A 144,179-nucleotide genomic window follows, 5' to 3' on the forward strand; every position below is an offset into this window, starting at 1 on the left:
GCCAGAATCTGTTACATTTAGAGCTTTTTCTATGCTTCCACCATTCCCTCTTGTTTTCAGGGGCTGACAGCTTAGGTCTATGTGTAATTTCAGTATGAATCTCTGTACACGAGATGTAAGCTATGTTTGCACCACAAGCAGCCCAGAATTTCTGATGGACATTCTCCACGTCTACCAGAATATTTCTAATGCACAAGCTCAGGAATATTTTTCATTCTGAAACCTGTTGCCTAGAAAGATGTCTGTGACTCTTAGGAAACGCCTTAGGAATGAGAACATAAATAACACAGTGTAGTTGCTGTTGTGATGGTCCTACAGGCTATACCTCCAAACGTTACTTTGAGAAAGAAAACCATCAATATTTCAATACTAAGCACAAAAAGACATCAAACTTGTAAGATTTAATAAATAGACAGAGATGTATAAACAGATTTTAATGAAAAACATAGACTGTATAAATTTAAAAAAGCATCCACATATAAAATTTAGCAGTTCATTTCTTCTATAATTTACTCAACACCTTGAAGAATTTGGATCAGGACCCACCACAGGATACTTTTTCCTTTCTACTTGTATTACTGTGTCAACATATGCAGGATTTCATAGCAATGAAGCAAATCTACTTCTGTGAACAAAGTAAAATACAGCAGAGATGTCTTCTTGCAGAAGGACGTCTCTAGACTTTGAAGAGTCAAAAAAAAAAAAAGTAAAATTTCTTAAACGATTTTCCCATTTTTTGATGAAGTGCAGATAGGACCACATGATGAGGAAGAAAGAAATATGTGTTTCAACAAAAATACAAGATGGTATTTGTTATGTTCTAAAGAAGGCAACAAAGCTGGTGAAAGGGCTGGAAGGCATGTCCTATGAGGAATGACTGAGGAATTTGGGTTTGTGTAGTTTGGAGAAAAAGAGGCTGAGGGGTGACCTCATTGCTCTCTACAGCTTCCCGAGGAGAGGAAGTGGAGAAGGAGGTGCTGAGCTCTTCTCCCTGGTGTCCAGTGACAGGACAAGTAGGAATGGTTCAAAGCTGTGTAAGACAAGGTTCAGACTGGACATAAGGAAACATTTATTTAAAGAAAGCATGGTCAAGCACTGGAACAGGCTTCTTAGAGAGATGGTTCATGCCCTAAGCCTGTCAATGTTTAAAAGGCATTTGGACAATGCCCTTAACAACACGTTTTAAGTCAGCCCTGATGTGGTCAGGCAGTTGGACTAGATGACCATTTTATGTCATTCCAACTGAACCATTTTATTCTAGAGTAGTCTAGTCTAGTCTATGCATACTTTCTATTGCCCTTTATATTTTAATTGTCAATTGGATATTTTCTCCTTTCACATATTTTTACTTCAGTTAATTCCCACTCTCTCTTTGATTCCTCACAAAGATAAAAAAGTTACAAATATAGCTCTGATACTACCTGGTCATTGAAAATGGAAATAGAGTTTTAAAACCAAAGCAAAACAGTGATAGATTGTATTGTATTTCACTTATAATATGCACTGAAATAAAACTGGATGTTCCAGATGGTGCAAAATCAAGTACAGCTCCTGTACTGAGACTGTGTGACTTTTTTAGACTTGGAGTTTCTAAGTAGATTGAACTCTTGTGTGGTGGACAAACTGGTCGGCCAGATGTCCAGATACATGAGATGCAGACACACCAGATTGTGTTCTGCCTGTAAGTTTTGCAACTGCCTTGGGGGTCACTGTTATCTCTTCCCTTGCAGCCACTGCCAGAGGCCTCACTGCTTGCTTCTCTGCTGCATATGTCCCATGAGTTTCTGTCTGAGAGATTTTGGTAAGTATCTAGCTCTGCTGGGAAGCATAGTTACCCAAAACTAGACCACAGTGATTTTTTATCTGAAAAGGGGACACCATTAGCTAATTATACTCCAAAACATGAAACATAACTGGTAAAACTTTTGACATTGGCTTGGAAGAGAGGAAAAAAAGAAAAAGGAAAAAAATCCAAAGTACAGTGATATTTCCATTATGAAATCAATTTTCCCAAAGGGACTGCATTTTTCAAAGAACAATGCAAGATTTCAAGATGATGTACTATGCTTTGCTGTTTTCTGATTAATGAAAATGTTTTCTCTTTGTTTTTATTCTGGCAGAACCTCCACATTTTTTTTGGTTATTGTTGTTTTATGCCAGCTATTGTGTTTGTCTTTATAAAATTTATGATTTAAAAGAAAATAAAAGCTTCACTGCTATAATCTTAGATGTCTAAAAAATTCAATCAGAAGATAATTATAATAATAAAAACTCTTTCAGATTCAATGAGTTACAACTGGTAGGGTAATCATTGTTTCTGAAAAAATAAGGATGTCTTTTCTCCCTTTCAGATGAGTAATATGGTTTGGAAATGTTGTACTATCTATCTTTATTCAAGTCACAGGATGAGGATGAATTCAGTTTAACATAATTGACAGGCATCCTAAGGAAAGAACGAAGAGAAATGAGATTTGTTCTTGGTCAACCTGAATTGCTTAGATTTAACAGAATTGCAAACACATTTGAACTGTGCTCTCTTTTTATGCTGAAAGTTATTTCTGGTAGACTTACACTAACTTATAGCTCAGTCCTGCTGTAGTAAAGAACATGATTTTATTTTGGCTAAGGTGTGATGAAAATTAGAATTTTAATTTTGGCAAAATATGAGTGAAATGAGGGTACTGTGAAATCTTGACAGTATCCAGACTTGGTGGGGATAGTCCACAAGGGGCCTTTCAATGAGATGGATTCCGGTGCCTAAGGGACTCATAGATGCTAAACATGTGAAAGCAAAGATAATCTGGCACACAAAGTTACAGGACAGGGCCAGAACAGGTACAGCTGTTCCACAGTGTAATGATCTTAGAAGATTCCATACTAACATAAAAAGAAAATGCCCTCTATTATCTGATTCAACTTTGTCTGCTGCAGAATATTAGGTTGGATCAATGTGTCTCTCTACACTTTAGCATGATATTGTGGTTTACCTGGATATTGTGGTGAGAAATGTCTGTAAAATCAAAGGATTTTTTTTACTTCGTGCTATCTTCATCTTCAATGAATTATACTTTCCTTAAAAGTCTTACAGTAGATATTGAAATATTCTCCTACATGTTACTATTTTTTGGTAGCATAATATTACCTACATTTTACAGAGATGAACCAGGATCATACTGTGTTACGATCTATTGAAATACAGAACAAGAAATTCCTTGACCTTCAGATTTAATGAAATCTCGTGTCTCACAAACAGCGCTTTCTTTCATGTTTGAGTTCCCATGTGTATTGTTTGATGACTAGAAAAAAGTGCACTTAGTCTGCAGACTCTTTTTAACTGAAGGCTTTATTAGCATCCTTCTCTTCTTGCAGGCTTGTTTGTACAAAATTAATAGGAAATTACTAGCTTTTGAGATACAGCCCTTTGTCAAATTTGGCTGAAACTGAGGAGCTTGTTCAAAGTTTTTTGGTAGGAGATCAGTCCATAGCCAAAGAGCATAGCCACTATAGCCTCCTTCATTTAAGAAACAAAGTTATCACATCTACCTGTTCCAAGGAGTGAACAACTTGAAAAAACGACTGAAGAAAGCAAATGTCTTTGGCAGATAAAGGTGTTCACCCTTCTGACCCTGAAGAGCTGGTCAGAGAATAAGAAGATTGTTACAAGCATGTGAGCATTGCCTCCTCCAAAAAGCTATCATGACATTTATGGAGGAATTTGAAGGAGGATAACGAGGTTCTGCAGGTGTTCGTAGGACGATTCTGGTTTGAATAGAGGGGCAAACAAAACCGAGCAGATAATGGTGATGACATAAAATGACTTATCATTAAAAATAAGCCAGCCTTAGCTATCAGCAGGTAAGCCCTAAATTTGGGTTATTTTTGGTGAGTTTTTCAATTCACATTGCATACTCTCTGAGAAACAAATACCGCTGCTAAAAATTTATTTGCTGCTGACTTTAAATTAATGATGGCTACTGTTCTTAGGTGAATCAATTAATCTTTCAAAAAGCCTAATTAAAAAGGAAACATTTGGATGATTCAAATGTGAAATATAAAAGCACATATGCTTTTGTGACCAAATCCTTTGCTTTCAGCCACCACATACCTGCAAAAAATCCATTCCTTTTACATTTTATTTTGCAAAATGCTGCAAAACAAGCACAAGTAACTTAAAGAACTAACAGCATTTTCTGCATTGTTCAACCTATAACCTTAATATACAGGATGCCTTGATGAAATGATTCTGAAAGAAACTTCAGCATTAATGGCTCCTAGTAGTCCCCAAAGACTGCAGTAGATGTTCAAAGCCTCAGACACAGGGAGAAATAGAATTCAGTAAGAATAAGAACAAGAGTAAGAATAAGAATGAGAAAATGAATTAAGAATAAGCATAAGAAAAAATTAAGAGTAACAAAAAAGTATAAGAACAAGAAAGAAGACAACGTTTTTTTCACCAATTTTTCACCTTTGATAGCTGAGAATTTATCAGAAGTCAGTATTTCTGTTTAAGGTATTGGAAAGTCTTTTATCAGTGCAACGAATTTAAGGGACTGAAGAACTGCTGATAAATCATAAATATTATTTTATCGAGCTACTATGTAAGTAGTAGAAGACTATTTCCAAGAAACAGCTAAACTGGGTTCTTTTAAGTAATGGGTGTCTAAATATTTTTCTCTGTAGGGAAGGCATATGGCAATAGGTGATTTTGTTCTAATCACAATACTTTCTTTTCATTCCTGCTTGCAATTTTTCCTTGCTGCTTTAATGTTTTCAAATCTTCTGGTCCCCAGTAGCAGAATAGATGGATTCCGGACACGTTACACAGCTGACGATAAAGACTGCTATGCTGCCCTTTCATAGTCCACCGTAGTTTTATCATTCACTGTGCTAGGAAAAGGATCAGCCCCTCTATGTGAGAATCACTTTATTTTAAAGTAGAGCTTTAAGAAATAAATGAAAAAAAACCTTCACAACCTCAAAACATATGAATTGCTTACTGTTAGCTAGGGGAAGGAGAGAGAACTCATTTCAGAAGTTGTTTGCTAAAAGGCATGAACTCAGAAACAGTCAGCCCTGATAACTCAGTTGTTTTCCACTGAATAAAATATTTAGACGTTTTTGAGGTTTAAATGAGAGCTGCTGAGAGCTGTTCACAGGCAATTCAAACTCTAGTGAGCAAGTCACTGTAGGCTGGTATGAATTCATACCAGCATCTTCCCCTGTCAATTACCCTGTCAGGCCATCCTCCAGTTCACTCTGTGGGTGTGGAGACAGAAAGAACAGCACAGCCAGAAAGTGTGTGGGTCTTCCCACTCCTGAAGGGCTCTCCAGAAGGTCCTGGTCCTGGTAAACAGTGGCTAGAGTCAATCACACTCTGTCTTCCTTTCCTCCCGCTCCTCACGACCAGTGAGCAATGCCTGAGCCCTGAGTTGGGACACAGCCATGCCTTCAACTCACCTTCCAGTGCTGAATTACTATCACCTGGACAACTCTGTCTGTTGGAGAGGGTTATGTACAAAGGTACAAAGGAAAACTGCAACTTAGGTTGGTGCAAGACACTCTCAATCCATATGCCATCCCCTACCGAGGTGTGTCATGGTGCCCACATGTTCCTTCTTGTCCTGGAAACCTCAGCACCAAGCTTTTCCACTGTTCCTGAATGTATGTTATGCAGGAATAGCAGAGAGGAGGAAAAGAGGTGAGACAAAGCACAGACACAATATTGTATAAATAAGAAAGATCTATAGGGGTTTTGCAAAAAACAGGAGGGAAGAGAAATGGGGTAGCTTGCAGGAAAGGTGAAATAAAGGAGAAAATACTCGGAAGACTGCAATCAGAAAAGAAGAAAGGAGGAAAAGGGAAACACTATAAGTTTTTAGACTGGGTGAGGAGTAAGAGAAGTGCTAAGAGATCAAAAGGAAAATTGGCTGATGCTGAGATATGACAGATTGGAAAGAAAAGGCAAGTATGTAGGAAAGAATGTATAGGAGAGAAAAGAAATAGGCAGATGAAAAAATGGAGCACGAAGATGTGGCAGAATAAGAAAAGAAGAAATCAAAATGAAGGGAAACGCTGAAGAAACAGAAAAGGAGGAAAGGACCAGAAAAAGCAGAGTGGGGCAAAAACGTCAGGATGAAACAATGAGAATGAAATGGGAGGTAGGGAAAGGGTGAAAGGGGGCAGCTAGAGCAAATAACCTTGTGGTGGACTAAATTTCATTTCATTTACTTGGACTCCAGAATTTAAATATTCTTTGGTACTCTTTATAAACATCTACTGAGTAAGTGGCACCTTACATGTTACATCTGTCTTGTTAAGGGACAAAAGACGCAGCAAAGGAGCAAGGTTGTTGAAGCAAACAAAATCAGTTTTGAGAGGTCAGAGATTTTTCCAAGATGGTAAAATATTATTATTACCTAGTGGGAAGTAGATTAAAGGATTGCAGTGTAAATTAACAGCCACAGTAGGTTGTTGCTGTTAAAGAAGAGACCTTTCAGAAGGATTTTAGAGAGTAGAAGAATTGCTTTTTTTACAGAATGGCTAAGGAGACTGTAGTAGATGGAAGAAGAAAAGTATGAAGGTAAAAACTTCACATCGAGATGGAGGAGGGCAGCACATCAGAGCGGTGGATGTGTTCTTGCAGTGAAAGAAAATTTTTAAAAAAGAGAATTTGTGCAGAGACTTCAAAGGTGAGGTATCCAAATGAAAGAGTGGAATGCGTCATTTGCTGAGTGGACTGGAAAGAGGGGATGTGGGATGGCTAATGACAGATGCTTCTGGACACAAATATAAATTGGGAGGGGAGCGGCTGGAGAGCAGCCCTGCAGGAAGGGATCTGGAGGTTATGGTCAGCAGCAGGCTCTACAGGAGCCAGCAGTGTGCCCTGGCAGCCAAGAGAGCAAACCCCATCCTGGGGTGCACCAAACACAGCATAACCAGCGGGTCACAAGAGGTGATTGTCCTGCTGTATTCAGCGTTGGTGCAACTTCACCTTGAGTGCTGTGTGCAGTGCTGGGGCACACAATTTAAGAAGAACATGAAGGTGCTTGAATGTGTCCAGAGGCAGGCAACAAAGCTGATGGAAGGGTTGGAAGGCATGTCTTATGAGGAACGGCTGAGGACTCTGGCTTTGTCTAGTTTGGAAAAAAGGAGGCTGAGGGGCGACCTCATTGCTCTCTACAGCTTCCCAAGGAGGTGAAGCAGAAGCAGAGAGAGAGGTGCTGAGCTCTTCTCCCTGGTGTCCAGTGACAAGACACATGGGAACGGTTCAAAGCTGTTGAAGGGTCTGTCAAGGTTCAGATTGGACATTAGGAAACATTTATTTTCAGAAAGCATGGTCAAGCACTGGAACAGGCTTCTTAGAGAGGTGGCTGATGCCCCAAGCCTGTCAGTGTTTAAAAGGCATTTGGACAACGCCTTTAATAACACGTTTTAATTTTGAATCAGCCCTGAAGTTGTCAGGCAGCTGGACTTCCAACTGAAGTATTCTATTCTATTCTATTCTATTCTATTCTATTCTATTCTATTCTATTCTATTCTATTCTATTCTATTCTCTTGCCCATGGGAGGACATTTGACACGTCCTCTCTTCTCTCACATATTTACCTCAATTGTTAACAAGTACCTTATCCTTAAAATGAGCTAAAGCTCATTCATTCCTGTTTAAACTACCTAAAGTTTCATCTGAATTTGGAAAAAAACCTCTTTTATCCATCCCAGGTAAAATAATTCCCTAGCAGGACTCTGCATTAAACAGTATTCAAATTACAGTAAAAATTTATTTGATTCCTAAGTATTGCTGCCATTATTTCTGAAAGAAACGTTGACTAAGGCTTTATAGCCAGGAGGAAGGTAAAAATTAGGATATATATGTATTTTGTCATCACATCAGAATCAGAGATAATAAAATAATTCCTAACTGGGAAGAAGGCAAAAAAATAGGCCATGTTAAGAATAGAGCAGTTCTCTTGCTTTAAAACAGAGAATGACAGGTAAGATAAAAGAAAAAGCCCTATTGTTTTAATTAAATATATGCACATATTTGAGTACAAATAGAAATCAGAAATTAAATCATAGAGCTTAGAAGTCAAACATACAGGATTATTTCTTTTGATTGTGCTTTTCCAAAACAAGCTGTCTTCATTTCAGTGTCAGAGTAGAAGTCTGTCAAAGGAACGTCAAAACAGATACAAACATTTTTTAAAGCAACTAGATGCTTTGGTCTGAAAAAGCTAGTGAGGTCTAACAGAGCAAAAGTTAACATAAAACTGTGACTTAATGACTATGGTACCCTTAAGAGACAAAGCCTACATTGCAGAATGCAACACAGAAAAGAAATACTGAAACTAACCCTGTGTAAGAACCAGGGTAAATTGTTAAAGGCAGTAAGATTCTTTCATTTTAGCAGCCATCCTTTCTATAGTAATGCTAGTCTGCTGTGTAGGCAAGCGAACTTCTTGAAAGAGGTCATTTCAATGCTTTCAAAAAAAGTCTGTTCTCTATTGCCAGTGATGTACATTTTAATTTAAAAAGTCATGGAAGAGAAAGGAAGAATAAAAGTGCAGAACTCAAAACTCTCTTGCCACCATGTTGATACATGCTGAAGATGGATTGGTCATGATTAAAGGTGAAACAGTCCTTATCCCTACCAATTAATTATGTATTTAATATAAATTAATCCTTATTTAATGAGGTCTGAGTCATTAGAATCAAGTTTACATAGATACAAGATAGATAGACAGATAGGTATAATTGGTGCTACAAAAGTGTAACTTTTATGAGTGAAATGAAGGTCAGAGCTAGAGACAGACACAGTTTTATTATTAAAGAGATGCCAGACTCATTATTGATATGCTGTCCAGGGTATTGCTGTGATAATTCCATAGTTAAGGCTCCTGGGGGGATTGATTAAAAATGTAAATGATTGCTTTTCTTGCTTGGAGAGAATGACACACTGTATGCACTATAAAGATAATCTTTAAGCAGAACAGAAAGTATTGCCTACAGAGTCACTCAGTACTCTGCCTCCAGGAGACAGTAACTCCTTCTTGGGACAGGCACAGCAGTCTGTCTCATGGTCAAACACAGTCCAAAGGGAAAAACCAATAAATAAAATGGTAGAGAGGAAGGGATGTCCTCTTCTTTTCAGGCTTTGGAATAGCTTCAGTACAAAACATAGTTTACCTACAGTGGGAGAGAAGGAGACATATGCCCCAGATTCAGAAAACTACTCAAGTCTTTGTGCAATTCTCTGTACCTAGCCCCTATGTACTTAGTTAGAAACTTGTTTCTAGGTATTGCCAAGAGAAGGAGTTTTCGTATAAACTGCCATGAGCAAAAGAGGGAAGCAGTCATATGTTTCTCTGTCTGGTTTACTGAGCTTAGTCATGAAGGTGCTTTGGCTGTGTTTGCCCAAAGGTCCTTCAAGAACTCGACATCTCTGCTGATGTGATGGAGAGAAGACTAACAATGCTTCCTCCTCATGTTTCCTCTGAAGTAGATGACTAGGATCTTGTTTTTGTGCCACAACCTTCATTTTAAGAAGACCAGGGATTGTGAGATGGTCTCGTCTTGGTTTGACTGTTCACTAAATGACAAAGAAAAAGAAAAATAAATAAAGATTATTACCTTCTACCTTGAGAAAGCAACTACTCTGTAGATGAGGTTCCTTGTCTATTCAGATAGGGCATCTGAAGGAGCTAGGAAAGAACATTTGTTTTGAAAGATGAGCAGAGATAAGACTGGGGTCTTTCAGAGAAGACCTGACTGTGGTTCAATTTTTTTGTTTGTTTTCCCCAGGGAAAATGCACATCTCTCATGACTTATGGAGATCAGCTAGAAAAGGTTCAGCTATGTTCCAGACTTGAACTGTTCACAGATCTTGGAAACAAATAGTGCGTTTTTCCTTCATGTAAAGTCCTTCCTGAATTTGCCTGTGATAACCAAAAATAAGTTGAAAAGTAAAAGCTGCCCACTTCAGTAACAGTGGAACTGCACCAGTGGAACTGCTGATGGGTACGTTTCCTTCGTCACTTTCATGGGTAGGAATAAAAACTTATATTGACATCAATCTTACACTTCCAAAAGCCATTAGGAAAAAAAACAAATTAGCTTCAACTCAGCTTCAAAAAATAATTTCCTTCAGTTAGCCTTCTTTGAAACAGACATAATTGGTGACTTAGAGAAACCAGAACAGTAGACACACATTTGATCAATATGTCAATGGCTATCTAAGTGAGCAACTGACTAAATACCATGAGAAAAGAGCGGCACACGGAATATGAGAGTGTGAGTTTGACTTTAATTTTTTCTTCCTAATTGCTTTATTTTGTATGTGAACATCCAAGCACACAACTCAAGACAGAAAGAATCAGGAATGTATCATCTCACCATGAATTAAAAGCTGCTTGCACAGCATTTCAGTCATTACACTGGCTTGAGACCAAGAAAATGCAGGAACTAGTGAGGAAAGAGGCACTAATTCATTTCCTTGACTTCTAATGAACAGAGTTAAGAGTAGAATTATTTTTTTTATTATTTATTTCTTTTATTCCTTATATTGTGGTGAAGTGGGAAGGAAAATTAGGGAGCACATAACTGCTTATACATTCTGCATCTCATTTAATTTCAACTGTCAAAATATCACAAAGATTTTGTAGAAATAAGTTGTAAATTTCATTTGAATGTCTTACAAATTCCCATATAGACTCTACCATTCTAAATAATGCTCATAGAGTCAATTTGACTTTTATGAGCAGCTCTGTTGGCTTTGTGAGGCAAGGTTTTGGTAACAGAAGGGGCTAGAGGGGTGGCTTCTATGAGAAGCTACTAGAAGCTTCTCCCATGTCCAAAAGAGCCAATGCTAGCCAGCTCCAAGATCCATCTGCCGCTGGCCAAGGCTAAGCCCATCAGTGATGATGGTAGCATCTCTGTGATAATATATTTTAAAAAGGGGAAAAAAAAACTTCTCAAGAGAAACTGCAGCCAGAGAGACGAGTGATAATATGTGAAAGAAACAACTCTGCAGATACCAAGGTCAGTGAAGGAGAAGGGGGAGGAGGTGCTCGAGGCACCAGAGTAGAGATCTCCCTGTAACCTGTGGTGAAGACCATGGTGAGGCAGGCTGTGCCCCTGCAGCCCATGGAGGTTAACGATCAAGCAGAGATCCACCTGCAGCCTGTGGAGGAACCTGCACTGGAGCAGGTGGATGGCCAAAGGAGGCTGTAACCCTGTGGGAAGACCATGCTAAAGCAGGCTCCTGGCAGGACCTGTGGATCCATGGAGAGAGGAGCCCACGATGGAGCACGCTGGAGCAGGTTTGCTGGCAGGACTTGTGAACCCCATGGGGGACTCATGCTGGAGCAGTCTGTCCCTGAAGGACAGCACCCCATGGAAAGGAGCAGTTAATGAAGAACCACAGCCTATGGGAAGGGCTCACGCTGGAGAAGTTCGTGGAGGGCTGTCTCCCATGGGAGGGACCCCATGCTTGAGCAGGGGAAAAGTGTGAGGAGTACTTCCCCTGTGGAGGAAGGAGCGGCAGAGACAGCATCTGATGAAGTGACCACAACCCCCATTCCCCATCTCCCTGCACTGCTGGTGGGAAGGAGGCAGAGAAATCAGGAGTAAAGTTAAGCCCTGGAAGAAGGGAGGGGTGAAAGGAAGATTTAGTTTTTGTTTCTCATTACCATATTCTGATCTGACTGGTAGTAAATTAAACTAACTTCCTCAAGCTGAGTCTGTTTTGCCCGTGATGGTAATTGGAGGATGATTTCTCCCTGTCCTTATCTCAACGCATGAGCCTTTCATTGTATTTTCTCTCCTCCGTCCAGCTGAGGAGAAGAGTGATAGAGTGGCTTTGGTGAACACCCAATGTCCAGCAAGGGTCAACCCACCACAACAGCCCTTCCACTTCAGCTATCATTGCTAAAGAAAGAGGAAACAATCATGACCAAAGAAAGCAAAATGTCAAAAAGACCCAAAAAAGCAGTTTGAGAGTAATGGCAGAAATTCATCAGGGAATGGTACTGAAATCACCCACCCTCAAGCACAATTATCAAAATTAAAATTTTCAATGAAAAAATTATGTATTTTATGTTGGTTTGAAATACATACTTGAAAAATCTTGGCATAACCATATAAAGCATTTACAATCCACGCTAGATATTAAGAATACCTTTATGTAGCTAAGGCCCAATATTTTAACTTTATCTTTTTCTAGAAAAAAATCCATAAACAACAGCAGTCTTCATGTTGACTTTCTTCTGTCTGGAAGGCCTTTCTGAAGGCCGCGCAAATCCTCTGGCCTAAATCAAGTTGAAAACATTCAATAAACTGCAGACTTTCTGCAGTCGCGGAGTGGAGTGGTGTGTCACTGCTGAAACAATCTGTGAGAGTTTGTCCATACTGCCTACGCAGGCATGGCATCAAGAACAGAAAAAGCAGTATAATCCTTCCAAAACAAAGGAGTACAACATGATTACTTTCTAGCAGAATAAATCATCTCATCACTCATCTATCTTGTTAAATTTTTGACCTCATCTCATCTCCCCATTTCAATTTCCTTCACGACATTTTAGCCTTCTGTTCCTCTGGCTTTCCCCTCTGTTCATGTGTTTCATTTTGAGAAAGTGAGTCCCTTATTGACCCCTTTACAAAAACTAAGCCAAAGGTAGTCCAGACAATACATTTGAGGAGAAGGATGCCAGAATTAAAATGTTTGCCACCACCAAAATTGTGGGTGATTTACAAATTCAACCCAGCAATTCAGAGGAATGATGCAATTCTGGAATAGTACTAGTCAGTTTTCATAACAAATTCCTTTTCCAAGTAATTATAATGATGAGAGGTTGATGTAATTTGAACATATATAGTAAATACATATGGGAAACGTATACTTGTGCATACATATGTGGTACAGATCCCTCTCATACCTTCGGAATACAAGTATAATTTATTTTATAGGAACAATTACTTTTTCCTGGTCCCCACGTCTTTACTTTTTTTTTTTTTTCTCAACAAACGACATTTGGTTTGCATTCTTATGTAAGAGAAAACAAACAATTATGGATATCCAATTACTATTTCAGGCACTGAAGTCTCAACTAGGAATCTGGTTCTGATTCACTTAAGTCTCACTCCAGGGCATGCTGATATGAGATTAATGGAGACAAGATTTCTCAGTCATTGGTAACACAGAGACAATTGAAGAGCCAGGGGCACATTAAGAGTCCATTTGAGATGGACTTAGATAACTCAGATCTGAGTCTTGTTGTAATTTGCTCTATATGCACTGAATCATAAGAACAATGTGCCTACTTACATGATACGAAGAAACATAAAGCTGTCCAAAAGGGCAAAACCAACTTCAGCAACATTACAAAAATGAGAGTTAGGTAATGACCTGATAGATTCCGAGACAGAAAATTTACAGTAGTCAAAATGACTGTCAGGTTAGTTAAGGACATCTAATAAGTCGGAGAGAGCTTAGAAAGCATGCAATATACATTTGCTGTAGCAGTGTGTAGTTCACACAATGTAGTGAGCTAATCTTCTAGCATACTATTCCTCTTTAAGAAAGCACAGTGGAAAAAAGTTTGTTTTCAAAGTGGCAGCTGATTTGGCAGGTTTGGTTCCAATGCTCCCTGTCTCTATATGAAAGGAGTACATCCAGCGTGGGGTTGGGACTGCCTCACAGAGCATCTCCAGCCCTACTGTCGTGCAGCCTTGTTCAAAATCATTGTCAGTACTGCCTTTTGATAACCTGAACTCCCTCATGCTGTGAAAAATGTAAAGAACTTTCTATGCTCCTGCTTCAGCCTTCTCAAAGCTTTACTTTAATGAGTGCGAAACCAGAATGATCCTCACCGTGCCGTGGACCCTCTACACAGTCCTTGGGGTAATGAAATACAATGCAATTCCTTGGCTGCAGATTTCCTGCAGAGCCCCCCGCAAAGCCTCTGAATGTTTGATTACCAGGGGAATCAAGTCTTCTCCTCCTCCCTATTTATTTTTGTTATGACAGGCACTATCTAACTTCATGAAATAGATTCTTATAACACTGTATTCAGGAAATACTGACTTATTTTATTTGTCTAGGAGCTTCCTTATGGTGGAAGTGCAGAAACATTTGATTTCTAAGAGGCATGAAGAGAAGAAAGGAACAAACAATCATCCAAAACCAAACAAAACTCAAGTTCCAGTCCTAATGGAGTGTCAGAACGAACATTTCTATTGTTTATAAAAAATGACTAAAATATCCTCTCATTCTCATACTTCCTTGGAAAAGGAGGGGATGTGGCAGTTACTGCTCTGTTAACTGAAACCAAAGCACTGGCAGGCTGATGAAGGGACCAGTCAGCTGAAAGTAGTTCATACTACCAAGTTGCAGTGTCTCTTATACCAGTCTGTATGTCCTCAAGTTGTACTGCATTCCCAGCTTTCATTTAGCAGTTTAGAAAGGACAGATGCCGTTTCTTCTACAACCCCCACCTCCTGAAATTATTAAAGATTTCGTATCGTTATTGTTGCCAGGGAAACTGATACTTCATTTCCATGTCATGACCCAGTGCCATAGAAATCAGGGAATAGAGAAATAGGAAGAAACTCGTAAACACTAGCCCCAGATTGCTGTTAGGAAAACCCATAACAAATTCACTTGCAACAGCAGCTTTGCAGCAGAAACCACATGCGGCACAGAAGATGGAATTGAGCAGACCATCCCTTCATCACAGTGATGAAGAACTTGGTTCTAAAATGTGATGAACATCTATAATTCCCATACATATCAGTGTAAATAAAATGTCAGAAAATGAGTAAGTTTTGAAGGGAGTTTTGAAGGGAGTTCAGTACTTTTCAAGACTAAACTGACTTCATGAAAAAACTAAACTATTGTATAAAAAATCAGGTCTTCTTAAAGAATAAGGAGCAGGCGTTATCCCAAAGCTCTAGGGAGAAATCCTGATGTTTGCAGTTCATCCCTCCCTGTTTCTGTATTTCCATCTTTAGCCAGAAATAGAACGGGTTTATCAGAGAGAAGAATACTTCAAAAGAGTGTTGGAGGTAACACAATACACTGTAAAGCGATATAATTAAAGGTAGGGAATACCTAGTGTCCATATGTGCTGATTTTCTTCTTCACTCTATGAGACATGACAAATAAATTTATCAATAACCAGTTAATTTATCAATAGCCAAGCCCTGTTAACTGCTCCAGTCAAGCAAGTCTTGCCACTCAGAAATCCTCTTATCAGCTAAAATTGGAGAACACTGCTAAAAGTCATCTGTCTTGATCCAAGGGAGCTAAAATTCTACTTAAAAAAGTGGTATTTGACTTCAGCATTGATCATGTTTTCTCTTGGTGCCTAGACAGCCTTCAAGTATCAGTGCTCAGAATACCATGAGTTCTTTCCTAGTTTTACCTCAGTATTTTGTCCCCTCCTTGCTAAGCACAAGAGTCTGACAAATACCGAGACGCTGTTTGCAGAAAATTACACTATCTTGCAGTTGTTTAAAGGCAGACACATTCGCCTATCTTTTTTTTTAAAAAAAAGTATTTACAGATTTGGAAGTAGAAGATCTCAGGGACTGAGAGCATTTACAGAAAAACAAGCAAGCCTATGTGCAGCTAGATACCTCACAGCTTCTTGGAGCTTGGATAGTGCACATTCTAATCTCAGTTAAAATTTGTTGAATCAGTTTAAAAATCTGAAATGTCTGGAAACCTCAATGCCACCTTTTCCCTCTTGTGAATTTCCTGAATTTGAAAAGGCTGTAAAGGTCCTTGGATTTCTCTCTCAAACAGCTATATTGTAGTGTGCTGAGACATTTGTATTAGGAGGGAATGGCTGGCATTACAGTGACAGCAAAGGGAGCTGAAGCATTGGCTGTCAGGGGCCCTTAAAGTCTGTATACACTTCTTTCCTTCAGAAAAGTTCCACAGAATATAAGAGAGATGTAACATTTGGTCATTTAGAATTGACTCTCAAATGCAAAATCACAGCTTTTGATTGCCTTCAAAATATATTAAAATGATGATGAATACACAATGATAAAATTGCTGAATTATAAACTGTAATAGCCAAAGTACATAGGCTGAGGGGGAGCTATTACCAGAACTACTATAATTAAGTATAGTTATAATTGTATAATATACATTATATATGATAAATAGCTACACTACATATTTCTATTATGTAATTATACAGTACACAGTTAATTATACATCATATAATTCATTATAGTTATAAATATTTATTACTTATTAATAATTACAGCCACATAGACATCCTCTTCAACTAGCGGGACTAATTTATCCTCTGTATCCTCTGCAAGAATTCAAAAGTCTGTAGTTTCTACCCAAAAGAGTAAACAACTTCCTCGTCCCTCATTTTGCACATCCACCAACGTACAGGTAGAAGGAATGTTGCCCAAATGGGAAACAAATGTACGCTTAGGAATGCTAGACCTTTAATCAACATTATTGAAGATGTTTAGCCAATACCCTGGAAGGCAGCATGGCCGGGTGCAAGTCTGCAGATGACACACACTGCCTTTCATTATCAGGTCTGCTCACTTATCATACCCACGTGATTCTTACTATTTTGGGCCTCTGTTTCCACTCTGGATGACAACAACAAGACACTGAGCACTCTTACAAAGCAACTTTAGGTCTGTGGTAAAGAAATCCAAGTTACACTACTATTGTTGTTTTCCTTTTAAACAGCAAGGATTGAAAAACAATGTTCCCAGGTTTCATTATTTAAAGAAAACAGCTCAGCACACCTTGAAGAAACAATGGTTCGGTTTTATATGTGTGTGGTATATTATTAAATGCAGAACGTGTTAATTATCTCTGAAAAAATTATAGATCACTTCTTAAAAGACTTATAAAGAGATGTCATTGCTCTGTTGAGATGAAAAATAAATTTGGAGGAATTTGGCCCACACTCTATTTTTCAGAACAGACTTTTTCAACAGACTTCATGTGATCAGTTCTCAAAGTTGGTATCAGGTCCTGAAAATACAGAGACACATTTCTTACATGACATATTCCATATCACTCTATTTACACAACCGTTGATGCTCTGAAGCATTTGACAAATGATTTCACGTACACTTAAGTAGTTTCACTTCCTCTGGGTGTGTTAGCCAGTAGTTACTCTGTCCTAAGTTCATTAGCATTCACAATAGCTAAAATTATATCTATGTAAGTAAATAAGCTTATACAGTAATCTCAACTTTGTGGCCATTTTATCCTGCTTGGATAGCACTTGTCACCTCAAAATACTGACAGCGCTGTGATTTATTTATAAAAGAGAGAAGCCACATATCTTTGAATCATTTCCTTCTAATTTGTAATTTTTTTTAACGCACAAGGATGGCAGATTAAATATATGTTCTGAAATTGTTTTCTTCCTCAATACTTATTACTCAAATGGAGCATCCTGCAATACTTTGGTTATGAATTAGATTTGATGGAATGCAATTTGTGCTAGATTGCTACTACTCTTTAACAGCCATCTGGGGCAGAAGTGAAAACAAAACCAACCCTCTCCTTCCACCTCCTGATGACCTTAATACAGCATTTTTATACAAAACCTTGCGTGAGAGATGGCAGGAGCATGGTTGTTGTTACAATGATAACATTTAAAGCTATGCATATGAATACTCATACCCTAAATATATTTATGTATATATACACACATACATTCATGCCCATAGCTATTAGTATATCTTTTTTAAATGGAAGAAAGTGACATATCTACAACACCCATTCATCAATCTCACCCCTACCTATGACTTTTCACACACACACACATCTACGGCACATTTCCTCTGAACTGGGAAAGGCTAGAGAGATGATGATTTTTAAAAATACAGCAGAGATCTGAAGTACCACCTTCCTTCTGTTGTGCAGAGGTTATCTAGCATAACTTAAATACCTTCAGCACTGGAAATGGTGTTGCATGGCAGAGCAGAGTTGTACACTGGAAATGCACCTAGCTGGGAATGAATGAATCTGTGCTGAGCATCACTCCTGTATTGCTGGACTGCATCTAGTATTTGACCAACACAGTTTTTAAGCTGAGTCAGTAGCCTGGCACTCTTTAGAGTATTTATAACCTAGGCAGCAATGACACATCCTTACAAAGAGAAAACATTTCTCTTGTGTTTCACTACAAAACAAAATAAATTTGAAATTACCACAGTGAAACTAATGTGTTAGGATAATAATATAGTGTGTGGTCTGGGAAATCCAATTTTCAATTTATTTTTTTTTCCAAGACAAATTCCATATGACTAAATGAATAATGCAAATCCTGACTGGAGAACAACATAAATGCTCCACTCCGCAAAATATATTCTGTTTCTGAACATGTCTTTATTTGCTCATAACCATTTCTCAATTCATTCTTATAAAAAAAAAAAAAAGTATTTTCTTCTGCATTTTTCCTAACACATTGATGAAGACGTTTCTTTGTTTCAGTATTTTTGCCTCTTCACTCTCTAGAAAGAAGGTAAATTATGCCATATTCAAACTGAGATGTTAAGTAATTTTTGATATCTGAAAAAAGAGGCAAGCTCTGAAGTCCAAAAAAACAAAAGAAATGAAAAAGCAGCAGAAGCAACTGCAGCAGTAGTGAGTATGATATATTCTGCTGATCAAGAAAAGGAGAGAACACGTAAAATTCCTTGGGCATCTAAAACACTGTAATAAACTGGGCTAATGGTATGAACAAAGCCTAATCATATTTCCTCTGTTTTCATTTTTGTAGATAACATGCACTGCCAAAAAAAGAAGCAAAGGAATCACATTGCTTTATCGCTGAAAATACAGTTAATTTCTGTTTTGGCACAGTGTAACATCAATATATGGTGTAACCAGCAGCACTGGCATGCACACAGGCACCATGCATCCGTGAGGACTCAAGGAGTGCTTTCCCCTGTGCTCTTCCACCTCTGCCAGCTGCCTGCCCAACTCCTGCTGGCGGGAGGCTCTTCCCAACTGCTTTGCACTGACCCTCATGGTTCAGTGGAAGTCAAGCCCTGGATCATAGAATCATAGAATGGTTAGGGTTGGAAGGGACCTTAAAGATCATCTAGTTCCAACCTCCCTGCCATGGGCAGGGAAATCCTCCACTACACCAGGTTGCTCAAAGCCTCATCCAGCCTGGCCTTGAATACCTCCAGGGATGGGGCATCCACAACTTCTCTGAGCAACCTGTTCCAGTACCTCACCACCCTCAATGTAAAGAATTTCTTATATCTAACCTAAATCTGCCCTCTTTCAGTTTAAATCATAGAATCATAGAATCATAGAATCGTTAGGGCTGGAAGGGACCTTCAAAGGTCATCTAGTTCAACCCCCCTGCAAGGAACATGGATATCTCCAACTAGATCAGGTTGCTCAGGGCCTCATCCAACCTGGCCTTGAACGTCTCCAGGGATGGAGCATCCACCACCTCTCTGGGCAACCTGTTCCAGTGTTCTACCACTCTCATGGTAAAAAATTTTTTCCTAATATCCAACCTGAATCTACCTCCCTCTATTTTAAAACCATTACCCCTTGTCCTATCACAACTGGCCCTCCTGAACAGCCTCTCCCCATCTTTCTTGTAGGCCCCCTTGAGGTACTGGAAGACGGCTATAAGGTCACCCCGGAGCGTGCCCCTTGTCCCTTGTCCTATCACTACACACCCTTGTAAAAAGTCCCTCTCCACCTTTCCTGTAGGCCCCCTTTAGGTACTGGAAAGCTTCTATAAGATCACCCCGGAGCCTTCTCTTCTCCAGACTGAACAGCCCCAACTCTCTCAGCCTGTCTTCATAGGAGAGGTGCTCCAGCCCTCAGATCATCTTCGTGGCCCTCCTCTGGACTCGTTCCAGTAGCTCCATGTCCTTCTTGTGTTGGGGACTCCAGAGCTGAAAGCAGTATTCCAGGTGGGATCTCACAAGAGTAGAGTAGAGGGGCAGAATCACTTCCCTCGACCTGCTGGTCACGCTCCTTTTGATACAGCCCCGGATACGGTTGGCTTTCTGGGCTGCCAGCGCACATTGCCGGCTCATGTTGAGCTTCTCATCCACCAGCACTCCCAAGTCCTTTTCCTCAGGGCTGCTCTCCATCCATTCTCCGCCCAGCCTGTACTTGTGCATGGGATTGCCCCGACCCACGTGCAGCACCTTGCACTTGGCCTTGTTGAACTTCATGAGGTTCTCACAGGCCCACCTCTGCAGCCTGTCAAGGTCCCTCTGGATGGCATCCCTTCCCTCCAGCGTGTCCACAACACCACACAACTTGGTGTCATCTGCAAACTTGCTGAGGGTGCACTCAATCCCACTGTCCATGTCTCCAACAAAGATGTTAAATAGTACTGGTCCCAGTACCGACCCCTGAGGAACACCACTCGTCACAGGCCTCCACGTGGACATTGAACCATTGACCACAACTCTTTGAGAGCGACCATCCAGCCAATTCCTTATCCACTGAGTGGTCCATCCATCAAAACCACGTCTTTCCAGTTTAGAGATAAGGATGTCGTGTGGGACAGTATCAAATGCTTTGGATAAGTCCAGGTAGACAATGCCAGTTGCTCTTCCCCTATCCATCAATACTGTAACCTCATCATAGAAGGCCACCAACTTAGTCAGGCAGGATTTGCCCTTAGTGAAGCCATGTTGGCTGTCACCAATTACCTCCTTGTTTTCTATGTGCCTTAGCATAGTCGCCAGGATGCTATATCCCTTAAATTCACGCTAGGTCATAGATCCCTTTGGGGAGAGCACTCAGCTTTCATCATCTAAAGGGATGCTGTTTCTGCCTTTGGTCCTTGAAGGTGAATCACCCGAGCTACTGTCCTTTAGTGCTGAACTCAGAATAGCCAACCCATTCTCCATTTTGCATCTTCTGTCATTTTTAATTTTTCAGTTACATAGCAGATATTGTGAGTGCTCAAGTGAAAGCTTGTGAGTTAAGCCTGAGGATTTCCAAGGCCAAGAGAAAACATAATGCTGTTCTGCTAAATCACTCAGGGAAGCCAACTGCAACTGCAGACCTCATTATCTCACCTAAGTTAAAGTTTTGTATTGCTTCCTTGAGCTAATTCACTAAGGTTCTTCGGAGATCATCTAAATAAAATATCAAGCACAGAAGTAAGAGCAGAAAGAAACTACTTCATGCACAGCCAATTGTGGGTGTTCTCCCTTTTAATACATCTTTAACCCATCCTTCTACAAATTACAACTTTTATGCAAGTGCATACTGAACCATCTGCTCATTTATTTTACTTAAAGAGTAAAAAAGAAGGTCTGTCAAGCTTGCGTGCCTGTGTTTGTACATGTATAAATAAAAGAAAACATTCAGTTGGTAATTTGAATTGGGGATTGTTTTTTCCAGATTGTTGGCGGGCAGAGCCCAAGCATACCATGAAGGTGAAAATGTACTCCTCTGTGTTCAAATCTGCTGCTTCCATCAACAGTGTCCAACTGGCTAACAGAAGAATAAGATAGCTAGCAGGACAGCTACCAGCTTTCATTAGCAGCTGGAGAAACAGCACAAAATAAGGGGCAGCTGATGGAGATGGGTGATCTAGAGAAAACCAGAAGAAAGAATAAGTAGACATATAACTCCTTTACCCGCCTTTTCTGACACTCATAACATGTCGTTTCCTTTCGTTCAGTTTCACGCAACCAGGCATCATGTGGTGCCTAAATAAACTATACTTACAGCAATACTGTAAGAAAAAATTCCTTAGAAGATAATTTCTCCTTATGTCAGAAAAGATAGTGGTGTATTATTTATGCTTCAAATGCCACAGATGAGAGAAATATGTGCCTATAAACACCCATACTAATGGCAAGCAAAAAAAGCATGGAGTAAATTAAAAAAAAGCCAGAGTTCTATTTTCCTCCAGTTTTAGCCAGCTGACTTCCTGAAACTTTATGAAGAAAATAAGTCAAGTGCTACTTTTCCGTTGTTTTTGTTAGTTTGTTTCATTTTCTTTTTGTTTTGTTTTATTTTATTTTTAAGACTCTGTCATGATTAAAGTTTTCGTAAGACCCAAGGGCAGCTCTGGCAATAAATACTGAAAGGCCTTCAATGGTCCAGTAAGCATGATAATCCTTTGGCTTATGGGGAAATAAATGACTCATAGTCTCTTCCATAACTGAAGATCACCCTTGACCTAAGCTAGCTTTTTTGGTCTTTCTAAAGAGCCTTTACATGTATTTGAAGAAGACGCATGCACCAAGGAAATCATGAATTGTTACAGGATAGACATGTGATGGGGATACCTGTCTGCACAGGCATGAGGAACAGTATCCTACAGGATGCCAGGACTAATGTGGGTGATGGATTTTTCTTCTTTTTGTAAGATAAATAGCAATGGCAAATAAAAATACAAAAGATGCATATAAGCAGGGCTTTTTCCGAGTCTGCACATTGAGACAGAAAAAGTTTCAGTTCCAGCTGGTTGATGTGCACTTTGATTGCTGAGCCTTGAACTCCAGGGAAATAAGGAAAGGAGAATGGAAGAAGAATTTGAGTGGCCTTCTCTCTGCTGAAGTGGCAGAGCCCATGAATCTAGCCAGGGACATTAATGAAAAGCTGAGGCATTGCTCAAGCCTGATCAATCACAGAAAATAGAACAGTCACATCTAAATCCAATTCCAGGGGCTGAGCTTTTACATTCCCCCAAAGTCTCTAATTGCCAACACACTTATTCCTTCATTTGCAGTAAATGCTCCCTTGTGAAAATCGCTCTACCCATCAACTGGCCCCTGGATGTGATCTCAGTCTAGCAAAATAGTGCTGAATCGAGGTCTTCATAAATCTTAGCTGCTCAGGCTAATATCACAGCTCGCTCTTAATACTTTTTGCCGACTTCTTCTTACAAATGTTATTTAACTTTGTTTACAAATGCTATTTACGTTTTGGACATGGAAGGGAACAGAAGGAATGCCTGCTTAATGCCCTCTGGCAGATGAAGATGGCAGGAGACAGCACAAACTGGGAAGCGGGAAAAGGTAGAGCCTTGTTTCTTAAGACTAGCTGCCTTTAAGGGCAAGAATGAAATAAACTATGCCATGCTAAGTTAAAGGAGGACGAGGAAGATTACTTACTCCATCCCTTTTGACACCAGACTAAACTGAAGGTGATGGGCAAGAAAAAACAGTCACCAATTCACACAGTGCCTTTATCTGATCCTGGGCCAGAACAACTATCTGCTGTCAAAGAAGTTATTGTAGGCACATCGGTACAAAGGTGATTGTTAAGATATCTTGACACTGGCAGAACCTCAGGTAAAGTTGGAAGAGTCACAACTGGCAGGTTAGCTGCAAGCTCTGAAGTGGGATGCCCTTCAGGAAAGTTAGGTTGGCTCTACGGGATCTTGAAGTCCAGATTTAGCATTGCAGAGGAATGTGGTATAAGTGCAGCAGGATGCAGAAAAAAGTGAATGGTAGTGGAACACTTTTCATTAATGCCTGTTAAAACGCAAAACTCATTATCGCTTTGGCATGTTTGTAGGCAAACAAAAGCCTTTTGTTTGCTTTCTGCAGACTTCTGAGCATGAACAAACACAAGTTATCTGTAAGCTTTATTGCTCGCATATTTGAAATATGTATTTGATTTTAAGAGTTATTGTTCATTCCTCGTTGGATATTTCTAAAATAATCTAACCAGAGGTAAAAAAAAAAAGCAGTGACAAGTGACTTTGGTAGCTAAAAACTAACTATGCCAAAACAACACTAAAACTATCTGTACATAAAGAAAAATATGCACTGGAAAAATACACGAAGATTTGAAGGGTAGAGATCAGAATACAATAACTTATTTGAGAGCAATTAAGAAGCTAATAGAAAGACAAAACTGTTTAATAAAGAATTCATTTAGTTGCTTTCAAATTATTCTAGGGGAAAACAAGTGCCATATCAATTTAGCAAAGTAGAATGGAGAGAATATATTAGTAAGTTCTATGTTTTCTGACATGTCACTTTCTTGCCTCTTTTCTAACTTTTGGTTAGCAGTATCACTGAGATTTTAAAGATATACAGGACCAAAAATTCAAATACTGGTATCTCAGCTGTTGCTGAATTATTTTTTCTTATTGACCTGCTATGTCTGCTTTTAAAGACACTCTTCTCTGTGAGTAAAATGGCCAGATGTAAGCAATCACAAACTACTGGAATTTGAAATAATGAGCAATGCCAAAGTGCTTCTATACCTTAAAAAATATTACAAGTCTTGGATTTCATTTGAGAAACTTGTTTATTCACTCAGATCTGGAAGACTCTGTAATGCTGCTCTGGATCTTGTACACATTGTCACGGTTTGGGATATAAACAACAGTTTTGCCATCTTGAACTATGCATTCTGTGTGCATTTGCAGTCCCACGAAGCACAACTGTTAGCTCAGCTCAACTGTTCAGATAAAGGCTATTGGAAGTGTATAAACCAGCTCAGCTTTACTATCAGGAGCGTATACGTGTTCAGAACAAGATTAGCTGCTGCTGCTGTTACATGAAAAAATCCAGCCCCCTCCCTTCCGTAAAACCAAAACCCAGAAAAGCAAATCAAGAGTCTGTGAGAGGAACATTTTCTGAGAAGAACGAGGATATATTACATGAAACAAGCATTAAAAACTCAGATTTCTGGAATCAGAAGTCACTAACAGGAGAAACATTAGAAAGAGATGACTAAAAAAAAAGGGAATTTAAATCTCTTCAGGGCTAACGAGTCCCAGGGCTCTATATCATGTTATCATTACTGTACAAAGTGTACTGTGCAATTTTCTATTTGACCTTTTTTATAATCATAAAACAACCGTTCTTAGCTTTCACCTCTGTCATACCACAGCATGATGAACGTGTAACAGGAAAATGTTGTGTACGGAGATCTGATTGCTAAGACTCTTTTTACACTGTCGAATGATAGATGGAAGACATACAGTAGCAAGCACCTCTGCTTCGCTGTGGCTTTGAGCAAGAACAGAAACAGAAGCCTTTCATGACCTCTCTAGTCTCTGTCAAAGAGCCAAGTCAAGTGACAACCCCAGAAAGCCAATCTAATTCAAAAAGGCGAGGCTTTGACATCCCTGATTAACAATGCATCCATTTGGAGGAGACTTGACAGCTAGATGACTGGAGCGATCCTTTCAGAGAAACAAACAGTTCATTTACAAATTACACTTCATTAGTTTGGAGAAGATTAATCTAATTGCAGATGGCAAAATGTAACTAAAGCTGCTTAATTTTGGTGGAAGTACCAGTAAAACTTAATTTTCCCTAAAATTACAAGTTTAGAGATGAATGCCTCCCTCCACCCCTCAAACTGCAAGAAAGCAGTAAATTATTATAGTCTAGAGTCTGAAGGCAAGTTTAATGGGACTGGGAGGCAAAGCAAAGATGTTCCAGTAATGAATGTATTTAGCTGTACTATTCACATTTTTAAATGCACCCATCATGTTTCTAGGCCTATGTATGCGAATGAACATTACTGATAATGTTGATGTCTCTTGATACCAGAGTAAATCTACCAAGATTCATCACAGACAATTTAGGGATGCAGAGAAACTCCTGCATAGCGATGACCAGACATTTTTTTAACACAACAATTTCTGGTCAAAAACATACACACTCCTGAAAAAAGAAGCTATTGAAGGGAATACAGGATTTCAGATAAAAAGTTTAAAGAAATGATTTCTCAAGTACAGGACTCATTTAGCAGGCAAGAATTCCAACAGATATGGAGAAAATTATTAGTATGTTTTGGGAGCCCTACCTTACAAATTCCTGTCTAGCAGTTGTTTAATTATTAATACAGAGATGGACAGTTTCATTAAGGGACAAAAGACTTTCCTACAAAACCATAGCATTTAGCTGGTTTGTCAAAGTATCACAAGAAGGGCTTTGAAATGGGGACTTTACATGAAAGAATAAACAATCATAAACACAGGCTATTCTAGATTACTTCCTTTACATTTTTTATGATAAGCTTGAAAGATTAGTTTCACTCCAACTTCAAGAAGGATCTTTTTTCTTCCTGCAGCTTGCTCTGTTATTCTTCTAAATGGAAACCCTCATCAAAAACTTTTCTCTGTCTGTGTGACTGTCTTTTAGCTTCAGAATTACAAATGTTTAATGTTCTTTGAAAGATTTCCATAGCCATTCATCCTTTCTGTATTTCCTGCACAAGACCACAGACATCTCAGTCATCATATTGACCCTGCTGAGTCAGTTCACTTCAGGAAAGGCAGAAGCGTGCAGAAACTGGGGTCTGACAACCCTGACAACTAATAACTGATGATATGATAAATTATTAATAACACTTCTCCATCTCTGAAGACATACTAATGTAAAATAGTAGTGATATATCAACAACATAAGAATTATTTTCTTCTCTTTTTTTTTTATTTTCTCTGGCCAGATCTTTTGTCAATTATTGAATAGATTTTTTTTAATCAAATGATTTGAAACTTCTCTTCTGATGACTTGTTAAAAATCTTCCATATCCAGCAGGCAGAAAACAAGGCAATAGGAAATGCGCAGTAAGTGCCGAGAGGCTAACTGTAATCTCTGTGTGACATTATGTTGATTCATACTGACATTTCTGTTGGTCAAGTGGTAACCTCAGAGTTCCTGAAGTGAACTAACAGTGCCATGCATGCTTGATGTACATATCCCATTCGTTTTTAACAACATTGCCACAGAACAAAGAGGAAAGCAGAAGAACAGATGCTTAGCATTTAGTCAAAAAAAAAAAGGAAAATCCAAAACACAGCAAACCTCACCAGGGAGGACTGATTCATTATGTCAGCTCCTCAGGGGTTTCTACAACAGATTTGGCAGGACAGTGACTTTCTGACATGACTCAGATTGTCGAGTAAGTGATTAGCTGAATTGGATTATGTCAATTTTCTACAGGTCAGTTCTGGGAAACTAGATTATTTCTGTTCAGCAAGAAAAGACAAGACAATGGCAGGGTCAGAGAGTAGAGCAGCTGTGAAGACCATAAAGGCAACTAGTGATCGAGTGATGGCTTTGGTAACCATGTTTCCAACTAGACAATTCTAATTTAAGGTCCAAGCATGCTTTCCTTACCTAGGCTGTACAATGTCTTTTAAAGGAGACCCATTAAGCTACTCTTTATCTTAGTTATTACTCACACTGAACAAATGTGGCAGAATTTGTTTCTAAACAAAGCATAAATAAGATTTTGGTCTGATGTCTTTGTTTTGCCTAGAGACCAGACTAGTGTATTTCAGGAGCCCAAAGTACAGCTTTCAATTAGAATTAGTCTGGCAATCAACAAACTGAAGAAAACAGATGCACTAAAAATTACTATATTGAAATGTTTTTAAACTGGAAGGAAAAATCTAACATATATGAAAAAGTAACTGAGAAAAATGTGATTTAGAAGACAATCTTTAGTGCATCTATAGTCTACTCAGCATCTAAAGAACGATGTGCAGAAAAGTCATTAACAATGTAAATAGTGATAATTAAGTTCTTAAGTTTATTGCTAGGCAGAAATTATTTCTTATTGTAGGTAAATCTCTAACTCTAGTATGCTAAAAGTGGGAATGAATATCCAACTCTTATTCTGAGCTGTCATAAATTAAGCAGCCCAAAGATTATTCTAAATGAGCATAAAGGGCTGTGCCACTGAAAACTTAAAAAAATCCCCACAAAACCACAAAAACTCAAAACTAACAACAGAAAGCAACAAAAAGAATGAAAACTGAAAAAACCCACACCCAAATAACAGAACCTCAAGTGGTCTGTGTATATTGCTCAGATCTGAATGGAAGCATGTGGAAAAATGTAACATGACTTCCTCAGGCATCTACTGTGTGAAAAATTAGAACAATTTGTATGCCAAGGGAAGGCAAGGCAGGAAGAGCGATTCTGCAGAAAAGATACACATGGGAACTAATGAGATGATGTAAACAAAGTAATAGGTCTCATATACCCTTAACTATTCAGCCTAGTATAAGCTCTTTCTGTTCCTTCTCAAAAATCATCTCAGTGCTTTTCTCTGCTCTTCTTGTTGCATCCCAGTTTCTGAGAAATTTGTAGTCAACTTAAAAATCATTTAGCTCCTTATGCTATTATTAAATTTCTCTCATAGCAAGAAAACTATTATCCTAAGCTCATTTATGCATCATGAAGTCTCTGGGTTCCAATACATGCAGTTCAGATTCATCTGCTCTTGACAGCCGAGCAAGTAAGAGACATTTGGGTTCAAGAATGAGAAAACAGGTATTATATTTTAAGGAGATATATTATAACAACATCTTCAGGCATTTTCAACGTATGCTACTGAGATTACAGGTTAAAATCTGAAACAAAACTATATTTAAGAAAAAAACAAACTCTGCCAAGTTTTGACAACAGGTAAAGAAAATATTAATGTAGATGTAGTGTGACCTACAATAACAGTAACACATAGGAAGCTTAGTTTGGAGTTCCCTATGCTTTCCACTTAAGGGCTTTTAGTATCAGTCAGCCTAAATGCACAACATGCCGCAAGAAAATTTCACTCATTCCAGGTCAACTAGAGAAGCATAGTTTCATTGGCTTGTCCAAAACTGCATTGTGCAGCCAAACAAGAACCTTTGCATGAAATTCTGGAAACACTGAAGTAAAACAACCTTAAAGAGGTTACAATTCTATCTACCTACCAACACAGGTCAGGACCTTACGTACAACATCTACAGCACTATTCAGCTACTTAAATGGCTATTGAATATTACAGATAGTATATCAAATTCCATATTCCTTCGCTCTCTCACACACACTATTCACCTTGTATAATAATTGTGTGTTGAAAATGTGGACTTGACTGGGAATGGTATACCTGCAATGTGGCATAATTCTATATTTCACCACATCTGATTTATTTATTCAAACAATATTTCCATTCTTTCCAAATGCCCATGATTAGATGGTGCAAATCCTAAAAACAGGGTAATTTCTAAGGTTATAACGCTTGGAAAATTCTGTTTACCTATGCAGAACTCACCTACGCAGAATCATTAAGACTGGCAAAACATCAAAGGTAAAAGTGAGGACACATTAGCTCTGGTTCACCCACTTAATCTACTGCAGCAAAAGATTATCTGCCAGTAGCTGATGTGGACACATAGCTTTCACTCAGGAAGGTAACCTTTTCCTACTCTATGTGGGAGAGAATGCTCATTTCCTAAGAGCAGTAAGTGATCTCAGTCATTTTATTCCTAGAACTATTGCCATGCCCAAGGTGATAAATCACTCAGCTTCTTACATTACAGTAGATTCAAGGATTTGCAAGTATCATATTTCATAGTTGAAATACTGTAGAACTGATGTTTTCCCTGCAGAGAGGTCCTTAATACTTTGTAGAGGGCTTGACTTTCAGAGCTTTTGTTGATGTTACTGAAAAGATTGTGATGAAAGAGGTATCTCATGATACTGGAAGAATAGTTCACAGAAGCAAAAAATTGAAGCTAAATGGAGGTTAAAGAATGTAAACCATAAAGCTTGCATCCCCTACACTTACTAGGAGTTTTGCAGATTGTAGTAAAAATAAACATTATTTTGCATTTGCATGAGATTTATCTTTTTTTCAATTTTAACTGAAATTAAAGTCCATGGAAAGGAGGAGAAATCCACTGCTAAGATTAATAACTTAGTATCTACTGCTTTCTTTTGCCGAAGGCAGATCTTCAAATTGTATGTGATTTATGGTCCTCTCGGCTGATCTTCAGGTAGCATGGAACAATATGGAACAAGCCAGAGGAACACAGCATAAACTCTGTGGGAGAGGGAAAAGTTACATTTCTTTTATTCCAAAGTGTGAAGTTTATAGGCGAATTCAAATGATGACACATCAAAGCACTATTTTGCTCTCATGCTCCAAAAATCATCCATTCCATGGCTGTGTAACGCACCGGTGGCAGTGGACTGGAGCTAGCCATGAATGAGATAGGCTGCAGCAGTAAAAGCTGCTTCACATTAACATCCGATCTTGCCATCCCTAACTATGGTCCCACAAGGTGACTCGAGTTCAGAAGCACTTTTCTGTGCATATTTAACATAGGAAAAATCGCAGTGCTTCTTACGATTTGGCAGTCAGAACCAGACAATCATACTTTACAACAAAGAATTAGACAAACCTCCAAGTTTAATACAACTGGAAAACTCTGTCATTTTCTCTATTTTGTTTTGTTTTGTTTTCATTTTACCATGGCATGAAAAGTCCTGACCTACAGAAAATGGTGAAAAAGAAAGGCACCAGTTTTCTACTCCTGCTAAAAGTCCCTGGCAATAGAAAGTAAAGGATTTTGATTTCAGCATTTCAAAGCTTGCAGTCATTATATACTGAGTGGGTAACCAACTGAAGAAAAATGGTCCCATGTCTAGGTCATAAGATCATGAGCAAATAGAAATGGATCCATTTCCTAGCTATGATATGGACTGTATGATCTTGGATACTTAATATAAGCTATTTGTGCTTCCATTTTTTCCTCTTCTGTTAGAACGTTGCAATGTGGGTAGCGGGTAGTTTTTTTTCTTCACAATTGACAAGCCTATAGTAAGTTCTCAAATTGAAGGTTTAACAAAGTGGATCATTATGAATTTGTTCTCAACAATGTAGTATAAACCCAGTAGAAAATACACTGGCTACAGAGCATTTTTTTTGGTGGCACAGCTCACTGTCCTAGATGGAAAATGGATTGATTAAAAGAATTTATGCTACTTCTTCCCACAAAAAAAACCACAGTCAACAGATGGTCTTGTCTGCAAGGGTACTCTACCCACACAGGAGTTTTCAGCACACTGGCAGTAGCTAACATGTATCTCTCCAGACCCCAAGGTAGAAGAGCAATGTTGGCTCGACTTTGCCATGTAGGCACTCTCCACTTCTGTGCCACGTTTAAGTGATGGGGCTTGGTAGCATGGGAGGGGCTGTGAAAATGACCCCTGTAAGTAGCTGTGAAAAGCTTACACACCCTTTCCCCCCTGCCCTCTGGCTCCAAAACCTGTTGGAGTGGCCTCTGGCCAGGTCAGAGCCCCATCCTCTCTGGCCAGGGCCGACCCAACCAGCACCTCTGCGAATGCCCTATTTAAGATGGGGACAAAGGAGCCTGAAACGTGGGTCGGCCCTACACTGAAGAGAGGGGGGAGGCGGGGAGCTGATCCTCCAACCTTGTAGGCGGGCGGTTGCCCATGCTGGGCCTCCGCTACCTGACAGGAGATGACTGCTGTGGCACAGCTTGGAGAGCTCCGAAGCACCCCACTCCCAGGGCACCCGCGGGGAGGAGTTCGTCCTGTCAGGACTGCTGAGGTTTGTGGGACCCAGCACGGCTGCAGCAGAGAGAGGGCTGAGACCTGAGAGAAACGGCCATACAGACACCAGGTCAGTGTAGATGGAGTGGGAGGAGGTGTGCCGGAGCTGGGATTCCCCTGCAGCCCGTGGAGAGATGGCAGCAGCCCTTCTGCCGCCCGTGGAGATTAACAGTGGAGCAGAGACCCACCCACAGCCTGTGGAGGACCCCACGCTGGAGCAGAGATGTTTGTGCCTCAAAGAGGTCATAAAGAATGGTCTCCATGAGCTGCTGGAGGCTGACAAGGAGGCGGAGAGGTATCCAAAGCCCATGGAGAACCCCATGCTGGAGTGGGCAGCAGCTCCCTAAGAAGCCGTGACTCCATGGGGAAGAAGCCCACGCTGGAGCAATCTGATGGGTAAGGATTGCATCTTGCTGGAAAGACTCATGTTGGAGAAGTCTGTGGACAGTCCTGTGAGGAGGAGATCCACTGGAGAAGGGGAAAAGAGTGTAAGGAGTCCTCTTTCCTTAAGAAAGTAGCAGCAGCAACAAGATGTGATGAACTGACCTGCAACCCCCCATTCTCTGTCTCCTGTACTGATGGAGAGGAGGTAGAGCCGGAAAGGAGCGAAGGGTGGGGGAAAGATTATTTTTTTTTTAAGATCTGGCCTTGTTTCTTGTTATTGTCTCTGAATGAACCATTATCGAATTAAATTGTTTTGTCCCTAAGCTGACCATGTTTTGCCTGGGGCCATGGTTGGTGAGTGCTCCCCCGCTGTTCTTATCTCAACCCTCCGTCCTTTTTTCAAGTTTTACTCCTCTCCACCTCACTGAGGGGAGGCGTGAGTGAGTGGCTGAGCTGAACCACGACAACTTACACTGAGTGATGAAGTACCACGGAGGCAACTAAAGCACTACACAATACCTCAGGCCAGCAGGGATCTTGCAAGGTCCCTAGTCCAAACCCTCCAAATCCCAGAGAAGGATCAGTCATGGTGTCAGACCAGGTCACGGGAGGCTTTATCCCATGGAGTCTGGAAATCCTTCAAAAAGGGAGATGCTTCCCAGCCCTGCTCCCCGGTTGTTCTTATGGGGAAAAAACTTTTTCTTAAACTCAGTCTGAACCTCTTCTGTTTTGGCCAGTGTCTCTTGTTCTCCCACGAGGCACCACTGTAAAGAAAAAATCCCCATCCCTGTGATCCACTTCTATATGTACCAGAGTGCAGTTAGGTGCTGTAAAGCCATCTCTGCTCCCACTGAACCAGCTCTGGCCCCAATAGCCTCTCCTCATGGGGCAAGTGCTCCAGCCCTTTTACTCCAGTGGCCTTCTCTGAGCCTTTCCAATTTGTGGAGGTTTCTCCTGCCTTCTGGCCCAAGCAGGATGGTTCACCTTTGGCCAAGCTATGCTGAAAGTTCCCCACCACATCCTTCTCCCTCATGTGCCCAGAGATGTGCTCCAAGAGGATTTGGTCTGAGATTTTTCTAGGGGCTATGGTGAGGCTGTATTGTTCCCTTAGTCTTTAGCACCCCTGCCATCTCTCAGAGGGCTAACATGTTTAAATGACACAACTAATATCTTTGGAAAAAATAGGTAAGCTTCTTCATTAGAACTGACAAAGCAGCAGCAAGCTTCAGGCTAAGAACAGGTGAAAAACAATGGGCCTAATTTGAACCTAATTAAGTTCATTAGTTGAACAAATAGAGAGAAAAAGGTAATTAGCAGCACTCCACTAGTAACATGCTTGACACAGGATAATTAGCCTTTTTTTCAAGTACCACGGAGCACTGCAGTGATACAACTATGGAGGTTTTCAGACTACCTTGAAAAGGTCTGCACAATGGAGTGGGCAGAGCAGATGTGTAATGATTTCCTGGAGAACACGAGAGGAACGTGGTGAGCAACTTTATTGGAAAAGGAAAGATGTATTTGTTCTTAAAAGATGTTTCTAATGTATATACAGTATAACATGAACAAAGTCCAAAAAACTATTAAGATATGTATTTATAATCTGACTGTATAATCTGTTGGATAACACTGGTATTTTGCTGTAATGAAGAACCTCCCTCATTTTTTTTTGGGGGGGAGGAGGAGAACAGAACAGTGTTTTGGTCACATTACTAATGACTTGCATGACTTCTGTAAAATCAGTATAGCAATAATACTGTCAAATTCTTCTCAGACCAACTTCCAATAGACAAACGGCCTTAAACAAAAACTGAGAACAAGCCAAGTAACAGAGGGGAGAAATGCCAATCTGTAAATACTGTGTTTCTACCTCTCAGTTGTTTGAAGCATAGTCTGGCATTGGGGCCTACTTATTAGGGTAAAGCTTGAAACAGAATATGTATTAGTTTACTGTTATGAAGGAACGCTGGATTGCTTACAGTTTATTATGCCCTTGAGTGTCACGATGACTTTTTACCTGTATTAAATCCTTGTGTTTTTGTAATGAAATGCATGCTCTTGTGCCTTAATGAGCACTCAGAGATAATTTATAATCAAACCTTATGAATCTGCAATTGCTCCATTCCCTATTCACACATAACAGCTTCAAATACACCACCCAACTTTATTTCTGGTGGATCAGTCAATCTGGCCTACTGTGTAAATCTTCCTCTACAAAGGCTTAGTAGACCCCTTTTCACTTGGAGGCAAAGGCAGATCAAAATCATCTCTCTGAGCTGTGGAAGTCCTAGGGACTCACTCTCATTCTGGTATTCCTTTACACAGCTGTTACAAATCATGGATACCTATTGCACTTGCATGGTAACAAGAAAGGTGTTTTGCCACCTTCTTTGGGTGATGTGCCACCACTAATGCACAAATTACTGTGGTTATTCTTCGACCAGTCCCACCAAAATAAGTGTTTCAGCTAGGTCAGAGTAAAGACACCAGATACTAGGTCTTTATTTGGAGCCAAATATAGCCTACATTATGACATAAAAATTCAGAGGAGATTGCTTAAAGTTGAAGTACGTGTGGTCAGCTGTCTTGTCTTCCCTACAGCCCAACTGAAGAGTAGTGTTTGTTTTTAAAGAAGAATCTTATATTTCAATGAAGAGGGCCAAAACTCAGATAACTAAACGAGGTTGAATGTTTCCAGCAGATAAAGGAGAAAAGGAAATAGTGGTTGCATGATGATTCCAAATGTCCTCCGCAATAATTACCAGCACTACTACATTTCGTTTATGAAGTAACTCATCTAGGTTTCCATTGCTTGGCACTGACACCAAAGAAGAGCTTCTCCTTGATTTCAACAGTACCATGGTTCATATCAACACTGTGGAAATTGTTTGTAACTACAGTTTCCTCATTTGCAACAGAGCAAATTAGTGCACGGCAAAAAAAAAAAGTGTAAAAAGTGGAACTCAAAATGGCACAGCTGATTAATTAGACAGACTTGTGTCACAAAGCTTAGATAGCTGAGGATAACCTAATATCTCTTTACTGAAGATCACTGTACCTAGAGATCCAAACTCATACTACATGTTTTGCCTCTTTTATACAAAACTGAAGGTCTCTAAGAATATTTTTTAACATAGAAGCTCCAGCACTTTAAAGCTTTTCTGATGTTGATGAATCTCACTATGTTTTCAGAGTATCAGAGATTCCCTTGAACATGTTTTATCACTAGCTATGTTACTTTATGCCATATATTAAAAATATCCTCTACCTACACTGACAGAAATCAAACTCTCTCATAACTTAGAATGTCCATATTTATGAATTACTCTAGCTAGAAATATTTCTTGTCATTTCATTATAAATAAGGAAAATGCAGTTAGCTAAGTTATAGCACTGTGAATAAATTAGGAGTATTAGAGATGATTGATCAGATTCTCATCTTATTATTTTATGTATGTGAAAAGGATACAGGCTGTGGAATATAAGAGGACTCATTTTATACCTTTGCGAATAACTATCTTCTTGTTTCCTTTTATTGCTGTGTACATAGCAATGCATAGTTAATATATCAAATGGGTATTTTTAAATAGAATCAGTGAATCTAAATACTTCAAACAGCCACAGGGACATATTTATTCCAAAGAGTGAATTCAAAATGACACAGTTAATGAATATGTCCTTGAAGGACTTAGGCTGCATTTATGCATATGTAATTTGGTTACGATGGATTCATTAAGGAAAGGCTGAAATGTCCATACTACCTGAAGCCTATTTAAAGAGAACATCTGTTTTGCTAAATGGAGAGCATATCTGAACTGAGAATGAGCAAGAATGCCTATCTTTGTGCATGGAAATAATAGAAAGAGGAAGGACTTAAGACAAAATGGATAAGTACCAACATCTGCTAACATGATCTCATGCAAGAAAATAACCATATAGAAAGCTGCATGTTTTCTGAGTTGCCTAGACCAACCCATATAATCATTTAGTGGCTCATTAAAATCTACAGAAATAAAAACTAATAGATTTTTCACTATACTGTGTTCACCTCCAATACCTTCTAATATATCTCAGATAATACATATCTGTTCATTTGTTCAATTGTACAATTATTTTAGCATTATTTCAATGTGTAGTATAGACCAAAGAGAAGTAAAGGAAAAGACAAAGCTTTCAGCCAATCTGTATCTTTATGTAGTAGGGCTGTAACGGATCCCCCAAAGATTCAATCTAGCACTTAATTTGGAGTGAGAAGCATTTGCATGCATATAGCTGTGATAATGTCACCTTCACCTAGCTTCCCTTCCAAGACCAATAGCTTGAGTCCTTACAGTTACAGTAAAACGATGCAAATCAAGTATATTCCCCCAATATGCTTGATATTATCCACTAACCACTAACAACATATTTTGTAAAATCGCATTCTGCAGAAAGAAGCAATAACAACAAGGTATAAATAAAGGAATATAAATAAATAACAACAGGTATAAATAAAAGAAGAACTAACAAACTTGTGTCTCAATGGACGCAAAACCATTCTTACCTAATGCTTAGTGGTGTGTCAAGACTGTGCTGAGACTCTGCTTTACTGTGTGAATTAGCAGGATCTGCAGATACCAGAGTGTGGGTGCAGTGAGATCTGTTCATCAGAAAAGTCTGAACTGTGAAGACCTTCTTGATTCTTCAGATAAGGTTCATTACCCTTGTACCATAAGCTTGGCTTTCTTATATTAATCCTGCTTAGAACAGAAGGTAAAAAAGCAAGACCTGCTTATCTATTCTCCACTACCAGAAGAAGAGATTCCAGTATTAAGTAGACTACCATTTATGGAGGAATTTGTTTTACCCTTATTTTGCATCTTGTGTTATTTTACCACATTTTTTAAAGTGAAGAATTCTATAATTTTTTTTAGTTCTGAACTACTCTTAAATGAAAAACCACGTCTGACGTTATCCACTGTTAAAGTTCTCCACTTCTGACTCACCATTTTCTTCATGTGCAGCCATCAAAATACCACGGGAGGGCTAACCTTGTGAAGAGTTCATGTTATACTGTGTCCATTACAACTCATTTCATGAAGTTAAGGAAGGTGTAAGATATTCCTCTGCTTTCCCCTTCTGCTCTGTTGAGACTGTTGATGAGTCCTTCATGTTTTCATGGCTATTACTGTTGACATAATGATATTTGCATATGTACAAGAGCTCAGATTTTTAATTAAAAATAGGTCCCAAGCAGCAGGACAAGCACTCTCTGAATGTGAAAAATTATTTCTTGATTATAAGGTTTTAATCATGTGTCTACCTGAAACATGACAGGAAATGCATAAATACTTTGTATCTCTTCCTCATTAAAATTAAAAACACTACACAAATTAAACATGAGCAGTATTTATAAGAGTGCAAGGGATAAAAATAATTCCAGACCCACTGCAAGCTGTCGCGAGCAGCCTCAAGCTTTCCACAACAGCAGCTCCCATTCATTTAGACTCTTAGACCAACAGCTCTAAGTAGAAAATAGACAGGGCCAAAGACAGTGTTGTTCGTTTTACAGGTAGAATAAAATAAATAAGTTAACTGTTTACGCAGTATACTAAAAATAAGAAAAAAACCCCGAACCACCAAATTGAAGAAGAACTTTAATTTGGTTTATGAATTCAACACAAAATGAAGGCCATTCAATATTGTGCTTTGCCTGTTCATTTTAATAATTCATCACTCTCTTAATATAAGTATACTGTCCTAAAAATAAATGATATATAGTTAAAATGAAGCGAAAAAGTGAAATCTGTATTTACTTGTTACAGACTACTGTAGTGTTTCTGGCAAATAAGATGAAACAATAAGTAAAGAACCCAAGTAAATGTGTACTTCCTCTTTTCAGAGAAAACTTCTCTTCCCTTTCCAACAACCCTGAATGTACATCAAAAACAGTCAATTGTGTTTTGATGATGGCAAGTCCACCTCATTACTCACTGCTAAACTCAATTAGAGAACAAAAACTTCATTCATTCTGTACATTATCTAGCAATGAAATGAAAATGAAAGAGTCATTATGTACAGAAATGCAGTCGTGGTGAATGGAGACAGTAGCTGTGATTTACCCTGATTGTTTAAATATTTTGCTTCCTGTCTTTGTTCCAAACCCCCTATCTTTAATTCTTAAAATTCTGCTATGGAAAGCAATAAAGTACAGTTTGTCTTTCTCTTAACTGTAGGTTGGGAACAAAACTGAGATTTCTAATTTCAGCTTTCTGGAATTGTACTGTTTTTCTCTTTTCTAGAGGCTGTCTTCTTACTTGAAAATATTTAATTATTTTTCTTTTTTCCCTCTGAAGAACTGAGACAACTTCCCCATTTTGTTAGAGGAAAGGCCCCCTTCAACTAGCTGACTGCACTGATTGAAATTGGTTTTCTCCTCTATCTTGCTACTTCGTTAACCGTGTAGCCTCCTATGATACAAGGAGAATATCGATCAATGAATTGATCCATGATTGAATAGTGAATTTCAGACCAACGTGACTTTTTTTTTTTTTTCCCTTACAATCAAGACATATACTTCCTCCTATTACATGAAGTACTGCAAGGGTAAAAAGCAAAAGAAAATCATAAATAAATGAAAAACTTTTGTTTCACGGATTGAAAGGCACAGCAGACTTCTGTTAAAGACACTCTGTGAAAGGCATAACTGTACATAGAGAAAATGTTTCCATTAGGCACCTGGGGCTGGCTGCCTCAGGCCTTTCCTAAGCATCTCTCATTTGGGAAACTCTCTCTGTATTCTCAGCTGAGATTCTGATCACTTTGCAGTCGCCTCCTTGAAAGGCCATTTTTGCCTGCTATCTGTTTCGTATTCTTCTGAAGCTCACTCACTTCGTGATTGGCATCTCACGCCTCCAACATCACTCCTACATCAAAAAGCTCTTAGCACTAGCCTAGCCAATTGCCATGGTCTCACCCTTCTGCAAAAAGCAAAGTCTTTTCCTCCCTACTCAGTAACTCCTTTTCTCTCTTTAGCCTGCACTACTGATTCTCAAAGGAGTTTTAAATCTAACGACTTCAAAATGCCAGGAGAGGAGAAAGGAAAACCTCCACAGAAGCAAAGTCTTCTGAAGTATTGGTGGATAAAGTACTTGATCTTTGTTTCAAACCAAGCATTTAGAACCATACAGAAGTTGTTTTCCTAAGACTGCAATAGTACAAAAAAAAATCACAGAAAATGAAACACCAGCACTGGTTAATATTATGTTAGCAGCGTTACTGAAAATGAGTGAACCCACAGGATGCCTAAAAAACAAGTTGAAGTGCAAAGCAAGCTAGCAGGCATTTACCTATGCAGACTGAGTTTCACTTAGAATCACAGGAAAATTATAAAGGCTTTTTAGAAGCACTCTAATAGCAGTATGCATTTAAGGAACTTCAGGACCAGATTTTTACCTTTTTGAATTCTAAATAGGATATGAATCATCGGTTTACCAAACTGATTTCAGTGAAGATACTCCAAAATGAACAGCAGCAGATTGAGATCCGAGGTTAGAAAAATAGAAAAATTTTCTAAATATTCAGCTGAACAAATGTTTCAGGGATGAAGATCACTGAAAATGCAGGGTTAGTGGAAAATAAATCAGAAGTTTCGCAAAATCCAAAAAAAAATTGGTTAGAAATAGTAATTTGAGTAATGCTTGTTAAATGGCTTTAATTCTTAACGTCAGGAGTGGTGAAGTCTCAGCTCTGTCCCCTTACCATGCAAAAGGCAACACAGAAACAGCACTCAAGGGAAAGTTAGGCTGTACAGTCTGCACAATCAGAGGTTAAAGGCTGCGATACTTGCCTTCTCGAGCCTGCTGGGCCTGTGCGATATGTTCCTTGGCCATCAGAGACAGCAATGTAGATGACAGACCATGCATCACAGACGTAGCCTTTAGCTTTGGAGGATTCAGCCTTACTCAGACCTACTTAAGCATGGATTTTAGTGTGCTTGACTATGTTTTTAGCATTAAATGTAATCTTTGTATATTGTTAGAAAAGATACAGGCAATCAAGATGTCTTTATGTTAAACATCTTTTTTTTTTTTTTTTTTGCTAAGGGTCACTGTAAGCAGATGTAAGTGGATTAAACCAATTGCCCATATCTACCTCGCAAGAGAGGAAGAAACCGAAATCCTTTCCTTTAGTGAACATAAAGACGAATATTACTGTTTTAATTCCGCGATGTCTAAAGGGCTTTCTGTTTTCATAATCAGAAGCGTGGAAAAGGGTGAAACATAAACTATGTGGGAAAGACTTCTTCCTTCAGAGGCTTTACAACTATGTAAGAATAGCAGAAGAGCAAATGTGTCTGCAAAGAGAAGAGTCATTTTGATGTTTTGGAAAACTGCTGTAAAGAGCTTAATTTTGCAAGAAAATCCGTGAATTTGTAAAATAAAGCAGAGGAAAGGACGATCTGTTCCCAGTTCTTTTATAAACCAACAGACAGAAGGTAAGACTTTATCACACCTTATTTAGTGATTGAGAAAGCTATAAGAACAAACACTTTGTAAAATTTCATACCATCTTTCTAAAATGGCAGGAAGTCTTCAAAAAGTCTTCATGATGTCGAAAGCCAACCGTATCCTGGGCTGCATCCAAAGAAGTGCGGCCAGCAGGTCAAGGGAGGTGATTCTGCCCCTCTACTCTGCTCTCGTGAGACCCCACCTGGAATACTGCATTCAGCTCTGGAGTCCCCAACACAAGAAGGACGTGGAGCTGCTGGAGCGAGTCCAGAAGAGGGCCATGAAGATGATCCGAGGGCTGGAGCACCTCTGCTATGAAGACAGTCTGAGAAAGCTGGGGCTGTTCAGCCTGGAGAAGAGAAGGCTCTGGGGTGATCTCATTGCAGCCTTCCAGTACTTAAAGGGAGTCTACAGGAAAGCTGGAGGGGGACTTTTTACAAGGGCATGTAGTGATAGTACAAGGGGCAATGGATTTAAACTGAAAGAGGGGAGATTTAGATCAGATCTAAGGAAGAAATTTTTCACTCTGAGGGTGGTGAGGCACTGGAACAGGTTGCCTAGTGAAGTTGTGGCTGCCCCACCCCTGGAAGTGTTCAAGGCCAGGTTGGATGAGGCTTTGGGCAACCTGGTGTAGTGGAGGGTGTCCCTGCCCATGGCAGGAGGGGTTGGAACTAGGTGATCTTTGAAGTCCCTTCCAACCTTAACTCTTCTATGGTTCTATGACTCTATGTGAACCACATCTTCGTAGCTTCAGTATGTGATCCAAAATTTATTTGCTTTGGAAGTTTGCAATACATGTGTGCAATACTTTTTGCCCCATCTATTTGTGTAGTTAAACTATTTTTAACATCATTTCTATTACATACATTTCTTAAAAATATTGTCAGCACTTGTTAAGTTTTTCATTGGAGACAAAGCCAGCAGTGCTAACTAAACTAAGACTTTTCTTCTCTGACAAATGAGCTCACTGCTGGCTATCCTATATGTATCCCATTATTCTCCACTAGGAAGCAATAAATCAACAAAAGTAGTTATTTTCTCTGGGAGCTGCAAGGAGTCGTGAAAAAGAAATCTTCAGTAAATCTTAATTACTTTTTTATACTGATAAGAGAAATTAATTCTTATATTTGAAGAACTTCACAGGAAGTTATCTCAATACAGCCATAATTAAAAGCACTAAACTGAATAGCCCTTACTTAGCAGAAAATGATACAGACTTGTGAGACTAGAATTTTGACAAACAAGCAAAACCAGTTCACTGACAAATAGCTTTAGACAGTGCATTTCATGAGGAGGTTTCAATTAAGTAGTCTGTAAGGTTTATAGAACTAGGATGATATCGCTGAAGTTCATTTTTCAATCAGTGGAGACCTGCAGATACTTCCAAGGGAAGTTTATCATGACATTTCATATACTCCTGATTTCAACATAGATTTAATCTCTTTTTTTTTTTTTTTCTTTGAGCGACCACTCAAAGGTCAGAGAACTCAGCCTATTCTAGTCCTATATTGGACTAGATGATCCTTTGAGGTTCCTTCCAATCCCTAACATTCTGTGATTCTGTGATTCTATTCTTGGAATAAACTGGCATTTTGTCAGGGGCTCTTTCTACAATAAACTGTCTGACTGAGTCTCTACTGTACCTTAAAAAAATCTGAACATGACTTCAGCATTGACTGACATATAACTGTGTGGTATGTTCCAACAGACTTTAAATATTTTCTTAACTTTCTAATGTCCTTGTGCTAGAGCTTGTAACTTCCTATATTATTTATTACCACGTGTATTTAATTTAACATACTAAATCTGCTAAATAAATCATTTGTTGATACACTGTTACTTCATATAAATTTGACACGGTGTAATTGGAAATGCAAAAGAACTACATATTTCTACACTGAGAAAAACCTACTTTTTTTTTTTTTTTTCCCCAGTCTTTAATATCAGTCCTGTGAAAGCCAAATGATAAGCAGAGAAGAGTTGGGTATTCAATCTCAGGCAAGGATGAGAACAGCACAGAGACAGTGTCTGGAAGTTTACCATTTTATAGATTGCTTAAGTTAGTTATGGTACAATGTGTTTTACCTGACTGGTGGAAGGTCGTTCATCTTGCCACTTACTCAGCTTGGGAAATATTTTTAACCTTTCTAAATGATCAGTTGAAAAATAGCTTGGTTGTGCCCCTTTTCAGTCAGTGCTCATTCACAAAAGATGCAGGAGTAAGAGAAAGCTGAGGCAAGCAACTGAAGAGGATAAATCAATAAGAATCACCAAAAAATCTAGAAAACATAATCTATCTAGAATGACTGGAAGAATAGTAGAAAAGAGAAAAGTAATTAAAGTTTCTTGCTGAAGAATGGCAACATGTTGATTCTTACCTAGATCTTAGCTCTACATGTATTTCTTACTCCACATCTATACTATATGGCTGTAGAGAAAGATAACAAACTTGTCTAATTAAGGGCTGCATGTTCTAGGATTTAAAGTATTTTATTTAATCTGCAGCAATTAGCAAATAAATCAATTAAATTGAATTCATTTAGTGTCAAAGATAACTGTCCGGGTCGGTAGTTGTTTGGGGTTGGAATTATTGCGATCAGGTGAACTCTTCAATCTGCCTTGGAAGTTTTTGTAAGTATTTAGTAAAGAGAATTATGTGTCTTCCAAGTACTGACCTATGCTTTTGTCTAGAGTAACTTGCTGCAAACAAGCCAGTTTGCCTCAAGTCCTTCATCTGACTCCTGAAAGAATGAATGGAAAATACAGCATAGGAGGGATTTGGAAGGTAATATTGATAATGGCAAAGATTTCCATGTTGCACATGATTGAAATTTCAATATCTGATTTTTTTTAATGCATAACATAAGGTAATCATAAAAATGCCTAATTTTCTGAAAGCTCTGTATACTCATGTAGCAAAAATGCTTAGGTAACTTCATAAAGCATAACAAGGAGGCAATATACAAAGTGTGTATTTAGCAGGTATAAAGCAAATAAATTCTGTTTCCAGAATATTTCATTAAGCTAAGTATGCCTTCTCACAGATGTTATGAGTGATAATAAGTTTATATTGTTTCAAAGCACGACTGAAGTAATTTATTGAAAAGAAATTCACTGAGGGTGGGTAAACACATAAGAAGTATCTCCAGCTCATGATCTTCCTAAATTCCAACTAGTTGGTGGCTGGGCAAATACTCAGAGAAAGTATTGCATATACTTGCTTTGAGTCTATATCCTTCTTGAGAAACTATTTTTTGGTAATCACTGAGGATGGCATACTGGGATAGGGGAATCTTGAACCTGTCTTTGTTTATCTGTTCTTATGCCCTCATGTCTGTTTCAGTTTTTCTTACTTTTTCTACACTGCAATTCTATTCTTTTATTTGATTTTTCTTGAGAGTAAATTGGTGATCAGAGTCTCATCGTATGCCACTGCCATTGCCTTTTATTTTGTATGAAATCTGCAGGGCTCATGAAAGTTTATTCATATGACTTAGAGACATTCCCTCAGCCTGATGGCATGTTGTGGAGAAGAATCTGACTCTTACCTTATTACGTGTGAGTGATGTCATTGTAGTCATGAAGCTGACAAAGTATTCATACCTTGACACTAGAATACAACAGTAACTGCTATTATAGCCTATGTGCTTCACTAGAAATTAGGCTCATTTCGGGCATTTTTTTTGGTAAATTGTGGAAATATATTGCGCACACTCTTTTATTTCTTGAGATATTGTATTATACAGAGTGAATTTTCGATCTGTCCAATAGCTCATTACAAATACTTGCACAAGCTTGAAACAATGCACCTAGTCTGCACACGCAGGCTCACGTGTAGAATTCTCTACTCTCTTCTGGTGCATATATTTGGTAATTGGCAATTTTATCTGCCAGCCCAAACATCTACATATACAATGACCTATTTATGCATTTTGATTTGCAAAGGAACTCTTCAAATCTAGATATTTTCTATTGAATGATAGGCAATAATAACTTCAGTTGCATCATCAGGTTAGCATAAAACCAGAAAATGACAGGAGATTTTCTCATACTGTTGAGAATAGTAGCCTACAGGAGAAGGAAGAGGATGTTTTCACTTGCTCCCCTAATGTTGCTCACCAGCCTGGGCTGCGGCACCAAGGACGCTGTTGCATCTTCCCGCAGCCAGGAGGAAATGGCCTGCCTCTTGTAGGCAGGGTCGGTACCTTGAGTTCATTAGTTAGTTCATTATATTCAACTAAATCCAGCTGGCTCAACTCAATCCAGCTGGCTAATAATGACTGGATGCCATAATTCCCCCTTTTTGTTTTACAATTTTTGTTTTCACAAAGGCTTTATGGTGAGCAGAGACCCAGTCCATTCATCCAACTCCAGCACGCTTCCCTCCCATGAATACCACGTTGGGGCTTGCGGCTTTACCTTCTTCTCCGAAGGACTCTCGCTCGGGCTCCCGGCTCCGGCTCTTTTGGCTTGGGCTCTCGGCTCCGGCGAGGGAGCTGGGGCTTCCCACGGTCTCATGGATGTGTCAACAGTTGTTGCTCACCAGCCTGGGCTGCGGCACCAAGGACGCTGTTGCATCTTCCGCAGCCAGGAGGAAATGGCCTGCCTCTTGTAGGCAGGGTCGGTACCTTGAGTTGATTAGTAGTTCATTATGTTCAACTCAATCCAGCTGGCTAATAATGACTGGATGCCATAATTCCCCCTTTTTGTTTGACCATTTTTTGTTTTCACAAAGGCTTTAAGGTGAGCAGAAACCCGGTCCATTCATCCAACTCCAGCACACTTCCCTCCCGCGAATACCACATCGGGGCTTGCAGCTTTACCTTCTTCTCCGAAGGACTCTCGCTCGGGCTCCCGGCTCTGGCTCCGGCTCTTTTGGCTCGGGCTCTCGGCTCCAGCGAGGGAGTCGGGGCTTCCCAGGGTCTCACCGATGTGTCACGTCGGGGTCACCAGTTGTTGCTCACCAGCCTGAGCTGCGGCAGCAAGGACACTGTTGCATCTTCCCACAGCCAGAAGGAAATGGCCTGCCTCTTGTAGGCAGGGTCGGTACCTTGAGTTGATTAGTTAGTTCATTATATTCAACTCAATCCAGCTGGCTAATAATGACTGGATGCCATAACCTAAGAGCATTTTCACAAAATATGGCTAGAGATATGACTAGTAAAATGCTGTATTTATACATTATAATTGCAGTTTCAAATATTTTAGAGATCTTTTTCTTCCATATCCCTCTGCTAAATAGATAGTCTAAATTTTGGGTTAAGGCACAGTTTTGTTCTGATGGTTTTTATCTTTTTCCTTTTTTTTTTTTCTCCTCCAAATGTAATACAAGAAAAGAAAATCAAACTGATCTTGACTCGATAGCAAAAGCAAAAGGATGCTCTGGTGACAGAGGATAAGAAGAAGGCAGTTACTGAATGCCTTCTTTACCTCAGTCTATAACTGCTGGAGGCTATCCTGATGAGCCCTGGAACACTGAGACTCCTGAGGAAGTCAGGATAGAGGAGGAGTCTACCCTGATTGATGAGGACTTGGTTAGGGACCAGTTAAGCAACCTGGCCATCCATAAATCCATGGGTCCTGATGGAATGCACCCGTGGGTGCTGAGGGAGCTGGTGGATGTCATTGCCAGGCCACTCGCCATCATCTTTGCTAAATTGTGGGGAACGGGAGAGGTGCCTGAGGACTGGAGGAAAGCAAATGTCACTCTGGTCTTCAAAAAGGGCAAGAAGGAAGACCCAAGTAACTATAGACCGGTCAGCCTCACCACCATCCCGGGAACGATAATGGAACAACTTATCCTTGGTGCTGTCTCTAGGCATATTAAGGATAAGAGGGTCATTAGGGGCAGTCAACATGGCTTCAGTAAGGGGAAGTTGTGCTTGACAAACCTGATAGCCTTTTATGAGGACATCACCCAGTGGGTGGATGATGGTAGAGCAGTGGATGTGGTCTATCTTGACTTCAGTAAAGCATTTGACACAGTCTCCCAAAGCATCCTCACAGCTAAACTGAGGAAGTGTGGTCTCGATGATCGGGTAGTGAGATGGATTGTGAACTGGCTGAAGGATAGAAGCCAGAGAGTAGTGGTCAATGGGACAGAGCCCAGTTGGAGGCCTGTATCCAGTGGAGTCCCTCAAGGGTCAGTACTGGGACCAGTATTGTTCAACATATTCATCAATGACTTGGATGAGGGAATAGAGTGCATGGTCAGCAAGTTTGCTGATGACACTAAACTGGAAGGAGTGGCTTACACACCTGAAGGCTGTGCTGCCATTCAGAGAGACCTGGACAGGCTGGAGAGTTGTGCGGGGAGAAATGTAATGAAATACAACAAGGGCGAGTGTAGAGTCTTGCATTTGGGTAAGAACAACCCCATGTACCAGTACAAGTTGGGGACTGAACTGTTGGGGAACAGCACAGGGGAAAGGGACCTGGGGGTCCTGATGGACAGCAGGATGACCATGAGCCAGCAATGTGCCCTTGTGGCGGCCAAGAAGGCCAAGGGCATCCTGGGGTGTATTAGAAGGGGTATGGTTAGTAGGTCGAGAGAGATTCTCCTCCCCCTCTACTCTCCCCTGGTGAGGCCACATCTGGAATATTGTGTCCGGTTCTGTGCGCCTCAGTTCAAGAAGAAGGAACTGCTTGAGAGAGTCCAGTGCAGGGCCACAAAGATGATTAAGGGAATGGAGCATCTCCCTTATGAGGAAAGGCTGAGGGAGCTGGGTCTCTTTAGCTTGGAGAAGAGAAGACTGAGGGGGGACCTCATTAATGTTTATAAATATGTAAAGGGTGACTGTTATGAGGATGGAGCCAGGCTCTTCTCAGTGGCATCCAATGATAGGACAAGGGGAAATGGATATAAGCTGGAACATAGGAGGTTCCGCTTAAACGTGAGGAAGAACTTCTTCCCAGTAAGGGTAACAGAACACTGGAACAGGCTGCCCAGAGAGATTGTGGAGTCTTCTCTCTGGAGATGTTCCAAACCCACCTAGACGCGTTCTTGTGTGATCTGATTTAGGTGGTCGTGATCAGGCAGGGGGATTGGACTAGATGATCCTTTGGGGTCCCTTCCAATCCCTCACATTCTGTGACTCCGTGATTCTGTGATTCTGTGAAAAGTTGCCATGCATGCAAGCTAGTCATAAGAGAGACAATAAGAAATAACTGTCCCCTGCAATTTTTCAAACAGTGAAACTGCACATGGAGAGATAAAAGAAATAATTACTTGAAAAACAGCTACTCAGAAAGCATTTTTAACGATGTATGGATGTGCCATTAATTTCTAACTGCTGTCAGAATAAATGTTCTCTTGGAAAATGCCTATATTTAAAGGGAATTCATGTTTTTTAATTTTTCCTGCAGTACGCATCAAATGAGAGGAAAATGAAGGGCACACATTGAAGACTGAGGAGCTTTAGAGGAAGCCAAAAATTATTTCAAGATCTAGGTGATTTACATTATTGTAGGTTCCACTAAGACGAATCATTGGCTAATATACCATTTCTTGCATTTTGATCTTGTGCCTATCCTTCAGTCAAGAACGGCATTTCTCAGTACTGACTTGGTTTGTTGCACAGTGGAAAGAGGCACAGTTTCCCCTTCTCTAAGAGGATTTTCCACAAGGAATTCTTCATAACTACATATATATAAGTAGAAGATTACAGCAGGTTGAGTCTATATTGTCTCGTTCTGCACAAAAGTTCTTTGTAAAGAACATTTAGCTATGTCAGAAAGAGGCAACTCTGGTCTAATTTTATTAATTATACAAATGAGGTACAGCTGTGAATAGCACACCTGAAAGAGCTATTTCAGCAGTGAAGGATCTGCCCTGGCTTAAGAACAGTCTGTGGAGCCTGATGTCAGCACTGGGTTCACCATGATGGCATGCTATTGTTCTCAGAGACAGGGAAAATGTCCAGGTAGTCTAAGAGGTAGGATAGTTTCAGGTTTGTTTTATGCCACATGTAAACAAACATCAAGAGTTACCGTACAGAGGAGAGTATCTTTCTCACTGATGTATAGAGCAAACCCGTGCCTGTCAATTTATGTGGCAGGAAGCATTAATTCTCCTTTCATTAGCCTACAAAATCATTCAGTAACCAATTACTATAGAAATATTTAAATATTTCTAAGTCCTCTCTGAGAGAAAGTTCCTGCATATTTGTGTGGAATGTACAAGGTTGCATGCTTTTAGGAGCTTGTGGGAGACCATCTCTGGTGCAAGTCAAACTCAGATGATGAGCAATCTTGGAAGAACAGGTGTATGTAAAACTATCTTGTATTTCTAAGAATGTTCAATGGCATGGGTAAATGTACAGGTTATAAAAAATATCTACATGAAGGATTGTTTCTGCTTCCACTATAGTGCATTCTGTGTAGATCCAGAGACAGTTCGCAATCATGCAGGTTTTTCTTACGAGGTAATTCAAAAAACAGTTAATGCTAGCTTGCCATCAGTGAGGTCTTACTGTGGCAGAAAAGAAACTAAATGGTTTTCTCTTCCCATAAGAGTCAGAATTTCCCTCACAACAAAAGCAATATACTCGGTATGATGCCATGCCAATCCCAAAAGTGAACTATTTATTTGCTACACTATATTTCTAACTGGTTTCAGGTTTTCAGATAAAATGTTGTTTTTCAAAAGCCTGGCAATCATTTTAAAGCTACACAGTTATTTCTCACAAGACAAACTACAAGCGAAGATGCAGAGCTAAAAACAAAATATCAAAAAGTATTTTCTGCACTTCGGGGGCTGAACGAATGAAGGGAGACGTGAATATATACAGATAAAACTAAACTATTATAAAAGAAGCTACAGCAATTCTTCTTTCTTCCACGCAAATAATTTTTCCAAATCTTTCTAAAAAACTTCAGGGTTGTCAATTTGTATTCTTACTGCTTTCACACACTTGCAAATGTAAAGTACACAATAAAAGAGAAAATCCAGTGGACAGAGATAAAATGGAGGAAAAGCTGTTTTTCTTCTGAGAAGCACAGCCAGTGAAACACAGTTTACAGGTGGTGCCTTACTCCCTGCCGTTACTGTAGAAACTCCAGCTCTCACCTGAAACCTGCTGCCATTGCAGCCCTCCCAGTATTTGTCCTCCTTTCCCTGTCCCTTTCCTGCTCCATGTGACCATATTTCCTCCCATAGGTCTAAAGACTACAAATGAAAAACACTCACGCTGTGTGGCTCACCACACCTGCATGTGCACTGTAACACGCAAAGCAGATGTCCATTAGGCTCACACTTCAGCCTTTCCCTCTATGGGGCATCAATCTGGGACTCTTCCCTCTACCCTCCACTGGTTTCAACAAATCTGTAGAAATTTGCATCTTTTAGGCATCTATCCTGTTGCATTTGATTCAAGCCGGTCAGCTCCAGGTTGCTGGAGGAATTAGAGGGACACACACGGCAGCAGGGACACTGACACACAGCATATACAGCACAGCAGGCCATAAGGCAGCACCTCACCAAGTGTTTAAATGTGTTCAGACATATAAATGTCTCTTACTGTATAACATAGAGACACAGCAAAGCAAAGACTGAACACATTGACTGTATTTTTCCTTAAAAATGCCCATAAAGTGATATTATACGACATTTTTATGACAAACACTAGATCATTGTACAGAAAACTCTGGGCACCTGCTGCTCCATTCCTCCAATGCTAGTCATCAGAACTGCCTCCTGTTTCTTCTTTTGGGAGGCCCATATATTTAAGAGTGTGTTAAAATTTGACTTTTCAATTCCCTGGGTTGAGCTTTATATTCATACTTGTTGATTTGAGGCAAAGTGTAAGGACAGGAAGTTCCCTATTTTGTAGATCCAACATGGACCTGTTCTCTTCTGAGAACAGCAGATTTTGTGATATACAATCACTTAAGTCATCCATTAAACATTCTAAGGAGACAGTTACTGCTGATGCAGTGCATATTTGGCAAGAGGTTCCTCCGTAATAGGAATAGATTGGTCTATTACAATCAAATCTCATTTCCACTTTCTCTTATCAGCATAGAACAAGAATAACTGTGACAAATGTTATTTTTTTCTTCTAAATTTCGCAGTGGGGTACACTATCGTGTTTAGTTTCGATGCCACATCCTATAAAATTTTGCTATTATGGAGGCTATATACAGGCTATGTGCTTTAGTGAGTAGAAGAGTGGATTTTTATTTTCATCTTGTAAGATCAGTGAAATATTGTAATTAAAAACCTCTGGAGACCACAGAAGACATCATTACATAAAAACTACCTTAAAAAGTGGTAGAAGAAAAGCTCTATATTCCACTGCAGTAGGACCAGTGCCTATTTGCCCCTTTTCTAACAATACCAGAGCTTACCAAAACGGTCAGGATCTCTCTGCTTGTGCTGTGACTCTTTCATAGGTGTCTTTGACTTACGTTTTGACGAAATACTTTTTACTTATGATATACATCTGCTTGGCTATATGCCAAACTTTCCAATACCTAAAATATCTACAACATCTGTCTACATCTACATAATATAGCCAGTCTCCCTTGGGGTCAATGAACCTCTAAACTGGACTAATGTTTTACTTTTAAGATCACTATCAACCTAGCATGACACTGGCAGTTTTCTACAGTCTAAATGAAGATCTTAGATTCCACTGGCGAATCGTGTCAGAGATGCGCAATGGTGCGCAGTGCTCAGAGTGCACAACACCCTCCTCTCAACTGTGAAATGAGGAGTTTCAGCAGTGCAAGCAAGACCACAGTGATCTTCCAAGAGCAGCTAAGTAAGCTCCATTTGACTTCAAGCAGATGTTTTCATGAAGTGCAATAACCTACACTTCTTCTCAAAATTGATTTGAAATGGTATGACATGGATCCAGAAAATTTCAGCCTCACTAAACAAAATTCAGAACCTGGTCCAGTTTGTTCTCAGACCGCTACACTTACAAAACAGAGACAACTGTGTAACAGCAAGGCAACTTGAGGTGCACGCATTTTTTAAAGCATCTTGTTGTCGTGCTTATACTATCAGCACAGTGCTGTCATGCTCACAGTTCATCCCAATCTAATCATACTCAGACAATCTGCTACATAATACTCTTGGGGCTACCTCTGTATCAGTCTTCCTCAATGTTTAAAATACCCTTTTGAGTCGATTTCTCCAGGGAAAGCACAATGTGAGGAAGAGAGAAAATAATTTAGAACCTATGCATATTGTTCTAGCTGAAATTAATAAGATGTGAGACATAATGTTCAGCTGCATATCCACAGGAGCTGTTTCTACTACGAAATGAAATTGAATCTATAAGGCGTAACAGTCAAAAAATTGCTAGGAAATAAACAGACATGTTAATAATACATCTAAATATCTTTCAGACTTCCTGGTTTCTTAAATATACCTTAAGGTACCAAACAGAAAGTGTTCTTCAGTTGAGAGCTGAAAAACCTTTACAAGGACATTGATTTCATTCCTCATTCTTCAAGTTTCCTTTGGAAGGAATAGTGGTTTTATTTTTGTCTCCCAAAGTTAAAACCTAGAACTCAGTAAACTCAAATTATTTTCCAAATTGTGCAAAAATGAAGTGGCTACTCCGTAAGATTTTATATCATCTTTGGTATTACTTATAGAGCTTCTTAAGCTTCCAAGACAAAGGTGACTTACTATCTACTTTGTTTAAAATAGTAGTTGACTGTCTACTTTGAAATAACAGATGTACCATTGTGCATTATAATATGTTTTATTTACGTGCTCTCCATTATGCTCCTCTGAGAAGAGTAATCCAAACCATATCTTTGGTAGGAAGGGAGATTTGCTGAAACTGCTCTGAGGGAAAGTTGAAACTTCAGAGTGCAGCAAACAGAAGAATCCCAGCCTGAAGCTGGGAAACTGCAGCTTGTTCAGAGATAGACAAACTAAAGTGACAAGCAGGGAGTAAAAAAATAAGCCTTGAGCAGATGGGAAATAATTGTTTCTAGGAACAAAATACACTGCCATTTGGAAAGCAGTGAGTTAACTAAAAGTAAGAATCCATCTTTGCAAATACAAAGCAGGTAGAAGAAGAACTAATGTACAAGCATTTCTTGTATGTATTCTGTCTGACCTAGTACTTTCAAGTTTTTTCATGTCAGAACTTGCTGATATAGTAATGAAACAGAGTTTTCTTTAACTTAAAGATCTTTCCTTCTTTAGGGAGTTTGGCAGCAGGAAGTCTCAGCAGATCCTCCTTAAGTCCTACACAACTTGCATTGCCTATCACGAGAATTTTTTTTTTTACATTTTTTCTGAGGAAATTAATTTCTACATAAAATACATTGATTTTTGGTTAGAAAAGAATTACAAGCAAACTTGAATTCTGTCCCTGCTTCTTCTTAAGCTAAAGGTCACCTCTTTGGGTAGGCAAAAATAGGGGAGCTATATTACACTGTAAACATAAAGATATACATCATTTGTATTTCACAAGAAAAATTGGAATATTTTTAATTCTGAGAAGGATTTGCATAACACTGCTGTATTTCATACTTCAGTCTTGAGTTTTTATATAATATAATGTCATCTTCCCTCGTGTTTCTTTGATTCCTTATAACTGAGTTCAAATAATTGAAAAATATCCCTTCTTTTTTCCCCCTTTCCTCCTGCCCTAATGGTAAGACTAAATTGATGAGGTATTCTTCCACAGTTGTAAAACATTTCTATTATACCTCAACAATATCTGATCTATGAACAGAGCAAGAAAATTAAAATGTGGTTATCTTCGACTCTAAGGATTAAACCTTTGAATTTTGAGAGAATCTGTCTCCTCTTTTGGCTAGATTGGGCTATCACATACAATTTACAGAGAGACAGAATAGGAAGCATCCACAGCCGTGCAACAGTGATTATATGAAAAATATTTATAGCTTATTTTCAGATTTTTCTGCATCTCTGAAGCACCAAAAGACCTTGGCACATTTTAAAAAGCAGTATTATATTTCTCTTAGAGGCCTATCCTGCCTTATTTTTAAGGGAGATTATTCCCTACTTAGTCCCTAACAAGCTATCTCTTTCAGGATTTATACGTATTCAATATATATATTCTATATGTATTAAGCAAATTTAGATTCGTTTAATCTACTGATGAAAAATCTCCTTTTCTTCACTCTTAGAAGAAGAGGAAAAAATGTGGCCTCGCTGTTTCTAATAGACTGTCAGAAGTTGGAATTGAAACAAATGGGATCTTCAGGAATCTAAAAAGCTGAGCCAGGAGTTCAGACTCTGCTGAAATAACAGTAGGACAATATCAGTACCTTTCACAGAAAAGCTGAAATACTATTCTATTCCTTTTGACGGAAATAAGCACCAAACATATGGTAGAACTATGCTGTACCTTTTAGTCTTCGGAAAACATGGGATTAATTATCTTCTGTCTCCCAGTGCAGATACTTATGGAAAGCCTACTATTGGCTGCTTGTCAGACAGTGGAGAAAAACATTAAGTGAAAACAGATCAGAATTTTGTAGCAGAAGCCTAAATACTCCAAAATGGACATTCTCAGTTTACTTATTTACTAAAATAATGCAGTTGTATTTCTATTGCTTTTTTTATTTCTTTAGATAAACTCTGATCTTGATGAATGTCCTTCGCTCAACCCCTCTTATAATTTCCCTATGCTAAAGGTACAATTCTGCAGTCCTTGCTTTTATAGGAAGCAAATGAGTAGATTGTCACTGTGAATTGTCCCTGTGAATCTAGACAGTGTATGGCCTCTGTTTCTGGTGTGATTTTCCTCTTTTCTTAGCTGTTTGAAATACAAGTGTGCCTCTGATCTGTCTCTAGTTTTATAGAGTTAAAGTGTCACTAAAAATAGTGTTTTCCATTGATGAAATTGATGAAGAAGGGTAATCAAGCCTCTAGCATTTCTTTCAGGTACTAAATCAAGTTTTCCTGCACAGAAGCTAGAAAGCTGGTTTTGGATGTGCTGTGAGCAGATTCAGCATAGAAATCTCTGAAGGAGAATAAATACGGAATACCAAAGCATTATTTTTTTTTTTTTACCATAATCATACCTCTAGGATAGCTTATTCTTAAGTTTTAAAGAGAAAATGCAATTTGAATGCTAGGTGGGAGCTGTGCAGACAGGAAATGTGCAAAGCAGATGTACCAACATTTTTCTGCAGCAGATAAAGTGCAGAACTGACATGCAGAGTCTTTATATACATCTAGGTGACTAAGCAATGGAAAGCGAATTGGAGAAGTAAGGAAAAGCTGATGGACTGTGACATTTGTTCTGTTTATGTGTCTACTTCACTGACACTTGACAGTTATTAAAGTTGTCCTCGTGTTTGAGGGAGTCATTTCCAATTGCCTGTACATGTAAAAGCTTTCAAGAGAAATACAGTGTATCACTCCAAGAGTTCCACAATTTAAAGTTTTTCCTATTTAAACCTCTACTTTATACAAATTTGCCAGGCAGAGCGAGAGAACAAGCATTGAGTTGTTCTGACACTTTCTATTACAGCATCTCTCCTGACTTTTTCTTATGGCCCAGATGCTACATCTTTACATAATGACAATGAAAAACTGGCAAAACATGGCTTTCACATTTCAAATCAGGTGATGTATTTACTATCCCTTTGAAAGCAAGTGCCTCATTTCAGGACATTTGTTGTCAATGCAAAGACAAAGATGCCTGTTCCAAAGTCAGTTGGGAGACAACACAGAAATAAAGGATGAGGACTGACCTAAATGAGCAAATTAAAGATATAATTCTGGAAAATCTGGAAAAACAACACACACAAGGCAGATGAAACTTCAGGAAATTGCCTCATATTGAAGAAAACTCATTCAAGAAAGATGCCTGCCTTCTCCCCACTAACCCATTCTCTCACATGGATATAAGGTTTAAGATTTAGCTCCAAATGAAAGTGATGACATTTATATGCCATAACATATTTTCTGGAACGGGAGGAAAACTCAGCTGATGCTTCTTCCAGGCTGGATTTGTCCCACAGGCTCCCAGATAGATTCTGTTGGCTTAACAGACTTAAGAAATGCAGCTGCAGTTTCCCTAATTCAGAATTACATCAACTTGGTCTGAAAGCTAAAGTGTTTGTGGCTGCTTGTGCCTCCTGCAAGCCTGAAAAATGAATGTATAGGCTCTCCATACACATTTTGTTTTCTATCAGATAACAAAACAGTGTGACTTTAGTAACAAGAACAATAAACAGAAATGAAATATCCTGAAAACCCACATTGTCTAACTTCTCTCTCTTTTGGCCTTCTCCCTTTAGGGAATCACACTGTACTCATCTATTTTTAAGCAACCCTATCTGAGAGTCAAGAATCAAGTAATTTGGGCTGCTGGACTGTTAAAATCTGCTGCCTGGGCCTCATTCCTGTCAGTACGATCGAGTGTTCTTGTGGATCTGTTAATTCTTTTGCCACCTTTAAATTCAGTGAGCTCTCTGTGTAGGGAACAGAATGTAGAAATGTACTTCAAAGCCCATATCAACAGATCTGTTAATTAAATGTCAATCATAAGACTTGTTCAGCTAGACTCCACCACCAAATCTAGCAGAGTTTCCAGAGTTGGAACCTGGAATAAAAGCACATCAAAGAACAATAAAAACCCACACTACATCACTTCCATAACATTTTTTCATAAAGAATCTAATTTTCATAGGGAATTTAGCTTTCCATTTTCCAGCAAGTGAAACCAGGGGGAGATTTTCCTGAACAAGCCTAAGGAAGAACAGCAGAACTATTCTTGGCGAACTCATTCATCTTCCTCTCTATCAGGCAATACCTGGCAGCAAAAAGTCAAGAAGTCTATGTACAAGATACAGGGTTTCATACAAACCAGGGAGCTGTGGCTCAGGAATGATTAACTGACAAAATACAAGAGCAGTAAGTGACAGAATTGCCCATGTTTGCATATCCATGGGAAAGATGTCTATCACAGTGCATTTTTAAAGGTTACCAAGAGCTGTAGGACAACAAAACTACAATGCAATGCTTTCAAATGCATTTAGACTGCTAAGGAGAAAGGATTAGGAAATACACCAGAATGACTGCTTACTCTGATGATGTCATCCTGTGAGATATCTTGGAGTCTTGGAAGAAAGGAAATAGATGAAATCTAATCTAAGTTTTCAGACTAGGGAACTGAAGTTCAGGTAAGAAAATTAGTGTCACTAAGCTTTGTAGAAAGAAGAAAAAGACAAAGTAGGTGCTTGTATATAAAGGTAAAATACCAGAGGGAAAAAAGCCACATATCAGTGTGAGTAAGAGCTCTTTTCATTCCAAAGATAGTCAGGTTGAGATATAAGCTTCAAAATTAATATCACATGGGAATTTGAAAGACATTCACATTTTCAAATGTTGACTTGAATGTAAACTTTGTCTCAGGCTTATCCAACACCTTGGATAAGGTCTCCTTTCCTTTCACAAGCAGCAGCAATGCAATTAACACAGGCCGTTACTCTGTTTGAAGAAGGAAAAAGCGAGAAAGTTTGATCAGTAGTTTAATCTGTATATATGGTAAATGTGAAATGACATTGGACCACACCTAACAACGGAAAGAGGCAGAGTGTTTTGCAGGGAGTTGAAAAGGGAGAAATATGTACATTGTCCTGAAAACAGCCTTCTGACATTGCATATCTCTGTCATGTATGATCTTCTTCCTTACCACAGTTCTACTTTGATGCCAAACACTGCACTTGCAGGGAAGCATTAGGAAAAAGGTAAAACACAGTTCATAGAGGCATAGAAAAAATATAGATAAGGTATGTTGTAATTAAGGATTAAAATGTAGCTTTAAAGTAAAGGCACTACAAGACATCAGAAATCATCCAGTCAAGCATGCTTCATGACAAAAAAACAAACTTTCATTATAACTTTTTACATTGGAGTACAATGTACGATAGCAGTATAAGGTATTCATAGAATCCAGTTACTTAAGGAAACTATCCTTAAATATAAACAATTCAAGTGAAAGAGTGAAAAAAATGGCCTAAGCTGTTCATGGATCTCCACTGCTATGTCCCATTTGATTCCAGGAACTGTAACTAACATAAGTGCCATACTACCTTGCACTTTTAGTTCTCTTCTCAACCACCACTTTTAAAAAATATGCTTAATAACTTAAAATCCTACATACGTCTGTGTGATGGTTTGATGTAAAGGGGTTCTAGGGGCGGGAGAGGGGATTTGCTCCCTGTGACTTCCCTGGTTTTGGAACTGGGTCAGACCCGGTTCTGGCCACCAGATCGGACTCCCATCCCCCTTGGGGTTGAGGCAATTGGCACCTCTGCGAATTGCCTTATTTAAGTTGGGACAAAGGAACTGGAAAAAGGTGCTTTGCCCTTGAATGAGGAGAGAAGGGAGGAGGGCACTGCCTCCCACTCCCCAGCTCCCAGCCAGGCGGCTGCCTGCGCCGGGCCAGCGCCACTCGCTGAGGATGGCAGCAGCGGAGCTGCCTGGGGAACTCGGGGAGCGCCCCACTCCCGGGGTGCCCGCTGGGCTGAGTTCACCCAGAGAGGACTGAGATCTGAGAGAAACGGCCACACTGACACCAGGTCAGTGAAGATGGAACGGGACGAGGTGTGCTGGAGCTGAGTTTCCCCTGCAACTGGTGGCGAGATGGCAGGCGCCCCCCTGCAGCCAGAACAGACTCGGTGGAGCAGAGATCCACTCGCAGCCCATGGAGAAACCCACGTCGGGGAAGAGATGCCTGAGCCTGAGGATGGTCGTGGAGCATCGGACGCACGATAAGGTAGAGAGGCATCTAGAGTCCGTGGGACGACCCATGCCAGAGCGAGTGGCAACAACTCCCTAAGAATCCGTGACTGGGGTAAAAGCCCACACTGGAGCAATCCGATGGGGAAGGATGGCATCCTGTGGGTAGGACTCTGAAGAAGTCTATGGATTTTCCTTGTGAGTAGGGGATCCACTGGAGCAAGGAAAAAGGGTGTAAGGACTACTCCTCCTTTAAGAAAAGGAGTGGCAGGAACAACATGGGATGAACTGACCTGCACTCCCCCATTCCCCGTCCCCCTGTGCCACTGGGGGAGGAGGTAGAGCCAAGAAGAAAAGGAAAGGCGGGGAGGGAAGGTGTTGTTTTTTAAGATCTGGCTTTATTTCTTTTTATCCTCCTTTATTTCTTTTCATCCTCTCAAGTAACTGGTATTGTTTCCCTTTGTCCTTTTAAGTAATCGTTGATAAATTGTTTTGCTTTAAGAAAGATGATTCTGTTTTGCCCTGGGCCATCGTTGATGGGTGCTCCTTCTCTGTTCTTGTCTCGACCCTCAGTCCTTTTATTATATTTTTCTCCTCTCCACTTGGGAAAGGAGTGAGAGAGCAGCTGTGTGGAGTTTAGTTACCGCGTCGGCCTAAACCACGACACTCTGCAATGTAGACCCAAAACCAGCTCAAATAAAACTAAAGTCAGTTGCATGTACACCAACACATCTGCAAATTTAGCAAAGATGAAAGAAAATCTGAGTTTCATATTGTGATCATCACCATGATCTCTATACCTGACAGCAGATGTCTAGAATTCCTGCTTCTGCTTGGAGAGTAGATATAGACTGTGCTCATTTGTCTTGATTCAGTTCCCTCTGGAATGGAAAGTTGAACCAATCTTGAATCACTTTTTAAATGGGAAAAGGTTCTGAGTACCTCTCAATGGTTTCTGCTAACCAAACCTGACTTCGCCAGACTTTGCACCCAAATGCTGCAACTTTCTGCCAAACTTCCACCTAAAAGTTAAACAAGACCTGACTTCGCCAGACTTTGCACCCAAATGCTGCAACTTTCTGCCAAACTTCCACCTAAAAGTTAAACAAGTCTGCTTAGTGATCTGTAGACCTCTCCCAGGAACCAGGTCAAGCTCGTCCTGTGGCTTTCTGAAAGAGAAAATCTCATAGATACTGATATGAATTTCTTCTCAAGTTTTAAGAAACAAACATGCTACTGATGTCCTCTATACCTGTATGATATAACTCTGACCCTAGCTGAAAGGTGCTGTTTCTACCATATTATGACATATTTCTATGCAACAAAACTTTAATCAAGGACACAGCTTTCTGAGTATAGAGGCAGCTGCTTGTGTGTTCAATTACTGCCTGCTACAGTGCTTTATAAGATGGCTCGCTCACTTTGGTTCCCTTGTGCTGCATTTTCTAAATGCCAGCTGAAAAATCATTTTGGAGGAATGTAGGTTTTTTTTTTGTGGACAAATAAGCGCAATAAATGACCAACATTATACAGTAACTCATATCTTAATGAAGCCTGCAAAGTTTTGTAACCTGAAAATAAACAAATTTAAGCATATAAAACTACTAAATGGTAGCGAGTTTGGTAGTAAGTACTGAGGATAGTGAGTGTGGAGAGTGTATGTGTGTATGTTTTTCACCTTTGCTATGTAATTAGGATTTTCAGGGACTCTGAAAAATCTAGGAATTCTGAGGTACATTTGTCAAGAACTATATTGACTAACACTTGAAAAAAATCATTAAGATACTATCCATGTCTTCGAAGAACGTTCATCTGCATCTGAGGAAAATGGACTTGTATTATACCAATAAAAAATTACACCTGAATAACATTAGTCATCTTGATGGGTGATCTAGGGATAAATATAGAAAATTAGTGGGAAAACTAATTGGTTATGCTAATAGGTTGGCACCTCCTCTAGCCTGTGTATGCAAGTGTCCTGTTTTCACCTGGGACAGAGTTAGTTTTCTTAGTAGATAGAATAGCACTGTCTTTTGGAGTTAGTATGGGATTTGTTATGAGAAGAATGTTGATAGTGCACTGGTGTTTATTGTTGCTGTTGAGACATCACGGACTTTTCTGCTTCCCATGTTTTGCCAGTGTGCAGAAGCACAACAGGCTGGGGGGAAGCATGAACAGGACAAAGGGCCCACAACTTCTAATTTAGTATTTGAGTTTAGACTTAGGATTGAGGCTTAAATTTGCCAATGGAATATTCTATACTGTGCAACATCATGCCCAGTATATGGGTAAGAGTTGGCCAGGAAGTTTGATATCTCTCTCTCTCTCTCTCTGACTCTCAGAGCTCTATCTTCCTCTCTCTCTCCCCTCCCCCCCCTTTTCCCCCCCTGCCCTTTTTGGGCCTCTCACTCTTCTGGGATTGCAGTTTTGAGACTTACCTGAACCTGCATTGCTTGCTGGAATAGGATGGGCATTGGTGACTGTGTGGTGAGCAATTACACTGTGTATCACTTGTTTGCATTATCATTTTATATATTATCGTATATTATTATTATTATTACTCATATTATTTATTATTATCATTATTATTATTACTTTTAATTGCATTTTATTTCAATTATTAAATTGTTCTTATCTCAACCCAACAGTCTCCTTCCTTTCTCCTTTAATTCTCTTCCTTTTCCCCTAGAAGTGAGAAGAGTGAGTGAGCAGGTGCCTGGCATTTAGTTGCTGGCCAGGTTAAACTACAACAATAAGCCAGTAACAAAAATTGAGCTCTGTGGGTCTCCCTTTTGGTGCTATATATCCTGCTGCCACAAATATTATTTCATATCATTAAAGGAAAATGTTTTTCTTGTATTTGGTTTAATGTTTGGGGTTTTGTGTTTGTTTGGTCTGGTTACTCGCTCTTCAGAAACACTTGTAATGCATGAGTGCAAGAGAAAGGTAAAAAAATACTGCATAGAAAAGTTTCTGGCTTTCTCCCAGTATGCTGTTCAGCACAAACTGCTATAGAAAGTTCTGTACATACAACAACAAATCCCCAGTTCAGAAGACATTATAGTATACCGCAAGATGTTATGTTGCAATATAGGTTGAATACATAAATGTCAACAAGATTTCAGAATGATTTCTTATCTCTCTGGTAATTAAAATAAAAAACTAGTTTGTGGCTGACAATTTATGAATTACATTTTTAATTCTTATACTGTGTTTATGAAAAGGTTTTAATCCTGAATCCTACTATACATTTTTATGGTTTTTAGTCCTGGCATTTCAAAAGTGATTAAGGATCTTAGAAATAAAGTAATATTCTTCAATTTAAGTGAGTCTACATTTGAAGGGGAAAACCCCACACTATTCCTTGCTAATTATCTTAGCCTAAATGCCCAATTTTTACTGAATCACATGAGCCTACCCCATGATTAAGTGAATATCTATATTTTTTTTTTTCAATTTGTGCATTAATTTAGAACTAAGCAAGTTGCCATTGTCTAAGAACACAGCAGAGGTGGACACAGTGCACTTATGAAGAGACACATTTTGTAATTCACACTTCCAAGATCAGCTGTTTTCCTGTGTGAAGGTATTGGGTCTGGCTGAGATGGAGTTAATTTTCCTTATAGTAGCCTTCAAAGTACTGTGCTTTCTATTTGTAGACACACTAGTGTTTGGCTATTGCTGAGCAGTGCTCACACAGCATCACTGCTCTCTCTCTAACATTCCCCCTGACCCTCAAAGGCCAGTAGGCTGGGGGTGGGCAAGATCTTGGGAGCGGACACAGCTGAGACAGCTGACCAAAACTGACCAAAGGGATATTCTATACCAACTGATGTCTGCTCAGCAATAAAAATTAAGAGAAAAGAGGTAGTAGAGGGCATTTTTTATTATGATGTTTGTCTTCCCGAAAAAACATTATGCATACAGAAGTCCTGCTTTCCAGGAAGTGGCTGGATATCACCTGCTGACGGGAAGCAGAGAATAAAAGTTTTGTTTTCCTTTGCTTCCACACACAGCCTTTAATTTTGCTTTATTAAACTGCCATTATCTTGACCCACAAGGTTTTTTTCATCTTATTTTCTCTTCTATCCTGTCCTGCTGAGGATGGGAGTGATAGAGTGGCTTGGTGGGCACCTGATGTCCAGCCAAGGTCAACCCACAACAGTGCAGTTTATATTTTCTTCTCTCTGTATCAGTATTATTCACTGCCTAAGCTCTAAACTAGCTTGTACAGCTCACATCTTAAAATGGCCAAAAACCAGGGCTAATCAAAAGAAGCTGCTCACTGGAGAGACTGGAGGGTATGTATTCAATTATAGTATACACTTTGCTATATGAACTCAGATTTCCTATGGAAGCAAAGTGAAGGTTGGAATAAACTGCTATCGACTTGCAATTCACTTACTAGGACAGATTTGTATCTCTCTGAAATCAGTGCAAACCCAGAGTGACTCTGCACACTTCAGTGAATGTAGTCAAACCAATATAAATCACTTTTGATTGGAGAATGATGTGAATGAAATCTAAATCAAACTCAGGAGTTTACCTCAGACATTTATTTTCTCCAGATGTATGGAAAATTTTTCAAAAATTTAGTTTAAATGCACTGATTTAAATTTGCTGAAAACATTTTTGAAATCTGTTAAAAACGCCTAGCTGAATATAGCTAACATCTCAAATTAGTTTAGAAATTATCTAGCAGGTCAGACAACGTAATATTTGCACAGATTCAGAACTCATCATATCAATTGTTCCTATTATTGTGAAAATTAATTTTAAATTATAAAGGCAATCCTAGGTAAATGAAACATTAGCAGTTATTAACTGTAAAGTCCTATACATTCAGCTCCTATCAACTGTTATCTTATTTAAAAATAATTGATTCATCTTTTTCACTTTTTTTTTTTTATTCTAGATGTTTCATGTATGCTGTTTTACAAGTATAAACTCTTAACTCTGTTTCCATATCCAGTTTTTAAGTTACCTAATGCACTCAATTCTTTTACTCTTTTTTCTCCTTTAAGAGTTACTTCATTGCTTGTGAAAAAATGCTGTTTCAGTCACCCTGGAGACTGAATGCTGCTAACTCCTTTTTCTTGCGAGTGATAACAAAGAGAGGAATCGATATGTCTCAGCTTTGATTAGAATTTAAAAGAATTCCTATTTTGATGGAGACTGTCACAAGGTCTCTGATCCTTTGAAGAATCTTGAGCTGAGTGTTAAGTGAGGTGGATCAAGTGATTATAAAACTAGATCAGTAGAAGAGCTCTAGAAAATAAGTGAGCATTTGTGGAAGGCACTAGGGTTGAGGGAACATGCAAAGAGAAAGGTCTGTGGACTCTCATCTCTTCTGTCAGTCAGCTGTGCATTGTCTAAGGAAACCAAGGAAGAAAAGCAGATATTCTACACACTCTTAAGTACTAGAAGATACAGGAGAGAGTCAAGACTTTATCACCCTGAGCCATGCTGACAATCCACAGGACTTCCCACTCTGTAAAGCCTAGCCATCCAGAAAGGTCTGATGAACAGGACCAAACAGGCACTCTCAGATTGCATACCTTAACATTCACACATTGCTCAGCTCAAATGCAAACTCATCCTTCCCCTTCCTACCTCTCTCACCTAGTAAAGGAGTGCCATGTTACAGGGATCCTTCTCCAGGCACATTGTGAAGAGACACTATCAGCAGTCTGGGACAGACCCCTTGCTTGATATGAAGAGGCCATCTTCCTCTGTCCTGCACAAATCTTGTCTCTGGCTTTTTCCTACTCTCCCAGTCTCTAGGCTTTTTGTGACAAATTCAGTTTCCTATTAATACCTACCACAAAATCTCAGCTCAGTTGGGAGCCCAGATGCCTGCCTGTTGACAACAGTAACTGGCTAGAAGAGCCTCTCATCTCTGTGCACGAAGAAACGAGGCTCAACCTGCTACAGTGGCAAGGTGCTATCTGCTTCAAAGACCTGGTCAGACCCATATGAGGGCATCCACAACATCACCTCAATGTGCTCTGACCCAACAGTTCCCAGCAGCAAGTCTCTCTTGGCTAAAAAGCCAGCCCTGCCCATGCCTGTCCAAGCTCTGCTATTATCTTCTAGGCTTGCCACCTGAACTGCCGAGTTGCTGTCAATACAATGCTCATTGTTGATTGCTGTATTTACCTCAGACCTGTCCATCCTTCTCTACGGTACAAGGAAATTTCTCTGAGCACTGCACGCTGTGCGGTTGTCCTGGTTTCAGCTGGGACACAGTCAGCTCTTCTTTTTGGCAGCCAGAAGAGCTCGGTGTCTTGGTTTTAGTCTGAGACTTGCTCTAAGAAGAACATTGACAGCGCACTGATGTTTATAGTTGGCACTGAGGTCTCAAGGACTTTTCAGCTTCCCGTGTTTTTGCCAGCGAGCAGGAGCACAACAGGACAGGGGGGAGCATGGTCAGAACAGAGGGTCCACAACTCCCCTTATGATTGAGGGCCAAACTGGCTGATGAAGTATTCCATATCCTGCAGCATCACGCCCAGTATAAAAATGAGGGTCAGCTGGAAAGAAGGGCCTTCTGGAACTCTCACTTTCGGACTCTCAAAGTGCTCTCTCTCTCTCCCTCCCTTCCTCTCCCCCCTACACCTCTTTTCGGGCCTCTCGCTCATCTGGGATTGTGATGTCGGGACTCATCTGTTTCAGGGTCGTTAGTTCAGGATGAGATGGGCCTCGGTCAAGCGGTGATGAGCAATTACATCGTACATCGCTTGTTTGTATATATTTATCATTGTATATATATATATATTAATATATATCAGTAGTAGTAGTATTAAACTGTTCTTATCTCAACCCACGGGTCTCTTTTCCTTTTCTCCTTCAATTCCCTTCCTCATCCCCAGGGGGCAAGGCAGGGTGAGTGAGCGGCTGTGTGGAGTTTAGTTGCCGGAGCAGCCTAAACCACGACAATGGTCCTGTCTCAACAATTGACCAAATTGCCTGAGTTTTCTTATGGGTGAACCTACTGGCTCTCCTTAGATTTGAAGATTAAATTTATATATAGGTAGAAAACTCAGCAAATACAGATGAGGATCAGCATCAGTCCAGCAAAACAACCTGCAAGTATTTAGTGGAATTTCAAATTCCAAATCTCGCAACCAGAATTTTCAATAATTTGAGCCCAGTCAGAGCCACTTTAGTAGAGATATTATGTCTGAAAAAGGATACTTTGCTTCTGAACTAGTTGCAGTTCTCCTAGTAGAGTACACAGACGGATGTTGAAAAGGACACAATTATGCTTCAGGGAGAAATCAGCAAAATCAATTCTTCTTTCAATGTTAGTTAAATTGAGAGGATTGATTTCAGATACAAAGCTTGGTAAGAGTCTACTTGTTTATTTATCCTTCACAAAAAATGCTATATATGGCTACCTAATTTAAGCTGCAGTCATTTGAATTACAGCATGGAGACACAGAAGCATACTTGCTATCCAGCATACAAAATCAAGATAATTTGAAGGAATATACTTCAGCAGGAATGTTAAACTCTGCAGCAAATTTCCGATTTCAGTTTGTCTTGTGTTAAAATGCAAGTTCAGAACTCTTATAAATGCTTCCTCCTGACCTTAACTGTTGTTCTAAAATTTTTATATCTCTAATTTGCTGAAGTTATTTACTTTCCACAATTATGAAACATCTTATATGTAGATATTTCTTATTTAGAAATAGTTTCAAGCTATAAATCTTCCTAGAAAGGTTTGCGGATGGTTTTCAGGTTTAAATTATTCTTTATATTCAGTACAGTAGTCATGAAAAAACAGCTGGCTTACTTTCAGAAGATAAATATGTTCTATTTGTTAAGTGGGAAGGCTACGACACCAAAGCAAGGGTTCAGTTGTTTACTCTGCTACAGGTATCTTGTTTTTCCCTAGTAAATCACATACAGTAGATTATTGAAGAATAAAGTTTTTTAACTTTCAATAAAATCACGGAAAATTGTTACAACTTTAGTAGTGTTCTGGATCTGGGTTTCTATCTCTTCGTTTGCAGCCTCCCATGTATGAAATGAAGGTAATAGCACTTCTCAATCTTGTAAGGGTATTGTGAAAGTGTTACAAATGTGAAGCATTCAGATACAGATGGCATTTCAATACCTTTATTTGTTTTCTACTTCATTTTATCATATCACCATAACAATTCTTTTAACTCAGGCCACACAGAGCATTAGGAAGTAAAGACAGAAAAGAAAACTAAAACGCACTAAAAAATTATATTGACAAAAATAAAAAAGAAACATTTACCCTTCCCAGTCACTAAATATTTTATACCGTTCTGTGTTTTCACATTGATATACTCCTGAGTGTTTTCAGATGGAATTTTATTCAACTAATGGATATATTATCAGATATGTAGCCTGTTTTCTAACTAATATACAGAAGATTCAGCATTCTCACAATAGGGATTTGTGGCTGACCTCAGGTTTGTATAAACGTTCTTTATTTAGAACAAGTCAAGTCTGTTTCTCCATTATGTCTTATAAATTTATCTCCCAGTTTCCCCCTTTCATCTTAAAATCATGCTTCCCAACCTCAAGACACTCCTTTGGTCCTGAAGAATGGAGAAAAACATTAATCAAGGAGCAGTCAGATCTAGATATAATAAGCATAAAAAAGTTTTAATAAGTCAAACAGCAGCTGTGTTGGGCACAAAGGACAGAAGAAATACTTTTAAAGCACATCGAGGACAGTTATTCTGGCTATTTGAAAAACTATGGTGAACAGAGAAAAGAGGACAAGTTGATGAAACTTTAAACACTTGAAGGCATAAATACTCTGAGACTGAATGTATGAAGATAAACTTAATGTTTTTTATTAAATGTCAGATGAAAGTGATGTATATCAGAAGCCCAGAGGTCCAGTGAAACAGATGGAAAGAAACTTAGAGGCTATTTAAATAACTGGCCTTTCTCTTTCTTGTTTGTCATGTGTGACATTGAAGTTTTTGCAAGTATGTGGCATTCAACACTTCACAGAGCTTTACTCCTTTATGTTTAACTCATTTAGTGCAACATTCATGTCTTATGTGATGCTGAGTGAAAAGCACTCTATGGGTACAAAATACTGTTTCTAGTCTTCACCCCGCATGGGTGTAATGCTGTGTGACAGCCGAAATGCTCAGTGAACATCCCACAACAAATATGAAGGTGCATTTTGGGAAATCGTTATTCAGTTGCCTAGTTGAATAACTTCTGAAAACACGGAAGATGGTAAAAAGAAGTTTTCTTCTTCAGTTTCTGTTTGCCACCAGTGTTTCCTTCCAGTGATACATATACAGTGCATCTTAATATACAGGCATAGCTGAACTTGTCTAGCCGATAGAGAGAGTTAGCCTTTTGTGGCTACTATATGGGAAACATTCTACAATCCAATGTTTTTTGGAAGATGGAGTATTCTGTCTACATCTGTACAAAGGTGCATATACACTCACACATGTGCCCATGCAAGAATATGTGTAATTTACGCTAAAGGTCTCTCTTACTCTCTTTTGAATTATGATGGTACGTACTAAGACATTTCTGAGACATTTATGATGCTTTCCCTGTACTACACTCAGTTGTACTCCAGTATTCTGTACCTCAGTCTTTTCTTATGAGACAACTCCTCAAAATGAAATGAATGTTAATGCCTCAGCCATCTCCTCCTCCTCAAGCTCATTTCTGGATGGACAGAGAACAGATAATTGCAATCAAACTGGGCAGATGGGTAAGGTTCCATTTTTACTGGAGCTGTGAAGATCAAAAGCAGTTAGGCTAAGCATGCTACAGTATTTCATGCAAAGAAATAACACTACTATGTTGCACGAATGTACAAACAACCTTTTGTTCCAGTTTTAGCATGAGGGATGAAAAGTTTTAGAGTGTAGAAAGTTCAGTGGGCTTTTAATATGCCCTGTGAGAAGCAATCTTTTGACTAATTATTACTTTGCTTCTTCACCCTCGAGTTTCTCTAAACAACTGCTGTCTTTTGTAAGATGCTGCAGCATACAGCTTATAAGCATACTAGTAAAGATGCAATGTAACAGCAAAACCAAAATACTTGTTTTGAACTCCGACCTCTTGAATCTTCAAAGTTAGCAGTTTGTAATAGTTATATTCAGATGTGTTTAAAATATTGTATCCTACTACACACCGTTACGTACCCTAGCCTAACAGCAACAGCTAAACAAGTAATCATTACTGTTCATTATTTTAAATACATTAAAAGGGCTATCTTTTTGAAACCTCCAGTCAAGAAAAGGTAATCCAAAGAAGGCCTTTTGCAATGCAGAGCTCCCAGCCTGTGCCCATGCAATACACTGACTCCCAGTCATGCTGGCTGAGACAGATCCAAAGCTAGAAGGGCTAAAAGGGAAAGTTTGCCCAGCCAAGCCTGAGGGTGAACTGAGCAGGAGCGGTCGGCAATAAAGATCAGATTGGTATGATTGGCAGTTGATCTCAAATGCTTCTGTGCCAATTGGACACTCCTGTGCCAGCTCAGGGATCACAATACTTCCATGATCATGGGATGGCAATGAATGATCATGCAATTCTCCTCCATGATAATGCACTGTCCTCCCATGAACAGCTCCCAGTACTGGATGATCCTGCTCTGGATGGGATTTCCAAGCTAATGGCTCTCTGGAATGTTTTTTTTTTGTTCCCAGAAGAATCCATCTACCCCTCCCCTGACTCAGCCCTGGACTAACAGCAATCTTTTATTCTCTGCTGGTACTGCTCCAAACAGAGCTTCTGGCTTAAGAGCCTCTTTTTATTAACACATGTAAATCTTAGAAGGTGCCATAAAAATCAGTGTAAGCTTTTAATGTAAGTATGGGATCTGCACATAGCAACAACAGAGAGAGAGTCAAAGAAAAGAAGAAAGGAAGGAAAGCAAGCAGGTGCAAACGCAACACCAGGGTCCTTGCCTCCACGCACCATAAAGCTTAAGGACAGGCACAATTCTCCTCACTTTACTTGTATGAGAAAGTGAAATGGTCTCTTGCACACCTGTGCACACTCTCACTCTCTCTCTTTTCCTAATGCTATCAGAGACATCTATCTTTAGTCAGTTATCCTTGCTTTAATTTTTTTTAAACTGAAATATGATAATCTTCTAGATTCTGGGGAGCCTCTTTGTCAGAGTAATTCCTGGGGATACAACCCCCATTTGATGAAATGGGGAGTTGTCAAATAAGCAAATGACTGACCAAAGAGCGTTTTGTGTTCGTAGTAGTTCATAGTAGCAATCCAGTTTTGCCAACAACTATTATAACAAAATACGCATGCTTGTACATTCGTGTTCCTGTATTTTATTCTCTGTCAAATTAGACTCTGAATTTGTGACTATTATGATCCATGTGTGCGTCTCATTGGGAATTTGGGCTTTAGCCTATGCACTTGCTACCCTTAGCTTCAGAGATCTCAAATACATAGGCACCATTTGATCTACTTTCCCCAAATCAGTTTCAGTTTTGCACTTTCTCTGAGTGTACACGTGGCTCTTGGTCACATGCCAAGTCCCTACACATAACACTCTAAATAGTGGAGACAGACAATACCATTACGAAATCCAGTAAGACTGGAACCTAAAATCAGAAGCCATGCCCTGCCCTCCTATTTTAGATCCTTTGAAAGTTAATGGCCCAGTTTATGTCTGAGGTACTGGATCATTACCCTGTTTGAGTGGTAATGTTACAGGCCTCTTAATACAAAAGGTAAACTGAATTATACATGGCAACAGAGCACTTCATTTCCTTCTAGTGGATATCTAACAACTATTTGCATAGGCTTCATAACATTACCAGAGAGCAGGAAGAAAAGTTTTAATGATTAGAGCAGAAAGCAGTTGGAACTGACAGAGAACTACTAAAATATGAAGTATATATAGACATTCTTGCAAAATATGCTTCAGTTCAGACTTTCACGCAACTCTCTAACACTTTATGTTTTAGTCACTAATATGAGTAAGATCTTTGAGTACCTGAGATTCTTGAAAATGTTCATCCTTAAGCATACACCTGCAGTAGAAGCCACTATCATCTTATTTTGCAGAAGAGGAATATACTACATGACTTGCTTCAGATAAGAAATGCACAGAATTTGGGTATTAGAAGTCCCTACACAATCACTGTGTAGGCATTTCCTATTCAAATAAACTTTGTTGGTTTTTTTTTTTTTGTTAAAATGCTGACATGTCATGTTATCTTTTAAGTAAAAGAATCCATTTCCATTCCATTTGTATGTTTTCACACGATCAGCCTAAGTATTTCAACTTATATATAGGAATTTACCCTGCAATAACTCCAGTTGGTAAACATTTAATATTTTCAGCTTTTTCAGTCCTGGATACTAGAAGGAATTGAAAGAATACTTGAGAAAATGAAACTTCAATGCTATCTGGTAATGTTTATGTACCTGATTTTACTTTTTTCTCCCATACATTAAGACAGAAAATAGAATCAGAGATGCTGATCTACTAACTTTTTTTTTTTTTTTTTGCATGCTGCTCTAAGAATGAAGTCCTGTTTTGGAAATGTTGGATCCTCATTTTCATGTCCTTTAAGGTGTACATATAATTTTGTGTTTTCTCTTCAGGATGCACTGAAGCAAGTAAAAGAAAAGATGTTTTATAAATAAATTAGTAACAAAGTAAATTTTCTACAAATTATGAGTTACATGGTTGTAGCCTGAGCAAAACAGAAAATAATGGAAATACTTTATAAAGTTGTTATGAAGTATTGCTAGTTGTTAATATGTATTTATCTCTTTGAAAATGCAAATATCAGAAATCAATATTAACTTATTATTGCATTGTAAGGAATCTTACTTCATGACCTCACTTATGAAATATCTGCCACACTAGCACTGAAAAACCCTGGCATATTCAAAACAAACACCACATGTCTATGATGCAAATGGAAGATTAAAGGTCTATGTCGCATCTCAAATTCATTAAATCAAACATCTAAATTGATGAGTTTTTAAAGAATGTGTTAAATTTTTATGCACAAGTTATGTTGTACATATTTATTCATGATTTTTTCCTTTTAGCCTATTGCTAATTCTAAGGTGAAGGTTAGAAAACAGCCTGTGTTTTTATTCTGAGTCAAGACTTCACTTCTTCAGACCTTACCCTTCCACTTTTACTTGTCAAAACAATGCTAATTTGTTCAATCTACCTACTCAGAAACACAAAACAGCAGGAAAAAAGCCAGAAATTTCATATAGACTTAGTTTTATTTTTTTTAATCTCTGTAATCTCCATTAGCTTTTATGTAAAAAGTTTTCAGAAATAAAATGGGCCAGTTTAATTTGGCTAAAAGAATTCCTCACAAGGATTTACTGTGAGGAACAAGATTGTTTTTCCCATGAATGATCACAGCTCAGCTAAACCTGAAAAGCACTGAGTGATTTTTCAGCTGTAGCAGTGAGGGAGCAAGTATTTTCACTCTGAGTGGGAGGTAATGTCCATACTGAACGTAATTGTCATTTGGAATTATAGAATACATTTCTGAAAGTGAACTCTCCAAAGTAGATTGAAAAGCTTTTAGTCTGAAGGAAGGAGACAGGCAGCTTTCAGCAGAGAATAAACTGGGAAAATTAACTTTTTAGGAGGAGAAACACAAAGCCACTTGGGTGGAAGAGAAGACAAACAAAATAAACAACTAAATCTGTAAATAAATAAAGCCACTGTAGGAAACAGCATAGCTGAACCAGGCTGTGGTTGTTTTCAGGAACTCTTGGTGAGATCAACGTGGCTTTTGTCCTCTCACTTTTCTTTGAGGTGGACTACACATAAACGCACTCTAAAGGCCAAGTCAACGTTGGAAGCAATTCAATGTGGGGAGTCCTCTGGACTGAGCTATGCTGAGACACTGTATGGCATCCCATGGGCACATGCACTGCTTTTTCTCTGTGTGTGCTGGGATTTCACCCAGTAGGTTCTTCGTATATAATGAAGAAAAATATGCTTTAAAAATTTTAGTACTACCTAGACTGGTCTTCAAACAAAACTCTTGCAAAATAAATAAATAAGGTCACATATGTAGAGCGCATTGTTTGAATGTGACTCCAACAAATAACATTTCACATTTAATAAGAATAGGCTAATATAAAGCTTTCATGATTCTGATGAGCTCTGCAGACTATTTGGACTAAGGTTTCACTAAGCATCAAATTTATCTAGTCCATCTGCCCTCTTATTGATGATTTTTTGTTTTCCTTTCGCATCAAATGTTCTTTCTGCTGCCATAGTAAGTTGCCTTGTAAATATAAATGCATGAAGAAATATCTTGCTTCTAAGGAAAAAAATAATTTTGGCTTCCTCTGAGGAGACCGAACACTTACATATTACTCTTTCAAAGTGTAAAATTTTCAGGAAAAATAAAAGCAGTTGTCTCAGTCCTCTAAGAACATACAAGATATTATTGCACTATCTAATAACAAGAGAGAAGTCTATTAGAAATTCAGGTGACTTTTCCAAGATCATTGGGGAAGGTTGTTTGAGAGAGGAAATCATTTTAAGAAAAAGGCATATACTCCTATTAGGTCAGATTTATTACTCATTTTCCTATGATTTCTTAGATGACTATCATGTAGTGCAGAGAATTTACTGCTCTTTTAGAGAAGTAGATTAGAGAATCTACTTTTTTTTGGCATTCCTAATGCTACTTGAGCCAAGCTATTTGTTTCTCTACTACGTCTTACCCCTTCTTTAGCTGTTGCTCACAGTCTCAGCAGAACTCACTAATATCATATATGTGATATGAGACAATTTTTTTGTTTGTTTGTTTGTTTTCCAGTGCTTAGTGATCCAGTTCACTTATAGCACAAACAAAGTGTAGAAAATATCGGACTTTTATATTTATTTTCATTTACTTTTTGTTATATTTCAATATGTTTATATGAATATGCAATACTACCTTTTTTTGTCTTATACATATCTCGGAAAGTAATTCCTCCAAAGGGTTACTACATTTTAACAAGCATAGCTACAACCATAATAATACCAAACAAATACAATCCAATAATGCACCAAGCACAATAATTCTAAAATAATAAGCATCTTTCATATTTTATTGTTCTCTTTTTCTTATGATTTAGGCTGCTATTTTCTTTTCTTATTTTCATAGAAGGAAAAGTGTTATACTTTTTTCTAAAATATTTTTTAAAATCTATGCTCACATGACATTTACATAGACTCTGTACTATCCGAAGCTGTGAGACAGGTATTAAAATTTCTTTCTGATATGCACAATTGCAGAAAAATATATATAATTAACTTTGAAAATAGCTGATAAACAACAGATGTCATTCTAATGTTAAGCTTGGATTCGATTTCTGCACTATTTTTTTTTTTCCTAAAGTAGGATGTGTCAAACTTACGTGTGTCAAAATCAGCCAATGTTATTTCTCACTGTCAAATAAAAACCAGCATGTCATTTAAGCTGACATAATGCCTCTTTTTAATCCAAAGGCAAACAAGAATATCCAAATGCAACCAAGCAATCTGCTGGTGACTGTCTATATTTTCAAAAACTAGTTTGATGGAAAAATGGCGTAGTTCTTCACAAATGTTTTTTTATGAAGATTTTTTTATTGTTTTAGACCATTTTAAAATTGAAGCTGTTTCCCTCTGCATATAAGAAAAATAAAACAATTTTTGGATATCAATGGTCGACATATGTATGAATTTTCTCAATAATTATTTCAATATTTGATATTATTTATAACACCACATGCAACAGGTATAGAGAATTTGGAAGATGGTAGAACTAACTTTCAAATAGTTCACAGCATAATTTTTTTTGTGAGAAATAATTTGAAAAATACTGTATTTTCAATGTAGCAAGTGTTACCCAAACCAAAAAATCCAATAAATGTCAGCTAGTAGTTAGGCTAATAGACTGCATGCATTATTATTATTATTATTACTACCTTGCTCACTTCCAGCATACCAAGAGGCCTTCTAGTAATTTGCACATTAGACTCCTTATTTGTTTTAAACTGCAGCCTACTTTTTATAAAGGCACAGTCTTCCAAGAAAAAAAAATGCATAATCGAATGACCAGCGTCATTCCCTATTAAATTATGATGTTATCATTGATATTAATTATTAACTATCACTAGCATTAAAAGTAGTTTCTATTCTAAATGTACTCGATGCTGTTTTCTACCTTTTTGTCTATTAAGAGTTACCTATTACAAATCATTTTACTGGATACATTCATGTAGGCACATGTCATTTTATTTCTTTTACTACATCCAGAGGTGAAAAATAGGGTAAGCTCTTGACTCTGACAGTTATTCCTGTAGCCTTTCTCCGAATCTTCCATTGTTTTTGGCATCTTTTTGAACGACAAACATCAATAGTAGCCTTATTTACATTATATGCAGAGACAATAATACTTTCTGGACATACTTGATGCTTTCTGGATTTTACATTTGACTTACCAACACTATGCTTCACTGTAATTTCAGTAACATTATCACTGTGATCATATAAATTCCTGTTAGGTAGACTACCATTATTACTGTATTTATGGTGAAAATCCAGGCCTTGTTTTCACAATCCTTACACATACTTGGAGGTAAGCATCCTAGTGAAAGTCAAAGTAAAATCCCAGTAACCAGATTTGACAGTTGTGCTTTTTTGGTAAAACCAGTGACATACTTCCTCACTGAAGCCAGTGGCAAAATTACAGCCGAATTTGCCAAAGCAAGGATACCCCATTCACTTCTAAACTGCACCTGGGAGCACAGTGAGGGAACACGCAACACAGAAATTATAAAAATTAACCACACGCACAATTACAAACGAGTATCTTTTCTTTTCCAAGCCATGTACTTGAATAAGCCTCAGCCTCTTGTTGGGAGTCTTGCTGATTTAGAAGAGTTGCCGGTGAGACTGATATACAATTGATGCATTTATGTTTTTGCTTTTTATTAAAGTTTTGGTTTAGAATAACAGTTCCTTTGTTGTTTTCCTCAGTATGTCCTTCACTACAATAAAAAACTACTAATTCAATGCATATAAAAAATATGATTACAACACCGCATAACATCCCAAATGTATAGGGCAGAATGGGTTCTGTCATTATATCACATACTAATTGCCTGTATTGTATATGAATTGAACCCTACCAAAAACATGTTAATGAGTATTATAACAGGATAGAGAATATCAGACACTAATATAAGAGATTTTTCTTTCTAAAATGAGTTATCTGTTGATTATGCTGTACACGATATTAAAAGGCAGTTGTAAGCAGCACTCCACACCAGCATAACCCTTGAGTTCTGACTCTCTTTCACAGTACTGACTTTGTAGACCAGAATTTTCAAAAACTGTTAAACATTTAGAACTCCTGATGAAAACAGTAACAGTAATCTCTAAGAATTTTTAAAAAAATCAAAATCTCATATAAAGAAACAATAATACCAGAGGCAGGTCAATTTATTGTACCAAGCCTACAAATGGATGCTTCCCTGGAATGATGATCTATTAGAAAGGTCAGTTTTACAAGTATAGAGATGTGCTACCAATTTATTTTCATGCATCCTTAATAGGTTCTATTTTGTCCCTCATCTGGTGCTGAAGAAAGGTATTGATTGCCAAAAGGTGTTCTAGCTGTTTACTGGTAACAAAGAAGCAATTTGGGACAACTTTCTTAGCTTATCAGACATAAATGAGCTACATGAAGTCTAAAGCCTTGACACTGCAGGTGGAAATGGTTATATAAAGCATCATTACTTCCTAAGTATGTCTACTCCAGTTGCTGCCCACTGACACCAGTAATGAATAAAGACAGCTACCAACTTTCTTGTTATTGTCTCAATGTAAAGTCAATTTTCTGACTCTCCCCAACAGTGGACATCAAAAGGTTGTTAGTTTTTCAAGTTACTCATATTTATTGATCTTCTATCTAAAAAGCAACAACAGGTACAACATTGCCTGTAGATGAATTGCTCATACTGTTCTGGGGAATGAACGGGTTTTAAATAAGCACTGTTCCCATGAAGCATGGACTACATATGGTTTAATTTAAAAAGCTTAAAGAGATTTAGACTGTCCTCTTGCACTGCTTCACAGACAGATCTGTCTGCGATTGTTGCTGTTACAACAGTATGTCATCAGCCACCCTCCTCAGCTGTAGCTATGTACTTATAGGTATTAGGTCATATAGAAGCAAGAAAAAACTTGCTGTCCAGCCATCTAAGACAACCAACAAACTGCTTCATGCAAGAGAAATATAATTACTGCAGAACAGTCAAGCTGTTGATCTGCATTTTTAAATCCTCAGAGCATTAGCGAAACAGAACATCAAGTGAGAGAATGAAAATAAAAAACACTTTTTTTCTTTTTTTTTCCTTCTAACACAGGAATGGTCATTTGCAGTCCTATCGCATCGGTTTGTTAAAATCCCACCTTTGAGTAATACAATCGCATTCCCCACAGCACCTTTGAAATCATGTCTTCAGCCACTCACATCTGTGGTTTCACAAATTCTACTCTGTTTTTTGGGGAGTTTTGCAAAGAAGCTGAAATGAAAGCAGTTTTAATCTGGTTCTACTCTCTGATAATCTAATAGCAGCTCCAAACTGTGCTTGGAGGAGCAACTTTAAACAGCAACTTCCATGTTTAGCCTAGCAGGATATTGATAAAATAACAGGCACTACTGTAATGTCAAGATAGGCAGCGTCATAACATGGAATGGGGTGAAGTACAGTATTTTTCTAATAAAAAAGATGACGGGTTGAAGAACAAATGAATGCTGGATTAGCCTGCTTGTAGTCAGACAGACAATTTTAATAGGATGCCTTGTAAGAAGCAGTACATCAGCTTTTGCTCTGATATGAAGTCCAACCATTGCATAAAACCTGCACATGTAATCACAGCATCAGGCCACCTGCAGCTGCCTCCTGAAAAGGAACAGAAGAGACAGGGCATCCAGGAGCTTGGTGAAGTCTGCAAAATACACGTTATCTGGATATAGACAGAAGTCTGCCGTTTGTGTAGCTCTGGCAACATTTTTCCGTTGTGTGCTCCAACTAGGCCAGGTTACGAGCTACTCAACTGGCTGTGCACTGGTCATAAACCAAACGCCTGAAGAATGACTAAGGCTGGCAGGAGTGTTGATGAACTACAATGCTTTTTATAACACATACCAGACATCAAGAAAGTTTGACTTCTCTACACCAACACCATTCCTCAACGCAGACAACAAACTCCCATCTGCTGCTTTAGATTCAATCATGAGAAACTCTTTGTCATTCCTAACAGTGGTTTAAGACCACAGCTGAGACACATCGAATAAGCAAAATGAAAACTGTTGCAGTCTTGCTGCTTATGTCAATTTTGATTCACTGACACAGACAACACTTCAGTTGTAACTGCATGAAGACACCATCATTAAGCCAGCATAAACAAATATATATTTAAAAAAAAAAAAATCTCTCAAAATGCAGGCCACTGATCAACAACATCACAAAGATCCAAAATGCCTTGTTCATAGCAAGTCTGTGACACAATAGTTTTTTCAAGGTTGATGATAACTAAAATTTTGGCATACATATTCATACGCATAGATAGAGAGATATTTGCTAAGGAATCAATATTTCTCTGAATCATGGATAACATGCGTGCACCACAGTTTAATTCTTTAATTTAGTGGCATGATGATAAAAAAAGGAAGCAAGAGAGGACTAAAAATCCAATAAATCAAAATAATTTTTCTTTCTTCAACCAAGATAATTCTTAACTATTCATCAGTACAGCATGAAATTTTTTTATAGACTTCCAGGAAGGTTTTAAGATCCATTTTAACACAAGATCAGAACCAAAAGCTAGTGATGAAATCTGATACCCTTTCAATGATACAGTAGAAGTAGAAATTTGATTTAGGACAATGTTGTTTGAAATCTCTATACCCTGAACATCGAGGCTTGGACTGAAAACTATGAGTCTCTGTTTTAGTTGCAATGCTGCCATCAAGCCAACAGGTGCTCTAGAAGGATGTGGGACTAACTAGGACAGGAAAGCAAACTGTGATTCAGAATATAAAAGGATCAATAGATGGAGACTTTCTAAAAAAGAGGGAGCAGTGATCCTGATCTGTGAAGGCATTGAATCAAACCACAATTTTCAAAACAACAGGTTTCCTCTCATGTTTAAACATATCTTCCAAAATAGTCAAAATGAAGTGAGGTTTTAGCAGAGATAAGACTAGTGAAATACATAAAAAAAACCCACAAGCCACACTCTACAAGAAACTTGGAAAATTAGCGCTTCTCAACCTCTTAAAAGGAAGAAAGTACAATTAACTCCCTTTCCAAAATTATCACCTTATATTCCAGTTTGCCTCCTGTTCAGCGTAAGGTTGTAAATGAAGCAAAAAAAGTGAAGAAAACACTGATCTTCAAGAAGGGTACAAGACGGATCAGGGGAACTGAAGACCAGTAGCTCAGTCTCATATCAGTTCCTGGGAAGGGGATGAAGTGCCCTGTGCAGACACATGCAGCTACATGGGACAAGATAACTGGGAGAAACCAGGATGAATTTACCAAGGGCATATCCCGCCTCATCAACCTGACCGTCTTCTGCAGTGAGGAGACAGGTACTTTGGGTGAGCAGATGCCACTGGGTGCTGTATACTCTGAGTTCATAGACTCACAAAATCATAGAATGGTTAGGGTTGGAAGAGACCTCAAAGATCAATCAGTTCCAACGCCCCTGCCATGGGCAGGGACACCCTCCACTACACCAGGTTGCCCAAAGCCTCATTCATCCTGCCCTTGAACACTTCCAGGGATGGGGCAGCCACAACTTCTCTAGGCAACATTTTCCAGTGCCTCACCACCCTCAGAGTGAAAAATTTCTTCCTTATATCTAATCTAAATCTGCCCTCTTTCAGTTTAAAGCCATTGCCCCTTGTCCTATCACTACATGCCCTTGTAAGAAGTCCCTCTCCAGCTTCCCTGTAGGCCCCCTTAAGTACTGGAAGGCTGCAACAAGATCACCCCGGAGTCTTCTCTTCTCCAGGCTGAACAGCCCCAACTCTTTCAGACTGTCTTCATAGGAGAGGTGTTCCAGCCCTCGGATCATCTTCGTGGCCCTCCTCTGGACTCGCTCCAGCAGCTCCACGTGCTTCTTGTGTTCGGGACTCCAGAGCTGAAAGCAGTATTCCAGGTGGGGTCTCACAAGAGTAGAGTAGAGGGGCAGAATCACCTCCCTTGACCTGCTGGCCATGCTTCTTTTGACACAGCCCAGGATACGGTTGGCTATCTGGGCTGCAAGCGCACATTGTCAGCTCATGTTGAGCTTCCCATCCACCAGTACTCCCAAGTCCTTTTCCTCAGGGCTGCTCTCAATCCATTCTCTACCCAGCCTGTACTTGTGCTTGGGATTGCCCCGACCCACGTGCAGGACCTTGCACTTGGCCTTGTTGAACTTCATGAGGTTCTCACAGGCCCACCTCTGCAGCCTGTCAAGGTCCCTCTGGATGGCATCCCTTCCCTCCAGCGTGTCCACAACACCACACAGCTTGGTGTCGTCAGCAAACTTGCTGAGGGTGCACTCAATCCCACTGTCCATGTCACCAACAAAGATGTTAAATAGCACCGGACCCAGTACTGACCCCTGAGGAACACCACTCGTCACCGGCCTCCACCTGGACATTGAACCGCTGACCACAACTCTTTGAGTGTGACTATCCAGCCAATTCCTTATCCACTGAGTGGTCCATCCATCAAATCCATGTCTTTCCAGTTTAGAGACAAGGATGTCGTGTGGGACAGTATCAAATGTTTTGGATACGTCCAGGTAGATGATGTCAGTTGCTCTTCCCTTATCTACCAATGCTGTAACCTCATCACAGAAGGTCACTAAATTAGTCAGGCAGGATTTGCTCCTAGTGAAGCCATGTTGGCTGTCACCAATCACCTCGTTGTTTTCTATGTTGTCTATATGTTTTCTTTCTTAGCATAGTTGCCAGCAGGATCTGCTCCATGATCTTGCCGGGCACGGAGGTGAGACTGACTGGCCTGTAGTTCCCTGGGTCTTCTTTTTTTCCCTTTTTAAAAATGGGGTCTATATTTCCCCTTTCCAGTCAGTAGGAACTTCACCAGACTGCCACGACTTCTGAAATATGATGGATAGTGGCTTAGCAACTTCATCTGCCAGTTCCATCAGGACCTGCGGATGCACCTCATCAGTTCTCATGGACTTGTCCACTTTCAGGTTCTTTAGATGGTCTCGAACCTGATCTTCTCCTACAGTGGGCAGTTCTTCATTCTCCCAGTCCCTGCCTTTGCCTTTTGTGAGTTGGGCTGTGCAGCTGGAGCTCTTGCCAGTGAAGGCTGAGGCAAAGAAGTCATTGAGAACCTCAGCCTTCTCCATATCCTGGGTAGCCAGGTCACCCGTTTCCTTCCAGAGATGGCCTAAGTTTTCTCTAGATCTCTTTTTATCACTGACTGTAATGGTTTGATGTGGAGGGGGTGGGGGTTCTGGTGGCAGGAGAGGGGTTTTGGTCCCTGTGACCTCCCCGGTTTTGGAACCGGGTTAGGCTTAGTTCTGGCCAGCAGATCAGACTCCCATCCCCCTCGGGGCTGAGCCAATAGGGCGCCTCTGCGAATTGCCCTATTTAAGTCGGGACAAAGGAACCGGAAAAGGTGCTTTGCCCAGGAGCGAGGAGAGAAGGGAGGAGGGCACTGCCCCCGCTCCCTGGCTTCCAGCCGGGCAGCTGCCTGCGTCGGGCCGGTGCCACCCACGGAGAATGGCGGCGGTGGAGCCGGCTGGGGAACTCGGGGGCACCCCACTCCCGGGATGCCCACTGGGCTGAGTTCACCTGGAGAGGACTGAGATCTGAGAGAAACAGCTGCATCGACACCAGGTCAGTGAGGATGGAGCAGGAGGAGGTGTGCCAGAGCCGAGTTTCCCCTGCGGCTGATGGTGAGATAGCAGGCGGCCCCCTGCAACCAGGACGGCCTCGGTGGAGTAGAGACCCACTCGCAGCCCGTGGAGAGAAGATGTCTGAGCCTGAGGATGGTCGTGTTGGGATGCATGACAAGGCAGAGAGGCACCTGGAGTCTGCACGACGACCCACGCCGGAGCAAGTGGCTACAACTCCCTAAGAATCCGAGACTGTGGTAAACCCACACCGGAGCAATCTGTGGGGAAGGATTGCTTCCAGTGGGCTGGACTCACGCTGGAGAAGTCTGTGGATTTTTCTTCGTGGGTAGGGGATCCATTGGAGCAGGGGAAAAGGGTGTAAGGACTCCTCCTCCTTTAAGAGAGAAGCAGCAGTAACAGCACGGAATGAACTGACCTGCACTCCCCCAGTCCCTACCCCCTGTGCTGCTGGGGGGAGGAGGTAGAGCCGGGAGGAAAAGGAAGAGGGGGGGGGAAGGTGTCGGTTTTAAGATCTGGTTTTGTTTCTTTCTGTCCTCTCGAGTAACCGGTTTTATTTCCCTTTGTCCTTCTAAGTAACCATTAATAAACTGTTTTGCTGTAAGAAAGCCCAGTCTGTTTTGCCTGGGACCATGGCTGGTGGGTGCTCCCTCTGTTCTTGTCTCAACCCTCAGACTCTTTTTTTTTTTTTTTTTTTTTTTTCTCCTCTCTACTTTATTGGAGAAGGAGAGACTGTGTGAGTTTTAATTGCTGGATCAGCCTAAAAGCACGACACTGACATATCTATAGAAGTTTTTCTTGTTGCCTTTGATGTCCCTGGCCAGATTTAACTCTATCAGGGCTTTCGCTTTCCTAACCTGATCTCTGGTTGCTCGGACAATCGCTCTGTATTCTTCCCAGGCTACCTGTCCTTGCTTCCACCCTCTGTAGGCCGCCTTTTTGTGTTTGAGTTGTTCCAGGTGCACCTTGTTCATCCATATAGGCTGCCTGGCATTCCTGCTGGACTTCCTCTTTTTTGAGATGCACTGCTCCTGAGCTTGGAGGAGGTGATCCTTCAATATTATCCAGCTTTCTTGGGCCCCTCTTCCCCCCAGGACTTCATCCCATTGTACTCTACCAAGGAGATCCCTGAAGACGCCAAAGTCTGCTCTCCTGAAATCCAGGCTAGTGAGCCTGCTGAGCACCCTCCTTGCTTCCCTAAGAATCTTGAATTCCACCATTTCATGATCACTGCATCCAAGGCTGTCCTTGAGAGTCACGTTCCCCACCAGCCCTTCTTTGTTGGTGAGAACAAGGTCCAGCAAAGCACCTTTCCTCTCTGGTTCCTCTGCCACTTGGAGAAGGAAGTTATCATCCATGCATTCCAGGAACCTCCTGGATTGCCTATGTCCTGCTGTGTTGTCCCTCCAACTGATATCATGGTGGTTCAAGTTTCCCATGAGGACCAGGGCTCGTGAACATGAGGCAGCTCCTATCTGTCTGTAGAGGGCCTCATCCACTCGGTTCTCCTGGTCAGGTGGTCTGCAGCAGACCCTTACTACTATGTTACCAGTCCCTGCTCTCCCTTTAATCCTCACCCATAAGCTCACAGTTGGCTCCCCATCTGTCCCTTGGTGCAGCTCCATGCACTCCAGCTGGTCTTTGACATAGAGGGTTCAGCAAGATTATATATCAAACAAATCAACAGAGTGCCTTTGGTGGTTGATTTATCTTTTTATCTCCTTTGTAAAGATTTTTTTTCCTATAAAGTAAAACAATAATAATATAATACACATATATTGGTTCTGTCTACCCTTTCAGAAAATTTATTAGATTATTATGTATATGATATGACATATTTCTTTGTATTAATCATGTGAATCATTGTCTTCTGGATCAACTCCGCTCTCAGTCTCTCTTCATTTGCCCTGTGCTCCAGCCCTAACCATGGGGACCTTTTACTGGATTCAGTCCTGCACATCATGATCTGTCTTGCACTAAGAGCCCAAACCTAGACCTGGTGGCGTCTCACTGTTGCTGACCAGTGGTGCAGGACTGGTACCCAGCCCCACTGGCTGCACTTTTGTTGGTGCCTTCCCTGATGCAGAGGCTGCTTTGCTGCTTGGGTGCACTGCTGTCTTCCGGCAACTTGCTGCCTCCCAAGGTCCTGCTGCAGGGAGGCCCCAGCCTGTTTTCCATCCCTGAGGCTAGACTTTGCATTGGCCTTAGAGGATCCCTATGAGATTCCTATCAGACCTTTTTTCCAGGTCCCTCCAAGTAACAGCCCTGTCCTCCAGCTCACTGACTGCTCCCCCTGATCTGGTGTTATCCATCTGGGAGTGCCTTCTGTCCCACCATCGATGCTGTTAACGGAGGCAGTAAACTGCATGGATGGAGCATCATCAGCCACTAAATCCCGCCCCTATCCCAGAGAATCAACAAAAGCTACTGTCACCTTCATCATATTTACCTCCCATGGTAGAGGTCTTAATTGTATCTCAAGACATAAAACCAGGTTAGGGTTCTCTCTCAGATCTCCTGTTGTAACCATAGGGGGGACTCCCAAAATTCTATTGCCCTCAGCACTGTGCTGTCAATTTACCTTTGAACAAATCTACATTAAGTAACCCTAAATGCTACCTACAAACAGATATTTCAAGTGTTGCTGTTAATATACAACAACAGCCTAAGGTCAGGCTATGTAATCCATGATTCCACATTTCACAGCCTCATTGGAACAGTTCTACAAGTTTAGGCACTGAACTTTTTCTCAGTTTTAGAAGGAATTAGTCACTTCAAGGAACTTTGAAAAACCAAGTCTTCAGCATGCAGGTGAGTGGCTGAACTCTTTATTGCAGCTACGTAAAGTAAAGCTTATATGTTCCCTTATAAAGAGTTTAGGCCCATAGTAACTGATCACAAAGTGTTTGGGAATTGGTAGGTAAGAACTCTCCTAATATTCCTACAGTCCCATTTTAAGCTTGTCTTTAGACAAGGTGCAGAGAAATAAGTCCATTTCCAGGATAACTCTTCAAGACTGCAGAAATGATTAAAAAGGTGCTTTCAAAAGCAAAGAAAAAATTACTACTTTAATCTTGACCAGACTGATATTTCCTCAAGGAAATATCCTCAAAATATTTTTTTTTGAGAAATATTTTGAGAAATATTTCCTCAAAAAAATAGGTCCTAGCTCTGCCTTGCTCCTGTTCCATAGGACTCTCTCTCCCCTTTGCATGTGAGGTTTGCTGCAAAAGTGACAGAAGCTAGAGAAGAAAGTGAAGCTGTTAAACTTTTTTTTTATTAATTAGAACTTTTTTTTTTTAAACAATCATGGCATAAACCGAGGAGCATCACTAAATTAATGGACCATAAGTGACTTCCTAGATTGAAGTAGGTTGATTGAATAATCAAATTCGAAAGCCTAATGGAAATAATAAACCTTATTCAGTTTAACCTTGCAAAAAGAAAAAAAAACCTCACTCAGAGTTTTTATTAGAGAGTTTTTTACATCAAATGCCTAATGAGATGGCAAGCAGGCATGAATAATTATTTTTACTTACTGTTCCTATTAAAGAAAAGATGAGCTATAGTTCTTTTAGTCAGAAATAAAAATTCTTCCCTGATCATTAACATTACATTGTTGTTTTTTTTTTTTTTATTTGAAGAAAGCAGCACATTTAAATTGAACTCCAAATAGGAAGAATAAATATCTGTCTGTAATAAAGTGAATGTTTTTCTATCTCTTCTCTTTATATTTTTAGTTATTTTTAAAGCATTTAATGGGTATGGTAGAAAAATTTTCAGCTTAGCACACAGTAAAAAAACCCCACAAAACCCCACCAGTCTTGGAAGTGTAACTGAATTGTTTTCTAGCATCAGCTGGAAAATAGTTTCAATTTTTCTGTGATAACAGTAGTACTGCCAGCCACTCCAAAATTTACTGCTGAAGTTTAGAAGACTCAGTATATTTTTAAATATTTTTCCAAGTGAAAAAGTTGCACTGATATTGAATAAGCTGGTTACTAAATCTCAGTATAGAGTAAATATTAGTGGAGAACTACATGAATTTTGACAGTAAGTGGCAAAGGTGTCTTATCTTGTTGAGCTTGATGCCTTTAAAGTTGCACTTCAACCACCGTAGGACTGGGAGCATCTTTTTGCTACTATAACTTGTATACAAAGGACTCAAGAAATCTTACCACCTGTGGTAATATTTTTTTTTTGTCTAAGAAATGAAGCTTCCCAAAGGCTGTCACTCAGACACAGCTTTAAAACAGATAAGCACTAAAAAAAATATCAGCATGCACGTTTTCCATAAAATAGTAGTATGTAGTGTTTTGCTGAGGAAAAAAAGAGATATAATCTTGCAGCCCTTCAATATTTAAGAGGTGTTTATAAGAAAGATAAAGACTTCTTACCAAGGCTTGTAGTGACAGCACAGTGGGCAAAGGTTTTAAACTGAAAGAGGGTAAATTTAGATTGGATATAAGGAAGCCATTTTTTTGATGAGGATGTCAAGACTGGAACAGGTGACCCAGAGAGCTTGTGAATGCCCCATCCTTGGAAGTGTTCAAGGTCAGGCTGGACAGGGCTTTGAGTGAAAGTTGTCTCTGTCTATAGCAGTGGGGTTGGACTAGATGATCTTTGAAGATCCCGTCAAATCCAAACCATTCTGTGATTCTACGATCTATTTTTTTTTGTCTTTATGAAATTAACATATGATTCTTGACATCTTCTTGATTCCTTTTTGAGGCTATAGCATAGACTGACAGTGGTATTTTCAGCTACTTTGACCTGAGAAGTTTTCTCTTTCTTAGTCTAACCAAAAAGCATGTCAAGTTCTTTCTGCTGTATTTTCTTTTTTAAATAAATGTTTGAGGATTTTTTTTTTTTTAAATCAATTACTGTCATTGAAATAATCTCTCTGAAACTAGACATCTGCCCCTTTGGCTGAAAATGGAACTGTTTCTCCCGTTTTGTGGTAATACATAAGAAAACTGACTCATGGGCATAACTCTTCAGTGAAATTCTAGAATAAAGAGTATAATATCAGCCTATTCTCAGCTGGAAGAGCTTGAAGAGCCTTTCAGGTGTTATGCAGTTGACAAGGCTTTCTACAGAAAGGGACAGCTGTAACCTTTGATGTCCTGTAAAACCCTGAAGGCTCAAAAAATTATTATGTCAAGGCCCTCTATGGTTAGTGGTAGCTGGAGAATATTTCAGTTCAGATTGCCTGTTGCATTGCCCTACCACTATAGAAAATTGTTTTAATGCAACATAATTATAATCTCTCCACTTATGAATTTGACTCTATATAACAGATGTACATCTGTTTCTGTGCGTTCTCTCACAACTTTAAAACTGCCTGTAAACACTTCCAGAGACTCCTTAAAACTCTCCTTTGTTCTCCTGCTTGCACAAAACACTAGCATCAATTAAGTACTGCTGAGATCACTGCCTAGCATACCGATCAGTACTGCCTCACTGTCTTGTATTCCCCTAGTATGTCTGTTTCCAACTGTTGTCTAATCTTAAACATACATTGTAAACACCACAGGAAAGAGAATTCTTATTCTTTGCTTATATACCATCTGGTATAAGAGAGCCCTGGATCACGGCCAAGGTACGACGACTGTACAAATATCAGCATATTACAAGAAAAAGGTATAAAAAGTAACCCAAAGCAGAATCATTTCTGAAGCAGGTAATTATTTTTGTCTTATTTTTAAAGCCTGCAAACTTCATTGACTCTGATTTTTTCATATCATCTAGGCAATATGCTTTCTCCCCAACACCACATTTTCAGTTAGAATTATTATCTTCTAGCAGTTATTACTGAGTATTTACACCTGCATAGAATTAGTTTCCCCAAAGCAAGCTTCTTTGTAATTCCAATTACAATGGAAGAATAAAACCAGAATTGCAGCTGTCTGACAATGAAAATGATCACGGAAGAATTTTATGCTTTCTCTATTCCAGGATGACCATAGCTTGGGACAATCTCACCACTCTCAACATCTCCCTAAGCAGTACTGAGGTAGCCATGAGGACCATGAGGAACTGCTAGAAAATCCAGGCACCACAAGAAATCACATTCCCAAGCCATGTCTCTGGTACTAACCATGCCATAGGTCAATTTATGTCATGTGTCATTAGAGTGAGTGATTCTGACACAAGAACCACATGATTTTATATCACTAAATATACAGTTGTGATGCAATGGTGATCTTTAGGAGATCCACATCATCTTTGCAATTTTAAAATACTTTTTAACTAGGAGGCAACACCTAGGTTTAGCCTTAAAAAGAGAAAAAATGCTAGGATGGAAGACTTAGTTTTAGCCTCAAAAAAAGTGTCAGCCTCTGGAGTAAAATAGATTTAGAAGGGAGAAGTTTGAAGGATGACAGATGCTAAATGATGCAAAAAAAGTTAAGTTAATTATCTGAGGATTATGGACAGCATGAGGCAGTGATGGTAAGAGAAGATTAAGGGCATGATCAAAAGTATGAGGTCACCTGGATTTTTTTCACTAACTTCAATGAGTTTTTCCTAAAGAAAGATGACCGAGTACAGTCTAGCAGATAATCAATAAAGATGACATTTACAAAATATTGTAACTTATCTGCAAAAGTGACTGGTTTTAAATATTCAAGATGGTCTTTATTTTCACATGAAGGAAATTTAACTGATCAGCACAGAAAAACAAACAAACAAGCAGGACTATATTATTAAGGAAATTATGAAAGATCTGGACCTGCTGCAAGACTAGAGAGCAGTTTGTATGTGTGTGTGTGATGAGGATTGAGCAACAGTCAAGGAACTTGTGGGAAGGTACCACTGCTTCAGACACCGCTCCTTCTGAGACCTTCTTGTTCTTCCTCTTTTCCCTAGCAGGGGGGAGCAAAAGGGGACTCGGAAAATTTTGGAATTAAAAGGTAGTAATCTATCAGAATATTTCTACAAGTAGTCCTTATTTTTCAGTGCCTGTTTCTCTTTAACATGTGCAGTAAAATAGTCTTAAGAAGTTGGCTGCCTTCATTTTAATATGAGACATAGGTAAGAATATGCTGCTCCTCTAGCTCATTAAAAAATATCTTCCTGGATTTTTTTTTTTTCCAGTGAAAAAGCAGTCTGTGGAGATTAACATCCATCTCACCAGAGAGTCTTGTTAGTGAAGTATGAAAATAAATCAGATTTCTGCAACACGATGAGAGCTGTGAGCTACAACACAGAGCATCTTTTTCAAACCATTTTTTCACCCCATCTTTATTCTCACTGACTTATCAACCACACAAAAGCTTACACAATGAATTTAAATCATATCCAGGAGGAATTTCTGTCTTTCCTAAAGGCTTGGAGCAGACACATACATGTTGTTCTATTCTTCAAACAATGTGATGAATATTTTATGAGCTGTGAAGCTCAGCAACTTCCATGAAAGAGACACCAAAGGAAGACTGCTCTCCTCTTTCCTCCCCTCTGGTTCACCTTCTACTCTTCAAAATTAACTTTTGCACATGTAAGAAGTAGAACAGACTGTGGTCATATATATCCCCAGGAAATCTGTGACTTGTATGGCAATAACTTGAACTGTGTCACCTATATTTTTCTTGTGCTATTTGAAATAGCAGAGGGAAAGGTTTTCAGCAGCACAGTCATATGCTCCTAATCTTTTTTGTCCACAGGGAGGCCAAGGAAAGTGGTGGCTAATGTGGTCCCAGGACAGAGAAGATTAATGCTAGAGCACTGAGAACTTGGGCAGGTGAAGTTTTAGATCACTGTTGACAAAGCTCATGAGATGCATTACACAACAGATTGCAACAATTACCTGCTTGGAGTTCCTTGAAGTACTGTTTTTTCCCCAGTATTTGGACTAACAGGTTTTTTTTCTCCCAGCCTAGCTTTGACTCACAGGAAATTACTGATGTTCATAAAAGATAGATATTTCAGACCTGATTCTTCACTGCTAAGCAACTCATGCATGATTTATGCTTGTACAAAGCAGATGTAAGAGAACAAGACTGAACTGATTGCATTTTATACCTGCTTTTCTCTGGGTATAAAGGACTGCGTAAATAGCAAAATGTGAAGCATCAGGCCCATTTTCTTAAATGATTAGCAGAAGGATCTCTTTTTCTGAAGCTCGGTCCGTCAGAGTGGAAGTCTAATCATCACTGCACTGTAAGGAGAAGAGTTCTTTTTTCACCCATGACTGGTGGAATTTTTATGTTTGTAGAAGGTAAAATAAAGATAAAAGAAACAACAAATACATTTCCTTTCAGTCCTGATGAGGAAATTGATGACTTTCCTAGTGTAAAACACAATTCTTGGTTCAGACATCTGTTTGTGTACAGATACCATGTTGCTACTGGGCTCAGCTAAATTAATGCTGAAGTCACAGAAGAAGTCTTTCAACCTGGGAGTGACAGCTCTTGGCTATATGGGTGGAAATCAGGGATGTTAGTTAAGATTCTCAAAGTCTTAGGCACTTGCAGACCCAGAGCATCTTTAATAATGAATGATGCAACAGTCAGGCTAGCAGGCGAGAGAAGAGACAGGATGGAAAGCTTAAGTGAGCATGACTTAGGCCATCATTACAAAGCATACTGCCATTTTTGCTCAGGTCACTGCCAAGGCTACCCACGTATTCCTGAGATCCAGGCGACATACAAAAGATAGTCCCTTTAGATGTTCCTATCACTCCTGCTAGTCTTTCTCATTTTACGGTTATTAATAAAGATATTATTAGTTGATCCTTAATCTAAACCAGTATGAGTTTCCTCAGCCAAAGTTCATTTCCATTCCAGAGATTTATTCTCAAAAGTACTGTTCCAGTTGCAAGCAAGAAGAACATTCAAAAAAATAAGTTTTGAGGAGGAAAATGACCATTTCTTGTTCCCATCTGTGGTTGTATTGTGCTACTGTATCAGAGACTTCTGAGCATCTTGCTGATGAAATCAATAGGAATCCTTTTTATTCTCGTAAAAAGGACAGAAAATCTGAATTCACACTCTTTCCTTTTCTCACTCTTCAGCCACTCAAAATACAGTGATACTTAAAGCTGCTTACACTTCTTAAAAGTTTAGGTTCAAGAAAAGCCATCCAGCCTTCAATTTCCATGCATCTCACAGAGACCAAAGTCTCTGTCAAAAAGAGAGAGGAAGTGAGAGAAAGAAAAGGACTAGACAAAGAGTGATTTGAGTCTCTAAAAATAGCTCTTAATCTGATTTCTGACTCCTCATCCATCCTTGTCAGCCAGAAATCATTCAGTGCTTCACAAGATTAAAGAAATTAGTTGGAATTTCTGGTTTTCCATCAAAAGATAGCTCAAAACCATTCTGAGATAGGACAGTCAATATTTTAAAAATAAATACATAACTTAGTTTTCCAATCATAAGTACTTTTAATGTTCTAAGCGCTATATTGTGGAATATTTGCTTGGCTGCAAAATTTCAGTTTCAGTGGGTAGAGCTATTAGCCTATTTATATTCTAATAAGGTCTAAGGTTGGTTTCTGGTTTTCATCGTGTTGCTTTTTTTTAAACAGTAACTCATGTCTAAGGGTAAAGAAAATCTGAAATTCAAGACAATAAACAACAAAAGGAGGCAGAATCTCTGTGGAGGGGAGAAAAGGCAAAAGAATGTATAGAACTTGACTATTTTGACCTAATAAAACACATTATAATAAATCAAGTAAATCTGTACTTTATTTTTAAAAGATAGTGGTGAGAAGTGTTCAAAAGATTCTGTTCTTATACCCTGAAAGTATCCTACTAGGTCAGTCCAGTGTACATCCAAGTCTACTATTCTCTGTCTGGAAGTGGCTGTAGGAAGAACAAACAAGGAAGGATACTATCATCAGTTCTGTTTTCCTAGCATCCACAACTAGTGGATTAGTACCTCTCTGCCTACTCCTTTCCAGTTATTTAAATATTTGCTGAGACAAATGTAGCTGAATTATTTCAAAGCATATTTCAGTAATTTTTGGTGTTGTAAACCAGAGACTTCAACTTAAAACTCTTTTCTTGGGGTGGTTGTTCTGTTCTTACTTTGATGTTAATTATTTTTACTGTCATCTGTTTGGTACATAATGTTAAACTAAAAAAAAAGTAGATGGAAGAAGAACAACGTGGTGTTAAGTTTGATATTATATTTATGTTAATTTAACAAACCAGAGAAAATTATTATGACATTCCATTTTCTCAGAAGAGCTCCTACATGCTATTCTACTCTCATTTTTATTATGTTATGGGAGATGAAATATTGATATAAAATAATGATAGGTTGTAATACATATATGCATATAAAATCAGCCTCAGATATTCTGAGGCTTTATTAAGTTGGATATCTTTGTCTCTGTTACATACAAACCAGAAAATATAATGTTGACTGTAGTCTGTCTTTTTATCCAAAATAATTTGAAGGTCAAATCGTGCTGTGTTTACTTCCACAGAAAAGTATCTTTCTTCTCAAGCTGATCTTTTTCATTTTACTGGATCTCTTTTTTGCAATAAAATACTACTAAATGTAACCAGAAATACCAGAATCTTTGAAAACAATGACATTATATTTAGGAAATCTTGATAGACACATCATGCAATAGAGGAACTGGAAAGAAGAAGACATTATAATGGGTTATATTCAAGATTGTCTCTCAGCGTGAAATTGTCTATGATTTTTCCAAACACCTTTCTAAGTAAAACGGAAGACTAAATGCAAAAGCAACCATTTAGCAAACATTTCATTGTGAAAAAAAAAAACAAAAACCAAAAAACATACAAAACCAATGGTCTTCCCCTCACTCCCAAAAGAGTAAATGCTCTCAAATACAATATAAAGCCAATATCAGGTTACTATTAAGTTAATATTGAGTTAATGGAAAGAGGTCTGCTAATGCTCTCTACGCTTCTGGAATACCAGTCCCCAAAACAGTCATAAAAATCTGCAGTTACTTGTTGAAATGTTTTCATAAATATTGACTCTCTCTTTGGGTGAGATTCAGGTGGCTTAAAGCCACGATTGTTCTTCGCATAGCAGAAAAGAGCTGTGCAAAGGGGCAGGTGGCAGCTGGACCAACTGAATCTGGGTCTCACTGACCACACTTCCCTGCTGTTGCATTAAACCACCGCTGTGAGCACATGAGAAAGCATAGGCAGGCCAAAGATCTTTTCAGAAGTGAGAATTCAAAGGCATAGATGGCTTTATTGCCAGGTAATGACATATGGAGCTTTTTACCTCTAGATAACGGCATGAAATTGCCTGAGGTCAGCCATGACTGAAAATTGTTGCAATTAGACGGCTGCTTTGTGGCCCTATAGGAAATGAATCGGTGGCCTCATTCCAGTTCTCTATCATAAAACAATTACAGCTAATGCTGATTGACATCTTTGATTGCAACCATGGCTGAGAGGCCAAGGCTGAACGAGCCTTGAACTGCCTTTCGACCCAGAAAAGTCAATCCTCCAAGCCAGAGGTGAAGCACATGTTAGAATGAGAAAAACGCTCCACAGATAGAATGTTTGCCTCTCCTACTAAATGCCACTGCCTTCACTGCCTCCTTTTACAATGAAATAGGAAATGCAAGTCCTCTAGGAGCCTTTAGGTAAGATTTATTATATATCACTCTTTACTGATTGTGTTCCAGAAGCATGCAAGATTTCAAACAGTGAGGTCCTGTTGTGCTAAGTCCTGTGCAGATGCTGTGCCTGACAGTCCCCTCTCCAAATCGCTTGCCATCAAAAAAAATGGGACAGATGTGGGAGGCAAGAAGCACCATTACCAGGGCTTGACAGACAGGGCACGAGTCTCAGGAGACAACACAATAAATCTAAGATCACACTGGTAATGTGTGGCAGAGAAAGACGAAGTAGAGGATTGAGTCATGGCTATAAAAGTGAGTTAAAGCCAAATAATTCTGGGTCATATAGATATTTCTTTACACATTTTGCTTGTGGCACCACAGAAGTCAAACTGTGTATGAATGTCCACATGCTTGATGCCATTCTAGCATTAGTGATGTCCAATGGAAATGAGGAAGGCTTTGAGACCAAATCTGGATGTAAGAAAAAATTAAATTCCTGTCCATCACTTAAAGTATCTGTGACTGGCTAAATCCTATGCCAGACACACCCAGATAAGAAGATTTTACTTAAGCAGCTGTTCTTGAATCTGATAAAAGATTTCACATACAGGAAGAAAATCCAAAAATCCTGTTCCCTAGTGTTCATTTCACAGTAGAAAGGTCAGTTTGCACTGGCTATGTAAAATACGAGTGGTGGTAAACACATACATTTATTAGCATTTGAAAATGTCATGCTATTAAAACAAAAAGAAAAAAACGCCTGGAGTTAGGAGTTGGAGTGATCCTACACAATGCATGGTTAAAATATGCTTCTTCTTAAGTAGTGGTGATTGAGAATGAAGAGACTTGATGTCTGTATACATGCATGACTCCATGTTGGCAGTTGTCCTTGACTCAAGATCCAAGGATTCAGCCTTTTTGCCCTTTCTGACCTGTTATAGTGGATGGGCTGTGGTACTGCTTGTCTTAGACACAGCAGTACAGCTTCAACTCCTAAAGGAAGGAGTTCCAAAAGCAAAAATTCACAATGCTGCTTTTTCAGTGGACTATACTGATGCATTTCAAGCACAAGCCTTTAAATAACCTGAGGCAAAAAAGAAGAAAAAAAAAAAAGATAAAAGAAACCTAGAGGAAAGCATGTTAATGCTCAGATGAAGCATAAGCAACATCAAGCTGGAATTTACCTAATCCATCTACCTTTTTCTCTTAAGACAAGTGTTTTTCACCGGCCTTACTCTTTGGGAGGTTAAAAACAATATATTCCTTTATCAGTTGTCCCCGTGTACAAATGGGAAAGTTCTCTATCCTTTCTGAACTGTTCTTCACAAGTCATTCTTTACTGAATAACTTATGAACTGGAACTGTCTCTTTCTGGGCTACATTCACATAACTAAAGACAATTTGTTTACTTCAACTAAATATGTGACCACTCATCAGCTGAGATGTACAAATTGGGCATGTGAATGTTCTTAGCCCATTTCAGTTGCAGAATATAATAGGCTAGCTTAAATCACATTCATAATTTCTATAACATATGATCTCACAAAAGCTATTACTCTATAACTAAATATAAAATGAATGGAGAGGGCCCTGAAAAATCATGCCAGGCTAACAAGATAACAGGCTAACAGTGATATCTCTTTTTGGTATTGTTATGATGAAAAAATTAGAACATTCCTACCCCTTTCTTACTATCATTCCTGCTGCCACTCCCTGAGTATTGTCATGGTTTGATGTGTGTGGGGGGTGGGGGTTCTGGTGGCAGGAGAGGGGCTTTGCTCCCTGTGACCTCCCCGGTTTTGGAACCAGGTTAGACTTGGTTCTGGCCACCAGATTGGACTGCCATCCCCCTCAGGGTTGAGCCAATCAGCGCCTCTGCGAATTGCCCTATTTAAGTCGGGACAAAGGAACCGGAAAAGGTGCTTTGCTGAGGAGTGAGCAGAGAAGGGAGGAGGGCACTGCCCCCGCTCCCTGGCTCCCGGCCGGGCGGCTGCCTGTGTCGGGCTGGCGCCGCCCACGGAGGATGGCGGTGGCAGAGCCGGCTGGGGAACTCAAGGAGCGCCCTGCTCCCGGGGTGCCCACTGGGCTGAGTTCACCCAGAGAGGACTGAGATCTGAGAGAAACAGCCACATCGACACCAGGTCAGTGAGGATGGAGCGGGAGGAGGTCTGCCGGAGCTGAGTTTCCCTTGCAGCTGGTGGTGAGATGGCAGGTGGCCCCCCTGCAACCAAGACGGCCTTGGTGAAGCGGAGACCCACTCGCAGCCCATGGAGAGAAGATGCCTGAGCCTGAGGATGGTCGTGTTGGGATGCATGACAAGGTAGAGAGGCATCTGGAGCCTGCGTGACGAAACACGCCGGAGCAAGTGGCTACGACTCCCTAAGAATCCGAGACTGTGGTAAAGCCCACACCGGAGCAATCCAATGGGGGAGGATTGCTTCCTGTGGACTGGACTCACGCTGGAGAAGTTTGTGGATTTTTCCTCGTGGGTAGAGGATCCACTGGAGCAGGGGAAAAGGGTGTAAGGACTCCTCCTCCTTTAAGAAAGAAGCAGCAGTAACAGCACGGAATGAACTGACCTGCACTCCCCCAGTCCCTGCCCCCTGTGCTGCTGGGGGGAGGAGGTAGAGCCGGGAGGAAAAGGAAAAGGGGGGGTGGGGGGAAAGGAAGGTGTCGGTTTTAAGATCTGGCTTTGTTTCTTTTTATCCTCTCAAGTAACTGGTTTTATTTCCCTTTGTCCTTTTAAGTAACCATCAATAAATTGTTTTGCTTTGAGAAAGCCCAGTCTGTTTTGCCTGGGACCATGGCTGGTGGGTGCTCCCTCTGTTCTTGTCTCAATCCTCAGTCCTTTTATTATATTTTTCTCCTCTCTAGTTTACTGGAGAAGGAGAGACTGTGTGAGTTTTAGTTGCTGGATCAGCCTAAAACCATGACAAGTATTTTAACAGAGGATCAAGTCCAGGTTTCCCTTTTCTGTGATTCTTCCTACAATTTATGTGCTAGTTGGAGGGACCTTCAATAGTTTTAATTATTGATCACTGATAATAAGAGAGAGAAATAGGAAATCTAGTTGGTTATTGCACAAATCCAAATAGATTAACAGTAGTAGTGCATCATATGAAAACCAAAAAGCAGAGAACAAACATTCAAGTCACTATTTTAAAGTGTTATTCGAATAAAATCACAAACCAAAAACCTCAAGACTTAGACATCATGATACCTGAGAGTCTAGTTAAAAGATACCATAGAAGAAGGATCATCTCAGGCTTGAAGTGAAAACATACGACTACTTTCAGATGATAATGCACATATCTCACAATGCAAAACATATATTCTTACAGACTTAGGGTCAAATACCTAACCAGTAAAAAGATCTGTATGAGTTCAATGGACTTTGAATCCAGGATGTTCCTCATTCTTTTGATAATTTATAACTAAGAAGTCCTAACTCCAGCATTTCTCTTTTCTCTCAGTGGGTCTTCTTAGAGTGGCTATTTCTACAATTTATTTTCATTTAAGCAATTAGTGGCTTCACTACACTGTATTACTAAGATACCTGAAAGCTTCTAAATGTATTATCTACAAGTTATTTTACCCTTTCAAAATGTAGGTCAGCTGGCATTCTGCATAAAATTATACGAATTGCAAGGAATGAAGATCCTTTAATTTTCCTGTTAAGATCTCATTTACCCCTAGATTATGTGAATCTCTTAAATTGGCAAACTCTAAGAGTTACTAAAAAACAAGAGAGCTGTATAAAAAAATCCACAAGTGAAACAAATGTAGTAAATCTGGCTTTTTTCCTGCTACATATACAAAATGGAAGGAAGTAATGTGACATTTTGTAGATGAAAAATGTAACACAGAGAAATCCTTTATTTCAGTCAAATCCGAAAAGCACAAAAATAAATATTTCTGTTACGATTGTACCTTATGTAGGTTAAAAGGAATCATGTGTATCGGTGCAGGACTCACTATAAAATATACCCACAGACTATTAAGACATACCATGTTACATACTAGCAATACAATTTTTCTTCTCCATGAAGAACTTACTGGGGAATCATTCCACTCCTAACATTATGGCAGTTTATATCCACGTGTAAGTTTAGAAGTGCAAAAGTTGCATATCAATGAATATCAAATAAAATAAAATAAAAAACATTGCTGAAAGAATTACTAGGGTCATTTCCTGCATGGCTTTGAAGATGCCGAACAACTGATGAAGCTTAATACAGATAAGTACTGTAATTAGTTTCTTAGAAGTCAGAGTAATGTGTATACTTGGCTGCTGTTTATTTCTGAAATATGGCTAAAAAAATAAGAGTAGTTTTGAGACACAAATCTCTCACAGAATGCATTCCATTGATTGGAATAAGCTATGAATTTATCTTATGAATTTTAAAAGTTCACAATTCAAAATACAATTCAGTAGGCTACCTGGAGTTCACAGCATAAGACGTAATTCTTTACTAGTCTTGGCATCTTTCTCGTAGTCTTATGAGAAAACTTTTTATGTGATTCAGTAGTCCTTCTAATTGAGAGAAATGACTCCATACAATCTGTCTTTGTGTTCCATACACTCCTGGTAAGCTGCAAAAATAAATTACCATTGACAGACTAGGATTCCTCTCCGTAGACTTTGTCACACAAGTTTGAAAATCTTGACCCAGCCTGACGCAGAATGTATCATGAGATAACATTTCCTGGGTAAGGCATATCTAATAAACAGATATAGATAATATAGATAATATAGCTATATACAGCACACTTGTTATTCTGACAAAAATGACAGATAGAATAGCAATAGATTATATATTTTGGCTCATCTTACTGATTTAGATGAATATTGGTCATAAATTTACCCTATCTCTCTAGTTCTGACATCAAAAAAAAAAAATCTTCCAGCTACTTATTTTCAGATTTCACAGAATGCTACTTCCAGAGATTGGGCTATGGAAAGTGTTTATGACCTGCAAATGTTTGGATAGTTCTGTTACTAATAGGACAGGTTGTGACAGCTTTATAGGCTGAAGAAGGCTTGCATACAATCTTCTGTTTTGTTTGAACAACATACAGACCTGGAAATTTAGCCTAAAGTAAACTTACCAGATAAGAATTCACAAGAAATATCGTAAGTTAATTTTCGGGAAAATTCTTTTGAAATCGTATCGCTGATATTCAGACATTCTAATCAGGCATTGTGCAGAAAAGATTTTCTCTTCTGAGTTTTCAGAGTCATAAGCCTAGTCAGGAGTATACAGTTAGCTTAAACAGTAACACGTCCATTTTTTTTGTGCAAATTCGCAGTCGAAGGATGCATAAACAAAATATTTGCATAAGCAAATAGCCAGCTAGTTTTCTACTAGGTCACATGCATGAATAAATACCTGATTTGTGTACGCACAATGGCTGTTTGCAGGCATATTAAATGCATGTTAATGCATGAGTAAAATTGTTCACCTCCAACTTCAAAAATATTGTTAAATTGGCAACAATTTTAATCATGATTTTTACCCAAACTTGAATAGTTTTAGCAGTGTAATCTTCATGTGAATTCAGCTCCTTGTAGCCTGCTATAAGGGACCATTGAATGTTTGTCTCAACATTGCTGTAACAAAAAAGCACCAATCGCGATATCTGTCTGAACATTACTGGAAAGAAAAACCACAAACTGAACAAAAAAACACCAACGAAGCTACAGATTTCCTGAACAGGTTCTAAGAAACCTAACCCCCACGCATGTGCCCAGACCTGGGGTCTGAAGAACAGAGAGGCTTGGAGACCATTGAAGACCCCCGGAGACCTCCGAGTGACGGTATTGGGCATGCGTACCATCGCTGGGTGGTGGATGGGGTTAAGCAAAACCATTCTTGTAATATGCTAAACGGTTCTCAGAAGAAGAATGAATATGTAATAAAGAACCCCAATAAAAGAACAGAATCGACCAACATCGGGGCGGGGGGGAAGAAGAGGGAAGAAAAGGAATATCTCGAGCATCAACATCATTGGAACATCACGGCTGCAGACAGAACTGGCCCCTGCACCCCCCATCAGATGATGCTGCAACTCCGTGGTGGTAGCTCTCCTCTAACTTTTCCTTTCTTTTGTTTCACTCTCCTTTTCTTTGCGTTTTCCTCTCTCTCTCTCTAATAAAGTTGCTTGGTATTTGACTCTGTTTTGAGTCTTAATTCTGTACCCGAGAATACGAACAAAACCCACGCTCTGGTCTATGATTGGTGTGTGACACCTACCTATGCTTCAGAAATGGAACTTCTTACTCTCCAGCATTCATAATTACTAAAAAAGTTGTCATTTGTACTATTCTCTTCTTTCTTCCTAAGGTTTTGGTAGCAGGGGGTTGCAGGGGTAGCCTCTGTGAGGAGAGGCCAGGAATGCCCATGCTGGCAGCTCCAGCAGACTGCAAAGGGGACTCATCTGTGGTCAAAGCTGAGTCCATCAGCCACACTGATGGTAGTGTCTCTGTGACAACATATTAAAGAAAGGGTAAAAAAAACCTACACAACAGCCATGAGAGAGAGGAGTGAGAAAATGTGAGAGAAACAGCCCTGTAGACACCAAAGTCAACGAAGAAAGAGTAGGAGGATGTGCTCCAGGTGCCAGAAAAGAGATTCCCCTGCAGCCCCTGAAGAAAACCATGGTGAGGCAGGTTGTCTCCATGCAGCCCATGGAGGACCACAGTGGAGCAGAGATCCACCTACAGCCTGTGGATAACCTCACGCTGCAGCAGGTGGATATGTCCAAAGGAGGCTGTCACCCTGTGAAGAGCCTATGCTGGTGCCTGCTCCTGGCAGGAGCTGCAGCCTGAGGGGGACCTCCAATGGAGCAGTGCATTCCTGAAGGACTGTACCCTGTGGAGAGGACTCACATTGAAGGGGTTCTTAAAGGACTGTGTCCTGTGAGGGAGATCCCATGCTGGAGCTGGGGAACAGTGTGAAGAGGAAGGACTGGCAGAGATAAAGTGTTATGGACTGACCATAACCCCCATTCCCCATCCTGCTGCATTGCTCCAAGAGGAAGGAAGTAGAAGAGTTGGGAATGGAGGAGTGAAGTTGAGCCTGGGAAGATGGGAGTGTGAGGGGACGGTGTTTTTAGTTTTGTCTTTGTTTCTTACTATTCTACACCATTTTTAATTGGCAATAAATTAAATCAATCTTTCCCAAGTTGAATCTGCTTTGCCCATGACTGTGATTGGTAAGTAAGCTCCCTGTGTTTACCTCAACCTATGAGTTTTTTCACCTTATATTCTCCTCCTGTCCTGTTGAAGAGGGAGACTGGGAGAGTATCTGGCATCCAGCCAAAATCAACCCATGGAACCACTGTAGGTTAGCTTTGGAGCAACTACTGCTTCTGGAGAAACTCCAGAGGTGTTTCTCCCCATTGTATGAAGCAGCAGTAAAACTAACAGAATCAGAGAGCAGAAAAAATTTCAAAATATGAAGAGAAATCCAACATGTTCATCTGCTTTGCTAGAGGAAAACTACAGCAGGAAAATAATAGTAGGATTAACGTTCGAATTTCACAGAATCAGTTATAATGAATCATTATTTTGTCTTCCAACTGCAAATGTGGTTATTACTGTGACAGAGTTGCAACACAAAAAAGATGACAGAGAAAGTCCAAAGTTCACCTCATAGCTTCACCAAATGTATCTTCACAAAGTCTGTGGTCAGAATTTCTAACACTGTCATGCATGCATTTAAATGTGTTTTTGTGCATACTGGAATAATGTACAAAGATGCCTATGTAAATACATAAACTATACACATACCATATAAAATATACATCTAGTTCCAATTATGTCTCAATGCAAAGTTAGTTCCACAACGACAGAGGAGCAGACCATTCTCAAAATACTTCTTTGATCTTTTATTCCTTGAACATACCTCATTATGGGAGGAATCTAAAATAATTTACTCTATTAATACTAAAAATATATCACTGTTCATGATGAACAGCTATTTGATACAAGGACTAGCATTATCTTATTGTAGTCTGCTGCTAATCAGCCCTTCCAATTTAATTGCAGCTACCTATGAAGTAAAGTAGTCGTTAAGGCCACTAACAGTGTCAGATCCTAGTCCGAAGTTTCTGAAAACATCACTCGAATCTTATTTGAATGACTGAAATTTAAATAGTTGAATAAAATGTTGTTGTTCAATACACATCATACATAATATCTTACGTATTAATGTCTTACAATCTCATATAGCCTTGATCTCAACATTCACAATTAGGAAGGTTCTTAATAATGCTCATAATGCATATATTTCCCTGAATTCATAGGTTTCAACCAAAGAATTTGCATTGCAGTATTAATAATTGTGTTATCAGTTATCGCACAAAAGTTATTTTACTCACAAAATATCTTGAACACAGAATTTGCTACAAGATACATGAAATTTCACTTGTCAAACTAGAGATTGCAAAGGACATTTTAAAGGACACTTTATTGTATGACCATATATTAGAAGTTTTCCCCTCTACTTACTTCCTTTTTTGAAGGAAGAAAGAATGGATATTATTTGACTGACTTGGACAGCTCATCTGAACCTGCTAAAATGCATCATTTCCAATGCTGATTTAGAGACTTCTTAAAATACATACTATTTATTTGACAGATCCTGAGACATTGTGCCCATCTAGTTCAGGAGCTTTATATCTTAATGTACATTGACTGCTAAATATGTTTTCTTTTCCAATCTGTAGAGAACTGACCCTAACTAGAGCAGCACCATCAAGCTGCATCACACTAAGACTCTTGTTCATTCCCATCTCATCACAGGACGAAGCTCTTGCAATCTCAGATGTGTGCAAGTATGTGGTTTTTTTACAGTGTCACAACACATCAACCAATAAGATGGGAAAAGCAAACTCTCATAAAACTCAAACTGGAAAGCCATGGAATTGTGGAGACAGAAAGTTCAAAGTGCCATTTGATTTTGACAAAATCCCCAGACAATCAGATTACAACTCAAACCTTTGTTATGTACAGAAATGTCCTTGAAGAAGAGTGGACTTTTTTTTTACAGTTGCCTATAATAGGGTAGAAATCTAACCCAAATAGGAAACTATGAGAAAAAGAAGACCTTTACATAAATTTATAGGTAACTACACACATTGCATAATGAAAGGTTGAGAACTAGAAGGAATTACTCAAATAGCTCGGCACTTCTCTTAATACAGTGATGGGCCTTTTTTTTTTCTTCCCTTTCATTTTCTCTTTTCCATTTATCTGTTTCTGTGAAGTGATGATCATTCAGAAAAGTTTACAGATTTCACAAATATTTGAAAAAAAAAAAAAGAGGCTTAGATTCAGGGCATTCATCATTAACCTGATCAAGGCTGGATATTTTCCTCTTTTCAGCTGTACTTTGTTTTGTACTTTTGACAGCAAAGACTTTACTAAAGAAGTTACAGAGTTATGGGACTTTAGTTCCTCTTATTAGCAACAGGATACTTGTGTTGACACGCTCAGGATCTCCCTAAGCCTTTCTCTCTATCTGTCATGACTTTGTCTCATCTTTTTGTAAGATCCCCTTTAATGAAACAATTTCGGTAACTTTCCCTAGGAGCTCCTTTATTTTTATTAGTGAGTGTGCTGGTATTAGGTACATTTGCCTTCCTTTTTTGGCCTGCTGAACTTGCTAGAGAATTGAAATTTAATGATTGATACGGTGGTAAAATGACGAATAGAAAGATAAAATCTGAGAGATAAAAGCCAAGTAAGAGAAGTAAAGTTTGAAAGAAATGACTTCATTTTTAATTGAAACATAAATTTGAGGAACAGGATTATGAGATTTCATTTCAACAAATGCGTATGAGAGTGAGTTTTAAGAGGCACAAGCGATGGATATTGACCCATTCTGAGCTGATGTGGCCCATTGTGCAGAGCTGTATTTAAGTAATCTAAAGGCAGCAAAGGCCCAATGGGGTTGACAGTCTATAGTGCAAAGCAGAGGAATGTCCAGCGTCATTATGCACCATTCTGGTTGAAGCAAGCATCACCTTATCCATCCTTTTTCATATTAACAGATTATGCTGTCAAAGTGTATGAAATTTATGTTTGTCTGCCCATCAGTTGAGTGGGTCCCCCAACATAGCAGATAAGAGCAGGTCTGAGCTGTCTTTCTAGCTCTCAGGATGGCTGGGCTAGAGCAGCACCACTTAATCTACCTGCTTTACACTCTCAATGCTGTATTGGGTTTGCGTGGCAAGATTTTGGTAGCAGGGAGGCTATAAGGGTGGTTTCAGTGAGAAGCTGCTAGAAGCTTCCCCTATTTCATAGAATGTTCATAGAATTTCTAGGTTGGAAAAGACTGTAGAGATCATCCAGTCCAACCGTCCCTAATCCCCCATTAAACCATATCGCTAAGCAGTTCGTCCACCCTTTTCTTAAACACATCCAGGGATGGGGACTCAACCACCTCCCTGGGCAGCCTATTCCAGTGGCTGACAACCCTTTCGGAGAAGAAATTCTTTCTAACATCCAACCTGAACCTCCCCTGACTAAGCTTATACCCATTTCCTCTTGTCCTATCACCCATCACTAATGTAAAGAGCCCTCCCCCCACTTCCCCATCATCCCTTCGCAAGTATTTGACAGAGTCAATACCAGCCTATGACAGAGTCAATACCAGCTGGCTCCAAGACAGACTCACCGCTGGCAAAGGCTGAACCTATCAGCAACAGTGGTAGCACCTCTATAATAACACATTGAAGAAGAGGGTTAAAAAATACCAGTGCAATGGCAATTGCAACCAGAGAGACAAGTGAGAATATGTGAAAGAAACAATTCTGCAGTTGTCCAAGGTCAGTAAAGAAGGAGGGGGAGAAGGTGCTCCAGGCACTGGAGCAAGATATTCCTCTGCAGCCAGTGGTGAAGACCATGGTGAGGCAGGCTAGCCCCCTGCAGCCCACGAGTATACATGGTGGAGCAGAGATCCACCAGCAGCCTCTGGAGGACCTCACACCAGAGCAAGTGGATGCATTCAAAGGAGGCTGTGACCCTGGGGGAAGTCTACGCTGGAGCAGGTTTGCTGGCAGGACCTGTGACACTGTGGGGGACCCACACTGGAGCAGTTAATGAAGAACTGTAGCCCATGGGAAGGACTCATGTTAAAGAAGTTCACGGAGGACTTGTTTCCCATGGAAGGCACCCCATGCTGAGGCAGGGGAAGAGTGTGAGGACTTCTTCCCTTGAGGAGGAAGGAACAGCAGAAACAGCATGTGACGAACTGACAAGCAACTCCCATTCCCTGTCCTCCTGCATTGCTGGTGGGGAGAAGGTAGGGAAATTGGGAGTAAAGTTAAGTCTGAGAAGAAGAGAGGGGTGAGGGAAGGCATTTTAAAATGTAGTTGTTTTTTTTTTTATCATTATCCTATTCTGATTTGATTGATAATAAGTTAAATTATTTTTTTCCCCAAGTCGAGCCTGTTTTGCCTTTGACAGTAATTGGTGAATGATCTCTCTTTGTCCTTGTTTTGACCCACCAGCTTTTCCCTGCATTTTCTCTCCCCTGTCCAGTTGAGGAAGGGGAGTGATAGAGTGGCTTTGGTGGACACCTGGCATATAGCCAGGGTCAACTCACCACAAGCACCTACACTGCACAACAGTCAGGGGCAACCGGTGTGAAGTGGCAATCCCTGTGGGCCATGTTCTGAGATGACTCCTGGCTTTCTTGTCCACATGCAACACTGGGGAGATGGCGGCAGTCTTCTTACTTGGTCAATACTTTCTTTCCTCAGATTGTGGAGTCCTTCCTTACCCTTCCACTTTTCTCTTTTCATTTAGTGACTTAATGGAAAGTATTATGGTAGCTTTCTCTTTCTGTTACTCCTCCTTCTGGCACTTTTCACACCCTGCTATGTCAGCATACTCAACTCTTCTCAGTTTGCAGGGATGACACACAGGGCACTTTCCACAATCCATTTGCTCACATCATAAGTTATCAGAAGCAGAAAATTCTGTTAAAAGACTGAAATGAGGAACAGAAGGAAAAGAGAACAAAGAGAAGAGGACGAAATCATCCTCCATTTTCCAGAGAGACAGTATACTACCTAATAGAATAGTAAAGTGTGAGTCCTATTCCCACAATGTTCACACAGGAAAAGCAACACTTTCTTTTCTCAGAGGTCTATTGAAGACTCTTGCCCAGATTTAACTATTTAACCAGATTTTCTCTATCAGAATTACAAAAAAAAAAAAAAATCAGTAAAATTGATTATCTGACCTCAAATGGAAAGGAAAAAAAAATTATAGAAATATGTTTTATTTCAGAAAGCATTCAGCATTATATAACTAAAAAAAAAAAAAAAGAAAAAAAAAAGATGTGGCTTACAGTGGTTCTAGTTCATGAGACTAACAATATATTGAGAATTAAAAATTAAAATTGCAATGGATTTTAGGTTCATTTAATTTATCTTCTGATTCTTAAGGCTCAATCCCAATAGAAAAATCTATCACTGCAGATCACAGAATATCTTAGACAAAAATGAACCTTATATTTTCAAGTATTTACATGGTCTAGGAACCTTGTATTCCAAGAAGACATCAGTCTTTAAATGAAATGAAGAAATCACAAGTTACTTATTAGCATAATTAGAAATACTTTAATTTCGAAAGAATGAAGAAGTAGGGGGAAGAATAGATCAAAGAGAAACAAAGTTGTAGTAATAGCACTGTCTGCTAAGTTCAAAATATGCTCAGAAAACTACACGAGCAACCAAAAGCTTGATCAGCTCATCCTTGAACTCCCAGACATGCTCATTTCTCACTTCGCGTTGTAAGTAGACTACTATAAACAGCCTCAGATTGACTTGGAGTTATCAGTCTATTGCACATCCATAATAACCCTGAAGGAAGGACATGGTATTATTATCAGTCACTTAAAGCCTCCAGATCTAAAACATATACTTGTCTTGAGGCCTTTCCAGAAAGCACAGTGTAGTTTGCATATCACATTTAGCTTTTTTGTGAATGGTAAATGCAAAGCTTTCATGATATGAACTTATCACCTTTTGGAAGGTTTTTAATTTTTCTTTAATACTTACAGAAATATTCTGAGTTTGCCATGCATATTAGTATTATATTTACATTTCTGCTATGCAGAATCTTTAAAAGGTACACACTGTTGAAAACAGAAGATATTCTGAGCTAGGCTTGGTGGAAGCATTTTACAGCCATATCGTTAAGAGCCTAAAAACAGCACTGAAACTTCCTGACAAAGACTTTATCTTTCACACACTAGAAATTACTGTTATTAAACTAAAGTAAAATTATGGAAAACAACTTTTTCCTGTAAAGAGTCTCCACAAAAAAAAAAAAGTGAACCTGTAAAAAGCAGTGCCTTATTTTTACTGTTTGAGGAGTGGGTTACAAAAATAATTCTGTTGCAAATGTCTTAGAAACAGGCAGAGCACAATAGCAGTGCAACTATGATATAGATACAGATACACCTGAATTGCATCTATCTGAGTCTACTCCAGAAGTCTGGGCAAATGAATGTAAAAATAGTTTTTCTGCACTTAAGTGTAAGCTGCTTTTATCAACAAGATCCTGTCTGGAAGTTGAACAGTGAAGATCACAAGGTATAGTGTCACCTGAACATTGCTCTACTGTTTCCTGACCCAAACTGTGTATTTGTATGGTTCAACTCTATCCTGGCACAAGCTTGGAATTTGTGCACCAGTACCTACTGCTGCTCTAGACACACTCCAAGACAGTTTTGAATACAAGTCTGGTAAACAAAATATCAGTCCTTATTCTTCACCAAGCCAAAAAGGAAAACATGAATATGATCACCCTTTATCAGCCATAAGCATGAGGTTTACGTACCAGCAAACTGAGACTCAATTCAGCAGTTTAGTTCTTTGCCAGAGTGCCACACTGCTGCATAGTTTCTATTATGTCTCAAAAAGAGAAAAGCTACAGCAACATATGGAAAAAAAAAACAACCCAAAACTGTCCACCCTCTCCTCCCACTGTTGTGAATCTCCTTCAAAATTAGACAATAGACCTGTTTTTCTTAATGTTTAAAAGGGTGCATAACACATTGCTTTATGTTAGACCAATTGGTTTCTACAGATTGCTCTAACGAGTGAGGCAGATTATTTAGACACCAGTCTTAGTTGAAGAGTTGAAGATGAAAGGGAATTTTCAGGATCTAATAATAATAAAAAAATATTATGCCAAAATAACCTTGAAATAAAGGTGGACTCAGGCTCAAAGTTTGTACAGGAAACAGTCTTTTAACATAACAACTTAAATAGTGGCCACTAAATTTCTCTGCTAGCCTAATTATTTACATTTATTGCACTGTTTTTGCACTACTGCAATGCCACTGGTGTAACAGAGATTCTTCTTGCTAACGCAACGTAAGGGAAATAAATCAGTCTCCTTTTGCCAAAAATATGTTTTCTGTGAAGAAAGTGACTTACTGCACAAAATAAAGAGCTGCTTAGAACTGAAATGACAATGGTCCTTTGCGTTATTGCTTGTGGAATACAGATTTTTTTTGGCAGTTAGATAGGACTGTGCAAATACTCCAGACTAATAAGCTGAAACAAGCATCTGCTTTAATACAATTCAGTGCAATGTTCTTTGTGTTTCCCTTCTGTTTGGAGATACATGACTAAAATTTTATTTTAACCTGATCTTTGTCACATTGCATGTAAACAGTAATTTTTGTTTCAAGTCACAGCTATGACTCTGAGATGATAATTAAGAGGAAACTCTGTTAGAAAGAATCAGTGATATATGATTCTATAAACACAATTGAAATAAGCTTGGAAACTGTTGAACAAACTGATTTCAAGACACTTACCCGTTTAATGCTTTTAAAAGTGCAATACTTCCTCTTTACCATGCAAAGCTTTTAGCCACTGGGCAAAGTCAAAATAGAGCACTTGATCATGATAATCCCAACCTGTCATGGACAACAGCATCTCTCATGGCACCACACTCGAAATGCTTGAAACGAACCTGGAAGACACAGATATTCTTACATTTTAATTGAAAAATACTCAACCATGTTCTAGGACAAGAAAACATGAGCACTTGATTGATGAATGCATTATAAAGGAGTGAGTACAAAGCCATAAATATCACCCAGTAAACATTGAGATCAGAGACTGCGAAGCTCACATTCCAGAGAAGCTGTTTTTGCTGAGTATATGCAGCTCTGTTGTACTTACTGATCCATTAAAATTGTCAGGATTAATCAACAGTGTTTATTATTTTTAAAAAATTGAAGCTCTTCATATATAGACCTGTAAGGTCTTTTTCATATGAATTTCAAAAGGAAGATCATACTCTGAACCAAACTGAATCTTATCTGAGAAAGATCCTGGAAAAGATTCAGTAAAATTATAATTAGTTGATACATGGGAGCTTTGCTGAGAACCATTTCTTATAGCATCTTTAATAGATGCAATGCAACGCAAACCCACACCAATCATGTGCTTTTTTTTCTTTTTTTTTACTAAGAAAAGGCATGTAGACAAGTAAAGTATTCAGGTGGCATATTTCAACACAATTTTAATGCAGCTAGTGAAATTTGCATTTTTATCTAGCACTGTACTTTTGTATAGTTCTAAGGTTCCTTGAGAAAATTATCTACGATTTATAAGTACCTTCTAGTAATCCAAGTGAATAAACTTGTTACAATCTCTAAATGTGTTTTTTTTCAGACTCTCAGCAACACTGCATCTACCTTTTTCACTAAAAAGATAATTAATTTAGGCAAGCTGAATTTACTTCATAAAGATATTTTTTCGCTGGGTCCAGTTCTGTTTAACATCTTTATCAATGACCTGGATGAGGGGATTGAATGTACCCTCAGTAAATTTGCGGACGACACCAAGCTGGGAGGCTGTGTCGATCTGCTTGAGGGTAGGGAGGCCCTTCAGAGGGATTTGAACAGACTGGATCGTTGGGCTGAGGCCAATGGCATGAGCTTTAATAAGGCCAAGTGCAGAGTCCTTCACTTGGGGTATAAAAACCCCAAGCATCGCCATAGGCTCAGGGAAGAGTGGCTGGAGAGCTGCCTGGCGGAGAAGGACCTGGGGGTCTTGGTTGACTACTGGCTTGATATGAGCCAGCAGTGTGCCCAGGTGGCCAAAAAGGCCAATGGGATACTGGCGTGTATCAAGAATAGTGTGACCAGCAGGAATAGGGAAGTGATCCTGCCCCTGTACTCGGCACTGGTGAGGCCGCACCTGGAATATTGTGTCCACTTTTGGGCCCCTCGCTTTAAGAGAGATATTGAGCTCCTGGAGCGAGTCCAAAGAAGGGCGACTAAACTGGTCAAGGGGCTGGAAAATAAAACTTATGAAGAGAGGCTGAGGGAGTTGGGACTGTTTAGCCTGGAGAAGAGGAGGCTGAGGGGAGACCTGATTACGGCCTACAAATACTTGAGAAAAGATGGTGGGAAGGTAGGGGAAGGGCTCTTTACGTTAGTGTTGGGTGATAGAACAAGAGGAAATGGGTATAAGCTTAGTTAGGGGAGATTCAGGTTGGATGTTAGGAAGTATTTCTTCTCTGAAAGGGTTGTCAGCCACTGGAATAGGCTGCCCAGGGAGGTGGTTGTGTCCCCATCCCTGGATGTGTTTAAGAATAGGGTGGATGATCTACTTAGCGATATGGTTTAATGGGGATTAGGGATGGTTGGACTCGATGATCTCTAGGGTCTTTTCCAACCTAGAAATCTATGAATCTATGAATCTATGAGATTTTCAGGCCAATGCACAGATATCATGGGGAATACCAGGTGGCATTCAGATCATAGAGAGTTTATGCAGAAGATATATTGATCTGGGCATTTCTTAGAAGTCCCAACTTGTTATTTCAGTCCTTGTTGAAATTTAAAAAGTGACTGAGCACTACTCCTAAACATCTCCAAAATTCCGGATGTTCCTTACCTTTCCCACTGATAGGAATGTCTCCTTCTCAATTGTTGCCTGTGTTTTTTCAATAGAGAGCAGGAAAATATGTTGACAGAGGTGAGTGCTAGTGCATACATACGTATGCAAGATAAAAATAAACTGTTCTACCCATATTCAGAAATATCCTAAGTAAAATGCCAGTATATTTCTTGTCTAACTTTGCAAAGTATTTCACTACTGAATTTTAGTGAGACAGAGGAAGAAACGCACTAATACATCTCAGAATCAATCTACTGCCAAACTCAAAATACACAGGGAAGAGTGCTTTTTCTTTGGTTGTGATTTCCATAGTGACATCTCTGATGTGGCAGCAAGAAAGTCTTCCCTAGAAATGTAATATCATAAACACATAAAGGAGTCTAAATAAGAAGTAAAACATTTATGAATATCTTCCAGAAAGACAATGGAAAAGTTTTATTTAATTGTTGTCATAAAATTATCAGAATATGTCAGACTGTGTATGGACAAAGTCAAAAACTCCAGATATTCCTCTAAATTTGTATTATATTTTTGCATTTTATAGTATATACAGCATTCAGCTGAGATTTCAGATTTGGATGCATCAGGATTCGTATGACCAAACTGAACAACTTTGATCTTTAATGCAACTAAGAAAGACAGAAAGTAATAGGATCAAGGGATAAAACAGCTGCATAAAGGTCAAGATCTCCAGATCTCCAGAAATGAGAATTTGCTAATAACATAGACATGGGACATTCCTGAAACAGAATAAGTGAAAAAGCTGAAATGAAGGCAGAATATATAAATTTGGTTATTAAGATGAGAACTTATGCCTGATCTTGACCAATCATTTCTCTGAAGTAAAACTCCTCAAAACTAGGACAACATGGAGCAGAAAAAGCAGCAGGGAATGGTACCTAAGCCAATGAGGTCTACTCATCTCTAAATACAAATAACACAGGAACAGGAAACAGTCCTGCAAAGCTAACAAAAATCCACGTCTGCACTGACAAAGGGAGATCAGCAGTTAGTTCAGGATATCACAGAACAAGATTCATCCTTCAAAATGCTCCAAAGCCTCCTTTCACTCTACCTGAGTGCGAAAGCTGGAGTAGAAGGTGAAACATGGGCCAGTGATTTAAAAATAGTGTATGCTCATCTACAGAAACAAAGAATATGGAGCAAACTGTGTACAAGGCAATCACAGGCTGAAAGGTGTCAACAGAATTTAAGAATGAAAAGTCAAATGTGGTAACCAGTGGCTTTGCATTTCTCCTAAAAATAACTTAGCTCTGAAGAGACAGTAGAAAAAAAATTATGAAAGAAAAGCCTTGTTTGATGATCTCCCCTGATTTTTGCTGGTTTTGGCTGATATGGAGTTAATTTTCTTCACAGTAGCTATTATGAGACTATGTTTTGGATTTGTGCTGAAAACAGTGTTGATAACGCAGAGATGTTTTTGTCATTGCTGAGCAGCATTTACACAGAGTCGAGTCCTTTTCTGCTCCTCACTCCACCCCACCAGCAAGCAGGCTGCGGGTGCACAGGAAGTTGGGACGGGACACAGCCAGGACAGCTGACCCCAACTGACCAAAGGGATGTTCCATATCATAAGACATCATGCTCAGCAATAAAAAGCTGGGGGAAGAAGGGAGGAGGGTACCTTCAGAGTCATGGCATTTTGTCTTACAGGTCACTGTTACATGTGATGGAGCTCTGCTTTACTGAAGATGGCTGAACACCTGCCTGACAATGAGAAGTAGTGAATGAGTTCCTTGTTTTGTTTGTGTGTGCGCTTTTTGCTTTACCTATTAAACTGTCTTTGTCTCAACGTAGGAATTTTCTCACTTTTATCCTTTTCATTCTCTCCCTTATCCCACCAGAGAGGAGTGAGCAAGCGGTGAGTGGTGCTTAGTTGTCATCTGGGGCTAAACCATGACACCTGTCAATCCTGTTTCATAGGCTAGATCCACCATGAAAATTAACAGACAGCAAGAAGGTATCAACACAAAATTCAGCAGGAATAAAAGAGAAGGTGAAGTCTGTAGAGAAATCGTAAGTGTTGAGGAAGGAATACTGAGCAATAAAAAGAAACAATGTGAAAATAATTCAACAAGATTTGTATAAAATAAATTTAATTACGATTCAATACAAAGTAGGGCAGTGGGAAGAAAAATTGAGCAAGCTACCTATGATGTCATTTGCGTGTATAGTGTATAGATTTCTAAGAAAACAACTGGCCAATCATGGGAAAAAAAAAATTGTGCTGAAATCCTAGAAGCTGAAAATAAGTTGATACAATGATTACTCAACAAGGTACAATTTTCCAGAAAAGGGAAGGCTCAACATTGATAATATCCACTGTTTGCAAGTAATTTTTGTCTCAGTATGCATGGCAGAGCTTTGGATCAGGAAAGCTCACAAATGAAACTTAGATTACTGTCGATAGTAATATCAAATCAGTTAGTTGATTATTTATAAATTATTTTGCTTGTCATCTTCTGAAGAATTCTCGTAGCAGACCCATTTGTGTCCACTATCTGTTTTTGCTCACTTTTTCTGGGGAAAAAGCTGATTGATTTTTCCGAATCACCTCCTCCAAGCTCAGGGGTGGTCTACCACCACATGCAGAAGGCAAATAAAGGAGACCTCAATAGACGAACTCCTGAACTAAAAGCAAACATAAAAGGAAGTATGCAGGAGGTGGAAGCAGAGACACTGTCAGACAGTGCGGGAATAGGGTTAGGACGGCCAAGCCTTTCTGGAGTGGAATGTATCAAGAGATGTGAAGAGCAACAAGAAAGGCTTCTTCTGCAAGTAGATGAGCAGTAAACGAAAGACCAGGGAAAGTATAGGCCTATCTCCCGATGGCGAAGGGACTCTCATGACAAAGGATACAGGAAACTTGGCTTGGTGCCTTTTTCATGGCATGCTTCATTAGCAAGATGGAGCCTTCAGGAATCCCAAACCCATGAGACTAGAGGAAAAGTCTGGAGCAATGAAAACTTATCCTTGGTGAAGGAGGATCATGTTAGAGAACTCTTAAAAAGCCTAGCCATAAAACTTTACAAACCCATTAAGGACAAGTTGATTGAGAGTAGTCATCATAGACTTATGAAGCGGAAACTATGCTTCTCAACCTGACAGCATCCTTTTATGAGATTATGAGCTTGGTGGATGAAGGGGGAGTAGCAGATGCTGTTTACCTCAATTTTAGTAAGATTTTAATCACTTTTTCCTATAATATCCTCAAATACAAATTGATGAGAACGGGTTAGATAAGTGCATATTGAGGTGGACTGAAAATTGCCTAAACTGCTGATCTCAAAGCGTTGTGACCAGTGGCTCGAAGTCCAGAAGGGGGCCATTCACTAGCGGTTCACCTCAGGGGTGGATACTTGGGCCAACACTGTTTAACCCATTTTTGAAGACCTGGACAATGGGGAAGAGTGCACCCTCAATAATTTGAAGATGATACAAAACAGGAAGGAGCGTTTAATACATCAGATGGATGTGTTGGCATTTAAAGAGGCCTCAACAGGCTGGAGTAATGAGTCAATAGGAGCTTCATTAAGTTCAATAAAGCAAAATGAAAAGCCCTGCACCTTGGGAGGAATGACACTTCCAGCACCAGTATATGATGAGGGCTGACCAGCTGGAAAGCAGCTCTGCAGAGAAGAACCTGGAGTTCCTGGGAGACAAGCTGACCATAAGCCAGCAAGCTTCCCTTGCGGCAAAGAAGGACTCCATTAGGTGGGTTGTTGCCTGCAGGTTGAGGGAGCTGATCCTTCTCTGCTCAGACCTGATGAGATATGCCTGGAGTGCTGGGTTCAGCTCCGCACTCTCCAGTACAGGAGACATGGACATACCAGAGCAACCTTAGCACAATGCCACAAAGATGATGAACTAGAGCATCTCTCATATGAGGAGTGGCTGACAGAGCTGGGACTGTTCAGCTTGGAGAAAAAAAGGCTCAGGAGGATCTTATCAATGTTTATAAATATAGTTCAGGAGAGACTGAAGAAAGAGGAGCTAAACTCTTTTCAGTGATGTCCAGTTGGAAAGAGGTGACAACCACAAACTGAAATATATGAAATTCTGTTTGAACATAAGAAAACAATTTTTGCTGTGAGGTTGGCTGGACACTGGAGTAGGTTGCCCAAGAGACTATGGTGTTTCCATCTTTGGAGATACTCAAAACATGACTGTACAAAGCCCTGAGCAACCTACTGTAGCTGACTCTGCTTTGAGCAGGGGCATTGAACTAGACTGTCTCCAGAGATGCTTGCCATCCTCAACCATTCTGTGATTCTGCAAAATTCTATAAAATGGTTGAAGGAATGAAAAAATCAAACATCGTCAGCTTCTGCTTACTTCACGTTACCTTGAGACAAACCAGTGTAATCTGTCTTATAATAGTATATTGTTTCATAGGAGTAGAAGAAAGCTTATTTTGTCTCTGTGAAGACAGTGGTTTTAGTGAAATAATAGTTGTCACTTTTGAAGTCACAGACATTCAGCAAAACTGGCATTTAAAAATGGAATCTGCACAAGAAGGACATGCCACTACATTTAAACCCCCCAGAACCCTATTTAAGTAGACAGGTTTAATATTTAACATCAATTCCTTTTCTACTTTTTCATTTTTACCGTTTTTGCATTCCAATTTTTGAAAGTGAACTGCAGTAATAACACTGGAGAGACAGTAAAGCTAAAGTCTGGAGAATACTTTTAAAAGCACAGCCCCAGAGATCAAATACCTAACAGTGTGCTACTTAATGGAAGCTGGTAAAGTCAGACAAGCAAAGCACTCACAACAAGCCTACACCTTGTGTTGCATTTCCACCATTGTGAAAGCAAAATTCATAAACAAAGGGGTTATGTTTTACACTCTCTTTGTTCAGGTATGTGCGACTGACGCAGAACCCAGTTTCCACATATTGAGAGGCTTTACGTTATTACTGGTGACAGCAGTCTGCCCTGTCTCTGCTCCTTGGGAGCTTAGACTCTGATGGCCTGAAATCCTGCTCAGGTTTGAGAATTACACTGCTAATTGCAGTATCAGCTTTTTGCCAGTCTTGTTTTGCAAAGTCATGACTATTCTACATCTCAAAGAAGAAAGAAATGAGGCATGTGAGGAACTGCTCTTTGGCTAGTTCTGCATAATCTATGGGGAGATTCTCATTGCTCCCTCTGTTATTTATTGTATTTTTTTCAGTAGCGCTAACAAAAAAGGAGGATATCATAAGAGGAGTTTCTTGCTGTAGCACAGCAAATAAATGTAGGAGACATTAACTGTCCCAAGAGCTTAGCATTTAAATCAAGAGCACAAGCAAAGGATGATGAAAGAGCTAGTGGAGAGAAGAGGACACGGATGCAACGAATATAATACCAGTTCCAATGACTTGTTTTAAACATTGGTACTGGATTTTCAGTCCTTTCAGAGGGTTTGTGATAGAGGTGATTCCTGAAGTAGTGGTTATAGTGAATGTATGCTAACAAGTGAGTTTCTAACACCAAATGCAAAAGCTACAGGCGACAATTATCAACTGTTTTAGGAGCAGCATTTCCATTTGAAGTCCTGATTATTGGCTTGGAGGACTGATATCAGCTAATTGTTGCAAGGCAGAATATGCGGCCCTGAGAGCAACACCACTGTTCCTTCCTCACAACCTATTTGCCTTCTGTCCTCTCTTACCAGTCAACAAAACATGTTAATCAAATCCAAAATTACTAGGATAGTCATCTACTGAGAACTGGTCCGAAACCATGGAAATCACATAGCTAGAAGTTATCAGAAGTTAATCTGAAGGTAAGAATAGCGTGCCAACTAGATGGAATTAATTAGGTAGCAACAATGGGGACAGGAACTTTTATTTTCTGACTATCACTGATGCATTAAAACTGTTACAACTGGCTGACTTGGCTGTTTTTGCTGCTGGTTGGTTCACTGTCTGTTGGTGGAATAGAATCGGATGTTTTTACAGTGGCTGACATGGGGTGAATCAGAGGAGGTGTCAATTGCTCTGAACACTATCAGTAACTCCAGTGGGTCATGAACAAAACATATTACTCATATGTGTGCCAATCTTTTGCTTCATAAAACAGCTGTGACACATCCTGGTCCCATTGGAGCTGATGGATGAACAAAAGTTCAGAACATGGATATTTATTATTTCTGATGATGATGAGTCTACTAGAAGACACCAGGGAACACACGTATAAAGAGGGAGAGACCTTTTCCAATAAATTTAGCTTGGGCTGAGAAGGGTAGGGACTCCTCAAAGTCTTTTCAGACCTTGAAGAGCGGAAGTGTGTGAGTAAACCCGCCTGGATATGTTCTTGTGTGATCTGATCTAGGTGGTCCTGCTCAGGCAGGGGGATTGGACTAGATGATCCTTTGAGGTCCCTTCCAATCCCTAACATTCTGTGATTCTGTGATTCTGTGATTCTGTGATTAAACATACCTGCATGATAACAGGGTAATATAACAAACACTGAATAAATAACTGATTAGTTCTCCAGCTGCATGCATGTGTGCTTTCTAACCTCTCTAGCCTCTCACTCTCAGTGCACAAGAAACCACAAACATGAATGAAGAGCACCAGGAACCACAAAATCAAACAGTACAAATGGAGAGGATAATTTTGATTTTAAAGATTGCTGCATTTTTATTTGCTATCTAATTCCTGAGTCTTTAAAATTTAATTTCTTCTTTTTTTTTTTTTTTTCATTTTCCCCTCTGTAGTCTTGGATCTAGAGTCCCATTTTATACAAAATAGAAAGCTGAAGTTCTAAAACAATATGTTGCAGGAACTCGAGCTTTGATACACATTCTGTCAAAACTAAGGTTCAATAAAGAAAGGCTTAATAAAATCATGTGGAGATTGCACTATGTGTTCCTTCCTTTTTCAGATTTCATGATTTAAGAGTGCAAGTCACAAAACAGAATAAAACTTATCAGCCCATAAATCAGTTAAACCTGTTCCATCCGTTTAAGAATGATGAGGTACATAACCTGTGATCAGCTTTTCACGGTCAACCAAAAGAACACAATATACATCTCAGCTCTTCCATGTAGAAAAAAAAGATCCTAACATTTGTAGACATAGGACTAAAACTATTTCATTTTTAACTTTCTTACAACATAACTGCAAATAGAAATACAGGGCATATTCAGATCAAGTTGTTTTACTACAGGAAGCACAAATAACGTACCTTAAGACTTAATGGGTTCAAGTCCTGGAGACGATTACTGCACCTTTGGAAATAAAATTCACCTGTTAAAACTTTTGTAACTAATTTAGCTCAGGTAAAAATTCCTGTTATCTGAAATCTTTTACTTAGCATAGTTTGCAAGATTCTTTAGTACCATGATCCTTTCTGACTTAAAGCTGCCTTCAAGAGATAAGTGTAATTTGTTCAGTCTCTCAGTTCCTCTTTTGAAGTTTCTGAAAAGAAGGTCCACTATGTCATACACACTCCTGCCCACTCCAGCCTCCCAACCTGGATTTTAGCTCATTTTGTATTAGAAAGCCTAGCAAGAAATCTTTCTAAAGCAACTATTTTGTGAAGCGGAAATCAACAACATTTTGTACTCCCTCTGCAGCACTTTGTTACTGCGGCAGCAGTTAACCAACAAAGGCCGTTTGAAAATAAATACCAATCTTACAGATGACAGAAAATAACATACCTAGCACCAACCTCTTACACAGCTTTTCTTGGAATGAAGGGGAATATAACGACTCGACTTCTCCTGGTTTACCAATACTGGAGTCAGCACATTGGACAAAGCATTATAGACAGAGCTCTGGGAACAGCTTATTTTGCACAGGAACTCCTTGGTAAGGCTTTTCCAATTCTGCCTTCTGCTATTTGCACATATTATGTGAAAGACATTATACTTTCTCAAACTGTATTTTGGAAAAATCTCTGAAGCAGATTCTTTGCTCTTCTACATCTAGAATGATTTCAGAAAAGTGACAGCAATTTATAGTGTTTGAGGATCTCACCCCTCGAGTTCAAGACATCAAAAGTCCTCTCAACAGATAATTCTGGCATATTTTTCCGAGGAAGAAACTTACTGCTTTGGTAGCCTGTCCTTGCCATCCCTTGTTCATCTTTACATACATATTTACAAATATATACGTATATTTATAAATATATACTTATATTATAGCATTGTATGTATATAGCATTGACATATTATTTTTTTAAAATAATACGCCTGAAAATATTTGTTTATTCCCCACCCCTTTGAAAATGTCTTAATTCATAAAACTTTGAACTTGCTACATCCAGTTTTCTGGAAATGTGAAATTACCCGTCACTCTTGAAATATGAGAGTGCTGTAGTCCAAGTACAGTACTGCTATTCTAAAACAGAGTTTGCCTCATTATAATATAAATAGTACAACTTATTCAATCTTATTCATCTTAATTTCACAAGTTTAACGGTTTCATAGCAAAATACACTACTTATGGGGATCATCCAAGATATTTTCATGGAATCATAGAATTCTAGAATGGTTAGGATTGGAAGGGACCTCAAAGATCATCTAGTTCCAACCCCCCTGCCATGGGCAGGGACACCCTCCACTACACCAGGTTGCTCAAAGCCTCATCCAACCTGGACTTGAACACTTCCACAGATGGGGCAGCCACAACTTCTCTGGGCAACCTGTTCCTGTGCCTCACCACCCTGAGTAAATTGCTTCCTTAGATCTGATCGAAATCTCTCCTCTTTCAGTTTAAAGCCATTGCCTCTTGTCCTATCACTACATGCCCTTGTAAAAAGTCCCTCTCCAGCTTTCCTGTAGGCCCCCTTTAAGTACTGGAAGGCTGCTATAAGATCACCCCAGAGCCTTCTCTTCTCCAGGTTGAATAGCCTCAACTCTCAGTCTGTCTTTATAGGAGAGGTGCTCCAGCCCACGGAGGACTTCATTAGGTTCATGTCATTAAATGATCTCTGTAGGAACCATCACAGTGGTGTAAGAATCAAAGTAACTTTGTCTCAATAGCTGTTGCTTTATTGCCTAGTGTAACGAAAAGTATACTTCCCCACCTTCAACAACCTGACTTACAACTCGCCTTGTGAGTGGACAAAAGGCAATCTGAAAAGTGTGTACACTGAGTTTGGCCAGATATAGGAGGTTTGCAGATTTGCACCATGAGTGATTCAAGATTAATCTTTCGTAAAATTCCAGATCCTAACATGTCATTCCCAAATCTCCTGAAATATTCAATTTATTAGATAACCACTGAAAGTCACAAAGCAGATCTCGAAGATAACGTGTTTCCTAGGTAGCTAACCCAAAAACAAATCATAGATTTGAATCTCAATAAAATGCTTATAAGAGATAAGTACTCATTTTTCGATGTAGCAAAATAACATTTTTCTCAAGTATATACTAGTGTGTACAGATCAATACATCAACATTTATTTCATTTTAAAGACACTACAGCTTCTGACCAATGTTTTCAGCTGCATTAACCTGCACATAAGAAAGTAAATTTAGACAAGTATTTTTCCAGAAAAATAATGCCAGATTTAGAAATGTGATATTTAGCAAAGAAATAAAATAAAGTTTGATGATTTGAATTAATCAACTTGAAAGTATATCTGAAAAAATCCATTAAGTGGAACGATTTGTGAAATCATACTGAGAGTTATTGCAACAATAAGAAAAATGCCCTCCTTAAAGTAAGGACAGCTATGAAAGGTAGAAAATATTTGTAGAATACAATTTTTTAGCTGTAATTCATACTTAATAGAATACATATGTCTCTAACTACCACCTCATAATCAGAGAACTTAGTGTGTTCTCAAGCTTCTTCCAGTACTGCTGTACATGTTACAGAGTTCTTATTTTAAGTCTGTATTCCCCACAGATCTTTATCAACCCTTTTTTTAAGAAAAAAAAAAAACCAAAACCAAAACCAAATGCACAACTCCTAGTTCATGATATTAACTACGAAATGCTTTCCAAGCATTCAGAACTACCATCGTAACAGTGTTTTAGACTTTGACTGATGTAGCACCTAATGCTAAAAAACCCCCAGTTTTGTTTGTATCTAGTGGAAGTCAATGAAGATAAATATTAACAGTTACCTCACAACTCCTAGTCCTTAAGCTGCCATTACCTTGTTTTTGACAATACAAGATTTCTGTTTGACACAACCACATTGAAGTCAAGGCTATCAGCTCCAATATGCACTGATGTGAAAGTAACTGACACCCATCAGTGATGACTATACTACATTTCACTAAAGTAAATCACTCATTAAAATTTGCACACATTGTGAAATATTTATTTGATTAAAAAAATACACTGACTTTTCTGAACTTAAAGCAGAACAATCTCTCAATAGACCAACATACTTCGTGCACCCAGTCAATTTATTTCATCTGAAGAATTAATTAATTCACTTTCTGGCACAGTTTATTCAAACATAAAAATAGAAATCTTGATTCACAAAACCAATAGACAGATGCATATATTAACACATCAGATGGTGACAATAATTAACCCTGAAGAGCTCTGTTTATAGTCTATCACCAAATTTTCCTCTGCTAATAATGACCAAATACCTCCTTGAAACAAAATGATGACAATGATAGAGTTAGAGACAGCTTAGTGTCAGCAGCAGAGCAAGAGGCATAAAATCAGCTTTGCTTGATCAAAAAGCAGCCAAAGTATGATTTTTCAGTTGTTTAAAGGTTTTCCAGACCTCATATGTTTGTAAGAAGACAGCAGAAGAAACCTTGGCTCAAAGCCAAAGTTTTTGAAAGCTTCTATGAAAATGATTCAATGGCTTCCAATAGCTGAGATGCAGAGTGGGGTGGGGGAGAAGCTTATGTTATTTGGCCCTTGGTAGACAGTTCCACCAAGTATTGTCAGGTCACAGTTCTAGTGTCCCCATGCTTCAGAGAAGACTTAATATGTACTGAAAGAGCAGTCTTTTTGCCACAAAATCGCCACTTTGCTGATCCTTGAAAATCCAGCAGATGTGGTCAAGTTACAAGAGTTGTGTATTCACACAGTGGAGTGAAGGGGAAATTCTATTTGTACCTGCTCAGCACTGGTAATTTGTGACCAAGAAATGACCTGGCATGGAGGGCAAGAAGGACCAATTGTAGAAGGAGTTAACTGGTGGATGTAGCAACGCCAGGGCGGAAGGACTCTCTGTAAAGGAGTGAAGTTTCTCTTGGTGATGACACAAGAAATGCCAGTGTTGTCTTGTAGCTGTTGGTCAGCTGTGGGACACAAGCGCTCAGGGGACGCTTTTGGGCAGCAGAGCAGGGCTAGGGGATGGGATCAATACGGGGCTGAGGTGCCTTGTGCTGATGCTCATGGGATTGCTGCCAGTGCAAGTGTACGTAAGGAATTGGCTCGTGTAACACCTTCGAAGACTCCCGTAGAACTGCCCATGGCGGCAGGACTCTGTCTAATGCATTGTGCATTAAAACTTTTATATTTAAGCACAAATATGTGCTAATTCACCTGAAGGGACACAATAAAAATTCCCCATCAAAAGACTTGCAAGTTAATGGTTAAAAACATACACATTCTGTCTGCAGAACTGACTGGACAGTAAACACATTTCCACACAGAGGATGGATTTATCTTACCCACAGTTACAACATAAAACTAATTTTTCTTTGATGATGAAGCTCTTGGCAGGTTCAGGTAAACTACAGGTCTCTGCTAGGATGTTCTGTGAATATTTATAAACCGCTTTGTATTGAAATGCCTCATAGAAGAATAAAATAAAATGTACTCAGGTTATGTGCCTAGTATGTATCCTATTGTATGTACCAGCAGGATAATATGAATTTCTTTTAACATAATATATAGGACCTTCTTTCTACAGTGAAAACAATGGAGAATCACCCAGCCTGAAAGAGTCAGCTGAGTGATCTATAAAAATAAATTTCCTTAACCGAAAACAATTAGGAATGTAATAATGAAGGCTCAGTTCTCACAGTAACGAAGGGATAATTACTGAGCTTGTTTTGTGACTGATGAACAAAGACTTTGAAAGGAAATTTAATCACTGATTTCTTATCATATAGTTAGATGCCAAATGAGATCACATAATCACAGATGAATGAATTTCTATCCTCATTTTATATATAATCATGTCTAGCATGCTGATTACAAAAGCCAGAAAAAACATAATCTTGGGTGTTTATTTCATGGAATAACAGTGGGGATTCACTTTCAGCATGTAAGGGTAGATACAGTCTTGCAGCTATAGGAAGATGAAAATTATTCAGCCTCAATCAACTCATCCACATGCACAGGAAAATTTTGCAGGAAGTTAAAGCATGCATTGCCAGAACCCTTTATCAGGAATCAACTTCATCACAGCCACAGAAAGAATGTGTTGCTGGCAGGTTGTACTATACAAAGGTATCTAACGAGCAGATCTTCATCTTGGTCACATCACATCGCTTTTCATACTGTCTCACTTTAAATAGCATTAATTCCTTATTTTTCTCTACCCATACAACAGCCTTTATCACTTCTTCATTCTTAGTGGCTCAGTCTAATTCTTCACTCACAGCTGCTTCTCATATTTTAAAGATCTTTGAAGTGACACTGTCATTTGTCATCTGCACATGGACATTTCCTGACATGAGGTTGAGAACAATGCCACTAACATGCCCCTACTAAATGGAACAAGAAAACTGCTATGTTCATCTACCTTCGCTCCAGCTAAAAAATTCTTTCGCCAGGAAAAGAGACTATACTTGGTCCATGCTATGCTATAGATGGATTTCTATTGAGTTAATTATAGCACTAATACAGAAAAGCCAAGACTTGCCTTAATCCAGGCAACTTTATATTTAAATCAAGGTAATGGAAACTGAGAGCAGTGAATAGTAACACTGAAAAAACATCAATAATATTAACAGACAATGAAGAAAGTAGAGCCCACAAGAATACCAGTACACATTTTGAAGTTCACTCCTTTACCAAAATGTGTTATACCCTTATGAACAACTATGGGAAGGGAATTTTTTGAGAAGACAGAGACTGAAATTTTACTTCATTTCCCTGAAAGTAAAATTTTGTCCCAGTCAGAGCCACAGAACAATAGAGAACCAAAAGGGGAGCATGCTGATTTCTCTTCTGCTGCCCAGATTCTGCACCATGCTAAGTGTGGTTGTTCTCTTAGAAAAGTCAGCCACTTTCCCTGCTCACCAGTGCACATGTAGCACATGTAACAGTGCATTTTAGCAACTTGATAGAAACGCATTCAGGAAGGATAAAGGCCACACGTGCAGCATGAAGGTGTGCCTTACAGACTACAAGCTTGTCCCTGTAGCTTTTCGTGAAAAGTCCCCAGGAGCTTGCAGCAAAGTGTGAGAAGGAAGAAGGGTGTGTACGTGAAGGAGCCGCCCTAGGTAGAAAATGTTTTTCTACCATTCTGCTCTCAGTGTCACAGCCAAGATCTCATTGCTAGAATCAGACTCGCACGATGCTCTGCAGTGGAAACTGTTTCTGATGGCATCTGTTTTCTTCTTATATTTTGGCTTTTAAATAAAATAAAATAAAATCCAAGCCAATTTCTAGAAGCTTTTCTTCACACAGGATTGCAGACAACACAAGACCATCACGAATGACACCTGCTATAAAGTCTTTTTCATACCAATTCTCAGCTAACCTGGTTTTGAGAATGTTTTTATTAGAGTATTTTAACTGTAACTGAAATCACCTCATTGAACTAGGAATTTGAATCCGGATAACAAATTTTCATAAGCTACAGCATTGTACACATCCTAAGCTGAGGCAAGTAAAGATGAGGAACCAGAAAATAAATGTGTGGCCAAAAATGTAATTAACAAAAGGTTATTTGAAGTGACAAGTTATAACATTTCCCTACTGACCTTTAATTCACAACTTCTGCTAACACCTCACAGTAGGTCGGTTTAAACTGTTCAAAAGGAGGCCACTGTACCTTTCTTGTCTCCTTTAATATCACCCCAGAATTCACTCCATTTGGATGACTTGTTGGCCAGTGGGACTGCAAGGAGAAGTAAAATTTGCTATTTATGTTGCAGGCAAAGAGACTTCCATAGAATCATAGAATCATAGAATTGTTAGGGCTGGAAGGGACCTTCAAAGGTCATCTAGTCCAACCCCCCTGCAAGGAACAGGGATATCTCCAACTAGATCAGGTTGCTCAGGGCCTCATCCAACCGGGCCTTGAACGTCTCCAGGGATGGAGCATCCACCACCTCTCTGGGTAACCTGTTCCAGTGTTCTACCACTCTCATAGTAAAAAATTTTTTCCTAATATCCAACCTGAATCTACCTCCCTCTATTTTAAAACCATTACCCCTTGTCCTATCATAACTGGCCCTCCTGAACAGCCTCTCCCCATCTTTCTTGTAGGCCCCCTTGAGGTACTGGAAGACCGCTATAAGGTCACCCCGGAGCCTCCTCTTCTCCAGGCTGAACAGCCCCAACTCCTTCAGCCTGTCCTCATAGGAAAGGTGCTTCAGCCCTCTTATCATCTTCGTGGCCCTCCTCTGGACCCTCTCCAACTGGTCCATGTCCTTCTTATGTTGGGGACTCCAGAACTGGACGCAATACTCCAAGTGAGGTCTCACGAGGGCAGAGTAGAGGGGGAGAATCACCTCCCTTGACCTGCTGGCCACGCTCCTCTTGATGCAGCCCAGGACGTGGTTGGCCTTCTGGGCCGCAAGAGCACATTGCCGGCTCATATTGAGCTTCTCGTCCACCAGTACTCCCAAGTCCTTCTCCTCAGGACTGCTCACGATCCATTCTCCGCCCAGTCTGTATTTGTGCCTGGGATTGCCATGACCCAGATGTAGGACCTTGCACTTGGCCTGGTTAAACTTCATGAGGTTGGTACGGGCCCACCTCTCCAGCCTGTCGAGGTCCCTCTGGATGGCATCCCTCCCTTCCAGCGTGTCAACGGCACCACACAGCTTGGTGTCATCGGCGAACTTGCTGAGGGTGCACTCCATGCCACTGTCCACGTCACCGACAAAGATGTTGAAGAGGGCCGGGCCCAACACGGACCCCTGAGGGATGCCACTCGTGACCGGTCTCCACTTGGACATCGAGCCGTTGACCACTACTCTCTGAGTACGGCCATTGAGCCAATTCCTTATCCACCGAGTGGTCCATCCATCAATTGCCATCCCAATGCTCTTAAGTGGAGATATTCCTGTTACTTACTGATTTACATCATTCAAGAGTTAAGTTTGCTATCAGTAAAGCTCCCAAGAGCAGTTGTTTCCAGGATTTCTTTGCAATTCTCTACAAGTACTGTCAGAAACACATCCTGCTTAGCTACACCTGAGCTTGACAAGCATCAACACATATTTTAAGGTTGAAACAGCTACGAAATCTACCTATGACAAAACCTAAGTACGTATCTCCTCATGCTATGTAAAAATCCCACAACAAACAACTTGATGATTAAGGTGCACCTGGCTTGAGAGTTATTAAAGCAGGATAAAGACAATGCCCTCCAGCAGTCAGTTATGACAGCAACTGTTTCAGCAGTGTGTATCAGCATGTGGCAGGACTAATGTTCCAACCCTCCCTCCCAAAGTACACAGGCAGCAATTACGCCAACAATAACTCCACCGCTCTCAGGTTTTATGGAAACCTTACTCGCTAGAAACCCTTTAGAAAGAGCTAAGTTTTAACTTCTTTTCATAGCAAAGACTTCAGCTAATGGATGAAAGGATTATCAGCATCCTACCCGTGTTTCTTTAGACTGGGTTCAAGTGGGTATTATTAGCAAAGTCATTAACAAAGACTACCAGGGAATAATGACCCTATTCAACAATGATTTTTCAGGTTCCATAGTTTGCTTTTCATTCTACTTTAGAATGAAATCTAAAGCTGTCTGAATAGTCTTTTTTTCAAAGCAGAGCTGAGGTCTGTATTGGGTACAAGCTGGATCTTTTCTTAGCTTGAATTGCATATATGTGTCAATCAACAGACTGATGGCTGGCTAACATCCTCAGTGTAAGTAGTTTAAAGCGGTCTGACTTTAAATAGTTTTGCTGACTAATTTCGATAGGTGCCTCTGACTCTTATCTCTCCAAATCAACAGAAGAAGGATATGAATATGGGTTACTCACATCTCAGCAATTCTACTTCTGCTCCTTTTTGGACCAGCTCAGTTGTATTCATCCTAATATAGCTGACGAAGGAACAGGAATAACAGTCCTGATAGCACTGTGCTTCAGAGGATATAAATAAGAGTACCTGATTGAATGAAACTGAATTCCGTTTAGATTAGCTGAAAACGTAGCTAAGATTTTTAATGTGGACTATACTGAGAGCACAGAAGAAAAGGGAATAAATATTTCCTGTCCTGACACCATTCCCATTTCACACACAATTATAAATGCATACCTATTCCCTGTTTTTTTAGTATTTCTTATATCTGCAAATACTCCACTAGTTCATGAGAAACACACACATAAGCTTTTTCCTGGGAGGAGAAAGGCAATATGAAATTATATGATGTTAGGAAAGACCACAGCGGCAAACTGAGCTAAAATCAGGCACTAAGTTACGAAATAGATTTACCTTTAATTTTACTTACTGTCCTCAGTCAATGCTTAATGTTACAATACCCTTGCAGGAAACAAGCTATTCTATAATCGATGTGTTTTATTGAGCACAGAATGAAGAACTGAGAATTGCTGCATATGAATCTCAGCTCTGTCTGTTTGCACATAACTTTGACCAGAACACATTTTTCCTTCCTGTAACACTGTGTTAAAAACACAGGTTGTCTTACTGAGCTCCTGAGAGCCTCTTCTGTGATAGAGCATTAGGTGCTGGTGCCCATGGGGACAAGAAATCTCACTTGATTCACAAATATTCTCCTACTGATGAAGACTTGGGACAGGGGTATTTAAAAATGAATGAGGTAGGCAGAGGAAAGGTCTTTGTAAACAGACATGTTTTGTCTGGTTCAGAAAAAGGAGCTGGTCAGATAATCCCTTTACTCGTTGATTCTTAGGACAGATCATATGGGGCTCTTAAGATGCACTCACGTCATTAATTTGAATCCCAGAAAACGTAAATCTCCATTGATATACCTTTGCCACCCAACTCCAAACCAAGTAAAACATGTGCAGATAACATATTCAGACTTTGCATTTTCATAGTTCTTCAAATTCATACGATGTTATCTAAGTGAAAAGTGCTATTTGAAAGCAAATTTGCTCATTTTGAATAATAAGCAGTCTCTGCTTTCAGGAGAATTTATAGAACTAAAGAGCTTTTCATCCCCATATTCTCAGAAGGAACCACTGCAATAAAAATATACGTAATAAAATAAAACCCTATAGCTGTAGTAGCAACATATTGACAATAAGCCTAACTAATCAGATTGAAGTTGTCTGGCTTCTATCAGCATATAGCTTGAGATGAATAACAGTTTAGCATGAACAGTTCATTTAGGACAACTACAAAACGCAGAATACCATGTTCAAACTTGCCCACGAAGATACATATTGACTTTATAAGATTTGAAATAAGTTGAACACGCAACAGCATTCAGTCCTCCTGAATGTACTTTTATTTGGACCTGTAAAATGAACTGCTTGCATATCGGAAATGAGCTCTCAGCACAAATCAACATGAGGGTGAGATTGACTGGAAACGGCATGGAAACTACAGCTATATCTGGAAGCAGCCCAGCTAAGTATCTTTTGCTTTAATGAAGAGAGCAAATAATGGACAAAAATATAAGAGCATAAAGAAGGAAGACAACAAAAAAAAGTGCGTAAAATAAAATCAGAAACAGATAAAACCACATTGTAAACAACTCAAGATTTCACTTTTAAACTAACGAGCTGTCAGAGAACAATATGGATGGTAATGCACCAAAAGCTATAATCAATCAAAGTTCATTGCTATCTGCAACTAAAAAAGCATTGTGAATAACTTCTCAAATGTTCACAAGAAAATCTGAGGAAGATCGTATAAGTGAATGATAGTTTCTATCACTAACAAGCATTATTAGAAAACAATAATTAGAAATTAAAATATATCACCCTAATTGAAATTGTTGAATAGAGCTACAGTTGCTGGAATGCTCATCTTCCTTTTAAGGGTCATATTCCTGTATATATAATTAGATTATTTATAAAATAACTGCGTAAAATGGGGTTTCCAGGGAAGAAATATGAATTTTTCAGAAGGCAAAGATCAGAAGCATACAAGTATAATTAAGTTTCATTGTCTTTTTAGGCAAAGGTAACTGTATTCTCCCACCACATGTAAGATTTTTCCATCTTACATGTGCTATCCCCCCTACTATAAAGCCAAACAAAGGAATGTTATGAAATCCATATTTATGCCCCAAATCCACGATCACACAGCAACCCAAATATTGATATTGTATGAAAATCTTCTATTGTTTTGTATATCTTCATTTTTAGCAGAAATTTTATATCATCCTACCATTTATATCATCTAACATCATCACAATTTTGTCAGAATGTTCTCAAAAGAGAAAGTCAGATGCATTCCTATGGCACATTCATAGTGCTATTGTGTGCGGCCATTATTGCTTTAAATCTACCTTTAAAATATCTGAGACAAATTAAATACAATTCTTTCTTAAATCTGGAAGGAGCTCATTCCTTTTGTTTGTTTTTTTGGGGTGTTTTTTTTGTTTTGGTTTGGTTTGGTTTTGTGGTTTTTTGTGAGGACTGTGGTCACTGCAGGCTCCTCATTAAAGTTAAAAAGACTAACACAGGAACACTTTGTGTAGAAGACTAACCTCGAGTGCCACCAGGCACCTGCACCCCACTGTGGGCCATCATGGTGGAGGGCACACAGGAGGGACTCCACATGGAGGTCTGCCTGTGGGATCTTGCATGGGGCTTTCTCACTGGGTAACCGGGCTGCAGAGGCGGCACTGCTGCAGGTGATGGTGCGTCTGTTCTGCCATATCAGGAGTGAGCTTGTGGGGGGCCCCACATGTCCAGGAAGGAAGTTTGCAACACCCAGGGCTTGCAAGGGGAGGTGGCGGGCGGGCAACTGTGTGTGCATGCAACCGCACACGCTTGCACGTGTGTTTGTGCAGGGGGGAATTGTATTGTCTTGGGATTTGCTACAGAAGGATGCCTGGAAATTTGTAGATGTTTACTAATGTTTTGTAAGTGTTTAGTATTGTGGAGTATATGTTTTTGTTGTTGCTATTGATCCCAAATGTATAATTCACTGGTTATCACTTAGTTATGTCCTTTTAACAATCAACAGCTTTGATACTGATTTGATTTAAACCACTTCAGCAGAACAATTTTTTCTCTCAGATGCTATTTTTTTTTAACAGATTACAATCATTCAACTTGAAACAAAAAGTAAGCGTATACATACTATCTTGACACAACATCTACATCACAACAAGTGAACATACAGTTTGCTCCCCAACCAGACACACTTGCTGTGTGATTTCAGAGACAGCCGCTTCACACTTTGGAATCTGAGTGTTAATGGTACTTCCTTGTTGCACACGGTTGAAGGTCAGGTATGCAGTTCTTCAGTGACTCAATGGTGCTCAGATGTTACACTGATAAAAACCTTTAAAAGAATAATACAGCTAAATATGCTTTTCCCCATTCTCTTTAGATCCCGTATACCATGTTTATAGGTGATGTCTGCACATACCTACTAAAATATAGACTTTCACTTACTAATACATAAAATGAAGTAAGCCTGTAGATAGAAAATTATAATTATTAAGAGAACAAGAATTCATTTTCTCATTTTAAACAAAATGTGCTGGGCTGTTACAGAGAGAGGGTTCTGTCTCTTTTTCATTCTTTTTTTTTTTTAAAAAAAAAGATAAGATATGACTACCATTTAAAAGACATTTGTTGGAAACCAGCAACTTAAACCAGTAATTCTGCTTAGTGAGAAAGAATCTTAGACCTCTTATATACTGTGTCTAATAATATTTTTTAAAGGGTTGATACTGACTACCATTTGCCAGTTTCCTATGTTATTATTAACTACCTAGAAGCATTAAAGCACAAATAAAGAATGACTGCAATCTGATGATCAACAGTAACAACAGGAATCTGAAAGAAAGTTATCTGGGAGTCCAGTCTAAGGGAAAAGACTATAATATGAAGGTGGCATCAGCAAAGTTATGAGTCAGTCTTTTAAAGGTAGCATAGGAGAAGAGTTGATATTTATATGACAGAACACAGTTCTCTGGAAAATTGATGAAAGCAAGGAGATTTTAGAACCTAACTTAAATGGAAAACTGAAAAGAAAAAGAAATGTTGGAGAATAACGCTAAGTAGAATAATGCTGCATAACAATGAACATAAAATGGAAAAACAAAAGTGCACAATATGTCCATTTCCTTTCCTCAGATGTTACAGAAGAGGTTGACATTGCTTAATAAAGCAAAGAGACTATGCTTTGAGGGTTGTTGGGTTTTTTTTTTAAATGTAGAAAATTTTGTTTTATATGGGAGTCAAATCTCACGGAGAGTTTTTAGGGCAACTAGCTGCTGTTCTTTGTGAAGAGAAAATTGGTTTTCTTTTTTAAAACCAAAATAAGCTTATGAAATGCTTTTATAATAGATTAAGGGGAAAATGGCAATGAATTATTTTATTTCTTATTTACTCATTTTGCTTAACTTTTATTTAAACACAAATGCAAGGAGATGTCACTCTGAGGTCTACAAGCATTCGGAGTCTACCTCCTTTGCTAGAGATATTGAATAGCCACTTACAGTTTGTAATATATTGTGATTACAAAGGATTTTTTCCACAAACGTATTATATTAAAAATCAAAACACAGTTAAATCAGTGCCAACTGTGATACAGAAGACTCATCAGATTTGTAATTAGTTTACTTTAATAGAATTATCTCATATAAATTATAGTATCATCAGCACTAGTGTAGATTAGTAAATGAGTCTACACTAGACCAATAAATGAGTCTACACTAGGTGGTTCATGGGCTTAACTAGATTGATGTGTACTCCAACAGCTCTGAAGGTACAATTTACTATAAAGGGAGCAAATTGAGTGATCTTATTACAAAATGACATTTGGTTCATTGGACATCATGGATCATGCTGAAGAAAATAAAATTAAGGTTGCAGTAATTAATTCCTATTTAAAGGAAAAAAGAAATTCATAATTGCAAGCACTGTTTAATATGTTTATTTGCTTTGAATGTTCAAGACAGAAACGATGTAATGAGGTTAATTTACAGATAATCATGATTTTTATTAGTAATAATTCATACAGCACATGAAAAGAACTCAAGGTGATTGTGTATTCTAAGGCGACTTCTGTACACTAGGAATATCTTAAAGACAATAACTCAGTTAAGAAATAGAGGGCTACTAACAGCTACTCTTCTAAATGACAACTATTACATCTGGATCCTTGTATATGATTTCTGTGGAAACTGAGAAAAAAAAAGTATAATGATTTACTAGAGCAAATAGAGAGGACAGGAAACAGAAATTTGATTTTTTCCTTTTCACCCTACTTACACTAGCTCCTCTTGTAATCACTGTTGCTCTTTCATTCCTAGAGTCCTCAGCTTTTTCCTTCAACTCCTGAAATTTGTTAGCCTTATATCTTTTTTCTATATCATCTAGATTTTTTAGAATTTGTGCAATGCTTGCTTCTGTCTAAACCATGGCAGGCTTAAATACACCATAAGGTGAAACGAAATAGAAACAAAGAATATGACATCTTAATAAGGCTCCTAAGACACTAGGTGAGGATAGACACTAGGTGAGGATAGAAGTATTTTTTAAATGAACTGTGATGGTATGAAGAGAACATTTTCTTTCTCTTCAAATATTCTATTTCAATTATCCTCTGGAATTTTCCACCAAATGCTATGTTTGAAATACCTTGGCTATTGAATCTTCTCAAAGCTGAGGCACTTACACTGGATCTGGAGACACTGATAATCACAGAGGCTGAAACTGAGCCACTGTAATCCTTTTCTTCAACTCCCAGGGAAGAGGACATCAATTGTAAGGATAATTGAAAGTCTTATTTTTGAATAAGCAGTTAAGTACTTGCTTGGCTCCAATTGACTTTGATTGCTATTAAGTACATTCATAAATGTTCTTAAACAGGAGTTATTCACTGAATTGGAGCCCAGAAGAAGCACAATGTTGACATTGCTAATGAATGCAAAAGGAAAAAAATGTTGCTTTGTAACTTACAACAAACTATTTGTAGGTCACCAAAGATGGCAAACCAAAGCTAAACTTTCTTGGATCTCCAGTTCACATTTCAGGCACAATTTTTTTTCACTCTAAAAGATAATTGGGGATAATTTTTACGCTACTGAAAAATTAACATGAACATTTTCTTTACGCTGTCTTTCTTTTGTAGGAAACCTGTTATGAAATATCAGCATATTCAACTCCTCAAGGAGAGTCCAGGGATCTTATTCAGACCAAATTGTTAACGGAGGATTTCTTCACCAAGAAGAGACAGGCCAGTAACTTCCCCTGATATCCTCAAAGTGTGACAGATAAGCAGTAGTCAAGTAGCTAATAATGCATAGTGAAGAATGTGAAAGCAGAAGTTTCAGTCCTCGTTCCAACATAAACTCTCTTTGCAGCTGTACAGAGGTAAGTTAGTGTCTTATTTTGTCTTGGTTAAAATAGTACAGGTAATAGCATGACATGACTTCAGTTAAGAGGAGAAATACATTAAAGATGAGGAGGAACTTGGATGCTATGGTAACAGACAGCTATCTAAGAGAAGAAAACAATAGAGGTATTGGCTGGAAGAAATAAAAACAGAAACAAGATACAATCTAATATGATTAAAATAAAATAAAAGCCCAAGACAGTCTAGTGCCAAACACACTTCAAGGGCACTACCTAGGTAATCACCTCAGTATTACCCTTTACATCTACATATATTTCCAAAACTTGCTCTTGTGTACCATTCTTTCTCATTACTTGTGCCAGCGTGACACAAAAATGAAGACAATATTGTGATAAGCATGGGTTAACAAAAGCATGATGTTTGGAAGAGACACAACAACAAATGATCCCAAAAGAACCAATGAAAAGGAGATCAAGGACATTTCGCCTGTGGCCAGCAGCACAGCTGGGGAACAAGTGTCACGCCTGTGGTCTCTCCCTTAGAAATACTACAGCTTCATTTTGCGTCTTTCATTTGCTCATACAAGAACAATAAGGCTTTTAGGGAAGAGGTTATTTCATACAAATTTGCAACCAATATATTAGTCTTATTCCAGAAGTGCCACGCTGTTTCCTGAAAAAGTACAAATCTTTCCCTACTCTCCAGGTGGAAGAATAGCATTCTGTACTATTCACTGCTTTGTTTTTTCCAAAGTGCTTCCATTCAAGATACAGTATCTCTGTTTTTCTCCAGATAAAAAAAAATTTAAAAAATCTCCGTGGACTGACAGAAATACAGAAGGCTCACAGAAATTATGCAGATCCACGCAGAATAAGAAACTGATTGAATATCAACATGGCACACACATGGCAACGAAGTCATATTCTACTTAAAAACCCCTCTTATACAATTCTTCCTTAAAAAAGAAAAGAAAGAAGAAAAGATCTAAGAAACTAATTGGACCCTCTATCTCTTCTTGGACTATGTTGCCTATATTTGCTTTTGAAGTCCTATTAAACTGTAAAGTGACATTTATAATTAAATGCAGATTTTGAGAAGAACATCGAAACACCTCAGGTATGTGGTTTCCGGTGACTTAAAGTGCCAGGAGGATTCAGTTGTGCATATTTTCCCATTTGTTTTAAATCCTTTAATATTATGGGAAAACAGTCTACTAGCCTCATTACTACAGATGAGAATTTTTATTAACTTGGATTAAAGTTGTTATGATACCTGAATATGGGGAATGAAGTGGTGATCGTATTAACAATTCTCAGTTGGTTAGAAGTGCTGGATTATGGTTATAAATCTTGACTTTGATTATATCTGCATAATAAAGTGCAAGAGAGCTTACAGCATTCTTAACATTTAAAACAGGGATACTTTCATGAGGAAAGAAAAAGTCATAAAAATCCAAGCTCATAAACTAATGGTATTTACAAGCCAAAGGTATTTACAAGCCAATGGTATTTACATGCCAGTGGCACTTACAAGCCAGATATATTAAAGCTTTTGGGAACCAAAAGATTCAGAAAGACACTTACATAGATGCCAAAAAAAAGAATCCCTTAAGTATCTGCCTTCTCTTTATTTCAATGGAGGATAGGCATCTAATTGGTTTTGAAAACAAATACGCTCTTTCTTCTTCTTATCCCCTGAGATTCTCCTCTCTCTCACAAAGACAGTCTTAAAAAATGTGGTCCCTAGAGCCTCCGTTACCATTTGAGGAAGAGGCTGGCAGAAGACTTGCGGATCAGTTTACCTTTGCTCTGTGTTCATGGCAAGCTGCACTTTGACTCTGCAGATAAATTCTCATTTTCTTCATTCAATAAGCTTGCTCACACGGAGTTAATTGTTAACATTTTTAGTGAGAGCAAAAAGGGAATGATGATAAATAAATCTATTTTAAATGTTCTCTGAGCATATAAAGCTGATAAATCTATTTGCTTCTGCATATAACAGGAACTGGCTTTATGTACTGCAAGCGTGGACGCCATATAGTGAGCGCTAAACTTGGCTTAGACAATTTTGTCATGCCTTGTGATCAGAACTATAAACAAGATAAATCATTGCATTTCCTATACCTCCCATCGTACACAGCAGAGGATTTAAGTTGCCATGGTCCTTGAAAGAGAATGTAACACTTTCCATAAGTCTGGTTGGTGAGGCAGAAGGATCTTTGCCTACATTTTTACCTAGCTGGGAAACTGTGTGTCCTACATAGAAAGAAGGTAAGAACAAACATGCATAAGACTATTTTGAGGCAGAGACTCTAATTCTGTTTGCCAGTCATTAAGGTAGAGGGCTATTTTCCAATCTACATTACCTAGCTGCATGAGGAATGTAGAAAGCAGTCCCCAGAGAACTGGCTTATGATACTGCTGCAGCTATGGATGATTTGTCTGTCTTCATGCTCCTGAAGACATCTGAGCATTGACTGACATCAGATCTGGAGCTGGAGGGCCATCTTTAAGCATCTTCCCAGTACTGCAGACACGGATTACAAAATGCCAATGATTTTAAGGACAAGGAAGTTAACAGTTCTAAACAACAGAATGGCAGACTGATACTGAAGTTCATGGAAAGTCAACTCTATTTCCATTAACATTAACACAGTTGAGAGATGCTTCACGGGATGATAAAAGGAATTGACAACTATTCACTGGAAGCAACTATGTAAAAGAGATGCACCAAAGTCTAAAGTAGTCTAAGTCCCTCTTCATTTTGGAAGTAGTCTAAGTCCCTCTTCATTTTGGTGATTTTCAGTTCAAGAGTAAAGGAGGTATTTCCTAGGTCAATCAATGTCCTTATCAAGAGGTTGTCTAGTAATTTTTGCTTGGTTGCTTGATTTGTTTTGGAGGTAATGCGTTTTTAAAAATATAGTTGAATTGACAAGTAAACAATTTGGTTATATTTCAGAACTTGCTAGGTGAGGTAACTACAGACAGGTATGTCAGTCTACAATATAAAAAGTGTCATATTAGGATTCATTCTTTTTATAGAATCATAGAATGGTCTGGGTTAGAAGGGGCATTTGAAGATCATCTAATCCAACCCCCTTGCTGTGAGAAGGGATATCTTTCACTAGATCAGGTTGCTTAATGTCCCATCCAACCTGAACTTGAACTCTTCCATCGGCGGGGCATCCATAACTTCTCTGGTAAAAAAATTCTTCTTTATGTCCAATTTACATACAACTTTTTTCAGTCTAAAACCATTGCTCCTGTCCTGTCACTAGAGTCCTTGGTAAAAAGACTATCTCCACCTTTTATGTAAGCTCTCTTTATATATAGAAAGGCTGCAATAAGGTCTCCCCTGAGCCTTCTCTTCTCAGGCTAAATAATTTCAACCCTCTCAGTTTTTCTTCATAGGAGAGGTGCTCCTGCCCTCTGATCATTGTTGTGGCCCTCCTCCAGATTCACTCTGACAGTTCTGTGTCTTTTTTGTACTGGGGCTCCAGAACTGGATGCCGGTGGGGTCTCATGAGAGTGGAGTAGAAGGGGAGAATCACTTCCTTTGACCTACTCATCTTGCTTCTTGCAAGCACACACTGCTGTCTGTCTTGTAGCTTCAAGAGGGCCAGATAATTTCATTATCTCAATAACGTATTTAAAAACCAGGATTTTCCCACTTAAGCTTTCTCATTGGCAGTCTTTAACAATAACAGATGTCAACAGTAACTGACACATGCCAGCTTCAATTAGACATATAATCTGGAGCTACTACTTAGGATATAGGAAATAAGATATTTTTGCACTTATTTTCAGAGAACTAATGAAAAGAAAAGTAATAAAATGTTAACCAAAATCATGCAAAGGTGTTACTAAACATTAGTTAACACCACTGCATAATAGAAGGTTAAAACTGTTTGTCAATTATCATCCAAAGAGATAAAGGAGATCGGTAAAATTATAAAGAAAAGTGCATGATTTGTTAGTTTGTTTTACAGTAGGAAGCTAGTCACAACTGGAGACACTTCTCCACTACATCAAATATGTTTGTATTACAAATTCTGATTAATGCCTGTCCACGACTCATTACTGTATTTTGTTAACAAAGTAGTAGTCAGCAATCTCCTTCATCCTTGGCTCTGAGGTTACTTTAGTTGCAATATATATAAAACCAGAGAGGGTGGCCAGTACTTACACTTTTAAAATATTGAAGAAAGACTATCAAACATTGAAACTATCAGTAGTCAAACTATTTAAGGATGAAATACTTAATTTGAACAAGTATTGAAGGCTTGGATGCTCATCTTAAGTTTACTTTCTAAATTTTCTGCACTTGCAAATTTCCTGAAATTTCAAGGAATGAAACTTCATAAGGCATCTATTTTGATTCTTAACTGTTCCCGAATTTGATTAAGTCACATTACAATGAATATGCCTCTGGTGGCTCCTGAACATAAGTCTTCAATATTAGTAAAGAGTTACAGGAAACTGGAACCTTCACTGAAAAATGCAGCAAGGCACATACGATATGACATTGTCCATCATGTAAGGCTGTAAGTTAGCTTGATTCAAATTTGATTCAAATGAATGAAAAGACAATGGCTGTTAACTGTTTATCCACATCAACACTTCTTTGTTTAAATTTTATTTTCTTTATTTGTATTTAATTTTCAATGCTTTCCTGCCTGAAGGAAACATCCTATTTATGTTTAGGAAAAATGCTTAAATCCAAATTTACATATAAATCACAAAGTTCACTCTGACAGAAATGTTAATAGAGTACAGTACACATAAATAAAATAAGGATTTGCAGGCCTTGGCTCATTAACCAGGCTGACAAAAAAAAAAAAGCCAAAGTTTTTCATCTGGACCGATTCCAAATGCTGGATGAGATCTCTTATTCTATGCGACACAACATAGGAGAAAAGAAAAAATCTTATCTTGAACTAACTGGAAAAAATGTTTCCTAGAATAGTAAATCAGAAAGGCTCTCTAGACAGAATCAAAAGGGAAATAGGAGGTAACAGTGTATATGTTACAAGAATGAACCTAAACCAGGAATGTAAAAGCAACAGAATTAACATAAACAGAATTTACATTAATTTTTCCTCCAGAAAATTGTTAGGCTTTCAATTAACATTACTATGCTGTCCAGTTCAGTGCATAAAGTATACTGACATCCTTGAAAAGTCTTTTTTTGACATAAATCTTACTCAAACCACTTTGAACCACCGTATGGTAATTCATATGTTCCTATGCAGCTGAGCTGCAAAGGGGAGGCAGAACTTTATCTATATGCAAAGTAATAAAGACTTTTCAATTTATTGACAAGAAGAAGTGGAGATGGAAAACTTATAAATCAAGTATGCAGCTTGCTAGGACAGACTGAGAGGACTCCAGTGGTCTAGGTGACTTTGCTTAAGCTAGTTCACCAGTTCTGTAGTCACCTTGCTAAACAGCTAATCACAGATATGTACCGACTTCAGCTGCAAATTTCCTCAATTAACTTCTAAACGATCTGAGAAAGGCTTTTTCAGATCAGTTCTTGAAGCAAGCTGCTTAACCACAGATTCCATTACTTGCTCCAAGTTCTGTAACAGCAAAGTTCCAAATAAGACTATCACAAAGTTACAATTTTTGTTGGAGAAGCAGAAAACAGAATGCGTCCCGTTTCACTGCACATGGATACAGACTGAAAAATGGCAGGAACATCAGTTTTGGAAACAGATTACTTGAAGATGGTACTATGCAAAGGATATGTGCACTCATAGAGACTTCATTCACATTAACTGAACACGGCATTGAGTGAGAAAATCCATCATCCACTTTTTCATTAAAGTGCATACAAGGACTTGTATGTAGTACATATCAGTAACAATGAATCTATACAGCCTTGGAAATTAAGGTTGGCAGAAAGTGATAGAAAGGAACGTGGCGATTACCATGTGAATAGTGAGCACGGTCCAAGGAAATTACAATGCCATTTATAGCCTTAAGTTAGGCACTTAGTCACTTTCAGTACTTTGGAAGAGATATTGATTCTGCACTGCAATAGACTAGGGAATTGCTGATAACACTAGCAGAATCTACACAAAATCTAACGGGATCATCACTCTCTCCAATTCCTACCAGCAAAAGTCCTTTATAAATACACTCAGCACACATGATCTACTAGACAATTTGACTCATGGTGAGATGTTTCATACTTGGAATCAGAACAGATTGTGAGATTTGAGAAATGATCTCAGCAAAATGACACTCTAGAGCTACAGATACACATTTCCAAGCATGGCTGCTTTTAAGCCATCTTGAAGGCGCCAGAATCCTGCCTAGCACAGATCAGTATTAATCCATTAATTTAGAGATAAGAAACATTGTAATATATTTGAACTGCATTTATTTACAGTTAAAGCTATGGAACACTCTCTCTTCTCTTTCTTGTTTAAAACTGAATTCAAGTCTCCAAATAGACAGTGATAGAGAAATGTCGCAGGAACTTAGAACCAATTCTTAAACAATGGACAGAAAGACGGTGCCTTTCTTAGCAACAAAAAGGTTTTACAGATGCCTAGGAAAAGTTGAGCACACATAAAAACAGTGAAGGGAGCCAACTGAGCTACCCTCTCCAGGACAGTTAATTAGTAACAATTAGGGAGGCAGAAACAAGTGACCGCAGAAAGCAAAGCATAGTCGTTTCTGTCAACCACATGTGGCATGAGACAGCAGCTTGTCACGAATTACCATGAGTAAACAGGAAGAGAGACTAGGAAGAAGAGAGATGCAAGTGAAGGAGAAATACATGAACTGAAGAAATCAGAGACAGAAGATGACGGATAAGCAATGCCTTTGGAAAAAAAGAGCACCAAGGAAGGCCAAGGTGGGTGGAAGACACAAGTACCTGGGTGTTGGTGAAGGCTGCGATTAGAAAGGACACTGAGAACAGACAAACAGAACAAGCGGTAGCAAAAAAAAAGAAAGAATGAGCATCGTGATTATTATTTTCTTCCCTAGAAAGTGAAAATCAATCGAAGAAGCTTAACTCAAAGTATATAACCTGCTTAATACCTAACATATTTTTCCATGCCCAACTATGATTATTCCGAGAAGATGAATGGGGGGATGAATTATGAAGCTTGGTCTGTGGGTAATTTACTAGACAAGCACTGCTAGAGAGGTGTTTAAAATCTGCAAAATGACTCAAGATAATTGTCCAGCTAGCAACACAGACCATAAAAGAACAGGAATGCAGGTATTAAATAGTAGTCTGTGGACCTTTTGCAAAACATGACAACAAGAAGTATATTAGCCCACAAAGATTCACAGAACACTCTCAGTACAGTGCTAAAATAGACTCAGGCCATCACTAAACTACTATTGTTCTGAAAATTGAAAAACAAAAAAAAGCTAACATACATCACCTTTGTGGGCTTTTTAACCTGTGGGGAGAATTTATAGTGTATTACTTTCTAGAACTGTATTAAAATAAGTACCAATAAACTACAAGGACAGTCTGAAAAATGAATAACCTCACCTACCTGCTTCAAGCACTTGGAACAGATTAAATAAAATAGAGCACTGCATCCATATATATTAGTATCTTAGAGTGTGAGCAGATAATCTATTACCAGGCAAACTTTCCTATAACTCTCTTGAGGCTGCTGTCCCTGTCACTACCTTCACATCTTATAATGCTAAGAGTACAAAAATAAATATTGACATTACCTGTACCATTTCTGTTCTGTGCTTTCACGACCTTCTGTATCAAGACCGAATACTTAGATAAGTCTTTCTACTTTTGCTAAAACTTACTTCAGAAAAACACTGCCATTCAGGTACAGCAAACAACATGCCTTCCTTGCTCAAATGTTAACAAAGGGAAGAATTCAGAGAAATAGTACCAATTAAATAAATTAAAAACCAACAACAACAAATTTTTTTTTTTTTAAAAAAAAGCCAGTAAGAGAAGAGAGGATTAATACACAGAAAATGTCACTGCTCACAAGTGAAATAGTCACAAACTCTATATGTATTGGAAGTCATTAGAGATACAGGATATTAAAACCACAAAATGTACAAAAGGAGTGTGATTCAATGTACACAGAGACCTTTCAGAGTTTCTTAAAAAGCAGTAAGGTTTCACTGTAAAATTATGAATCCCAGAATTATCATTCATCCCTTTCAGCACAATGAACAGATGAAAAAGTGACAAGAATTGAACTTCAGAGAAGAAAGATGGTAGTTTCAAGATACATTAGTGTATTCACAGACTCTTTTTATTTCCAATTGCTAGTGAAATTTTGAATGACTGGCAAACTAGTTCTAGCACTTTTAATTACATCTCAAAATGAAACAACAAATACTGAACTAACAAGTCAATAGCTTCCTCTGATCACTATGAGAATGAAGCATCTTGGAAAACAACTGCATCTCCGTGGGCTATTTATGATATGGCAGTCACCTCTTGATTCTAGTCTTACTCATTTCCAAGACATATATCCATGACAAACATAAGAGTAATAAACACACTTGTCCCATGAAGGAAATATACATACAAACACACGTACACACACACACATATATGGAATATATATTAGATACATACATATACACACATATATATATATGCATATTTCAGTTCAATTTAAAATGACATGAAAGAGCTCAACTGTATATCACAGAGTAGATCTGCATATGAATCATTTGAGACAACCAAACATCTTTTCTATTTTTTTTTCATAAACGCCACATACGTTCTTTACACCCTTTTCTACTGGGAAGATCTTTCTCAAAGTAACTTAGTTTTTAGCACCGGAACCTGTAATTCTCTTTCTATTCTGCCACTGCCACTCACGCATGACCTTTAGCACGTTATGTCACGTTTTCGTGACATTGATCTCAGTTCATTGATCTGTGAAATGGTACAACAATACCTGTGTTGCACCTGTGTTGCTAACTGATACTCTCACATAGCAAGATATCCATAGATTAAAAACACTATCTAGGAATGTCCTGGGTAGCCAGTTGAAAAAGGAGGTGCAATGACACAATTAAGGCTGGCTAGTGTAGTAAATATTAACTCTATTATAGCCAAAAAAACTGTCCATCATATTAAATGATGATATATTATGGGAATGAACTTTTGAAAGAATGTGCATCACATATCACATACTTGCTTTCTACTGAAAGATGAACAGGAAACAGTTGATTTCACAGCAACTGTGCTACAGCTAATGTACAATACAAGGGATAATACCAGGAGAGAAGGCCACACCAGAGTGGCAGATAAGAATGGGTGGCATTTTTAAACCATTTTAACTAACTCTATTCACCTTGAAGTCGCCACTTCTTTTCCCCAATGTAGCAGTACCAAAGGAAACTAAGGTGAGTAGATACATATCTACCCAAGAAACACACATTACTGCCACTTTCAGACAAAACACTTGAAAGGAAAAATAATTTCAGAATGAAAATCTTGCTTTGGTATTTCAATATTTATAGTATTTTTCCTTTAAAATTTTTCTGAGAGATTTTACAAAATTCTTTTATCTCATGAGAATCCTTCCTAATGGAAAATAAAAAGCTCCACATTTTTTCTGAAAAAATTATTTAAAAGTGATAAAAGTTAATTTTTAATTTTTAGAAGTCTATTTAACATAAATCTTTAATGTATTTCAAATTTGTATATATCAGTAGAATTCAATATAGAGATTTTAACAAGTTATATTACCCTTAAAATTCAGTTTGTATAATTTGCTGCTAAAGATTCTATTGTGAGACAGATGCAGTTCTAAATAGAGTTCCTAAATCACAAAAGGATAGATTCATCACTTTATGATTTAGTTTTAAGTCCTTGCATCTTTGTTTTCATTTTCACGTCTCTTTAAGTAAATATTTCACTTTGGAGGTATTCAAACAAGTTATATAAATTTAACTCCATAATGACCCTCACAAGAAGAATTTCGAATCATAGCATCATAGAATCATGGAATGTTTGAGTTGGAAGAGACCTTCAAGACCATCTAGTTCCAACCCTCCTGCCATGGGCAGGGACACTCTCCACTACACCAGGTTGCTCAAAGCCCCATCCAACCCGGCCTTGAACACTTCCAAGGATGGGGCAGCCACAACTTCTCTGGGCAACCTGTTCCAGTGTCTCACCACCCTCAGAGCAAAGAATTGCTTCCTTAGATCTAATCTAAATCTACCATCTTTCAGTTTAATTTCCTTCAATGACTGGAAATAATCAGATGAATCACTAATCTGTGATTCTTTAGTGCTGAGTTTTCCAATGAATTATTTTTTTTTTACTATTTTCATGATTTGATCTCCGTTCTATGAACTTTTATTTCTGTTTCCACTAAACTTGCTACTTCCACTTGTTAGAACTAGTCTCAAGAGTAATGATTGCTTGACTAATTAATATTGTCAGGGGATCTTTATTTTTGTAATTTTGTAATTAATTTGCTTGCAGCTACTTAAACTGTTAGTGTCCAGTTGAGTTTTCACTAGACAGGAAAACTGTGTCTCATCTGGTCTGTCATGGGAGATGTATTTTTATTCACAAAGATCAGTATTAGAGAACAGTAGTAGAATGTCCAGTACACTTTGCGTCCACTGGCTTTCTTTGAACTACTAGCCTCAGTCAACAGCTCTCTCTCCTACACTTTGAAACGAGCCTGAATAGAACAAAATGGTATGTCCCTGGTCGTGTACTCTTACCATGTACTGTTCCTATTTGTAATTTCTTCAGACTTTGTAGTTTTGGATGTGACTGACAAGAAAGTAATTCTCAAGTCACCTTCATTATTGACTGACTTTGTGAGTTTACACGGATACAGTGTTCCTTCTGTACATTTGTTGGAAGAACAATTTCCTACCATTTTTTTCTACAGTGAAAGGAAATAAAGTGATAGAGTATCCTTACCACAACAGGTATATTGTCAGCACTTGAAATACCGTCACTACACACCCTGGTGGGCTCAGGACTCTGGCCTATCTGTAGAAACACTGCTAGGAGACCATGTTTGCTCAAATTCCACATTTTGAATCTGTTTCAGACGCCAGTATCCCTTTGGAAGCAAATTTGTTTAGAAGCTATATAAAAACTGCACTGGAATCATAAACGTCATATTTATTTAAAGGCTTCTAGAGTAAATTCTAATTTACCTTGCCAAATGCATGTAGGAGTTCAACAAGTATACGTAGCTATCCTTCATTATCAGCAAAACGAAGCTACTGATACTGACTAAGAAACCTGGACTAACATATTCTTTGCTCCGGTAAACTTCTAAAGGGCAAGGTTTACTGATTATCAGACTGTACTTGCATTCCAAGTAACATAGAATCACAGAATCATAGAATGGTTTGGGTTGGAAGGGACCTCAAAGATTATCTAGTTCCAAACCCCCCTGCCATGGGCAGGGACACCCTTCACTACACCAGGTTGCTCAACTCCTCATCCAACCTGGCCCTGAACACTTCCAGGGAAGTGTTCTTTCTGTCTGTATTTCTTTCTGTCGAGGTTCAGCTCAGTTGGCAGCTCAGCCACCACGAGGCCACTGGCTCACTCCTCCCCCTCAGCAGAGCAGAGAGGAGAAAAATGTAATGAAAGGACTGAGGGTTGGATAAGAATGGGGAGGGATCACCCACCAGCCATGGCTCTGGGCAAAACAGACTTAGCTTGGGGACAAATCAATTTAATTCATCAACGGTTCATTCAGAGATGATAATAAGAAACAAAACCAGATCTTTAAAAACATCTTCCCTCCACTCCTCCCTTCTTCCCAGGTCTATCTCCTCCCCCAGTGGCACAAAGGGACAGGGAATGGGAGGCTGCAGGTCAGTTCATCACGCATTGTTTCTGCCACTCCTTTCTTAAAGGAAAAGGACTCCTTACACTCTTTTCCCCTGCTCCAGTGGATCTCCTCCTCACGGGACTGTCCACAGACTTCTCCAATGTGAGTCATTCCAGCAGGATTCAATCCTTACCCATCAGACTGCTCCAGTGTGGGCTTCTTCCCCACAGAGTCACGGCTTCTTAGGGAAGCTGCCGCCCACTCCAGCGTGGGGTTCTCCACCGGCTTCAGATGACTCTCTGCCTCATTGTCCACCTCCAGAAGCTCATGGAGATCATTCTCTATAACTTTCCTCAGGCACAGACATCTCTGCTCCAGCGTGGGATCTTCCATGCGCTGCAGGTGGGTCTCTGCTCCACCGTTACTCTCCATGGGTGGCACAGGGGCCACTGCCATCTCACCACGGGCTGCAGGGGAATCCTCGC

The sequence above is a fragment of the Tauraco erythrolophus genome, chromosome Z (genome assembly GCF_009769465.1).
Source record: "Tauraco erythrolophus isolate bTauEry1 chromosome Z, bTauEry1.pri, whole genome shotgun sequence".
Classification (NCBI taxonomy): Eukaryota; Metazoa; Chordata; class Aves; order Musophagiformes; family Musophagidae; genus Tauraco; species Tauraco erythrolophus.